The following is a 144179-nucleotide window of genomic DNA, read 5'->3' on the forward strand; positions in this document are numbered from 1 at the left end:
TTTTTGCATTTTATGAGGGTTATTAGAATTTAACATTTTAACCCGTTGTGTAGAAGGTACAAGGAGTAGTCCGATCTACCACGTCTCCATAAAATATATAGAGTTGGTAGAATTTTTGGAATATGCGAAATATGAAATTTGATAAACGGAGTCTTCTTTCATCTTCTTTCATATTATTATATTTTAATATCAATGTGCGCACCAGCATTTTTTTACATTTTTGCTGTATCCAATTATATACACCCTCTGTGGCCATATGGCTGATATCATGAACCTATGGAGAACAAACATTTGATATATACATCGAACGACTTCTTTTTGAAAAAATGAAGTGAAATGAAAGTATACAAATAATACCAAATTTTTACACATAATAATCTCATGTACTTTATTTATTCACAATTAACTTATCACAATTATTATTTAATACGAATGTGTACCAAGACATACGATAGAACACAATGTTTAGAGTAGAGATTCTTTCACACTTAAATATATTTATTTTGGAAACATATCATAAGTGCACCAAGCGCAGTTATCACAATGACAGTTTTTACATTAAAAATTTTATTTGATTTATTGCACAAATCTCCTCGGCAGTAGCAATGTGTTTTTAATGAGGCCGCCATGGTGTTTTCAGTTACTTCCTTACAACCTTCTTCATAGACTTCTTGTACTGAATACTCCTGGTTCCATCTACCATTATTAAATACCTAAAAAGAAACAACCGATTATCTATTTGGTAAAATCAATCGACTACTACTGATATAAATAAAAATATGTTTAAGATATGTATGTAAACAGATCTTCTTTTGATGTTGTTTTACCTCAAAATCTTTTCGATAAAGTAATTACGAATGAATTTTGGCCTGCTAGAGCTTTTGTAATAGAATTTGTAGAAAAAAAAAAACAGAAAATTTAGCTCATATACCTCACTTACTAAAAAAAAAAAACTAAATAATGATTTATCAATTTGCTATCAGAATTTAAGGGGGATAAAATTTCAATTATATCGCTTATACGCTGATAGTTTTGCCTTTGATTACAACAGTTTATCATTTTCCGAAACTTGGTTAAAGCCATTTATTTGATACCCGAAATTGTATGTCCAAAATGTCAGTTATATCGCAAAGATCGTATAAATATACAAGGTGGGGTGTTATTATTGTTGTAGATGCAACATATCCCTCCAATATATTTGAAATAAAAGATTTTAATGATATTGAATTTATCAGCACAATTGTCGATTTGGACAAACGTAATTTTTTTCTCACATGCTCTCATATACCTCCATCGTCAGACGCTGTCTTATATTATCGCCATATTTCAGCAATATCACCAATAGTTTAGAAAGTGGATGTTATTGATTATATTTTGGCCCTTGGAGATTTTAACATGCCATCCATTAAGTTGATCTCATTGCCAGATTCAGAATCAATGATTCCTTTAACCCCATCTGGGAAATGTAACCATTTTTTGCGATTTAGACCTTCATCAAACAAATAGTATAGAAAAAACTTTTGAAAAAATCTTGATTTAGCATTTGTTAATATCACCCGAAGATAATTATCATCTAACAGTGTGTATATTAATGTCACTGAGTAGTATAATTATAGTATCAGTAAGACCGTTTGGATAATGTTGGAAAACTTTTTAAAATACCATGAAGTGAGTGAGGCCGTTGTATCGGGGCCATACCAAAACGGGAACCTCCATAGACAATTTTATACTTCAAGGATTGTCATCTACCAAATCTTCTTAAATACAAAATTTGGAACAATTTTGGGGGTAAATGTGACTAGGATTATTAAAATACCGAGTATCTGTGAGTATAATTATATGTGCGCTATAGGAAAACGTGGACATAAATTTTCAATGTTTCGCCACAGGAGCCAGAACCTATTACGTACTACAAATACCAACTTTGGGACAAATCCATGGAATAATGTGTCAAAAATTATCAAAACACCGAAAATCGGAAATTATGGGGACAATACAAAAAATGGACCTTAATCCATTATGAACTACAAATACCAATTTTTAGACATATCTTTGGAATGTGGCAAACATCATAAAAATACCGAATATAGGGAGGTACAATTATAATATAATATATACGGCTATACAAAAAAGAGGTGCCATGCATACAATGTTTCACCGCCGGAGCTAGAATCCATTATGAACTACAAATACCAATTTTTAGACAAATTTGTGGAATTGGCAAAAATCATCAAAATACCGAATTTCGGGATGTGTGTTATATGGCGGCTATTCCAAAATCTCATTTAAACACAATACAAATTGTTCTGCCAAATTTTGAAGCTCTGCGTCAATAATGTGGGCGGTATCGTGATTTCAACAGACAAACGGACATCGTAAATGGCCAGCGCACCACTTCATCGTTAAATCGACTTAGAACTTTATGGGGTCTACAACGAACATTTAGGGATGTTACAAACGGGATGACAAAGTTAATATTCCCCCCTTTTCAATGTGGAGGGTAAACAAATTTAAATGTAATCCAAAGTCCATTTGTAAATTTAGAAAGAAACATATTCTAAATCTTGTTTATTAAAAGTCGATAATTATGAACATATTCCGATACTGAAATCGCTGAATATTTTGCTAAGTGTTTCGCGTCTGCCTATTATGACAACTTTCCGCAAAATTTTTTCTATCCATATAAATTACCAGGATTTCCTGAAGTAACTATACTTTATTGTCAATTTCAACAGGTCCACGTAATTTAAAGCAATACATTCTGGGTCCGGAAGATGTTTCCAGTATAATATTACAATTCTGTTAAAATACCTTGTAGGTCCCTTTAACATTGCAGTACCATTATTCACTTGAATTTGGTCATTTCCCTTGTGATTGGAAACAATTGTATTTGCTTCATCTACATTAATCCGGCAGCTTAGTAGATGTTTCCAATTATAGAGGAATTGCAAAATTGACAGCCATTCCATTTGAAAAATTAATTACTGACGTCATTTCCCATAAAATCATATCTTTCTAAGTCCATTTCAACATGGTTTCCGCAGTAGACTCTCAACCATTACTAATCTTATCCAATTTTTATGAGAGCTAATTATAGGGTTTGTTCACAACAAATAAACTGATATAAATTATACCGATTTCAGCAAAGCCTTTGATGAAGTCAATCATAGGTTATTTTTATTCAAACGTAAATTATTTAATAGTTACTTGGTTTTATGGATTTCATCCTATTTGTGCGATAGTTCACAGATAGTTTTGTTTGAAATTGCCATTCTAAATCTCTTGATGTTCCATCTGGTGTTCCACAAGGAAGTCATCCTGGGGCCAGCTCTATTTCTATGGTTTGCTAATGATCTACCAAATTCAATTGAGTATTCTAAAATTATTAAAGTACGCTGAAGATTTAAAATTATTCTTGACTCATAAATCTTCTTGACTCATTTTGACTTACTGTAAAGAGATTTAAATAGGCTTTTTAATTGGCGTCAACTCAATGGCATGGAGTTGAATTTAAAAAAGTGTAAGCATATGTGTTTTTTTTAAATCTAACCCTAAATTAAAATTAAATTATAGTATAAATGGGTATGTGTTATCAACAGTTGTTGTTGTAGCAGTGTTAACATGCTCCATTGTTTATATTCTGATTAATCCGGTTCTTCCTCAATGTCCAGGTTTAGGAATTCTGCTACCTTTATGGGCTGTAGCCAGATATCCTCTGGACCGAGTTGGACAATTAACCCTTTCAGTGTTTTTGTCAAATATATTTGACATTTAAAAGTACTCTCTTTCTTTGCCATTTCTTGTTTTTCTTACGAACCGTTATTTTTGATATTTTTTAATAACAGACACGTACGCTATTTAAAAATATTGCAGTTCTATTCTATTAGTTTCGTTTTCGAATTTCTGAGCACATTTTAGTAAATTAGTACGGAATTTCAGATTTTTATCTCGACAAAAATTTTCATTGACACTGAAAGGGTTAAACAGATGCGGCGTATTGTGCGGGCCAGTATCGCATGCTGGGCAGGCGTTCCGCACATCTTCGTCAATTCGTGTCCAACACGAATTGAGACGGCTGCACAATCTTGAAGGTAGTTGGGTCAAAACTACCCTGGTCTGCCTAGGCAGCCGACGTTTTTGACAAGTTAAGGACTTTGGTTAGATACTCAACTCCCGGTGTGAAGTTGCTTCAACATTGATATTCCGTCCGGGCCCAACGCGACTTAGCGTTTCGTATGACATTCGCAACATTACCCATCGTAAACTGTGGAGGTACATCCTCGGAGGGAAGAGCTCTTATACGACGTAGTACTCTTCGTCTCGCCCTGTCACTCTCAGGGTGCTCGACGAATTGGCGGTTAAAATGACCAGCGCACCTCTTCGGATCAGTCACCGTTACGTCGTTATGTGTAACTGCAGTCCTATCATCCTTTTTCCCAGGGTTCAAGAGTGACTTTACGTTACCCACAGTTTACTTAAATCGGTTTCAATGTTGCAAAACATCAAAACTGTGACACTCTCTTCTTATGCGGGTGGGGGCATCCTCGTTTACCGTGCAAAATGTGGAGCAGTCAATCTGCTCTGCCAACGCTGATCCCCTCTGGTCATTACCTAGGACGGAATGCCACAACTCATGGTGGGCATTGAAATCCCCTAGTACCAGGTGGTTATTGCCTTCCAAAAGTGGACTTATATTAGGCAAGAAACGCGGTTCACAGTTATTAACTGGCGGGATATACACATTAAACACCTCTACCTCCACACTTGACTGCTACCCCACCCACATTCCATGTATGGGCCACTAAGGACTAGCTCAGGCGAGATAGGTCTGTATTGAATAGAATGGTGTAACAGGAACGCTAATCCCCCACCTTATAAAATGTGAAATAAGAAATAATAGAATTATTGTCTTCAAATACCGTACATCATAATATGTCTACCAACACAAGATCTGATATGAAGAACGGATAGAAGGACCACTCTTTCAACATCAACACAAAATTTGATATAGGGGTCTACTCATTTTTGTACCTACCCCACAACGGATCAAAATTTTGAATAACCATGACACTCATAAAACACAGAATGAGCATCACTTTCTTTTCAAACATAGCATATCCTAAATATTCTACCAACACAAGGTCTAGTGTGGAGATGTGGCCCCATCTCCTGGTACCTTTCCCACAATGAATCAACAGGTGGAACAATTATAAACTTTGTATATTACAACATTTTTATCAACCAGAGATCTGATGTGAATATGGAAGTTATCGGCCCGCTCCTTTTACCACCTTCTCCACAAGGCTCAAAATTTTGAACAATCATAAATCTTATACATGAAAAGGAAGGCAGGGATTATCTTCAAACATCGTGTATTTCAACATTTCTTCATTTTTGTTAACAACTATTTGAATACATTTGGAAAAATATTTTGTTTTTTTTTTTTTATTTAAACTTTGTACATTCCAATAATTTCATCAGCATTATATGAAGTTTGAAAATGGAATAGGTTAAAGTGCGCCTAAGTTCGGCATGTCCCAGTAGTAGGCATTTTTCAAATTTTTATTCAAATAAATAAAAAAATGTATAAAAACTTCCAATATAATGCCAATATTTGTAAAATTTCTTGAAGAAAAGATGATTTATTCCCTTAAAATTGACATTTTCGTCTGTGAAGGTCCTTCAGCATAAACGAGACAATGCATATTCTTTAGAAAAAAAATTGGTAAAGACGCCAAATGTAAAAGATACGTAACTATATTAAAAATTAAAAAAAAATCAATAGGTCTTTTTAAAACATTGTCAAAAAAAAAAACTGTTTAGATAAGAATATTTTCGTAAAATATTTATAGTTATGAATTTTTTTAAGAGTGCGACTTTTGGAACACAAAAAAATAAGGACTTGCCCAAAGTCGGCATGTGGGTAGAAGGTAGTGACGAAGGGAGGCACTTATTTTTTCTGGTGCTTATTACAGCAATCCGAGGTTTGGTCCATGTAGCAGTATTTTATACTATTACACTGATTGCATGTATGATATCATTAATATTTTTTACGATCACCTGTGTTATCAAGTATTGTATGTTATTTTGTATTAAAAATTAAATTGTATATTATGTTGCAAAAATTATTATCTAGTGTTTTTTTATTTCATCTTTATTATTCTATTTGTTTTGCCTTCCCATCGCATGCTATTTCAAACAAAATGATGTCTGCCAACCTTACTTTAATCAACTAAAAAATAGGTCACTGGAACTGCAGAAGTCTTAAACTTCCTTAAAAAATATGAGCTTAAATCTATTTTGAAGGATAAGTTTTTGGATGTATTAGCCATTTTAGAGCATACTTGTCACTAGATATATTGGATATATCTGTAGCTATTCCAGGTTATAGGTTAATACCTAACAGGGGTGGAGGTTTCGTGATCTATATATCGAATGGGCTTCACGTTAAAACCGTATTTTCTGTTGTGAATCTCTTTTATTATCTTGAAAGTCAATGGTCTAAGAATTTTATTTGGTGTAGTATATTTGCTACTTCTTGTTTTTGTTCGTGTGCCATTTGGAGTAGAACTTTCGGTATTGGGAAGTATTTTGGAAACAATATACATGTGTTGAAAGGTAATAAAGCGTTCAATCATATTTAAAAAAATGGATCGGTGCAAACCTTTTTGAAAAAATCCATTTCCATTCAAGTAGCTTAACGCTCAAAAACTCATACATTTTTATACATTTTGCTGGAAAATAGTGGTAACCCACAAATGTAAATAAACTTGATCTCAGCAATATTGAATTAAATATTATCACAAATATGAACCATGAGCATGAAAAAGCTAAATAATAACATTTATGCACAATCTATGTAACCTTAGGCGGCTAAGAAACAAAGGGCCGAAAACCATTCTTTCCGCCATTTGGAGCGAATTTGCAAAATTTTAATTTAATTTAAAAATTCTGTTAACATTTTAAAAATACCGAATATAACCGTTATATATACGGTCTATACGACGTGGACCTACATAAGCATAGTCTGTCATAAGTTATTACCATATTCGAAACGCGAATAAACGGTGAATAATGTAGCTAAAATCGTCAAAATACCGAATATAGGGAGGTGCTAAAATATGTGGCCTATACGAAGACCTGGACCAGCATAGACAATTTTCTGTCACAGACTGTAGTTCCCATTACGAACTGTAAATACGTAATTTGAAACTACTCCGGCGAATAATCACGCTAAAATCATCAAAATACCGAATATTGGGAGGTTCCGTTATATGGGGGCTAGCGAAGACGTGGACCTCCACATACAATTTTCTGTCATAGGCTGTAGTATCCATTACGAACTTCAAATACCAAATTTGAAACAACTCCGGTGAACAATGTCGCTAAAATCATCAAAATACCGATTATAGGAAGGTACCGTTATATGGGGACTATACGAAGACGTGGACCTGCACAGACAATTTTCTGTCTTAGGCTATAGCATCCATTTGGAACTTCAAATACCAAATTGGAAACAATTTCGGTAAATAATGTCGCTAAAAACATGAAAATACCGAACATCGTGATGTACCGTTATATGGAGGGTATATGAAAACGTGGACCTACATGGCCCATTTACGAACTTAACCTGCCTACTGGCAAAGTAAACATGTGTGCAAAATTGTAGTCTTCTATCTCAATTCGTTCGAAATATAGCGTGATTACAAAAGACAGAGAGACAGATGGACAGACAGACAAACGGACATCGCTAAATCGACTTAGAATTTTACTCTGATCAAGAATATATATACTTTGTTTGGTCTGACATGAGTATTTCGAGGTATGACAAACGGAATGACAAAGTTAATATACCCTCCATAGTATGGTGGTGTGTGTTTTTGGTTCAAGACAGAGTCTTCATGTTAGTAGCTTCAATTTTAATGAGTAGTGAAAAGACAAAAGTCAAATTGGGCCGACAATATGATACCCTCTACATACTTTGTATAGCTTCTAGTAATAACTAATTACTTATGTTGTGTATTTTAAATCCAATATGAACTTAAATCGGATGAAATATATATAAGGAAGCTATATCTTAATCTGAATTGTTTTCCACTAAATTTAAGTTAGGTATTTTTATGCTGCAGTGACCTCTCGTACCAAATGTCATTGCTTTAGAGGGTATATTATGACTTTGAGAGGACTTAGATATAATATCGCATGAAACATATATATGAGAGCAATAGTTATAAAGGATTCACAAAAATATTTGAAGGGAATATATATGGGAACTATATCTGAACCGATTTCGACCAAATTTATCAAAAGTATTTCTAAGCTGTGTTTGATACCTCGTACCTAATATCACTGTTATAAAGTTCATGTTACGAGGGGCATAAATCTCAAATCGTATGGAAGTTATGTGTGGGAGCTATATCTATATTCTTGCGGATTCGAAAGCAATTTGGCAGATGTTCTTCTCATCGTAACTAACGCCTAATCACAAAATTTGGAAGCTCTACCTGGTCTCTGTGATTTGTTTCCTCAAACACACACCATTGGCCCCATAGTGCGTTATTTAATATTTTCATCTCATGTTTTTTATTATGAGCCCCACACGGACTTTATTGAATATCGTAATTATGCTGGGATCGAGTGATTACATTCTTAAATACGTATGATTTTGAATGTTATGATAATGCTACTGATGTTAATTCTAAATATATTCTTGTATCTAACCTCTTAAGTATGCTTTTCTCATTTGTTCCGATTGTTAAGAAACCTGTTAACACTCATGATCGTTCGTTTTTCAGTCACTTAGGGATCTTGCATACACCTAAGTCTGTTTTTACACGGTAGATTGGTTCCAGAAAAAGCCGTGTAAAAAAAGTAAAAATTGTTTGTACGCGCTAAAGGGGAATTCACTTAAATATTTAAGCTAGTGTTCGCAAACTATCGATACTATCAATGGTTTCAGACTTTTTTCTTTCATAAATACTTTTTTGTGATATGAACATACTTCTCAAAAATTAAATTTGACAAAAAAATTTAAGTACATAAAATTTCAAATCGTGCTAAATGGAATAAAATCGTGTAAAAAAAATTAAAAATATTAAATTTTCAAACCGTGTTATATCAAAACCGTGTACAAAAAGACCGTATAAAAACAGACTTAGGTGTACTTTGCATTCCTTACTGATAGATCTGACTTGAACTGGAAGACTTACTGCCGGTAACGTAACAAAGCCAAAAATGTAATGAGAAAGGCACGGAGGAGATATTTTTCTAGAATATTTAGTGGTATAAATTAGTGATTCTCAATTTCAGGAGATGATTATTGTTGGAGGTATCAACGGACTAGCACTAGTTTTTCTTTTGCTCGTGTCAATGAGATAAATGTAATATGTGCTTTAAATAATGTCAAATCAAAAGCAGTCGGTTTGGATTTTTTCCACTAACGTTTATAAAAGTAATTTGTGCATATATATCAACAGTTATTACTGATTTGCTAACTTTATTTTGATGACCTCAACATTTCCCCAAGATTGGTAAAGAGCGCGAGACTAACCAATACCGAAAATAAAGAATGTTTCTTCCAGTTGTATCAAAAATCATTCAACATATTCTTAAGGACCAAATCATTCACCACTGTTCTAATTATATTTGTGACTCTCAGTTTGCTTTTCTAGCAGGCTTATCTTTTCGTATCTGAGTAATAGGGTCCACCCAGTTTGTTATAATGACCTCCAATCGGATTTTCTGGCTCTTGTTTATTCTCTATGTAAATTATATACCTGAACATACGAATTTTCTGGATTGTCGTACCTTTATGTTTGCTGATGACATAATTTTGCTTATTAGTGGTCGATCAGCTTCTCCTGTAATATGTCAAAACAATATAAATTGCTGTCTTCGGAATGAAGTTGAGTGGACTATTAGAAACTCGTTGTCTATTAACTCATCAAAGTCTAAAGCAGTTCTTTTTCGGTCTACATTCAAAAGATCAGTGATCATTCAGAGATTCATACATATGTTCAAAATAATAGAATACAATTATTAGACAGGCATAAATAACTTGGTGTTATTGTTGACAGCGAACTTTTTTTTTGGATGCCATATTGATGCGCTTTATGGCAAAGTGTTTGCCTCTTAGCGTAAAATTTGTTCTACCTGTTCATCATGGGTCAAGCATGGTTAATGACACATATCAACTATAGTTTAGAGGTTAATTTAGGTTCTATGGGTATATATTTGAATAAAATTAAGAGACTTGTTAATACAATTGTAAAATTTGTATATAATGTTCCTAGAAGGAGACATATTTCAGACTTCGTAAAATTTTTTTGAGAATATTTTCAGCCGATCATTTCCTATTTGTGTTTTTTATAGAACATTCCTAACGCCACCCATTTCCCATCCGTGCCGACCGAGGGGGCGACCGTCCCCATACGTAGGGAAAAAATTTTTAACATCATTATACAATTAAACATAATTTGCTCCAATTTAAACCTGTTAAAGCAAAAAAGCAGAAATTGCTTCTGTACGGACTCGATTTTATGGGAATAGAGAGTATATTAAGGGTCCCACACAGAGGAACCATATTCTAGTATTGGTCTAAAAAGAAACGAATATAGTTAATTTATTTACCATATAAATAATAAGGTTATTAAAATAATAATGTCCATCAAAAGCCCCAGATCAGTAAAGGAATCTGCTGTTGATAACACATACCCATTTATGCTATAATGATTTGATATAGGATTAGATAAAAAAAAAAAACATATGCTTACATTTTGCGCGTTGTTGGAATAGATTGCCCAGGTGATATAGGTATTTTTTAGTTTTTTAATTTTATTGATTATATTTGTAATAATTTTAGTTTGCTCAGAATTTATAATAGTGTAATGTTTTAGGCCTTAAAGTATTTAATTACATGAGTGAATTGAAATAAATAAAAATAAAAAATATGAATTTCGGGCATTATAACTAACAACCAAAAATAAAAAATTAAATAAATACTTGAAAATGAGTATGGAAGACCTGCGGACTATCGGATAACAGCTGTCTCAAGTTCGGAAAAGGTTTAACATCTGTAAAACATACTATGAATTTATTTATTTAATTATATAAATTGTCTATGCTAAATGGAATGTATGTAAAGTAACAATGACGAATTTAAATACGAAATATAAAGTAAAAACTAACTATTATTATTAAAAAAAAAACAGTATGTGTACGATTGGAACATGCGTGCCGACAATTAGAAACTAATGTCGATACTGGCTAAAAAGCACCATATTAATAAAATTTCAAATTTAATAGCAAGTGATTCAAATTTTGATTTTTATATGGAAAAATTAACAAAATTTCGAATCTGAATAAATAAACGTTGTTATAATTAAAGAATTCCCTCACTCTACATCGGTCCACTCTTTCTGGTAAATCCCCCACAACAGCATTTCTAAAAAAATATATACTCGTGTCAACTACAAAGTGGAAAATGGAGGAACTTTTAATATCCTATACCATGAGGTAAAGAAGCCCCTTAAAAGCAAAAGAATCGGGAAATCGGTTGAAGAATGTAGAGGTATGTTATACGAGGGCTATAGGAAAGCGTTGACCTATAAAGACAATGATCTAACATAGAACTCATTACAAACCGTAACTACCGAATTTGAAATACTTCCGTTTGAAAATGTGGCTTAAATCGCCAAAATGCAGAATATCACAATTTGCTGTTCAGTCGGTCCAGCAAAACCATGCTTTGTAACTTCACAGCACCTTGCCAGATATAAGCTGTCCATACTTTAATTACCACAATACCATAATTTATTGACCGCAAAACATGTTGCATATTTGATCCACGTATCGGCAAAATAGATTCAGCTTTTTGTTGCAAATAACGTTCTGTTATTCTTTCTCGCTTAACTTCCTAGTAGGAAAGTCAAGTGTGAATGTATTAATGCTTCATATATTTACAAAATGGTCTCGGTGCTCACACGTCCTTTAATTTTTTTGAGAATACCTATGGCTGATGACACCTTTGACCTTAAGTGTCCGGTATGGAAGTTCAATGAAAAGTTATCTTCCATTGTTAATCCCAGATATTTTACAAACTTTGATTCCGTAATTGGAACTTCATTTATGTGTACACTCCTATTTTCTTCACGACGAGGTTTAAATCTTAAAAATTTACATTTAGTTGGATTTAACACTAGGTTGTTTAGTCTCGCGAACTCTGCTAGCAATGCTGAGTCATATTCAATAAGAGTTTAAAGGACATTTTTATCCAGGTATTTATAAAACAAGCTGACATCATCTGCAAACATACAAATTTTTCCAAAAACCCAGTACATTTGTTAAATCATTGATGTAAAATTTAAAAAAAATAGTGGGTCCAAAACACTTCCTTGTGGAATACCGTTTTACAGGCATCTCATCACTTTCTTTATTGCCAATCTTTATGTTATGTTCTTTTATTTTTATTTGATCAATCTGTTTTATTTATTACAAAATGTTAAGTTGTTACAGAGGCGGATGGTTGAAAAGAACTGAATAAAGATATGCTACTGCGGCAATGCAACACCGCTTGATGTTGCCAGATTGTTACATTTTTATGTTACTACTATGGTTACCCTAATATCTCCCCTGTTAAGTTTGAACCGGGCTTCTTGATATTACTTCAACTGGCTGTCTTCTCTGTGTGATCCTTCTTGGTTAATAGTTGATGATGGGCGAACTTGGTGGAGTACTGAAATCTTCATTTGATTGTTGTGATGCTGTAAAATCCATAGGAGGTAATTGAACGTTGAAGTCGTGAAGTAATATATTAAGAGCTAATATGTTGTCTGATGATGCAGGAACCTCACTTGCTAATCTTGTTCGAAGTTGATCTGCATGTGCCTTCATTAACTTTTTGCGATTTCGGACTCATATTGCTGTGTCGTAAGTGACTGTACCTCTTCTGTTGATTATTTCTCCAGGAACCCATTCTGATTTGTTGTGACGGAATTCTTCTGCATAAACTAAATCACCTGGCTTGAACGATTGAGGCTTAATTCCGTGTTTAGCATTATACTGATTTTACATTTTCTCGTTTCTTTCCAGAGCTGATGTTGAAGGCTTTCTAAGAGCGTCGAATATGGTTCTCATTTTGCGTCCTAGAAATGCTTCTGCTGGTGATGAACCCTTTGTTGAATTTACATTTGGAATAGATCATTATACTTATTGAAAAGTATTTCCGGTATCTTTCCTTCCCCTTGCATCTTTTTTATAGCTCTTTTGAAAGTGTCAACAAACCTTTCAGCTTGTCTGTTTAAGCTGGGATGAAAACGAACTGTGCATGAATGTTGAATGGCTCTTTCTTTGCAACATTGCTCAATATTGTTGGAACAGACACGAGCTGCTCCGGGTTCCCGAATTGTCAAACGTATTCGTTCATTAATTTTATTGTAGACGTAGCTGTGATTGACGATGTTTGATAAATGACTGGATACTTTGAGTATGCATCCACTATTAAGAAGTAGTAAAATCCTTTAATTGGACCAGCGTAGTCGATGTGAACTCGTTCTGGCGGTCTTGTTGTTAATGGCCAAGATGATAAGTCTGTTTTGACTGGATTTTTACATACTAATTGACAATTTTGACTTCTTTTGACGTAGTCTTCAATATCTTAGTCTATGTTGGGCCAGTATACATAACTTCTTGCTAGCGTTTTGTATTTTTCAATTGCAAATTGTCCACGATAAAGTTGTGTTAAAATTTTCTTCCTGAATTTTTGTGGAATAATTATTCTGGAATTTAAAAGTAGACATCCGTCAACCTGTGATAATTCATCTTTATGTTTGAAATAATTATATTTTCTGAAAAATTTTATCTTATTTTGTTGCTTCTACAATCATATCATTTGTTCTGGAAATTTTGATTCATTTAAATCTTTTTGTATGTCTTGCTCAAAAGTGATTGATGCTATTATGAAATCATCTGAAGGTTTCTCATGCGATTTTATAATCCTTGAAAAACATCGGCATGTCCGAAGTCTTGAGTGTTCGTATACTTGATGTCAAAATTACTATAATTGACTTTAATTTCTTTCTGCAGGAGTCAGTGACCTTGAAATATGATAAATTGCTTTCATACTTCCATTTGAAAATGTATGATATATGACCGCACCAATAACATGACTTGATGCGTCAGCTGCTATATGGACTGACAAGAATAGTTTTGAATTTTTTTCTGCTTGGCACTCGGTTGTCCATTTGAAATGTGTTTTTTTTCTTTAAAAGGTCATCCAGAGGCTTTCTCAGATTTCTCACATTAGGAACATATTTTCCATAATTATTAATTGAACCCAATAAAGACCTTACATCGGATATATTTTCTGTAACTTTGAGCCAAATGATAGACCCAAATGGGTAAAAACTTTGCAGTTATGACATACTGCGAAAATGTCTTCTGGTGTAGGCAAAGGATATTGATTAGGTTCTATAGGGTTGTTAAGACCTGTTGAATAGTCTCCATAAATTCTTATTTTTCCATTGTGTTTACTTACGACTATAGGTGCTGCCCACTTTGATGTATCCACTGGAGTTATTATACCTATGGAACTGGTTTTTTTGGTATAAAAACTTCTTTTGCATTTGGAAGTACCTTGATGTTTACATTTGTTTTGGTGCATAAACCCATTTAACTGTTGTCAAAAACTTCTTTGAATGATGATTTTATTTTTGATATTTCATCTTTGAACTTTATTTGATGACACCACGCTATAATTGGGATGTTCCATAAATTAAATTTTTCAATCCAATCTATGCCCATTACATTTAGTGAATCCACGTCTGAAATATAGCATTCCACTATTTCACATTCATCTCCTATTGAGACTTCTGTTGAACATTTAGCTAGAAATTTTATTTCCTCAGCATTTGCGGTCTCTGTTGTTGGGGTTGTTTTAGGTTTTCCTATGCGTTTCCAAATTGACTCAGAAATTATGCTTATGTCGGAGGCTGTATCCACTTTTAATTTCACTTGTTTTGAATTAATACTCACTGTGACGTATTTTCTTAATTTCTTGAAGTGTACTTGCTTTGTTGACTATATCGTTTTTGTGTTGAATTTTGAATTATTACTGTTGAAATTCTGATGAGTCACTCTGTTCTTCTTTGAATTTTGGTCATGATTGGTTTTGCTCTGTTGATGTTTGTTGTTGTTGTTTGGTCTGCTCTGCCTGTGCATGCTGTGACCATCTTTGTGACCAATCTGGTGACATTTAGTACACTTGTGCTTGGAGTAGGGACAATGCTTTGCAATATGCATATCTCCACAATACCAAGATGCTGTTTTATTTATTTAAATTCATGCATGTAATAAAAGCCTCTAAGGCCAAAAACATTACATTATAATAAGTTCTGAGAAAACTAAAATTATTACAAATATAATCAATAAATTCATAAAACTAGGGAAAAAATTACATACCACTCATTTATTATGAGCTTGAGTTAGAATTTGGCCCCCAAACACAACAACAAGAAAAAACAGGGTAGAAGTCCCACATAGCAGTAACACAAATTAATGACTCAGTAATATTATGAAATTCAGCTAGTATTGAAAAATTCAAGAAGTTTTAATTTGAACACATTATTAGAATGCGAAAATAATCGCAGTTCCAAGGGCAATGTGTTTCAACTACGCGCAACACAAATACGAAATGATCGGCCAAAAATATTTTTCCAAATTCTAGGAATGAATAATTGAGGATTCCTAGTGGAGTGGGAAAAGTCAAATGATCTATATGATTGAATAGGCTTACTGTATTTGATATCCTTGTAAAATAAAAAATATTTTTCGAAAATCAATATAATCATGAAAGGAACATCCTAAAAAATTCTTAACAAAGTCTGAAATAGGTCTCCTTCTAGGAACATTATATACAAATCTTACAATTGTATAACAAGTCTCTTAGGTTTATTTAAATATATACCCATAGTACCTGAAATAACCTTAAGACCATAGTTGACATGAGTCATTAATAACGTGACCATACGTCCCGCTTTGGGCGGGACAGTCCCGCTTTGAGGTTATCTGTCCCGCTGTCCCCAGCGAGAGCAAAAATGCCCCGCTTTCGAAAATACTGGATATTGATATTGATGAAAAATACATGAGTTATTTTTTTCCCCGTGAACATATAATTTATTTGCATAGTTTTTTTCAAGCAACATTAACATTAAAATTAACTCGAAAGATTTTGTAATGCTAATGCTGGAGTTAATGTCGACGTCGTCGACGGCGTCAAATGTCAAAGAAATTGAATCGTATGAAATTTTATGAGAGCAGTTAATCTTAACGCCGTAAGAAATTATACGCCGAAAAAGTTCAATCTGTTTCAACTTTTTCGGCGTCGTCGACGGCGTTGACATTAACTCCAGCATAACAAGGGAAATCACCAAATTAAAAATGCTTATAAAAACAGAAAAAGTTTCTGTCACTCTGTCAGTACCCTAAGCATAGACGCTCTAAATTGTTCTGGTATCTTTTCATCGCGAAGTCGGAGAAGGCGAGCAAAGTCAAACAATTTATTTTCAATGTTAGTGATTGTAACATTACAATAATGCCTAAACGCAAGTGTACTTTTAACATTTCTTTGCAAAATAAGTATCCATTTATAAAACAAAGAAGTGATGAATCAGACGTTACGTGTGAAAAATGTCGTACTGATTTTAGTGTTGGACATGGTGGTGCCAGTGATATTGAGAAGCATTTAAAATCGGAAAAACACAAGCTTTCTGATCAAAGACTTCCAAAGACTTGGATATAGCTGCAGCGGAGGGTGCGTGGGCGTACCACACAGTGAAAGAAAACCACAGTTTTCGTTCGAATGACTGTGCTTCAAATCTAATACAAACATGTTTTGAGCAAAAATTTAGATGTGCCCGTACAAAATCACAAGCTATAGTTGTAAATGTGCTGGCACCTATGGCGATGGACGAATTGAAAGAACACCTTCACGAAGCCCACTGCATATCTTTATTAACCGATGCTTCCAATCGTGGCTCAATAAAATTATTCCCTGTTTTAGTTCGCTATTTTGTACCATACGAAGGCGTGAGAGTCAGGATTTTAGAGTTTCAAAAGCAGCCAGGCGAATCATCTGATATAATTGTGGATTATTTGAAAGAAGTATTATCTTGCAATGATTTGAATAAGAAAATTGTGGCATTTTGTGCAGACAATACAAACTGCAATTTCGGAGGAAAGAATAGAAAAGGGATAAATAATGTTTACGCGAAATTGAACCTATCCGTCGGAAGGTAGCTCATTGGGATTGGGTGTGGAGCCCATATAATTCATAATGCTATCAAAACAGCCGCAGATTGTCTCCCTGTTGACTTCGAATGCATCATTGTGAAAATTTATTCATTCTTCTACATCTACAGCATTCGGGTAGAAGTTCTGAAAGAGTTCTGTGATTCCACCGACACAGAGTATCAGAAACTGTTGGGCTACAGTAAAACAAGGTGGCTTGCTTTAATGCCGGCGCTTGAGAGAATTTTAAAAATGTTTCAGCCTTTGAAAACCTATTTTCTGAGCATAGATAAATGCCCTACTATTTTAAAAACGTTTTTCGAAAATCCCAGCTCTGAATTGTGGTTATATTTTTTGCACGCACAGACAGCGATTTTTCATCAAGCCGTGTTGAAAATCGAGGGACAAAACGTGTCCGCAATAGAGTCTGCGAATGAAATTAATCGTCTCCAAGATAACTTAGAACTTAAAGAGAATTCGATTTTCCTTCCTCATTCCGTCCGCAATCTACTGGTAAAATTACAAAAAACTGACGTTGCTGTTGATGAGCAGAATGTGAAAACTGCGGCAGCGGATTTTTATAAGACAAGTAAAGAATACTTGGAACAGTGGTGCCAGTTCAATGCACAACTTGCAGTGTTTGAATGGTCAAATTTGAGAAAAGTCCCTACTTGGGAAGACGTACAGAATGTGACGGATTTGCTGATCACACAAAGATTTCTTAGCAGTAGCCAAGATACGGAGGTGTTCGATGAGTTTTCGCTTATTTCCAGTTACGTCACAGTTGAAAAAATCAAAAGCTGGAACGATGAGAATGTTGCTACTGAAGACCGTTGGGTGGAGCTGTTTAAACACTTCCGTGCTAATAATCTCAACTGCACAAACTTTCGCACAATTATTGAGTATGTTTTATGTATGCCTGGAAGTAACGCACCTGTCGAAAGAGTTTTTTCCCTAATGAATAAAATATGGACAAGTGAAAAAACGCAGTTAAGTGTGACAGTTTTAAAAGCTATTTTAGTTACTAAGACTAACATCAACAAACAATGCAATCAGCTCCATTCCTACTTGAAAACTAGACCCGATATTTTAAAACTAATTTGCGCTGCTGACAAATATAAAACAAATACTTAGACATAAGATTAATTTCATAAATTAGATTTATACGTATTCTCTCCGTTTTTGAATAAAATTTGTTTTTAAATGCATAATTTTTTTTTTTACAAAATTCCGCAGGCGTCCCGCTCTGACGAAAAATGTAAATGGTCACATTAGTCATTAACAATGCAGTCTTTGTTTAATTCAGACAGGTAGATATAAGTTGCAAGCATAAATTATACGCCAAGAGGCAAGAAATTTGCCACAAAGAGCATCAATATGGCATCCAAAAGTAAGTTCACTGTCAACAATCACACCAAGACTTTTATGCCTGTCTAAAAATATTCTTTCATTTTGAACATATATATGAAACTCTGGATGATCACGATAAGAAGACCGAAAAAGAACTGCTTTGGATTTTGATGGGCTAATTACGAAGCCAACTGTTTATATTGCTTTGACATATTTCAGGAAAAGCTGATCTGCCACTGAAAAGCAAAAATATGTCATCAGCAAACATAAAGGTACGGCAGTCTAGAAAAAAAACGGAACCCTGTGGAACACCAGAATGAAGAGGAAGAACGATTGAAGGTTATTATAACTAACTGACTGGGTCCTATTACTCAGATACGAAAAGATAAGCCTACATGCCAAATCAGAAAATCTATATTCATTCAGAAGTTTAAAAATCAATCGGTTGAAGTTTATGGAATTAAAAGCTTTTGACAGATCAAGCGAAATTAGGACACTAAGTTTGCCATTATTTATATCTTCCCGAATGCTATTAGTGAGAGAGAAGTAAATGTGTCGCACTATGTCCTGCTCGAAAAGCAAACTGAGAGTCGCAAATATAATTAGAACAATGGTGAATGATTTGGTCCTTAAGAATATGCTCAATTATTTTTGATATAGCTGGAAGAATAGAAATGACACGCAAATCATCAGGCTCACAAACATTTTTTGTTTTTGGTATAGATGAGGCTCGCGCTCTTTTCCAATCTTAGGGAAATGTTGAAGTCATTAAAACACAATTAACCAAATCAATAATAACTGTTGATATATATGGAAAAATTAATTTTATAAACGTTATTGCAATAAAATCCAACCCAACAGCTTTTGATTTGACCTTATTTAAAGCACACAATACATCTACTTCATTGACACGAGCAAAAGAAGAACGACCGTTGTAGTCCATGGAGGTATCAACTCTAATCATCTCCTCCAATTGAGAATCACCAGCAAAGAAAGCATTCAGAACATCGACGTCAATATCAAATCTAGCACCATTACCACCAACACACCCGACATTTCTTAAGAGTTTCCACATATCTGAAGGATCAATACCACTAAATATTCTAGAAAAATATCTCCTCCGTGACTTTTTCATTACTCTTTTGGCTTTTTACGATACCGGCACTAAGTCTTCCAATTCAAGTCAGATTTATTACTAAGGAATACAAAGAATGCAAGATCACTAAGTGAGTTTGCAAAACTTAAGGTGTCTCCATTATAATGCAATTAGTGTAAATCGACGTTTAAAGAAGATCGCGTTGCTTCATCCACTAATTTTCAGTATTTCATACACATTCTTACGACACCATTGGCACTAACTTCGTTTATCATTGCAAATGTATGAATATCAGTGATATCGATAAAGGTATCGATATATGATATTGTGTAAATCTAAATTTTGTCATCTTTAGCTAAAACTATGACAATCATATGTTTTGGATAAGGCAAACACGGAATTTTTCAAAAAGTGGAAACAATCATTTAAAGAGTCAATACATTTTTAGGTCTAATACCGTTCAAAAGAAACAGTTATGGGTGGGTAAGAGTTTAAAATAATATTTTTTGTCAACATGTCTAAAGATTCACTTACTTCTTAGGACTAAAAAGAAATATGCTGCAGGCTTTCGCGAAGAATGGAATGAAAAATTTCCATGGCTTAAGCAAATAAAATGCGGTAAGAAGTGTACGGTATGTGACATACCTATTGCTGGGGGTTTGAGCCACATTGAGTGCCATGCATCCCGTGAATATCATATAAAAAACTTTAAAGTTGCCCAAAGCACACCAAAACTGGATGCATTTGTGGAGAATACCACAAAACATTGCCCTTCAACAGAAGCAGCAAAAAAATTGGAGATCATGGTATGTTTATTTGTGGCCGAACATAACTTGCCATTCACCATCTTAGACCACTTAAACCAAATTATAAAAAATGGCATACCGGATTCAAAATTACCAAAAAATTTCTTATAAATAGACACAAGGGCCAACAAGTAATTAATAGTGTTACAGGACCAGAAAATACTAAAGCTATAAGCAAATTTTGCAATGCAAATTATTACTCAATTGTTATCGACGAGAGCACTGACTGTACTGTGTCCAAACATTTGGCGATTATTGTAAGAACTTTTGATGGAAAGTGTCAAGATAGATTCCTATCACTAGAACATATTGTGGAGGCAACCGGCAAAGGCATTACTGACAAAATAATTGAAGTTTTAAATGAATGCAACATACCACTGGAGAAAATGATCGGGTTTACGGCTGATAATTGCTCAGTGATGATGGGGAAATTTAAAGGTGTGCAAGCAATATTAAAATTGTCAGTTCCAAATCTTTTTGTAACTGGATGCGTTTGTCATATATTGAATTTGGCGTCATGTGCGGCTTTTTGTGCGCTACCTAACAAGGTAGACAGATTGATGAAAGAAATTAACTTTTATTTTTGCAACAGTCCTAGTCGCCGCGATGACTTTGCAACGTTTCAAGAACACTTTGGAACTGACATGCATGTTATTCTGGGATACGCTGCAACACGATGACTTTCGAGGAAAGAGGTAGTAGACCGCATTTTAGAACAATGGGAACCTCTCACATACTATTTTAACCTCAAAAACTCTGAAAATGAATATCAAACAGAAAAGTTGGAATTCATTAGCGATGAACTAACTAATCCCATAATGAAAATGTTCTACTTATTTTTGTCTTATGTTTTAAAATTAATTAATAATATTAATCTTGAAATGCAATCAGAAGAAGCAAGAATTCATATTTTACTTCCAAGAATAAAATTTTTATATATGCAAATTGCTAGAAATTTTATTCTGAAAGATGGACTTAGTGACGATATTTTAGAAATCGATATTAATGAAAATCATATTCCTTTGCATAATATTTTTTGTGGAACTGATGTTGAAATATTTATACAAAGTAAACATGTTGAAAACACAACAATAATGGAATTCAAGAAATATGTAAAACAGTTTTATATAAAATTTTGCAACACTTTGAAAAAGAAAATAGATTTCAATAACGATAGTTTGTATATGATGTTTAATAGTTTTTCACCTGAAAATATAATAGATGGAAAGACAAACAGTATAGTTCCACTTTTAATGAAATTGTTTCCCAATGAAGAACAAAATTTTGAAAACATTAATTCCCAATTTAGAGCTTTATCTTATTATCCTGAACTTAAAAAATTTAAAGATGGTAACATTAGCGATTTTTGGCTTAATGTTAGTGTTATTAAAAACGAATTGGGGGAATTGATGTTCCCAGATATATCAAGAATTGCCTTTGGTATATTATCAATTCCCCATTCTTCAGCGAATGTTGAACGAATATTTTCAATTCAAAATGCCACTAAGACTAAAGAAAGAAATCGTCTACAGCTACGGACGAAAGATCTTCCTAAATCGAATAATTCTTGCTGTTTTGATTACAAAATTCCAGACAATTTCCTTAAGAAATAAGGAATTAATCATAAAAATAACTTTACAAACTTCAGAATGTTATATAAGAAAAAATGATCTCATATTTTATATTCCTGGAAGCTATATACATATGTACCTAAATACATAGGTGAATGAATTTGTTATGTTTGTTTTGTTTACTGAATAAAACGTTTTTTTGTAACTCTAAAAAAAAATATAAAAAAAGTACCATTTTATTTAAAAAAGTACCATTTTAGTACCTTTTGAAATTTTTGATTTTCCATCCCTGGCTGCAAATATTAAGCAATCAATGAGCGATGTTGATCTATACCTCAAGTCAAAATGCGTTGGTTTTGAGTTATGCACAACTGATAAATCAAAGCGAGAAGAAAACGAACGAAGTAAATCACATTTGCTGGAGTTAAAAAAGTTTATATTAAAGTCACCAACAGCAATAATGTTTGAAAAGCGAGAAAAAAAATACCATGGTGAAGAAATTTAAAATCATCCAAGTTACCTGTCGGCACATAAACGACACCAAATAAAATGCTTAGACCATTAATATCCAAGATAATAAAAAAAGATTCACAGCTTTGCGCAGAAACAGAAAATACAGGTTTAAAATGAAGCCTTTCGATATATAGATCGCAACACCTCCACCCCTGTTAGGGATTAACCGGTGATTACGAAGTATCCTATAACCTTGAATAGCTACAGATACGTCCAATATGTTGGTGACAACCACGTTTCCGAAATGGCTAATACATCTAAAACATTATCTTTTAAAATAGATTTAAGTTCATTCATTTTTAAAGGAGGTTTTAGATTTCTGCAGTTCCAATGGCCTATTTTCATTTGACTAGAGCAGGGTTGCAAGACAGATTTAATATATGTGTTACAGCTAACTATAGGACCTAAATTACTATTAGAAGACATCATATTGTTTGAAAAAATATGCGGTGGGGAGCCAAAGCAAATAGAATAATAAAGATGAAATAAAGAGTACAATATAATAAATTTGCGATATAATATTCAATTTCATGTTTAATACAAAATAACTTAAAATACTAGATAACATAGCTGATCGTAAAAAAATATTAATGATATCATACATACAATCAGTGTAATAGTAAAAAATCCTGCTACATAGACGAAACCTCGGATTGTTGCAATAAGGAGCATCAAAAGTCAATGTCTCTTTTCGTCCTAACACCATTGCGATCAGTAATTTCCGCTAAAACTTTGTCTCTATTTAAAATCTTAAATTTTGAAATTAAGTTCATTCGGCGAAGCCGCAGCCTATAGTGATCGTTGAGATTTATACGACTAGAAACATCACTACCATCAAACATCAGGACCATCCTTTATAACATCACATACACGCAAATTTCGGGTTCTAAAGTATTGCTTCATAATGTCATCTCGAATACCACATTATTTAGTTTGACTAAAATCTGCTTCCTATTGTGGACTGACTTTAAAGAAATCGGCATTGATAAAACAGGCATAAGAAGATCATGAATTCCATCTGGTAAGCCACCAATAATGAAGTCAGCACGGTTTAAGCGACTATGAAGAATGTTATTATCAGCTTCCAAAAGATTCATCTTGCACGACACTGACTCTTCGACATGGTTAATGCGGTCATTACATTTGACAATATCAAACTTGATTTCGGACAGACCCGAACTCAGTTCAACCTTCATATTGTCAATCGCATCTTTAATGCCATTCAACTCGGTTTGATGAACACCAACAAAATTATCGATCTGCCTCCTGAGATCTCGAATGTCGTCAACCACAACACTATTTCCCCGTACATTATCAAGGTTTTGGTCACATGCCGCACAAATAAATGAACTCACACCAATTGACTTCAGTGTTGAAAGATCTTGAAGTGAGAGTTTGGCACATGCTGAATGAATCCATTTGCAGCAAATTATGATTCAATGCTTCAACAGGTTTTAGGAATGCCTTTAGAACACAGTCCGCACGTAACAATATTTTTTTTAGACTTATTTGGAGACATATCGGCAAGCAGCAACAGCATCAACACAAATGCAGCAACAACAAGAATCAATGGTATTACGGTAAGTTCAACAAATATCAGCAAAAGGAAATCTTCAACAATGGCTCCAAAGCAAGGCAATAATGTTTATTAAGATTTCACCGATATCAAAAAGTTCACAAACAATTAAATTAGTTTAAAGTCGAATGTAACTTTTTGACTTATTATAAGCAAAGAAGAAGCAAAAAAATAGCTGGAATGTTAATTATTTAGCTCACGATCAGCTGCGATTAAACCACGCGTTTACTCAGACATAGGGTTGCCAAGTTCAATTCATATTTTTCTCCACAAAAGTCCTACTTTGTCTGCATCGTTTAGTGCACTTCCCTTTCGAAAATATGTCTGAAACTATTATACCACAATTCAAATAATAAACCACTATCAGGCACATAGTGAAAATCCGTCATGGAATTAGCTAGAGATTCCATGAGGTGGGCTTTTGACAATGATGACTCTCCACCTGGAACTGATGATGAAACTGTGTTTGCACCTTGTTGTCCAGCAATGGTTTGTGTGAGTCTATTTGGCAATTCCTGTTGCTGCGCAGATTGTTCCTGCTGTTTTGCTAGTAATTGCACAATATTTGCTTGTTCCGACATGTCTAGATTTTTCTAGTGTCTGTGTTTTAGCCGTTACAAATTTGTTAGAGACGCTGCCGCTGTATGTATGTGCAAAAATGATGAAATTTCCAACGTTGCTATAGTGTGTGTGTGTTGAGGGTAGACATTTGTTGTATATGTGAGACTCAAACTTTTGTTTGTTGTTGTTTTTTTTTTTTTTTTTTTTTTTTGAAAATTCTTCCTGCCACAACTTTTATTGTGGGCGATGTCTTGATAGCAAACTTGTTAAAAGTTCTGATGAAATTGTGAAATTCCTTTTGTTTACACTTTGTTACAGTGCACCGGTTTCAATTCACAATCCTCGTCGCCAAATTGTTATGATCTTTTGTTTTTATTTGACCAAACCATTTTATTTATTACAAAATGTTAAGTTGTTACAGAGGTGGATGGTTGAACAGAACTGAATAAAGATATGCTACTGAAGCAATGTAACACCGCTTGATGTTGCTAGATTGTTACATTTTTATGTTACTATTAGGATTACCCTAATACTTTACAAATCGAACATGAATTTGAAAATAATTCTTAAAATCAACTGTGTCTCATTTTTAAACCTGATGTATTCCAAATTCTTTAGCAAAGTATTATTATCCACGAACTTAACTGCCTTGAAAAAAAAAAACTCCGGCTACTCCTCTATATCCCGACTCAATTCCACTGTAAACATGATCTACAATATTACATACAGCTTCATCTTAAAGCCAAAATGGTTTACAAAAATGATATGTGTGTTTGTCCTCAACATACGCCGTAATTTGTTCAAAAATTATCTTTTCAATTACTTCCGTCCGACTTCAATTTTATTGTATGCCATATGTGTACTATTTGTCCAAATGGAATATATTTCGGAACACCCGATCGAAATCAGCACAGAAGCCATAACTTCAAATACCAATTCAAAATATCTACTTCACATAAATTTCCAACAAAAACGATTAGATTAACATGTAATTTTAATTTTCTAATTTTCGCAACAGCATTACTCGTTTAATATAGCCATAAACACATGTTTTATTCAAATTCGGGCATTCATGTTCTCTTAAAATTCGGCACTTGTCACCAAACTGGACAAAGACACAGAAATCATCATTAGGGTTTTCTGCATTCCATTAACTAATTCCCCAACAGAAAGAACAAAAAAATTATTAAATGCATTGGCTCTGTTCTTAATATATTGACATCCAGATCTACACTTTATTCTACAGGTTCTTAATCTCTACCGAGTCCCTGACTAAAGAACCGCCAAACCTTTCTTACGTCTAACTCACATGACTGAATACTGCCTCTGTAGAGGCAGTTCTTTTTAATCTATATACCACATTTTCATCATTTCGACTTTTGCGTGTCAGGTAAAACCTTTTCTTTGTACAGGGTGAGATGAAAAAGCTGCAACCAATTCCAGACTGCTGTCATTTCAAAGCCACTCGCCCGATATCTGTTAAAATTATTCTAGTGACAGTTCATTATATTGTTTACAAGCGTAAAAAAGCATTTTAGTGAGAATTTTCCAAAAAAAAAAAAAAAGTTATTCGTGATGGAATTCAAGCGTGATACTGTGATTTCTTTATATTTGGCTGGAAAACCACAAGTGGCTATCGTTGGAACACTCCAGCAGTTAAATGTGAATAGATCTTTTGTGTCTCGTACCATCGCTCGTTACCGTGGTACTGGTAGCGTAGCCCGACGTCAGGAAGAAAACAGCAACATCAGCAGAAATGGTTCGAAAAGTAAAGGTGCGACTTGATCGAAAACCGCGTCGCAGTGGCCGAAAAATGGCTCGTGAGCTGAACATATCGCAATATTTCATTCGGCAAATATTGAAAAATTAGCTCCGGGTAAAGCCTTACCGAACTACAGAAAGAAATGAGACTCAAAAGAGCTAAAGAGTTGCGTCGCTTGGCCGAAAGTGGTGAACTGCCGAATTTGGGTTTCTCCGATGAGAAAACATTCGTTGTCCAGCAGTTTGTAAACAAACAAAATGATCGTGCCGGCCAGCTGATGGTGTAGGCCGCCACCCAAGAATGGTTACAAAATGAGGTCCCTCGCTTCATTTCCAGCGCACTATTATGTCTGGAGTATTTTGGAAAGCAAGGTTGGCACTAAAAAATAACAAAGTGTCGATCACCTCAAGCAAGCGCCTCGCCGGGAATGGGCCAAAATACCCCAGAGCAACATTCAGGCAGCGTGTGACGGTTTGGCCGTTTGAAGGCCATAATTCGTACCAAAGGTGATGAATTCGAACAAATCTAAACTTATTCTATAATTTGATGCTATTTCCGATATTTTTTGCTTTTATTATTTATTTTATTTATTTATTAATCGATTTGTAATAAAAATGCCTAATAGACCGTATATTATTATTACATAGCTTCCTTAAACCAGAGTTAAAACAATTCTAAAATAAAAGTAAATGAATTCACAATTTTATGATATATACATGCGTACATACGTAATACTACTATATAAAGTATTTATTATTATTGGCTCCCAAGCCATAAACATTTTAATGCAAGGTGATTAATATCCAATAACAATAACGGGATATATAACAAATTAGGATGCAAGATATTGAAGCAGTTTTAATCGAAAAACATTGCTAGAATGTGAAATAAACTCTTAATTCATAGGACAATGTGTTCCAACATCGTGCGACCCGTACCAAAAACGATCGTGCATAATCATTTCTAAAGATCCTAGAAATAAAAATTTGAGGATTTCTTGTTGAGTGAGAAAAAGTTTATTATATTATAAAGGATGCGAGATTACTACAGGTAATTAAGTCATTAAATGAACATCCGATAAATCGTTTCACATATTCGGATATATGTTCTCTTCCACGGACATTATATACAAACCGAACTATAGAATTTACGATTCTTCGTAAGTGGAGAAGGTGAATACCAGTAGCACCGGATCTCAATGCCGTATAATACTGTAGAAATTAACAGAGCATGCGAAAACTCTTCCTTTATATAGCAAGGTAAAAATAGGTTGCATGCATTAAAATGTCACAAATAAGCCCACACCTTCCTGATATGATGTCAATATGATTCTTAAAAGACAACTGATTATCAATTACCACTCCTAAACATTTATGATTCAATTCAACAAAATGTAAAAATTATCTCGTTTGACTTTGTTGCAGTTTTTATCTCACCCTGTATAATTTATAAGAGAATTATTTACCCTAGGTCTTGATTAACACCCGATTGTAGCAAATCAACAAAAGTGTTGCAGACGAATCACTCATAAGATTCACAGATTCCTCGGCGGCCGGTTCTATGTACCGGATTGATTCGAAGGAACAAACCTTCGACAGGGGCTGTCAACCCAGCAAATACATGCTCCATAACCGTCTGGTGCTAGAGGATTACAATACCCATCATGAATTATGGCATTCCGTCTTAGGTAACGACCCGAGGGGCATGGCGCTGGCTGAGCAGATTGATAGTTCGATGTTTTGCACAGAGGATGAGGACGCACCCACCAGAATAAGTAGAGACTGGCAAAGCTCACTGGACATATTCATCGTGTCCCCAGGTCTGACGATTTTCATTTCTTTAGGCTCAGGCCACCTCCCCATTATTATCGCCATCAACAGACCACCCGACTTCATAGGCAGGTAGCAGATAGGTATTTTCGGTACATCATCAAAGCTGTCACATCAGTACCGTATTGAGTAAATTGTGGGTAACGGTTAAGTCGCTGGATGAACCAGGAGTTGAGCATCTCACCAAGCTTATCAACCTGTCGTAACCCATCCTAATAGTTCCCGATGCTTGGAAAATGGGTAGGGTGGTTCCGCTACTAAAGCCAGGCAAGGATTCCAGCAAAATTTATATCACATTTATCACCAACTGCATGTGTGGATGCTAGTCGTACGTGGAATTTAGAAACAAGAAGTCGAATATCCGTAGAGTTAAACAGGAACTTCTCCAAAGTGGGGTGATATTTCCGGAACTGTTTAGTTTAACCTCTACCTTTTTGACATTCTAGGCCCTCCAGATGGAATAGAAATATTAACGTACGTAGATGACTCTACACTCGTGGCTCCCGGACCCACCATTGATGACTTTTGCGATCGGTTAAACGCTTTCTTAGTTGATCTAACCGCCTCTTTCACTGCGGCAAATATGAAGATATCCGCCACCAAAATGACACACTTTTCATCATATGGACTGCGGAGATGAGGCTATCTTTGGTGTTGTTATTCCGACCACCAATTACCCAAGGTTTTAGAGGTCACATTCAATAGCCTTTTTAAGTCGTCCGTGAATACCATAGGTATCTGCGGCAATATCAAGCACTTGGAGAGCTGATAAACCTTGCTGACCTCTTACAACGCGATAGGCCGCCAAAGTTTTTCCTACGCGGTGGAAAAATATTCAGTCCTGTAACCGCAACAGGGTGCCTCCTCATGGCGTCTGCCCACATGAAGAGGCGAATGATTTACCGGTGCGACAGCATAATTAAATGCTGTCAATGCAATACCTGCTTGGGTGTTACAGACAGAGCCACCCGAGTTACAATCTGGTGGATAGGCAACCTCCGCCTAGGCACGTGTGAAAAGACCTTCATGATCTAGAGAGTGAGAGAGAGAGATTTCTATCAATCAGTACTGAATAGTATTAACTTTTACGCGGTCTCAGAAGTCATGGAAGGATATAGAGTGAATACACATAGTCAGCACTCTGGAGGAGAGGAGGTGAGTCTGATTGATAGAATTGTATGTACCCCAAAATCTTATGGGCGATAAAATCCTTCAAGCCTTTCAAATCACCGGGACGGGACGGCATTATTCCCGCCATGTTACAACACGTATCGACGGTAATAATACCATTTCTGGAAGTGATCTTTAAAGATAGTCTGAGTCTTTCTAACATTCCATCACTGTGAAGGGAAGTTACAGTCAGTTATATCCCCAAAGCGGGAAAACTAAGTCATGTACACCCAAAATACTACAGGCCTATCAGTCTTTCGTTTTTTTTTTTCAATACCCTTTACTTCAAACACCACTACTCAACATGCCTATATGAAAGGTAAATCTGTTGAAACAGTGCAGCATGATGTAGTGGGTTTTGTGGAGAAGAACCTGAAGGAATAGTGCTTCACCTTGGCAGCCTTTCTCGATATAGAAGGAGCATTCAACAATGTTACACTTGAGGCTATTCATGGTTCCCTTACAAAACTTAGTTTACCTAATTAAATGGATTGATGTAATGCTCAGTAGCAGAATCATCAACTCATGCAATGGGGAATGCTCTGTCAGGAAATCGATTACTAGGGGTACCCCACAGGGAGGGGTTCTGTCACCATTACTCTGGCTTCTGGTGGTAAATGATATTTTAAAGGACCTGGAACATGACGGAACAAAAGTAGTGGCTTACGCTGACGATGTGGTTTTGATGTGCTGATTGCGGGTAAATTCTTGCAAACTGTTCCAGATCTCATGCAGGGAGCTTTTGTGAAACTATCTAGATGGACACGATGCAAATGACTCGGCGTGAACCCATATAAAAAGAAAAGGAACATCCAGGAGCGAACGAAGAGGGGTTTAATAGAACTCTATTCTTGTAGAAACTCTATTGGGAAAAGTTGGGGACTTAAACCACATAAAATCAAATGGTTATATGAATCTATCTTATGGAGGTCTAGTATGATGGCATGCTTTGAATATCAGAAATCTTTGCTATCAGGAAAAGTATGGAGCTGTTGGAAAATAGAATCAATGAACTGAACAGACCGGTGGCTATATATGTCGATAGTCAGGCGGCCTTGAGGGCTCTTAACTATTTTACAATCAAATCTATGGCTGTTCTCTAATGCAGAAATGCTTTGGAAAAGTTAAAGACGTCTGTCAAACTTTGTTGGGTCCCTGATCATTCTAACATATCTGGCAATGAATCAACAGACGAATTGGCCAGAGGCGGATCTGAGTCAGTAGATCTAGCGATCGATAACTCAGTGAAGCCACCATTGTGTCACTTCTTCCAAGTATTACACAAGCACTACTTGGGAGATTCAATCAGATCTAGCTGATTGGAAGGGGATGTATAATCTCCAAAAATGAAACGTCACTCATCTTCTTGGCGAAATCTGGCCTAAGGCTTATGATGGGTCTAATTACAGGGCACTGTAACATAAGGGTCATGTCTTCAAAGTGTGGGGGGATACGACACTGAATACTGCAGGCTCTGTCAGGACGAGGAGGAAGCCGAGACGGTGGAGCACTCATTATGCCACTGTCCAATTCTTTATGGAGTCAGACATATGCTACTGGGTAAGCAAATTCTACACAACTTGTCCTCTTTTTCTGAAACCTAACCTATAGAGTGAATACCGTACTAAGAGACCATCCTCCTCCTATCGCAGCTGAACAGCGAGATCTGCCCCGACAAACCCGATTAGTATTGGGGCCGGATTGACAGCGATGTGCAGAACATCTGCCCGGCTTGTGGCACAGGCCCACATGACACGCAGCACCTTTTTCGCTGCCCATTCAAACCTACTAAACTCGCTTCTGTATCGTTGTGGGCCCAACCCGTACAGGATGTGTCCTTTTTGAGGCTGGACTTAGAAGCAGAACCCGATTGGGATGAACCAGAACGAATACAGCGGTATGAGCTGCTACAACAAAAACAGAGCTAAGGTTGCTATCCAAAACTTTAGAAAACTCTACGTAGTTTATCCGCTTTATATACTCTATCGAGTTTTAATGTTATACTTCTTTATCCAAAAAAAAAAAAACAACTCAACATATTACAGTCAGACAATTTATTCTCAATGCTATACTGCATACAATGTAGTCTAAGCATTTACTTCACATTGGGCGAGTGTAAATAATTACAAATAGACACAGCATCTGATATTTTAATCATATCACGATCAACATGGGAATCTATAGGTAAACCACACCTACACAAAACAAATGATACTGCAACAGACGTAAATTCCAACAGCATCAGCCTAATCGGAAAGTGTCAATGTAACGCACCGGTATCAGACAAAACGCAAACTCTACAATGCTGTGTCACGGAAATCGATAACTTAAATATTATGGGTATCGACTGGATACAAAGTTTTAACCTTTGGGACAAACCAATTTCAGCTTGGTGTCGCCAAAAATCAAACGTTGAATACATATCTAACCTGAGCAGCAAGTACAAACCTGTTTTCGATAACAGCAGTCTGGGCCTTTGTACAAAAATCAAAGTGCATATTAAACTTCTTCCAGACGCAAAAGAAACATTCATAGCAAAACGTCCAGTACCATACGCCGTGAGAACAGACATAGAAACAGAGCTAGATAGACTTAAAAAGAATAAATCATCACACCAGTCAATTCTTCAAAATTTGCAGCGTCAATAGTCGTGAGTAGAAGGAACGGTAAAATTAGAATTTGTGCAGACTATTCTACAGGCCTCAACAATTCAATTGAACCAAATCAGTATCCTTTGCCTACTCCTGAAGAAATTCTATCAGACTGTTAAGATTGCACGATATTTAGTCATTTGGATATCTTCAAGTAGACGTCGACGACCAAAGCAAAGACTTGCTAACTATTAATACTCACAAAGGGTTATACAGATTTAATCGCCTCACTCCAGGTATCAAATCAGCACCAGGATCCTTCCAGCGAATCATGGATGAGCTATGCACAGGCATCCAAGGAGCTCTAGCATACATAGACGACATAGTCTTGGCAAGCAGATCCAGACAAAATTCTTGCAATACAGAATCTCAAGGTCCCTGAAAACATTTCAGAAGTACGATCCTTTATGGAACCATTATGGAAAGTATGTCTACAACATGAGAAATATCCGAAAACCACTAGATGATCTCTTAAAAAAAACGATCACAAATTCCTTTGGACCAAAGAATGTCAACAATCTCTCGACAAATTCAAACGCATTCTTACATCGGATTTACTACTAACTCATTACAACCCATCACTGTAAATTCACATTACAGCGGACGCATCATCACATGGCATCGGAACGGTAATATACCATATTTGCCCAGACAACAGTGCCAAAGCCATTCATCACGTCTCAAGATCACTTACTCCAACGAAACGAAATTACAGTCAAATCGAAAAAGAAGGACTAGCACTAGTTTTCGCCGTACAACGTTTCCACAAAATGATTTTCGGAAGAAAATTCACCCTACATACCGACCATAAACCAATGCTTACAATATTTGGTTCCAAAAAAGGTATTCCGGTCTATACTGCGAACAGGTTACAACGTTGGGCTCTTATCCTTCTCATCTACGATTTCGATATAAAGTATACCAATACTAAGGATTTTGGACACGCAGACGTTCTGTCAAGATTGATAAACGCACATGAAAAACCATCAGATGAGTACATCATAGCTTCCATCACAGACGCCGTATCAACACTCCCAGTTAGTTTCAAAATGATACAAATTTCTACCAAAAACGATCCAACCTTACAAACTGTTTCAAACTACGTATATAACGGCTGACCAGAAAACAAAAATAACATAGATTCATCATATCAATAACAGATGATTGTCTTATGTTCAATACGCGCATTATAGTACCCGAATGCTACAGAAAACAAATTCTCAAACAACTGCATCGCGGACACATAGGAGCAGAAAGAAGCAAATTTATCGCAAGCAACTACGAACATCGACAAGGACATAGAGACTTACGTCAAGAAATGCAACAGTTGCCAATTGGCAGCAACAAGTCCAATCAAAACCAACCTTTGTCCTTGGTCCACAACAACACGCGTTCTCGAACGTGTTCACATAGATTACGCAGGTCCTGTAAGAAGCATTTACTACCTCGTAATAGTGGATTCATATTCCAAATATCCTGTCATATATGAAACTTCATCAACCACGACCGCAGCAACATTAAGGTTACTAACAACTTATTCGGCCCAATTACGGTTGTAGTTTCTATAATCGTCGTCGACTTTATGTGCAAGTCGCTCTCACCGTCGCTTCGATTCAAAAATGGTATTACGGTAAGACATTGAAGCGACATCGACAGTTTAAAGTAAAAGCTGGCAATAATTAAAATAGCGTTGGCAACACTCCCTTGTAATTGACAAAATAAGATAAAAATTTGTTTGTATTTTGAATTCTAATTTCGTCTCTTTCGGAAAAATAAAAAAATATAGTGAAAAAATGAATATTATAAATGCGTTACATATCTTAAGTTCAAGTGAGGATGAAGTGGAGAATGTATTAGTAGTGCAGCGGCGAGTGCAGCAAACAACCATATTTGCATTGCCTGACTCTTGATTGTGTTGTTCCAAAAGTTTATACTGCTCTTTCAAGAATTCAATAGTTTTTTTCTTTCCTTGATGACTTTTTATCATTGCTTCTTTCTGGGCGATCGAGAAGCTTGGATAGTTGTTACATCAGACTCGTCATCAGCATTGTCCACTGGCTCACTTTCCAGATCTATACCGTCTGTTAAAATTGTGTTTTCCGTATTTTTTACTCCAAGTGCACGACCTGGTGGATTCAGTTACTTTTGAAACTGCATTACATTCGCGAAGGACTCATCCCAAAGCGACAAAGTCATTTGCTTAAAATGCTCACTTCACCCTTATTGAGCATAATTGTTTTTTAGTTTTAAATTTTAAATCTTTCCAAACCTAGAAGAACTTTAGAAAACTAACTAATAAAAACATACAAAAATAATTTTAATTTTAACATACTTTTTGCCGGTCTCTAATCGGTGACCTGTTTACATTTAATTTTGTAGCAATGGATTCCAATCTGATTTAAAATTAGCTGGAAAATTACCTTTGGTAAACCCTTTTGCCAAAAATATTTTTTTTTTCCAATTCGGAAACCAACATTTCGAATTGTTTTGCTGTTGTTATTTTCATAATCAAATATCAAATACAAAAAAGTTACAATATCAACGTCGACTAAAAAATACAATGTCGTCACAATTTTTTACGGCGACAGATTTTCTTAAAAATCGACTTCACGTCGACTGTTGTATCGACAATTATAATAGCAATCATTTGTCGCTATCGACAAAAAACGACAACCCTAATATCATTATTGTCGTCTCGACTTCATTTTGCGACGCCGACGACAACCATAATAAGGCCGATTGTTCACAATTCGAAAATCCAGAACAAATCGTATCCGACAATGGAACACAATTTTCTTCAACAGATTTCGAAAATTGGTGTTCGCAACGAGAAATAAAACACACACGAACAGTTCGATATCACCCAAGTTACAATGGTCAAGTAGAAAGATTCGTCTATACTCGCAAACAATCTTTAAAAAAAATCAGAGGTAAAGGAGACGACATCAAATGCACTACAAACATTTCTAGAAGTGTATCGTTCAACACCGAACAAAAATTCGCCTAATGAATTTTCTCTAGCGGAATCATTCCTAGGCCGAAAAATGAGAACAGTATTCGACTTAATAACAATAACAAATGGAGGAACAGTACAACCGTAAACACGGCACCAAACAACGAAATTTCACTACTGGAGATCTTGTCTACGCTAAACACCTCAAAGGTAATAAAAGCTACTGGGTTCCAGGTGAAATTATCAACAAAGTGGGAAATGTTAAGGTAATAATCGACATATTCTCGTGAGATCTCACGCAGATAAACTCAGACTAAGAGCAGCCGATCACGGTGTTGTACCTACAAAGCAAAATGATAATCTTCCTCTTCAAATACTACTAGAAAACTTCAACATTAGTCCACAGACGGAAGAAGATTTCACAACTCCACCATCATCACCGGTTATGCTTCCACAACGCATCACTTCTCGAAGACATCCAGTACAGCCAATATCCAGGACCCCCGAGAAGTCTCAAAAAGGGATATGTTAGGGTTCTACTGTAAACCTTCAAAAACTAGGCATCATTGTTATTATGAAGGCACACATACACACACACTACCCTCAGCTACACTCTTTCTCACTCACTCAGACTATTTCAGTCATTCAGACAACTCAGTCACTACACTACACAATTGTCTTACACTCCAAGTAGTAACGCGCTACATCATATTTGTAACGTATTTTAGTTGCAGAAATAACCAGAATAAATCTTGCTCAAGTTTGTTAATTTATCAACAAGTCTTTTATTAAAAACGTAAAAGCACAACTAAATCTTTTACACAAACGTAAGAGTACAACAAAGTCCTGTAATAAGATGATGAAATTCCATGTATCGGCTTATCTTCTATATGAAATTGCTTCCCGGTTTCACTTATTTCAAATATCCACGAATTTTATGTACACTTTTTATATACACTTTTTCCCTCATGCTCTATAAAAACAATTGCATTGTTAAAGTTTGAAATCACGCAAGAATTTTTATGTGTAAATGAAAAGCGAAATCAAGTTACAAAATTTTTTTTTCATAGCTTATAATCTTCTGAAATTATATTATTCGTATAATTCCACTTACTCAATAAATACATAACATCTATAATAATTTACGTAAGAAAACGTGGGCCTATGTAGACAACTGTTTGCTACAGTGACTAATATATATTGCAAACATCAACAAATTTGAAACTTCCGTTGAAAAATGTGACATAAATCATCAAAATACTGAATAACTTGAGGTACCAAATGTGGTGAATCTATTATATACTCTTAATATCGAATATTATACAATTCTATTAGAAAATATTGTTTTAATATCGAGAGGAACCGTCATATGAAGACTATACGAAAACGTGGACATACCTTTGCCGTATTTGGTCCTCGACATTGTTAGTGAACAGTAAGTACTTGTTAACTTGTTCCAACTCCTTCTATTTTTGGCCACCGCTAGTATGAACTTGCGACCCAGTGCATTGCTAAATCAACTTTGAATTTTACGCTTATCAACAACATACATGCTTTTTAGACTCTAATATGAATATTTAGAGGAGATAAAAATGGAATTATAAAGTTGTATTCATGGTACAATCAGGAGGTAGAACAACATCGTAAAACTACTGAAATACACCCCTGAGACCATGTCCGGTTTCTGTCAGAATTATTCAAAATTATATGTAACAAGCTGTTTTCGTTTATTTAATATTTTTAATGTGGCTAAAATAATAAAAATACCGAATATCGGGGGTACCATTATATGGTCTCTATACGATATCGTGAACATATATAGACAATTCTCCTCCAGGGGGTAAAGTACTCACAGAGAACTCCTTATGTAGAATTTCAGACAATTCCATAGAAAAATGTGGCTAAAATCATCAAAATGCCGAATATCGGAAAGAACCATTATATGGGGGATACACAATATCGTGGACACATATAGACAATTCGTTCAGGGGTTAAAGTAGTCACGAAGAACTCTTAGTGTAGAATTTTAGAGAATTCCATTAAAAAATGTGGTTAAATTGATTAAAATACCGAATATCACGGGTACCGTTATATGGGGGCTATACGATATCATATATATATAGCCGTCTTCGAACGATATAGCCCGTCTTCGAACTTGACCTAATTGCTTTTGACTCTAGCGTGATTACAGCAGACGAAGAGACGGTCGGAAGGACAGGACTTAATTTTACGCCGATCAGGAATATACGTTGTTGGGTCTAAAATTAAGATTTCGATGAATTACAAACGGACTGACGAACTTATTATACCCTCCATACTATGTATGGATGAAGGTATAAAAACTAGTAAGTGCCCGCTACTTCATCAGCGAAAAGTCCACCTGAAAATTAGATTCATTTCAACAGTTCGTGATCCACATCTAATTTTTTTGTTTAAATCTATTTCAACGTCCCCTTTTCGAACATATATGGCACACATTTCTAAAACCATCTCCATATCTTAACCACAGACACCAAGAGTGGCGAAAATTTCCAACAATGTGGTGAGATGAAAACACTGTAACCAACTTCAGACTGTTGTCATTTCTAAGCCACTCGTCCGACAGCAGTTAAAATTATTCCAGTGACTGCTCATTATATTGTTTTCAAGCGTACAAAAGCATTTTGGTGAGAATTTTTCAGATGAAATTCAATTCAAAAGTAAAGAAGCGACTTGGCTGAAAAAATGGCTCGTGAGCTTAACATATCGCAATATTCCATTCGGCAAATATTAAAACATTAGCTCGGGGTAAAGCCATTGAAACTCCAAAAAGTGCAAAAACTTACACGGCAACAGAAAGAAAATAGACTCAAAAGAGCTAAAGAGTTGCTTCCCTTGGCCGAAGTGGTGAACTGCCGAATTTGATTTTCTCCGATGAGAAAACATTCGTTGTTCAGCAGTTTGTAAACAAACAAAATGATCGTGTTTACTTGCAAAGAGGTCAGCTAAAATGTGCACCTTCGATCGGCCACCAGAACTGAAGCGCCGGCCATGGTTATGGTTTAGCCCGCCATAACAGCCGATATTCGCTCTCTGCTCGTATTAATTAGAATAAATGCCGAATATTATTCTGGAAATATTCTGGAGGGTGTATTAAAGCCTTGGTAATGCAAAAATTTTGGCCGCAGATCTTGGATATTCCAACAGGACTTAACACCATCGCACTCAACACGCGCCACCCAAGAATTGTTACAAAATGAGGTTCCTCGTTTCATTTCCAGCGCACAATGGCCACCAAAATCTCCGGATACCAATCTGTTGGGCTATTGTGTCTGGATTATTTTGGAAAGCAAGGTTGGCACTAAAAAATACCAAAGTGTCGATCATCTCAAGCAAGCGTTTCATCGGGAAAGGGCCTAAATACCGCAGAGCAACATTCGGACATCGTGTGACAGTTTCATTTTCCGTTTGAAGGCCATAATTCGTGCCAATGGTAACCAATTCGAACAAATCTAAACTTATTCTAAAATTTGATGCTATTTTGTTGCTTTCATTCAATAAAATTAAAAAAAAAAAAACGTAAAAACTATATTTACTTGATGCAGTTTTTTATCTCACCCTGTATTTAGGTTATTTTGCGATGTACACTTTCAGAACACCGATACACGTGTTTTCTTCTTTATCACTAATTTCATAATCTGATAGATTTCCCTTGCTTTTATTGAAAAAATTGAATTTTGTCGACAGGGTATGTAAAATTGGTAACACTCCGACATTTCAGAATAGTGTATGCGGGGAAGTCATTGACATCACTCTCTCCAATATGGACAACTCTGTTATTAGCAGTTAGAAGGTATCTGAAAAGTAATTTTTCTCAGAGCACAAGATGATATTCTTCCATGCGGCGTCAAACATCTAATGTTATTGTAATCAAAGAAAAAACTACTGGGGAAATTTAAAATATTTTACGTCAGAGTAGAATCATTATCATCGATGTCTGCAATCAACCATGTTATAACAAATATTCTTCGTTCAAGCTATGAGAAATCCTGTCCAATCACCTACCCGATTAAATAGACCATGCTATTCTTCAAAAAACATCAAAAAGGTCATACTACAGGGCCAGCAAAACTAAATTTCAATATATACAAAAGTGACTAAAAGAAAGCTGAACGTAGATTTTGCATAAGCTTTTGTGAGTCTATAGAGGGAGTGCTTAATGCTTTCGTTAAATACTGTCTAAGAACTCCAAGTCCATAGACAGTATAAAACAAGATGAACCAACTCTGGTCACGTGCCCCTTGACCTCCTAGCATACGTGAATTCGTTAAGCTTTGTTGTTTTCTAGGACATAGCAACATAATCGATGATGAGACTGTTATTGAGTTATTGTTGTTGTTATCAACAACTACAGTATAAATGTCTTCCTTGGAATCCTCCCTCATCCATTGCACATGAAGAACGTTGGCTGCCTTTGGCGCAATGTCATTCAGGATGGCGCAGTCGTCTCAATCGTGTTAGATGCCAATTGATGAAAATGTACGAAAGTCTGTCTGACTTGTATCTCTTTAATTACCCTGCCAACCCTACCTTGGACATTTTTCGCTACGGCCGAATTTTTTTAACTTGGATCTAGAACAAGATAAATAAATATAAATCGAACCGTGTTTTTGTTGCTGTAACAACAACAAAATCTATTGTGATGCTGAAGATTTTTTGATTGAATTAATTATATAATTTACATTTTTTAATACATTGTAAAATAGGAATTTATCTATACCTGTTTTGTATCTTTTTGAGGAGCACAGCCGCGTGTCACAGTCTCCAAATTTTGTCCGTTTTGTAAACGTAGTGTTGAAATAGTTTTTAGGCACATTGTTGAGTATTTACAGTCAACTTTATATTCCTCAGACTTATCAAACTTTGAACACATAGGGGTAATTACAGTTATATTTTTCGTATAAGAATATGTCTTCTCCACAGTGACAGCACATTTAAAACATTTGATAGATTTCACATGATCTAAAAATAAAATAAAATAAAAAAAAAGTAAAAATGGCTATTTAACTGTAAAGATCAAGGCAAGAACCAACTAGTTTTGCAGTTTTTTCGATATCCCTAAAGGAAAAATTGCTGGTCGCCGTGACACCTCCTACATTGTTGTAGTTCTGGAACAGAGCAAGTGTTGATCTGTTAGCTGAATATAATAAAATTACGGCAATTATTTCAAAATTATTATTTCAAAATTAAAACAAAAATTAAAATCTTTCTGACATTTATTGTTTTATATTTAGTTTTTGATGTAAAAATTGGTGAAGACACTTTTCACTGCTCTGGTCCGATTTTCTTCCATATGATATCGAAAAAAAATTGCAAAACTAGTAGATACTTACAGTTTCTAGAACTAAACATACCAAAAATGAATTGAACGACAATACAAAGCACAAGATTAAACAGTGCCACAATTAATAATTTATTAATTGTTAAGTTGAATAACAATATAATGGAAATATCCCATAGGAAAGTAAGAAACCATAAATGTAATGTCTATTCTACATGTTTTTCATTTACTTTTATATTATTTAATTTATTTTCTACTTGAAGTGAAAATATATTTATTAATAAATTGTCCATAGACATGTGATGTATCTACACAGGTTCTAACACATTTTTTATTACCTGGTGCATTTTATAGGACTTAAGTGATGGAAAGAAAGGGTTATCATTATGTCCCTACGAACAAGCAATAAAAAAAATTAATTTTGTAAACAGGATCATAAAACGTTCTACCTGTTCAAAAAATCTAAACACACAGCAAACGAATGTGCAAGTTAACGCCAGACACTTTTTAGGTGTTAAAGGTGTTGCAAAACAACTTCCGTTCCCATAAAACTGCGAAAGTTAACAACTGATTTCTGGAATTAGATGAGGTGATCGTTGGCAAGTGCATAGTTAAAAGCATTTATAAAATTATAATAATTTTAATTTTTAGTTCTACTTTTGGGTGTGATAAATAAAGCCGGAATTCGCCCCAATTAAAAAAGAATTATATTCTTTTTTTAATTATCAATTCATGAAAAGTTAAGTGGCACCCGAGCCGGGGCCCGTTTAGATTAAACGCGAAAAAAGAATTAAAAGAATTCATGGTGTTAAATCAGTGTCCCAATCGACCGCGCGGTTGGAACTTCCGCGAAAAAAGTAGTGAAGAACGAGGCTCGCAAGTACCTATCGAGAATAGGAAAAGGACGGTGTTACAAATCAGCCGATTCACTGGACAAAAAAAAATTATTAAGTGAACGTAATAACAAAAACTAGAGTCAAAAAAAGACACTACAACAAGAATAATTAAAAGGAGAAAATAATTCATATTAAGATAAAAAAAACAATAACGATGCATCGTGAAAAACAGCAGTCCACAATCAACAGAGCTGCAAGGAGCTGATAATAATGTTCCAGAAAATTATTGTATTGGAAGAATAATATATTTTTATTTATCGTATTTCTATTATTTTAAACGTTTAACGACCGAATTAGTACATGTAAAATCTATAATTTCTACTAAATCATATTCGTGTTAAAAAATCTAATATAATACATACAATTTAAAAAAGAGTAAAAATGTCAAAACCTAATAACTTAATGCACCCTCCTATCCTTAATCCCCCAAATTCCAATGCAACTCCAAATAGCGCTGCACCAGCACAATCCTTTCAAACCGTACAGAATATTACACTTGACTTATTTGCTCGCATGGTGCAAAGCATAATAGAAACATAATTTCAGGGCCTACTACAGGCAAATTGTCAACAAAATTCGCACTTTGCAAATTTTTCGGATCAAACATTGGCAATGCAGATATTGCCATCGAATCATATAATACTCCATTGAATTGAGGTTCTCCCAAATATTATGGAATTTAAAATATTAAAAGAAACAAAATCGTTGGCAATTCAGATATTGCTCTCGAATCATATAATACTCAATTGAATTGGAAAGCCATATCGAAATGTCTGACGTTGCACTACGCCGACAAGAGGGATATTCGCACCCTGGAATATCAAATAATATCCTTAGTGCAAGGCAACCTAACTGTACAAGAATTGTATGGACAGGTATATAATCAATTATCTCTCATCCTTAAAAAAATTGGTTGCATGGACTTACCGGATGAGTCATTGAAGCTTTTCACACAATCATACCGAGACAAGGCACTCTATACGTTTGTACGAGGTCTTAATGGCGACTTGTCGCGTCTACTAGGTATGAAGGAACCAGCCGATTTGTCACAGGCTTGCATCTATGCCTCAAGTTAGAAAATCAAAATTTGCGATCTGATTATGCTAATAGAAGCAAAAATATTTGTAACGGAATCCTTGAACATCAAAATAAAGGACAAAACCTAGGTTCAATTCAACCAAAATCCGCAACAATTTTACCCTCAATTAGTCCACATTCCACATCCTAAGATAAATTCCAATAACTACAACTACCAAGCACCATCAATCCCACGGCGGCCGGTTCTATGTACCGGATTGACTCGGAGGCACATTTGTCCGACCAGGGGCCGCCAACCCATGTTCGTGTTCGTCCATTTTTCTGATGTGGGAGCAACATTACCCGGAATGTTTGCTCCGTATTCTCTTGGTCCGAGCCGGGATCGAGAGCAACCCCGAACCATGGTTCTGCTCCGTTTGTCGTAATCGGCCTGAACCGGATACAGGAGTATAGAGATAGGGACTACATTGCTTGTGATGGTCTCAGAGGTAAGATCAACGAAATTGTAAGCTTTATGAGTCGGAAGAACATCAAGGTCGCAGCAATCCAGGAAACGAAGCTGAAGTTGTGATGGATACAACGTACTGAGGAAGGATCGCTCCAGAGGTGGAGGTGGAGGATTAGCGTTCCTATTGCACCACTCTGTCCAGTACAGACCTATCTCGCCTGAGCTTGACTCTAGTGACCCGTACATGGAATGTATGGGGGTAGCGGTCAAGTGTGGAACCGCCGTGGTAGAGGTGCTCAACGTGTATATTCCGCCGTTAAATAGCTGTGCCCCACGTTATATGCCTAATATCAGTTCACTACTGGTAGGCAATAACCGTCTGTTGTTAGGGGATTTCAATGCCCATCATGAATTATGGCATTCCGTCCTTGGTAATGACCAGAGAGGCATGGCGCTGGTTAAGCAAATTGATAGCTCCACGTTTTGCACAGTGAATGAGGACGCGCCCACCAGAATAAGGGGAGACTGCCACAGTTCTCCGGACATATCCATCGTGTCCCCAGGTCTGATGAATGACGTAACTTGGCAATCAGTTATTTCTCTAGGCTCAGACCACCCGACTTCATTGACACTGAACGCCGCACTTTCCTTAACCACGGGAAAGCTAATTGGAAAGAATCCAGAGAGTATACCAATCGCCGCTTCAGAGAACTGCTCAACCCATCTGATGTTCAGGTAGCAGATAGGTGTTTCCGGGACATCATCAAAGCTGCAGCTGGTCGAATACCTGAAATAAGACCAAATTTCCCAGCAGAGGCAGCGGGATTAGCAAACGAGCGAGATGAGCTTCGCCGTACTAACCCTAATAACCCCACAGTCAGGGAACTTACTCTGGAGGTAAACAGGTTAGTAGGTGAGCATAAGCGGAAAAAGTGGTTAAAACATCTGAAGCATTGCAACATCGGTACCGGAACGAGTAAATTGTGGGCAACATTTAAGTCGCTCTCGAACCCTGGGAAAAAGGACGTTAGGACATCTGTCTCATTCGACGGCGTAGAAGTGACAGATCCGAAGAGGTGCGAGTGTTATTTTAACCGAGAGTGACAGGGCGAAGAGAACCCCGAGAGTGACAGGGCGAAGAGAAGGATCCTACGCCGTGTACGATCCCTTCCAGCCGAGGAGGTACCACCACAATTTACGTTGGCAGATGTTGCACAGGTCATCAAAAAGAGCAAAGTCATCCAAATCGCTTGGTCCTGACGGAATCTCAATGGTGATGTTGAAGCAACAGGATGAACCAGGAGTTGAGTATCTCACAAAGCTTCTCAATCTGTCGTTAGCCACCCTAGTAGTTCCCGATGCCTGGAAAATGGGCAGGGTGGTCCCGCTACTGAAGCCAAGCAAGGATGCCAGCAAAAGTGATTCATACAGGCCGATATCACTTTTGTCACCAGTAGCAAAGACGCTTGAGGCTTTACTCCTCCTCAGCATAAGAGAGTGTTTCCCAGTAGCCGATCATCAACACGGATTCTGAAAATTGCATAGCACAACAACAGCTTTACACGCGATTTCCACACATGTCAGTAGAGGTCTCAACCAGAACAGGCCGTGCGATAGAACAGTTATGGTGGCACTTGATTTATCAAAAGCCTTTGATAAAGTCAATCATGCCACACTGTTCGAGGACATTGAGCGCACCACCCTCCGGCCAAGTTTGAAACGTTGTAAAGTAAACTACATGTGTGGACGCCAGTCGTACGTGGAATTCAGAAACAAGAAGTCGAGCATCCGTAGAGTTAAACAGGGAGTTCCCCAAGGTGGGGTGATATCTCCGGAACTGTTTAACCTCTACCTTTCTGACATTCCACGCCCTCCAGACGGCATAGAAATTATAACGTACGCAGATGATTGTACGCTCGTGGCGTGATGACATTTGCGATCGGTTAAACGCTTACCTTGTTGATCTTACCGCCTTTTTCACTGCGAGGAATATGAAGATATCCGCTACTAAGTCGACGGCCACACTTTTCACCACATGGACTGCGGAGATTGGGCTATCCTTGAATGTGCAGGTCGATGGTGCTATTATTCCGACCACCAACTACCCCAAGGTATTAGGGGTCACATTCGATAGCCTCTTTAAGTCGTCCGCGCATATCACAGCTACCTGCGACAAGATTAGAAGTAGGAACAAGGTCCTCAAGTCTCTGGCCGGCAGTACTTGGGGAGCTGATAAGGAAACCTTGTTGACCTCTTACAACGCGATAGGCCGGTCTGTGGTAAACTATGCGGCTCCGGTGTGGTCCGTCAACGTCAGTGCTACGCAGTGGAAAAATATTCAGTCCTGCCAGAATGCCGCCCTTAGAACCGCAACAGGGTGCCTTCTCATGACACCTGTCGATCACCTACATGAGGAGGCGAAGGTCTTACCGGTGCGACAGCATAACCAAATGCTGTCAATGCAATACCTGCTTGGGTGTTATAGACAAAGCCATCCAAATCACCATCTTGTGGATAGGCAACCTCCGCCCAGGCACGTTAGGAAAGACCTTCATGATCGAGAGAGAGGTACAGAGGTATAAGAGAGAGCCTCTAGATCAACAGGCCTATCAAGCGGGACTGAATAGTATTCACTCTAATGCGATCTCAGAAGCCATTGAAGGATATAGAGTGAATACTGTGGTAGGAGACCATCCCCCTCCCGTCGCAGCTGAAGAACGAGAGCTGCCCCGACAAACCCGAGTAGTTTTGCAGCCGCCTAAATTCCTACTGGGCCCGGATTAAATGCGACATGCAGAACATCTGTCCAGCATGTGGCACAGGCCCACATGACACGCTGCACCTATTTCGATGCCCAGCCAAGCCTTCTCACCTAACTCCAGTCTCGTTATGGACACAACCCATACAGGTTGCATCCTTTTTGAGACTGGACTTAGAGGCAGAACCTGATTGAACTGAGTCAGAAAATGGAAACCGAACGAACACAGATGTATGAGCTGCTACAACAACAACAACAACCAAGCACCATTGCAAAATCAAAATGTCCAGTACAATGGGAATAACTACCAGCAGAAATATTATCCACAACGATCAACAGCACCTAAACCACAGCCCAGAACAGAACCTATGGACGTTGACCAAATCATTCGATCAAAGGGCATAAACTACATGAATCGACCGAAGCATAATAATTTCTTTGGTAAGAGGCCACCACCGGCATCTTTCAATTACGATTTACATTTTTTAGGCTAACGGATTCATCGCTACCTTATGTACGATGTAAAATAGAAAATGGAAGCATTTAAAATATGCTAATAGACACAAAAATCCTTTCATGGGATTTTAGGTAATGATAGTTTGAAAGAATTAGGAGCTGTTATTCATACAAGAGACGGTTACATTTTGCTCGAAAACGGGTCTAAAATAAAAATTCACCAGATGAATACAGAAGATTAAAATAAATGATTATCATATGACAAGTATGCAGTGCAAAATAATCAGAGAATTAACAGGAAAAATGCCTAACCTATTCGCGGAGCCAGATATGAATCAAACCTATACAACTAGGGCAGTTGGTAAAATTCAAATAAACGATGATACACCGGTATATACTCGATACTATCCTTACCCATTGACTCTGAAATCAGAGGTGGAAAAGCAAATTTAAGCGATGCTTAACGAAAAAGCCAGATTCAGCTGGAAATAAACAGTACAACAACAGTTGTAACAGATTACAGAAAACTCAATGCGATGACCATAGCGGATAAATATCTAATACCGAACATTAGTGAAGTACTTGCGCAGCTAGAAAATAATCAGTTTTTCTCAGTACTTGATCTGCAGAGCGGATTTCATCAGATTCCGTTGAAAAAATCTGATATAGAAAAAACAGTTTTTTCCATTAACAATGGAAAATACGAATATGCAAGACTACCGTTTGGCTTAAAAAATGCCCCCTCTATTTTTCAGAGAGCACTTTGTGATATATCACGCTAATGTATTCGAGTATGTTGTTTTGTTTATATCGACAATATAATTGTTTTTAGTCACGTCCACCATTTAGTTAAAGTTGTCGAAACTCTTGAGAGGGCCAATATGAAAGTCCAATTGGACAAATGCCATTTCTTTAAAAAATCTGTTGAGTTTCTACGTTTCGTTATCTCTTCTGAAGAAATAAAAACAAATCCAAAAAGGACAGAAGATATCCCCAAAATTTTAAAAGATTTAAGATAATTTTTATACCCTCCACCATACTATGGAGGCTATATTAACTTTGTCATTCCGTTTGTAACTCCTCGAAATACTCATATCAGACCCAACAAAGTATATATATTCTTGATCAGCAGTTTAAGTTCGTAAATGTTGATGATTTTAGCGACATTATTCACCGGAATTGTTTCAAATTTGATATTTGAAGTTCGAAATGGCCTAAGACAGAAAATTATTTGTGCAAGTCCACGTCTTCGTATAGCCCCCATATACGGTACCTCCCTATATTTGGTATTTTTATGATTTTAGCGACATTATTCACCAGAATTGTTTCAAGTTTGGTATTTGAAGTTTGTAATGGATTCTACAGCCTATGACAGAAAATTGTCCTCGCAAGTCCACGTCTTCGTATAGCCCACATATAACGGTACCTCCCAATATTCGGAATTTAGATGATTTAAGCGTCATTATTCACCGGAATTGTTTCAAATTACGTATTTAGAGTTCGTAATGGGAACTACAGTCTGTGACAGAAAATTGTCTATGCAGGTCCAGGTCTTCGTATAGGCCCCATATATCAGTACCTCCCTATATTCGGTATTTTGACGAGTTTAGGTACAATACCCACCGAAATTGTTTGAGATGTCGTATTTGAATGGATGCTACAGCCTGTGACAGAAAATTGTCTATGCTGCTCAGGCCTTCGCACAGCTCTGTTTAACGGTACCTCCCTATATACGATATTTTGATGATTTTAGCTATATTATTCACCGTTTATTTCAAGTTTCGAATTCGAATATGGTAATGGCTTATGACAAACAATGCCTATGTAGGTCCACGTGGTATAGACCCCAAATATAACGGCTATATTCGATATTTTTAAAATTTTAACAGAATTGTTAAAGGATTTTATTTTTTGAAAATTTCCAAATTCGTTTCAAATGGCGGAGGGTATTCAAAGTTCGACCCGGCCGAACTTACTGCTCTTTAACTTGTTAGGTATGACTGGGTATTATCGTTGTTTCATTCGAGACTACGCGAATTTAAAATAGTTTTTCCAACGTACCATAGACATATAGTAACAGAAATATCTTTTATCAACTGCATTAAAACAGATGAACACACTATGGGACAAAACCAAGAGATATATCCTTTCCACTTTTTAAGTTATAAAGTAATTCAGATAATCGAGAAATACTATTTATTATTATTAATTCTATGAATAATAAAGTAGCTAAGGTAGTAAAGAACTGTGTGGTCTGCAAGGAAAATAAATATGATGGTCATCCTGCTAAGCCAGAAATTCAACCAACTCTCATGCCACAATTTCCTGGACAAATTGTCCACTTTGATATTTTTATCACGGATAAACATTTTGTTCTGACAAGAATATATAAGATTTCTAAATTTGCTATAGCAAAGGTAATAAAATCAAGAACTGCCGAAGACACTAAACAACCTTTGAGAAATATTCTCTTCTTTCTTATTTCCGAAAAAATAATTTTTGATAATGAAAGATCGTTTAATTCAGTTTCCATTAATCATATGATAGAGAACGAGTGCGGCATTCAAGTGTATCGTACGTCACCTTTTACAAGTTGTTCTAACGGATAAGTGGAACGTTTCCACTCGATACAAGAGATTATCAGATGTCTCAAGACTGAGAAAGCCCACCGTACCTTTGAGGAGTTACTAGAGAAGCCAGTCAAGGAATATAATTATCGTATATAGGGAGGTACCGTTATATCGGAGCTATATAGCTATATATATATATATATATATATATATATATATATATATATATATATATATATATATATATATATATATATATACTTTGTTAGGTCTGACATGAGTATTTCGAACGTATATATAACGGTGCAAACGGAATGACAAAGTTAATATACCCTCCATAATATGGTAGAGGGCACAAAAATAGTTAATACACCGATAATTGAGAATATTCTTCCCGGAATAATCCTGTTAAATGACTACAATAATACCATATCCATCGATGGAGTCACGCACCATTTTTCCGGCACCTTTTTGATAATATTTTCTAACTCCACAGTAGTGGCTCAATTTTAAAATTTTTAAAATTTACCACAACTTGGAAGTCCCACAAATTTGAACCATTACAGCTGTATTGCAACCTACGCCATCAGAAAAGAACTCAGAAAAAATCCTGACTATCGAAAGCCTAAGAGTATTACACCTTAATAACACCCACACAATTAGAACATTAAGAGTGAGAACTATTATAAATAGAGTGTCAACCATTATGTATTTAATAATCCTTGCTATTATTGGTTCCACCTTTATAGAATCTCACAAGGAACAAGTATAGCGCGTCTGAACGGGCAAAATTCATACATTCATCGGATCCAGGAACAATATTAACATTTATCCAACCAACAAATAACATATCATCAGCAGTTCGAATAAATAATAACCCATATTTCTGAGTAAAAACAATTGGAGACAATTGTATTTAAGAGGGAAGGAGTCAACGCCAGACACCTTTTTAGTTGTTAAAGGTAAATTAAATAATATTTACGCTGACGATATGTCTACCGATTAAGATCGTGGAACTTCCGTTCCCATAAAACTGCAAAAGTTAACAACAACAGATTCCTGGAATTAGATGAGGTGATCGTTGGCAAGTGCATAGTTTTAAACATTTATAAAATTGTAATAGTTTTAGTTCTACTTTTGAAATTATAAATAAAGACGGAGTTCGCTCCAATTAAAATGAAAATTATATTATTTTTTTAATTATTGTTTTATGATAAGTTAAGTTGCATGCGTGTGTTTTTTAATCGATCGCGGACCATTAAAAGTACTATCTCGAATGAGCACATTTTGCGACAAAACGAACGTTCGCGAGAGATCGAATGGACGATGCTTGCGGCGAAGTTTTATCGTTTTCGTTTATTGCTTATGCTTGTTAGCGATTGTAAATAAATGTATCAAATTAAAAAAAAAAAAATAGTAAAATGCTAGAACAACTACAGGACCTGCACTAAAATGCGCAAGCCATTTTATATATCTGTATCAAGAAAATATGGAATATTAACTTGATCAAAATAAAATAGGTCATATTGATAGTGATCAGTAGCTGAGAATCTTTATTTGGATAAACCGTCTACGAGATTCTAGAGTGTACTTAGACCTTGAAATAGATAAATTAGCGGAGTCAAAGTCAGATCCCGTTGGGAGCTGATACTGGAGAGATTCTAAATAAATCGAAATATTGCGCGGTGTTAACATATGTGTGTATTTAGTATTTCATTATAAGTATTAGTCATATTATTAATTTGATAAAGACTGAGATCGGAAAAAGAACTAACAACTTCAAATATATGTTGATTAGATTCGCATTGGATGATAGTGGAGTTAAGGTTTCGGAGTCTGGAAGTTTAAGCCTAGAAACCGAAGGTCACCAAGTACTAAGATACGGTCAATGTCATTCATTTTTTGTTGCTGCTAAATGACGGTCATATATAATCTCAAAATATGTAATAGGGAAAATGAGGCTACATTCCAGAACAAAGATAGGGAGGAGGTCATTGTTCTCACCCTAACTAATATGGATGAATTACTCATACTGAACTGGAAAGTATCCTCCGAATGTTCGTTCTCGCAGCACCGGAAGATCATATTTCAAATCTCAAAAAACTTTATAGAAATCCAATGAAGGCCCATTGGAACGAAATTGCAGAGATCTGAGATCGACAGGTAATATGCCGGTTGACTCAGCCTCGAGCGTATACGTCTCTGTAAATTTCATAACAAAATCTTTCGAAGGATCCTAAATCCATTGGAAGCATTAAGCGGATCGACGGTATGTCGACTGATTTTGGCTTAGAGACGCGGCAATTCGTTTGTTCTCTTCACGAGTATTAACCATCCTGCTGGATGGAGTCACGTTGAGTCTTTCTTCTGAAACCAACTATCTCGGCTTCATCATCATCATCAGCGTCTAAACTCTCTAGAGAAGGCTTTCTTCAACAAAAACATTGAGAAAGTCATAAGAGTGGCATATCAGTCTGCTTTGGACAACCTACTCAACTTGAAACCCTTAAGTCTATTTGTAAAGGAACAGGCAGCAAGATGTGCCCTGAGGCTCAATGAACTTGATCAATGGCGTAGTTAATCTTTTGGACATTCGGTCGTGTTGGAGTATATGGAGAACATAGGAGGACGAGTTGTGAACAGTGACTTTATACCACCTCTGAACTCAAACTCAATAAAGACTGCAGCATATTCCAGACAGACGATACTGTAGCCTTATCAAGACGAGAAGATAGAAACTGTCATTGTTCAACTCTTTTTGGAGTTAGACAGAGTCTTTTTAATAGCACTATATCTTTACTTCTCTACTTCATTTTCTCTTCTCTCTAAACCAGGAGGATTTGACCGCTATAAGAAAACTCCCACATTTTCTAAAAGAACAATCTTTCCTGTACATCTATCGCAAAATGTCACTATTGAGAATTGGTCACTTAAGCAACGTTTCTGAGAATGCAATAATGTGATTTTCGAAACCAAAACTGTCAATAAACCTTGAGAGAAAAACCATTTTCATAGCCATCGACAAAGGTTATTGCCTGATTCCGATGTATGTACTGAAGTGGTAGCAGGTAAGTGTGCTATTGCGGAAGTTGGTCTAGTGTCTTTTCTTCTAAGAGAGGCAGTCGATGAACTCGCTTCATTCGTAGGATTAGCAGAAACTACTAGGGTATTAGCACTCCTTATGGCTGGAGTAGATATACTCGCTACACTGAAAGGATTAGTAAAATATTCCATATCACAATCAGTAGAAGCCGGCGGAGGCACGCAGACTGAAGGGTTTGGATCATTTGAAACCTCTGGTTTAGCTGATGACATCTTAGAATGAAGTTTACACTTCGGTTCAGACACAAGTGGAGAAGACAATAACTAATCCAATACAGGATATTTCACAAAATGTAATTTATAACGAGACATCCTCAAAAAAGAATGACAGAAACTGTCAATGGATCCCCATTTTGTACATATCGGTTTTGTAGAACGGGATAAAAGCCAGATTTTGCATCCGAACTTGGGGGCCGAATATCCTGTTAACCGGTATTTCCCCAATGAAAAAATTACTTAATTATTATTAAATCGGCAATGACAGAGTTTTCTCCACAGACTTTAAAATCAATAGGTGTGGTTACTTTTCCAGCAGGAATTGTCCAGCAACTTCTTTCTGAGAGAAAGGATAGTTTTATTCTCTTTTGCAAGGAAAATGCGAAAAGTAAACAGACGGTATTCCTGCAGAAGCTTGCAACTAATCAGCTGATTTGTCAAAACAAACCAATTTGTCCCCCATAAGGAGAATTAAAACAAGGGAAGCAATGCTAATTTTACAAGTTTTTTAAATAAAAATGTTGGAAATAGTCTTTTATTTTCTTATTACATATTAACATTTACGTTTTTCACATTTTGTAAAGTTTTTCTCCAAAAACTATTAGTCTTGCTAATTCCAAAAAAAATATTTCAAATTGAAAGTACAAAAATAAATAAACAAACAATAGAAAACATCTGATTGAATGTCGATGAATGAGAAGAAGAAGGGTGGCAACAAGGTCCCTTGGGTGGCAAGTGATTGCAAGAAGAAATTTTTGCAGCAAAAATTTGCAAAGAACTGTCAAAATGTCTCTCTCCAACCGCTTTTGCAGAACTTTTGGGTTAACAGACGACTTCCGGTAACAATTTGTAACAATTGTTACAAATTTTAGGGTAACCAGACACACCTAATACCGAGTAATTTTCTTAAAAATGACGATGGCAACTCTGTTTTGAAAAATAGCAACAAAAAATGCTTAAAATCAATGACTAGATCGAGGTCTACACAAGGTCGGCCAAGAAGACTACGTTTTACAACAATTTGACAATTAACTCAGTACTTTTTGCACTATTGTGATTTTACTCTCTTTGGATTTCAAATCACAATATGTATTTTGACGGAAAACTTGGTTGAAACGCGGAGCTCGCATTAAGGATATTAACCAGATTTGCTATGGAATTGAAATATTTAATAGCTTGGATCATACTTATGAAAAATGCAGGCATTTCATTCATATTTCGCCTTATTAACTCAATTTAAAAATGAGGATTATATTAAATAAATGTGAACTACTTGTTGTATATAATTTTGAAAAATGTTAACAAAAAGCATAGCTCCAGGGCATGGTAGAATAATACAGGTAACATCAAGTGTTGTTGTACAAAAATCGTAACAACAACCACATACAAATTTGTTTTTGTACGTAATACAAGTTTCAGAGTACATGCCCGAAAATGTAAACAAAATAATTAATTTTCAATAAATTATTTTAATTTCAAAAATATACATTTCCCTGAACGTATAGTTGTTAGGTGCATGTCCTAATCTCTCAACACTTCTAGCAATCGCTAGAAAATCGTGAAAAAAGCAACATCCCTTTTAAATTGAAAGCAAAGTGCATGCACACATAAAGTATTCTACATTTTGCAATTTTAGGAAACATGAAACCTACAACTATGGTTCTTAATGGGGTGTCACTCCTTTATAACCGCGAAAAACGTACCATCGCAGTTAATATTTTGTTTAGTACAACGATACAACGGCGATTTTTTTATTATTATAAGCCAAAAAATGTTCACATGACCCTGCAGTGAAATTTTATTACAATAGAGTCCAATCAGCTGGGACTTTCTGCTACCTGTAATAATTATACAATTCTGCAGTGTTACAAAGCTGTTTCACCTTCTTGTTGTACAAGGGCCAGATATACATAATGACAAACTTTAAATATAAACAAATTAAACGCATATTCCTTTAAAAAAAAATTGTGATGAAGTTCAAGGACAAACCAAATATGAGGTGTTGCATGGTTTGGAAAAGAAATGATAATGTGAGACATGTAGCATTATTTAATGTGCTCAAGGATGATAAGAAGTGGTTGAAATGGAATGCGATTTAAGGATCAATTTGAATCCTAATTTTGCTCCCATAATTTTACAAATTTTAAAGGCGACGAACTTGAGATATATATAGACATATTTGAGATAGAAACATATTCCGATTTGAGGTCTCTAAAAATTTCCATTTTTGAAGGCCAAAGCATTTGAAAAACATCCACAATATGAGTGACAAAAAATTAATATAAATATGCCAATTGTTCCTGCCATATTTGTAATATGTCCCCACTGATTTGTTTGCCTTTCTCAAGTTTACTTGAATTGGAGACCGAAAAAAATGCTTAACGTAATAAGTGACAGCCAGTAAAATCTGTTTCTTTTTTCTTCATTTTTGTTGAAGCTTTCTATGTTGGCGCCTGTGAAAAGTGTGTTAATGAAAAATTAATTAATGTGAAAGAGCAAATTAAGTTATAAAAGAATAATAAACAAGTAAAAAAGCAGCCGGGCCGGGACGAACTTTTACCCTCCACCATTTGGAAGGAAAATTTCGTTAAAATGAAAATCGTTATATGGGGGTTATACGAAAACGAGCACCTGTATACGGAATTTTTATTGTCATAAGCTGCAGTACCCAATAGAATTCCGTTGCATAATGTCGCTAATATCATCAAAATACCGAAAAGAGGGAGGTATCGTTATATGTGAGGCATACGAAAACATATACCATTCTCTGTCACAGGTTGAAGTACACATTAGAACTTTAATTACGAAATTTGGAACAATTCCAATCTCTAATATTTCTAATACCAATTTAAGTACTAATAATCTTTGTGTTTCAATTCTTTGATATTTCTTTTCACCACACACGCGAATCACCCTCACCATCATAATAACTGTGGGAAGTTATTGTTGTTGTTGTAGCATCAGTACAAGTAAGAGTTTGCATTCTGCAAATCTGGTTCAAGCTCAAGGTTTAACAATTCGGTTACTTTGATGGGCTGTAGCCAGATACCTTCTGGAGTGAGTTGGGTAGGTTTGGCTGTGCAATTAAAGAGGTGCAGCATATTTTGCTTCAGCTGCAATGGTTGGGGATGGACTCCGAGGACGGCATTCATTCTGTAACTGCAAATAGCATCCGAGACTGCGTCGGCATGAATGCCACTCAGACCTGCCTGATAGGCTTCTTGATCTAGAGATTCTCTCTTATAGCGTTGGACCTCCCTCTCCAGATCGTGAATGTCCTTCCTAACACGCCTGGGTAGGGGAGTTGTATCCACCATATGACGGTTGGGATGACTCTCACGGTAACACCTAAGCAGGTACTGCAACGAAAGCATATAATTATGCTGACATAAGGGAAGGACTTTCGCCTCCTCATGTAGATGGTCCACTTGTATCATGAGAAGGCAACCGGTCGCAGTTCTCAGGGCAGCATTCTGGAAGGTCTGGATGTGCTTCCACTCCGTAGCACTAGTATTCGCAGACCACACTGGAGCCACATAGCTGATCACAGACCGACCTAGCGCTTTATAAGAGGTCAACAAGGTTTCATTGTCCGCACCCCAAGTGCGGCCGGCTAACGCCTTGAGGACCTTGTTCCTACTTTGCATCTTGTCGCAGAATTTGACCGCTAGAATCTTGAGGCAGTTCGTGTTCGGTATTAAATTCCCCTCGACCTGCACATTCAGCTGTGTTCTCATCCCCGTAGACCATGTGGTAAATAATGTGTGGCCGTAGATTTCGTGGCGGATATTTTCATATTCCTCACGTGGATGTATGCGGCAAGCTCCGCGATATAGGGGTTCAGCCTTTCACATATGTCATCGACCACTAGGCTCGACGCCATGATCGTACAATCATCCGCATACGCTACGATCTCGATGCCGTCTGGAGGGCAAGGAATTCCGGAAAGGTAGAGATTAATCAGATCCGGAGATATTACCCCACCTTGGGGAACTCCTTGTTTCACTCTACGGGCTTTGGACTTCTTGCTCCAGAATTCCACGTGCAACTGGCGTCCACACATATAGTTGATTAGCCAACGTTTCAAACTTGGCCGGAGGGTGGTTCTCTGCACGTCCTCAAACAGTATGGCATGATTGACCGTATCAAATGCCTTTGATAGGGCAAGGACTACCAACACTGTTCTATCACACGGCTTGTTCTGCTTCAATCCTCTACTAATATGTGTGGAAATGGCGTGTAATACTGTGTGGTAATATGTTGTGGACGGAATCCGTGCTGATGATTGGCAATTGGATAGCTTCCTTTAATGCTGGCGAGGAATAAAGACTCAAGAGTCTTAGCTACTGGCGACAAAAGCGAAATCGGCCTGTACGAGGCTTCGGGCACTATGTGGGTGGCTAGCGACAGGTTGAGAACTTTTATATTGGAACATTACCTTATCGAAAATGTTTTAAGAAATTGCTAGCAGTACTTTATGAGGACGGTTTAAAGATTCCGCAATAATAGGTAAACAAAGTACAGTGAAACCTCCCAATAGTGGACACTCTCTCAGGCGGACACCTCCCTATAATGGCCAATTATCAAAAAACAGCTTCAAATACAATTTTTCATGTATATTAACCTCCCATTAGTGGACACTCTCTTATATGAACATGGGCATTTTACACACTATATTAGTTTCGAAAACTTCTATTATATGGACAAAATATCACGATTTTAAAACAAGAATTAAATTTCTTTATTTGGAATCTATATTTGTTGAACAATTGTTACCATAAGTTGTGTGCGATTTGGTCGCCCAGGCTCTGATTTTCAAAATCGTCTTTTAGGGATCCACACTATTATTTACAGAATTTACATTTAGCTGTAGGGGATTATACATCTTCATGTCAACACTTTTGTTATAAATTATGAGATATTATCAACACTTCGTCTAAAAGTTTTATGTTTCTCCGAATAAGAATAAGCATAAACAATGACATCTTATAAACTCTATTTCTTCTTTTTTTTTTCTATTCTATTAATTGTTGCGAAGTGTGCAATTTCAACGGACGCGAATAGTGTTTAGTTAAAAGAATTTTATTCATTTGGATTGTGTGGGTGTGTCTGAAGCTGAGACTAGAGTTAATAAGGCTGTTAGATACACTTGTAGTGTCGGTGTGCGTTCTGCGTGTCTGGTGTGTGGGGTTTTTGATCGTGGCAATCTTATTAATTCGGTGCCGAATTTGTCCCCTTCTGCTTGTGCCTCTGTGGTTGATGATGTTGTTGTTGGCAGTTCTGATACTGTGCGCCGTGGCAAGATGACTTGCTTTTGACCATGAAGAAACAGATGGATATCTACATAGACCAATGTGTGCGTGAATTTAATTAATGTACTCAGCAGATCAGTGGATGAATTGAAGTCAGCTGTTAGTGAGGTGAAGATCATTGCTGCAAGTATGGGGAGAGATTGTTGAGTAGAATTCGCGAGTTGGAATTGTTTAATTCTATGCTCCAGCGCAGACTGTACCATTCAGATGTAATTATCAGAGGCCTGCCTAATAATGTTAAAGACCTTAGAGCGCATGTTGTTAATATTGCTAAGGTTTGTGTATTACATCTGGGCCTCGTAACTTGCATCATTGGTTTACATCTCTCTTGTTAAGTTTAACTCCATTCAGGACAGAAATACTTTGATGCGGAATTTTACCAAAAAGGGGCGTATACTTTTGAGAGAAGAAATGAAGGATTGTCTTCTTGAACCCCGGGTGTACATAAATAACCACCTGATTAAGTCAACTTCGAAGCCTGTGTATACTTTTCGTGGTTTGCTGAGGAAGAAGCAATGGTGACCAGCCTTCAGTTAAAGTGATTCTTCCTAATGGAGTGAAAACTATGTTTGAGCAGCGTGAGCTGTTTGAATTGGCCAATCGATCTCGGTGTGCTCCTGGTTTGCTGCATGGTGATGGTAATGCTGTATAATAGCTGTTTATTTAGATGTTAAAGTTATGCTAGTTTTGTTGATCTCACAAATATTTTTTTTTTATTTTTCTTGGGGCAAAATACTTATGATATAAAAAGTTTTGCCAGTTTTTGTATTTTCTTATTATATTGTTTTCCATGATTTTCCTAACTTCTATAACTATGCTCCCAAGCTTTTTTTTTTTTTTTTTTTGATTTTTATGTCCCTTGATGGAAATATCAGACCTGTGATCATGGATTCTCAATTTCTAAGGCATGTCTCTTCTTGTTTCCATGCTAAACTTTAGTATAGTCACTTGAATTGTCAAAGTTTGAGACCGTCTGGATATAATTATAAGGTTGATGAGTTGTAATGTCTGCTTGTTGGTAGTGGTATTGAAGTTTTAGCAGTGACTAAATCTTGGCTTAACCCTGCGGTGTCTTCGACGGTTCCGGAGTGCAATGTTCTGCGTAATGACAGTGTTGGCCGCATTGGTGGGGGTGTAATGCTATATGTACGTGATAATTTGTCATATAAGGTGGTTTATCGTTCGGAGAATTGTGGTGTGTGTGAGTCTTCGTTTGCTGAGCTTTTCTTGGGCGGCACTACTGTGCTCTTTACTGTCGTTTACTTAACTCGTGGGGATGTAGACTCATTTCGTCTTATTCATGAGGGTATTTTTGACTCATATGCGAACATTGTTGTCTGTGGTCATTTTAACTATAATTTGTTTAAACCGTTGAATTATTTATCAATGCGAAGCACTACCTCATTGATTGACTTTTGCCTGGTCTCTGAATCCTTGGTTGTGAATTACATTGATTTTTGGAGGAGTTGAACTCCCGGTTCTTGCCGAAGAAAAGGTTATTTATTTCCTGGATTTTCGTAGGACTGACTGGCGGGGTGTGGAAGATTATGTTTGCAATTTTGATTTTAGTCCTCTGTATCTTACGAGTGATGTTGACCAACAGTAGGCGTTGTTTGATTTATTGTTTCAAATTTTGTTGTCTATTGAACCTACTGCTACCAGATGTTTTCGCCCAAAAAATTATGCTCGGTTGGGGTTGGATATGGTAAAGTCGGCCTGTTACGTTAGGGGTCAGGCTTATATGGAGTGGCGTAGGCGTCCTACGGTTCGCAACAGGCAGATATTTTGTGTATACAGAAACCGCTGTCGTTAAAGTCGTTTGGTTGCCTTGATGATGGTTGTGATGTGCCATTTATTGATGTCAATGCTGATAATAATTTCTTTTGCAGTGTTAGTAATTTAAGTTTGTCTCGGGATTTTGTGGTTTGTGGGGCCCATTGTTTTAATTCTTTTAGATTTGACTGTGTGTCATGGATGATTTGTTGCGTACTTTGCGGAATGTCAAGTCAAATGCTGTAGTTGTTGATGGCATACCTATTCAGTTCTTTTTGTAAATTGTATTTTTATGACACCTACCTTTCCGCTTTCGTGGGGAGTTCTTATCAGCAGACGAAACTTCGACCAATAAGCATTCTGCCGGCTATGTCGAACATAGTTGAGCATGTTATTAAGTATGCTATTGTTGAATTTTTGAATGACCATAAGTATTTGAGTAGTTCTCAGTTTGGGTTTCAGCGTGGTTCTAGCACCACGGTTCATGATGTGATGTATTCAATGGTTCTGATATTGGTTTTCTTGTTGTCCTCAACTTGTCTAAAACCTTTGATTCCGTGGATCATAGGCTTTTGTTCTGTAAGCTGGGAGAAAATTTTGGTTTCTCTCTTTCTTCATGTAGATTGATATCGTCGTATTTGAGTGGAAGATCTCAGTTTGTTGTGCACAGGGATGTTCAATCTGATGTTTGTGCTGTTGGGTATGGTGTCTCACAAGGGTCTGTGCTTGGCCCTCTGCTTTTTATTATGTTCATCAATGACATTGTGGGTACTGTGTCAAATTCTAGGTGTGAGGTCTTTATGTATGCTGATGACATTCATGTGGAGCCATTTTTATAGCTGTTTATTTTCCATAGAGTAATTCAATAGTAATTCTTTCTCTTTTATAGTGACTTTTTTCTATGCTTGTAGTTGCTACATTCATTACATTGATTGTTAGCGCCTGAATGTACTGTGCCTTGCGTCGTTTGTTTCCTGACTAATCCGGTTCTTCCTCAATGTCCAGATTTAGTAATCTGCTACCTTTATGGGCTGTAGCCATAGATATTCTGGACGGAGTTGGGTAGGTTTGGCTGGACAATTAAACAGGTGTAGCGTATTGTGCGGGCCTGTATCGCACACTGGGCAGGCGTTCCGCACATCTTCGTCAATTCGTGCCCAATACGAATTGGGTCGGCTGCACCATCCTGAACGTAGTTGGGCCAAAACTACCCTGGTTTGCCTAGGGAGCCAACGTTCTTCAGCTGCAATGGATGGGGGGTGGACTCCGAGTATGGCATTCATACTGTAATTATAAACTACCTCTGCGACTGCTTGATAGGCTTCATGATCTAGGGGCTCTCTGTTATATCGCTGGACCTCTCTCTCTAGATCATGCTGGTCCTTCCTGACACGCCTGGGTAGGGGAGTTCTATCCACCATATGGTGAATGCTATTCAGACCCGCTTGATAGGCTTCATGATCTAGGGGCTCTCTGTTATATCGCTGGACCTCTCTCTCTAGATCATGCTGGTCCTTCCTGACACGCCTGGGTAGGGGAGTTCTATCCACCATATGGTGGTTAGGGTGACTCCCACCATAACACCCAAGCAGGTACTGCATCGAAAGCATATGATTATGCTGATGTAAGGGAAGAACCTTCGGTCTGAATACTTTTTCCACTGCGTTGCACTCGTGTTCGCCGACCACACTGGAGCCGCATAGCCTATCGCTTTATAAGGGGTCAACAAGGTTTCCTTATCCGCATCCCAAGTGCTGCCGGCTAGCGCCTTGAGAACCTTGTTCCGCAAATAGCTGTGGCTTGCGCGGAAGACTTGAACATGCTATCGAATGTGACCCCAAGGATTTTGGGGTAGTTGGTGGTCGGAATTATGTGTCCCTCGACCTGCACATTCAGCTGTGTTCTCATCTCCGCAGTCCATGTGCTAAATAGTGTGGCCGTCGATTTAGTGCGGATATTTTCATATTCCTCGCATGGAAGAAGAAGGCAAGCTCCGCGAGATAGTTATTCACCCTGACACATACAGTGGTGGCCATATCATATGCAACTGAAATCTAACCTTTACCAAAAACCGTGAAAAATTTTTCTGAAAACAAAATTATGCAATTATTTTTTTAAATATTATTTTTTATTGCTTGTAGTTTAAGAAAAAAACATATACTCCATAGATATTCAATTCATTTATAAAAAAAAATTAGAAAAAGATATTCAGTCTTATTATGAAGTGGCCAAAACATATGCAACTAATTAAATCGAGCTCAGTAAAGTGCAAATAAAGTTAATATTTTGTTGCAAATCCGTTGTTGTCGATTACAGCCTGACATCTTCGAGGCATTGACGCTATAAGATTGTCAATGACGCTTTTTGGGATTGATTTCCAGGCATCTTCCAGCCGGCAAAATAAAACATCTAAACTTGTACAATTTTCTCGATCAATTTTTTTGTTTACGATTTCCCACAGGTTCTCTATTGGGTTTAAATCTGGGGATTGGGGTGGCCATTCCATTACCGTAACTCTATTATCGGCAAACCACGATTTGACCACCTTCGAAGCGTGTTTGGGGTCGTTGTCCTGTTGAAAGACCCACCGCAATGGCATATTATATTCTGCGAATGGGAGCATTACCCTTTGCAATATGTCTTTATACATAAATCTATCCATAATACCAACAATTCTATGTAGGGGGCCAACTCCAGCACCAGAAAAACAACCCCACACCATTATATTGCCCCCTCCATGCTTGACCGTTTTTTTACAGTAACGTGCTTCGAGTCGTTTTCCTTCTGGTCGCCTTACATAGCACATGCCATCGCTACCAATGATGTTAAATTTGGACTCATCACTAAATAATATAGTTCTCCATTTACTCTCTGTCCAATTTATATGAGCTTTAGCAAATTCCAAACGCTTTTTCTGGTTTCGCTTCGATATCAGTGGTTTTTTTGCAGGACGTCTTGCGCAGAGGGAGGCTTGTAAAAGTCTTCTACGGATGGTGCGAGCAGAAACTGGCAACTGAAATCTTTCCACTATCTTAGAGGAAGATATAAATGGGTCTTTTTTCACGTGTCTGATTATTAATTTGTCCGTCCGATCGCTTGTTTTTCGACTTCGACCACCACGGTGTATAACAGAGACTTGTGAATTTTTTTTGTAATTATTAATGATGCGCGATATGGAGCTTTTATGAACGGTATATTTCTCGGCAATACATTTCTGTGATAATCCAGAAGAATACGCAGTCACAATTCGTTGTCTGAGCTCAAATCCAAATTTATCGCGTGCCATTTTTGACCAAACTCTATTGTAGCTTTGTGAAAAAACAACGCAATAAAAATGTGAAGGTAGCTTTAAATCTCTTTACGCAGTGTCTCTAGCTAATAATAAGAAGAACAATAGAACAAAGGAAATTGTAAAAATGCCGTTATTTAAACCAAATATATAAAGTTGCATATGTTTTGACCACACCAAATTTCATATTTGTCAACAAAACACCTGTGAACATAGAGATATAAACAAAAGCTGCACATTTTGATAATAATTTGAAATCGTAAGAACGTATTGACTATAATTAACCCATCTTTATATACTTCGTTGTGAAATTTACAAATTTATATAGCCTTTTAACGTAGATGAATCTTAGTTGCATATGATATGGCCACCACTGTATGTCATCAACTACAGGACCCGACGCCATGATCGTACAATCATCCGCATAAGTTACGATCTCGATGCCGTCTGGGGGGCGCGGAATTCCGGAAAGGTAGAGGTTAAACAGTTCCGGAGATATCACCCCACCTTGGGGAACTCCCTGTTTCACTCTACGAGGCTTGGACTTCTTATTCCGGAATTTCACGTACGACTGGCGTCCACACATATAGTTGACTATCCAACGTTTCAAACTTGGCCGGAGGGTAGTGTTCTCAACGTCCTCGAACAGCGTGGCATGGTTGACCGTATCAAAGGCCTTTGATAGGTCGAGAGCCACCACTACTGTTCTGTGGCACGGCCTGTTCTGGTTGAGTCCTCGACTGATATGTGTGGATATGGCGTGCAATGCTGTTGTAGTCCTATGTAGTGGACGGAAACCGTGTTGATGGTTAGCAACTGAATAGCTTCCTCTAATACTGGGGAGGAGTAAGGCCTCGAGAGTCTTTGCTACTGGCGACAAAAGCGAAATTTGCCTGTATGATTCGCCTTTGCTGGCATCCTTGCCAGGCTTCAGTAGCGGGACCACCCTTCCCATTTTCCAGGCTTCGGGAACTATGTGGGTGGCTAACGACAAGTTAAGGACTTTGGATAAATACTCAACTCCCGGCGTATCCAGTTGCTTCAACATTACCATTGATATTCCGTCCGGGCCCACCGCTTTAGATGACTTAGCGTTTCGGATGACATTCGCAACATCGGGCGATCTGCTGATGGAGACGATTATCGGGAGATGGTCTGAGCCAAGAGAAATGACGGGTTGCCAAGTCACGTCATTTATCAGACCGGGTGACACGATGGTTAAATCTGGCGAACTGTGACACTCTCCTCTTATTCGGGTGGGGGCATCCTCGTTTACCGTGCAAAAAGTGGAGCAGTCAATCTGCTCTGCCAACGCTGATCCCCTCTGGTCATTACCTAGGACGGAATGCCACAACTCATGGTGGGCATTGAAGTCCCCTAGTACCAGGCGGTTATTGCCTGGTTTATATTAGGCAAGTAACGCGGTTCACAGCTATTAACCGGCGGAATATACACATTAAGCACCTCTACCTCGGCAGTACCACACTTGACTGCTACCCCCATACACTCCATGTACGGGTCACTAGAGACTAGCTCAAGCGAGATAGGTCTGTATTGAACAGAATGGTGTATCAGGAACGCTAATCCCCCACCTCCACTTCTGGTGCGATCTTTCCTCAATACGTTATAACCATTGCAACGTTGTAAGCTACAATTTTCATTGAGCTTGGTTTCCTGCACCGCTGCGATCTTAATATTCCTCCGATTCATAAAATCCACTATCTCATCAATTTTACCTCGGAGTCCGTTGCGATTGAACTGCAAGAACGATGCATTGTCGGGAATTGGAACAGCAACATGTGGCGTTAAGTGCTGCGGTAAAGGTTGCTGTTCTGGAGACTGCGGGGGAGTTCCATACTCCGACGACGACTCGGAAGTTGACGACGAGGTCGTGGACTCACTGGGGACTACGTTGGTGCAGCACGAAGCAACATAGTCCCTATCGCTATAGTCTCGCAACCGGGTTAAACCGGAACAATTTCTAAAATGCACCCATCCTCTGCATCCATTACATCGCACCGAGACTGATCTATGGTGGATGGTGTTTTGCAAACCGTACAGAACCATGGTCCGTGGATGTGCTGCTCCCAATACAGAAAAATAAACAAACACGAACATGTATACATTGGATTGGCAGCCGCTGGCCGAAACTGGAGTGTTGTTGTTTCGGGTCAATCCGGTGTCGTAGAACCCGCTGTCGTGGGATTGCTTAACTGTTGTTCAGTTTGGTGGAGGAGTTTGTCTGAGGGTCTAATTATTGCTATTTAAATTATTTTATTATTTATATAAATATATAGTATAATTTCTTTTAGATTAATCTAGTTTAGGCTGTTTTTATATTGTTGTATGTTAATAAAAGATTTTGGTTATGTTGGCTTATTTATATTGAATTGCATGAAATAAATGAAATGTAAACAAAATTATAAAGCACTTGTAAAACAACAACCGGTTTTATACGAAAAAATGATTCGGGAGGCAGCAGAAGCAACTGTGGTAGAAGTCTTGATTCTTATTTTGTGGAATACATACATATACATACATGGGCAGTCTTTTAAAGGGTTTTCGACACCAACATTTTCCTCTTCGGAAAAAATTAAAAAACTATTTATGAAAACAGTATAATTTCACGAATCTTTGGAGAACATGATGTTTTTCATAATTTTTAAATAAATTTTTTATATCCAGATTTGCATCAACTTTTAGTGTCCTACTTGTCAAATGAATTAATGAAGATAACCCCATAATGACGAATCCGAAAAAGCATATACAAACATCTAACCTTTTTAACTTTTATAAAATACGTATGAAGTGACCTCAAAATACAATGCAACTAGTTATGCAATTTACTAAATAGTTCATCGAATGTATAATACAAACATTTAACCGTTTTAATTTTTATAAAATACGTTAAGATTTTCTTTGTTAATCATACAATTGTATCAAATTTACATGACTTTTTTTTAAGTGACTTCAAAATACAATTCAACTAGTTATGCAATTTACTAAATAGTTTCTCGAATGTGGATTAAATAGTAACAAATAAACTCTTACTGACTCAATAGTTCCAATGCCTCATGGACTACAGACTCACTGGTTTCAATGTCTCTGTTCATAAAATTGCTATAATTTTGCCCACCCCGGTGGGTTGGTATTTACCGGCGGCCGCATAAATGGCATCATAACAAAATGATGTAAATAATGTAAACACATACACACATACATTTATGCAGCCACCGGTAAATTCCAATGCTGAATTCTAATAACTAAGCATCGTCAACAGCCAAAATAGGTTTGATGTGACGATGCAAATTGGACAATAATTAGTTCTCATGTAATTACCGTCGCGAAGACAAGTTCCCCCCCGAGTGATAAGTGAAAAGTGTCAGTGAAAAACAAATAGAAAAATTAAATTAACATTCAAACATTAAACAGAAACGGTCAACATAGTAAACGGTGTACATACAACAATATTATTAAATATACTGAATAAGACTACAAAACATCAAGTGGAAATTATTAGTTGCTGTGCACAAAGATTACAACAAATTTATACAACAACAACAAATAGAATTGTACAAAACATATATATTTAGAGCACAGAATATAAAACACTTAAACTCTAATGAAATAAAACTTAGAACCTAGTGAATTAAAATTAAGAAAAATTATCTAAACTAAGTAATACTAATGAATTATTGAATAAAACCCTAAAAATAAATAACCAAACTTAAACTTAATGTTATTGCACTTCCCCCAAGAAAAAATATATTTATTTATTTATTTATTGAGACTTCATTCATTTCATTAAAGACAAGGTATTAACAATAAATATCAGGGACACTTAAAACTATCATGTATTATTCTAATATCATTACATAAAATGGGTATGCTACATGCTTAAACATTCTTTAGATATGTAATTGTATTTAACAAATAATCAATAAATAAGATAAATAGTGTTTGCTCCCGACACTTGCTGTAGCGAATAGAGTTTTATCTATATTTTGATGTGTACTTATAACTAGGACTTACAACTACAAAAAAAAAAAACAAAGGAAGAAATATAAAGAAAAAAATAAAATATAAAGAAAACTAAATAAAACAATGAAATAAAAAAAAAAACAATTTTTTATAATTTCAAAAGGCAAAAAAAAGGTAAGCCTAAAAACATTTGATCCTTCAGTGCCGGATAAAAAAGTGGTGTTTTTTAAATTATTAAAAACAAAAAAGAACAATTTGTGAGTGGACGGACAGACACAAGAACAGTGAAATAGAAAAAATACAGTGGGGTTCAAAAATAAGTGCAAAGTTAAAAAAGTTTTGAAAAAAAAAATAATAAACTTTGAAAAAAAATCACAAAAAATAGACAGTACACAGTGCAACAAAAAGTGAAGTTACACAGTGCTACAAAAAATAATTTTTTTAAAATTTTAGAAAAATTAAATTTTTTCTTCAATTTTAAAAAATATAAAATCTAAAAAATTAATAAAAAGTGACAAAAAGTTTTTTTATACAAAAAAAGATAATACACAAGAGACAATATACCTTGACAACATGAGCAACATCCCGAAAAATTGTGGAAACAGCAGTAAAGGAGAAGCGGACGGACACACGCAGCACAACAACAACAACCAAGGTACAACAAAGGAGACCCAAAACCCAACATCAAAGTGAGTACTCGTTGAAATTTCTTTTTTGACACAAAAGGGCATTTCGGGAGCAGGCAAATCTTCAAGATTTGCATTGACCCGCATATTCCCATAATTTGCAATAACACTTTGACCCATATTCAAAGCTGCTAGTTGCCCACTCAGACACTGTGAAGGAAAATTTTCCATTTGGAGTCATTTTTGTGGACGGACATTTGGCTTTTGACTCGGGAAAAAAACAGACAGACATTTTTTTTCTGAAATAGCGGGAATTTTCAAATATATATACATACAAAAATCTTGGAATTTTCTGAACGTGGAGTTCAGGTGAATACATAAGCGCCATATTGACACAATTACATAAGCTTTTAATTTTGGAAAATTGGCGTCACCAAGAAAGCATATAAACGCCATATTGCAAAAATTTTATATACAATTTTTGGAAACAATGCGTCAATATATTATCGCCATATTTTTTGGAAAAATTTTGCGTCACCCGAATACATAATCGAGTAAATAAAACCCGTTTAAAAAATAACGTATGGTGGACAGACGAAAAATAACCTAATTTTTTTTTGAAATTTTTTGATAAAAAATTTGGAAATCAAGCAAGCGTCTGGTGGACAGACATAAATGTGATACAAAACATACAATTTTTTTTTTTAAATTTTTGAAAAAAAAAAAAATTGGCAGACAATTGGAAAGACATACATTTGAAACGTAAAATACAAATTTATTTGAAATCTTGGAGAACAAATTTTATATCGGAGTCTGGTGGACAGACATAAAATCGATCCCATATATTTAAAATTTTTATTTTTATTCTAATTTTAACCTTTTTTCCCATTTAGCACAATATCTATTGCTCTAAAGAGCTTAAAAATTTTTCTGTGACCCAAAATTAATTTCTTGCATTTTTCGCATTTTCGTTGTCATGACACATAACATGACAACTTTTTGGGAAAAAAACTTCTTCATTGACATTTTTTACACTTTCTTGAATTCTTTGCTGAAAATATTTGAATTTTGACCCAAATTATTTTTCTTTTGAAATATTATGCTGGGACATAAAATATTCTGCTGAAATATTTGGACCTTGACCCAAATCAAATTTTTTGGAAATTTTTGCTCAAATTTTAGGATTTTTGACCCAAATTATTTGTTTGAAATATTTCTGCTGAAATATTTGGAATTATACATACATAATTTTCTCTAATTCTCGTTGCGAATTTTATCGAAAAATTTGGCGAATTTAGAAAATTTGTTGAATCAGACAAGTTTTTACAGCAATATCAAAGTTATTGGCTTTTATAAAATAAAATCCTCCTGTCATAGGATATTAAGCGATTTTAAGTAAAAAATTTGAAACTTTTGTTCGACAACCCAACACACATTTTTTCTTTCGTTGAAATTTTTTTGGATTTTATGAAACTTTTTGGAACATAAAACTTCTCTTTGACTATCAAAAAAGACTCTCGTTTTTTTTTTTTTTTTTGGAAAAAATAGTTTATTGCAGCAAAACATCTCTGGTAATTTCATCCTTTGCAATTCTCGTATACACACTTTTGTTTTAAAAACTTTTGATTTGTCGATTTGCAAAAATAAAATCCTCCTGTAAGTGGACTTTAAGAGATTTTATTTTCCTTTTTGCTCATTTTGGCTAAAAGTTGACACCTTCTGGCAACCCAACAAACATTTTTAATCAAATCAGTCCGGCGTCAAATACAAAGAAAATTTTAGAAAATTTTCAAAAATTTTGAAATTCTTGAAAGGGAACGAAATATAATTTGACTCAAACCAATAAGGTAAGATCGTTTTCGTCGACAAAAATTGGAGAGAGAAACTTATCCTCATTTTAAAAATAAAAATTTGGATAAAAGTTTAAATTCTAAACCAAGTTAGTCCTTTTCGTTGGGCAACTTTTCTTTTTTGAAACAAAACAAAAATTTCGTTAAGGTTAACGCTCAGCTTTCAAAATGGATAAAACTTTAAGCGATAAATTTACAAATTGCGTCAACGATCTTCTGGATTATATTTCAATTTTTTCAATAACCAAATCTGATGACACGGTACATACATTGGAAACAACACGAAAGGAGTTGGACTCTGCATGGGACCAGGTCAAGAGAGCCTACATCGACTGTCGGGATTATGTTCCAGAAGAGGAAGGAAAACCGATCGATAAAAATAAACTGAGGAAGCACTATATGGATACCATGGGATCGTACAAAAAAGTGCTGAGTTCAATAAATGGACAAATTCAAAATCTTTTGGATGAAAAGACACAGGAAAAAATGAAAAGAGAGTCAGAGATGTCACAACAAGGAAGGGAAGTGGATTTTACTAATGTATCGCGGATACCTCCATGCGATACCGACACATTTAAACGTGGTTATAGAGAATGGCCAACTTTCAGAGATCTATTTTCGGCAATTTACATAAACAACTCAAAATTAAGCAATGTCGAAAAATTATTCCATTTAACGCAAAAGACAGCAGGAGAAGCTAGAGAAATTATTTCACATGTCCCACTAACTAATGATGGATTTACATTAGCATGGAAAAATCTCACAGATCGTAACGAGAATAAACGAATGCAAATTAATGAAGAAATCAAGACACTTTTTAATCTACCTGGAGTTTCTACTGAATCAAGTCACACTATACAAAAACTACAACGCACTGTTAATAGCAGCATTCAGACACTGGGGATGCTTAATGTCGATGTTAAAGGATGGGATCCGATTTTAATATACATTTGTTCAACAAAATTACCTAGAGACTTTTTAGAAGAATTCGAGAACTCATTAAGCGATTGTAAACAAATTCCAAAATGGGAGCAGTTTGACGCTTTCTTAACAAACAAATTCAAAACTTTGGAATCAGTTGGAAATATAAAGCCCTCTACATCGAAATTTGCTCAACAAAAACCAACTAACAATCACACGCCTAGATTTTTGAAAACATTTCAAACAAATGTCTCAAAAAATACAAACAACTTTGGAGGAAGACCTACTAATGTAATATTACCTCAACAAAATAAACAGAAAAATACTCAAACTTGTCAAGTCTGCAAATCAAATCATTTCATAAGAGATTGCAGCGAATTTTTGAAAAAGAGTGTGAATGACAGAATTCACATCGTGAAAACTTCACACTTATGCTACAATTGCTTGTCATCAAATCACGGAGTAAAGGATTGCAAAAGTCGCTTTGGCTGCCGTATTTGTACTATGAAACACAATACTTTGTTACACAAGGGAACGGAAACCCAAACAACCAACTCATACCTAGCTCGAGTGGAAGCACGACCTAGTACTAGTGCTGCTGCTCTTACAAATCAAATACAGTCCACTACAAACCTAGAACCAACTACTATTACTACTTTGACCCTCCAAGATAAGCAAATTTGTGAGCGACAATCTGGAGGAACACTACTCTTCACAGCAATAGTACAAATTGAAACCAAAGGACAACTTTACGATGCCCGAGCCCTAATAGACTCAGGATCACAATCCACCTTTATTTCGGAAAAGATGAAAAGCTTTCTGAGACTTCAACGAAATCTTGCTTGTTCACTATGAGATCCAAATACGATCCTAGCTTTAAACTGGAAGTCTGGGCTCCAGTTTTAAAGAACTTACCTTCAAATCTACCACCACAAAACTTAGATGAATCACAACTTCGCGATGTAACAGCATTAGAACTGGCTGACCCGAAAATTTACGTTAGTCAACCAATCGATTTACTTATTGGAATGGACATAGGACCATTAATATTCACAATTGAAACTCCAATGAAAACATTTGGATCAATTTTAACACAAAAAACCAAATTTGGATGGATAGTTGGAGGACCCATACCAGGAAGCATCCTTCAATGAAAACAAATATCACTTCTAAATACAACTTCAATAGAGAAAGTACTTACACGTTTTTGGGAGGTGGAAGAGACCCCTAAAAAAGTTTTACGGTCAGAAGAAGACCAATTTTGTGAACAAAACTACACTGAAACAACAATACGAAACAAGGATGGAAGATATGTGGTGACTCTCCCATTCAAAAAATGCGAAGAATTGGGGAATTCCCGAAACATCGCCCTAGCTCAATTCTACAGAATGGAGAAAAAACTTATGAAAACACCAGAGATCAAAGAACAATATGATGCCTCAATACTTGAATATTTAGAACTTGGTCATATGAGGAGAATCAATCCGAATGAAATAGATAAAATGCCAAATTATTATCTACCACATCACGCTGTGATAAAACCAGATCGACTCACAACGAAGTTAAGAGTCGTATTTAACACTTCTTGTCCTTCATCAAACAAAACAAGTCTCAATGACATACTATATCCTGGACCCATTCTTCAACAGGATTTAGTATTGCAAATCTTAAAATGGAGATTCTTCAAATATGCCTTCAATGCAGATATAACAAAGATGTATCGCCAAATACTTTTGGATTCAAAGCAAACAAAATATCAAAGAATTCTCTTTAGAAAGTCTCCGGAAAACCCAGTGGAGGATTATGAGCTGCTAACAGTTACATTTGGAGTTAACTGCGCACCGTATTTAGCGTTGAGAACTCTTCTTAAACTAGCAGAAGATGTAAAAGAATCATATCCTAGAGCCGCAAATATAATTTTGAATAATTTGTATGTTGATGATGTATTAACTGGCGGTCACACTGAAGATTGATTCAAAGCTCGAAAGGATTTAACTGCCGCTTTAGACTCTGCCGGTTTTACACTCATGAAACAATCAAATGATCACAAAATAATACAAGATATTCCACATGAACATTTGCTACCACTCAATTGGCTAGACATTTCCGAAGATGCTTCAACTATGACCCTTGGAATTCGATGGAATATCTCAGGCGATTATTTTTCTTTCACACCACCCTCAATGGAAAATAAAAATGTATCTTTAAAACGAGAGATTTTATCAACGATAGCCAAATTGTTTGACCCATGTGGATGGCTGGCACCGGTGGTCGTCGTAGCTAAGTTAATAATGCAACAAATCTGGCTAGACAAAATTGACTGGGATGATCAATTAAAGCCAATAACACAAACGAACTGGTACAATTTTGTCAAAAATAGCAAAGATATTGAATATCTCAGAGTTCCTCGATGGATTCAATACACGCTAGATGGTTCTGTAGAGATTCATGGATTTTGTGACGCATCAGAAAGCGCATATGGAGCCACTCATTATATTCGGGTGGAAAATACTGACCATACCACACATACATTCTTGTTGGCAGCAATGACTCGTGTCACTCCAATTAAAAAATTATCAATACCCAGACTCGAGTTATGCGGGGCAATATTACTATCAAAATTAGCAAAATCCATTGTAAATAACCTACAAATATCGAAATATTCGACACAATTTTGGACCGATTCTACCATCGTCTTAGCATGGTTAAAAAAGCCTCCTTGTCATTGGAGCACATTTTTTGGAAATAGAGTCTCGGAAATTGCTGATAATGTTGGACAAGAAAATTGGAGACATGTTGATTCGGAAAATAATCCAGCTGATATTGCGAGCCGTGGATGTTCGCCTGCAGAGCAGACTAGTGATCTCTGGTGGCAGGGACCTCAATGGCTCAGAATGCCAAAAGACCGTTGGCCATCATATGAAATCCCAAATGACACAAATTTGGAAGCCAAAACGGCAAAAGTTATGACTCTTTTCGCTGAAAGAGATGACCCTTTAAAAAATTTCTCCTCTTTTTCTAAAGTTTATCGATCATACGCATATGCCCTAAGGCTCTGGAAAAATACTGGAGCAAATAGGCAACACCTTCGCACCTCATCAAAAGACCTTACTTCAGAGGAAATCGAAGATGGAAAACGATCTTGCATAATTCGTACCCAGAAATTCGTATATGCAGACGAATACAACTCACTTACGAAAAAGGCTCAAATTTCTCCGTCAAGTCCTTTGTTGACATTCAACCCGTTTATAGACTCAAAGGGCCGATTGGTACAATCGCCAGCCCTTACCTATAGCGAACGTCACCCAATAATATTACCACATGGCGCAAAACTTAGCAAATTATTAGTCGAATTCACTCATAAGGTTACTTTACACGTGGGTAATCAACTAATGACCCGAGTATTCAGGTCCGAATTCTGGATATTTGGACTCAAGTCGCTTATCAAACAAACCATACGAAAATGTCGAATCTGCTTAATTCACAAAAAACAAACCCAAACTCAAATAATGGCTTCGCTACCACCCGAACGCACTTTTCTTTCTCGACCCTTTACAAACACAGGGGTAGATTTTGCAGGACACTTTAACATTAAAAGTTATTCAGGAACAGCCTGCTTTATTACAAAAGGCCTGTTTGTTTGTTTCGACACTAAGGCTATACATTTAGAACCCACAAGCGATTTGTCGACATATGTCTTTCTTGCCGCTTTTTCTAGGTTTATTAGTCGACGAGGTTGTCCGTCTTGTATATTTTCGGACAACGGAACTAACTTTGTGGGAGCGGTTGATCTACTAAAGCGAGATAGATTAGCTTTCATGAAAAGTATTCAAAGTAGCACAATTCAAAATAATTTCACTCAAAATCTTACTTGGAAATTTATTCCTCCTGGTGCTCCGCACATGGGCGGCTTGTGGGAAGCTGGCGTCAAATCATTTAAAATTCATTTGAGAAAAAGTATCCCAAAAATGAATTTTACCTTTGAAGAATTTACAACAATTTTATCAAGAATTGAAGGCTGTCTCAACTCACGACCCTTAAGTCCTGCTAGCGACGACCCAAACGACCTTTCCCTTTTGACACCTGGTCATTTCTTAATAGGAACACCTATTCTTACCCCAGCTGAATCAGACATTTCAGATACAGATTTAAGCTTAGTCAATCGTTGGAAAAGACTCAAAGTTATTTCGCAATATTTTTGTAACAGATGGAAGTTAGAATATCTTCACGAACTTCACAAAAGAACTAAATGGAAATATGAAAAAGAGAATATCAAAGAAGGAGATTTAGTTGTCGTAAAAGATGATAGATTGGCTCCGCATGAATGGAAGTTAGGTCGTATCGAAAAAACCTATCCAGGTAGTGACCAAAATACAAGGGTTGTAGACATACGGACATCAAGTGGCAACATTAGCAGACCCATTACAAAAATCGTCAAATTGTTTTCCGACTGACTAGTCGGATTCTCACTCAAAAAAGAATTTAGTACTCGCCTTAATTTCTTTTCAGATATGGCCGCTTACTTGCCCAACCAGGACTGCCGTCTGGACGTTCGCAACCGTAGCCCAGACTCACCTGCCCGTCCCACAGCAAGAAGCGCCAATCGACCCATACGGCCAATCCATCGTCCCAGTTCCACATCCCCTGAAAGGCGACAGAGAAGCAGATCTGATGTAAGACCCCGGCCACGTCATAAGAGACCAAGTTATTGGCAATATTCGTGTGGGCTCTGCCAAGATGACCATGCCCTCAGTGCCTGTGAACGGTTCCGAAGACAGACGCCCTTCCAGCGGTATGAGACAGTGGAGCGTCGGGGGTATTGCCGAAATTGCCTGGCGAGAAGTCATTTGGCCCCCGACTGCCCGTCTTTAATTGGTTGCCGGAGATGCAACGACCGGCACCATACACTTTTGCACGGGGCGTCTCAAACAGTACTCTGAAGGTAAATGCAGTAATTATCGAAAATCTCCCAAGACGCATTTACTCGGACCCAATACTAGAAGACCCCACGAGATGCTTTACAAATTAAGCCCTTGCTGACCCTGATCCCCGAGGAAATAGTCCGATCGATGTGGAACTGGGAGCGGACACGTACTCCGCCATAAGGAAAGATGGGTGTACAGCAGCTGGAATTGGAGATGTCCTGGCCTACAACACACAACTGGGCTACGTGTTTGCTGGGCCAATCAAGAACATGCCGAGGAACTGAAAACCGAGCATCCTTATGGTATATTACACTTGTCATTCGGGGCCCAGAAAATGTTCATAAAATTGCTATAATTTTGCCGGCGGCCGCATAAATGGCATCATAATAAACTGATGTAAATAATGTAAACACATACACACATACATTTATGCAGCCACCGGTAAATTCCAATGCTGAATTCTAATAACTAAGCATCGTCAACAGCCAAAACAGGTTTGATGTGACGATGCAAATTGGACAATAATTAGTTCTCATGTTCTCATGTAATTACCGACGCGAAGACAAGTTCCCCCCGAGTGATAAGTGAAAAGTGTCAGTGAAAAAACAAATAGAAAAATTAAATTAACATTCAAACATTAAACAGAAACAGTCAACATAGAAAACGGTGTACACACAACAATATTATTAAATATACTGAATAAGACTACAAAACATCAAGTGGAAATTATTAATTGCTGTGCACAAAGATTACAACAAATTTATACAACAACAACAAATAGAATTGTACAAAACATATATATTTAGAGCACAGAATATAAAACACTTAAACTCTAATGAAATAAAACTTAGAACCTAGTGAATTAAAATTAAGAAAAATTATATAAACTAAGTAATACTAATGAATTATTGAATAAAACCCTAAAAATAAATAACAAAACTTAAACTTAATGTTATTGCACTTCCCCCAAGAAAAAATATAAAGAAAACTAAATAAAACAATGAAATAAAAAACAACACAATTTTTTATAATTTCAAAAGGCAAAAAAAAGGTAAGCCTAAAAACAGTCTCCATATGGCCCGCAATAACTAATGACTGACAATTAACAATGTCACTAGTGACTTTCGAATGACAAGCTCATACAAAACATTAATTGTCTTCACTTGGTCAGTAGTACTGGTGACAAAGTCAATAGTAAGTCAGTAGTTATTCACTATTCGTTTCAACAGTGGAGTAACTAGTTGTTCAAGTTTATGGTTCACTTCAATTTAAATCAAAACAAGTTAATAAGCAGTAAGTTTGGGGTCTATACGACGTGGACCTACATAGGCATTGCTTGTCATAAGTCATTACCATATTCAAATTCGAAACTTGAAATAAACGGTGAGTAGTGTAGCTAAAATCATCAAAATATCGTATATAGGGAGGTACCGTAATATCGGAGCTATAGGAAATCCTGGACCAGCATAGACAATTTCCTGTCATAGGCATCCACTACGAACTTCAAATACGACAACAATTTCGGTGGGTATTGTACCTAAACTCATACACTTTTGCACGGGCACCATACACTTTTGCACGGGGCGTCTCAAACAGTACTCTGAAGGTAAATGCAGTAATTATCGAAAATCTCCCAAGACGCATTTACTCGGACCCAATACTAGAAGACCCCACGTGATGCTTTACAAATTAAGCCCTTGCTGACCCTGATCCCCGAGGAAATAGTCCGATCGATGTGGAACTGGGAGCGGACACGTACTCCGCCATAAGGAAAGATGGGTGTACAGCAGCTGGAATTGGAGATGTCCTGGCCTACAACACACAACTGGGCTACGTGTTTGCTGGGCCAATCAAGAACATGCCGAGGAACTGAAAACCGAGCATCCTTATGGTATATTACACTTGTCATTCGGGGCCCAGAAAATGTTCATAAAATTGCTATAATTTTGCCGGCGGCCGCATAAATGGCATCATAATAAACTGATGTAAATAATGTAAACACATACACACATACATTTATGCAGCCACCGGTAAATTCCAATGCTGAATTCTAATAACTAAGCATCGTCAACAGCCAAAACAGGTTTGATGTGACGATGCAAATTGGACAATAATTAGTTCTCATGTTCTCATGTAATTACCGACGCGAAGACAAGTTCCCCCCGAGTGATAAGTGAAAAGTGTCAGTGAAAAAACAAATAGAAAAATTAAATTAACATTCAAACATTAAACAGAAACAGTCAACATAGAAAACGGAGTACACACAACAATATTATTAAATATACTGAATAAGACTACAAAACATCAAGTGGAAATTATTAATTGCTGTGCACAAAGATTACAACAAATTTATACAACAACAACAAATAGAATTGTACAAAACATATATATTTAGAGCACAGAATATAAAACACTTAAACTCTAGTGAAATAAAACTTAGAACCTAGTGAATTAAAATTAAGAAAAATTATATAAACTAAGTAATACTAATGAATTATTGAATAAAACCCTAAAAATAAATAACAAAACTTAAACTTAATGTTATTGCACTTCCCCCAAGAAAAAATATAAAGAAAACTAAATAAAACAATGAAATAAAAAACAACACAATTTTTTATAATTTCAAAAGGCAAAAAAAAGGTAAGCCTAAAAACAGTCTCCATATGGCCCGCAATAACTAATGACTGACAATTAACAATGTCACTAGTGACTTTCGAATGACAAGCTCATACAAAACATTAATTGTCTTCACTTGGTCAGTAGTACTGGTGACAAAGTCAATAGTAAGTCAGTAGTTATTCACTATTCGTTTCAACAGTGGAGTAACTAGTTGTTCAAGTTTATGGTTCACTTCAATTTAAATCAAAACAAGTTAATAAGCAGTAAGTTTGGGGTCTATACGACGTGGACCTACATAGGCATTGCTTGTCATAAGTCATTACCATATTCAAATTCGAAACTTGAAATAAACGGTGAGTAGTGTAGCTAAAATCATCAAAATATCGTATATAGGGAGGTACCGTAATATCGGAGCTATAGGAAATCCTGGACCAGCATAGACAATTTCCTGTCATAGGCATCCACTACGAACTTCAAATACGACAACAATTTCGGTGGGTATTGTACCTAAACTCGTCAAAATTACTGGTATATGGGGCCTATACGAAGACCTGGACCTGCATAGACAATTTTCCGTCACAGACTGTAGTTTCTATTACGAACTCTAAATACTTAATTTGAAACAATTCCGATGAATAATGACGCTAAAATAATCAAAATTTCGAAATTCCGAATTTCGGGAGGTACCGTTATATGGGGCTATACGAAAACGTGGACCTGCACAGGCAATTTTCTGTCATAGGCTGTAGTATCCATTAGGAACTTCAAATACCAAATTTTAAACAATTCCGGTAAACAATGTCGCTAAAATCACCAAAATACCGAATATAGGGAGGTACCGTTATATGGGGGCTATACGAAAACGTGGACCAGCACAGATAATTTTCTGTCTTAGGCTGTAGTATCCATTTCGAACTTCAAATACCTATTTTGAAACACTTTCGGTGACTAATGTCGCTAAAATCATCAAAATAATGAATATCGGGAGGTACCGTTATATGGGGGCTATATGAAAACGTAGACCTACATGGCCCATTTACGAACTTAACCTGCCTACTGCAAAATGATAAAGTTAATATACCCTCCTTTGACATTAAAGTAAAATTTTGAATTTATTGAATCATAAAACAAAGATAAACTTTCGGTTCGAGAATTGGCAAAAAGGTTGGCTATTTCTTTAACAAATGAGTATTTACTTAGATATGTCGTTTTATACGCTCCACCATAGTATGGAGGGTATATTAAGATTGTCATTTCGTTTGTAACACCTCGAAATATGCATTTTAGACCCCACAAAGTATATATATTCTTGATCGAACAGTGTTGGCTTGTTTGTTCGGGATACCTTTAATGTTGTTTTTATAAAAACAACGTTTGTTTATTAGTGGAGAACGATGGTAATGTTTTCCAGGGGGTAAGACAGGGAATACCTAGGTTCTGGAAAGAGCCACCAATCCTCATCAGTTCCCTTTTTTGTCTGGAAGTTATTTTAAAAATAACTTCAAAAAAACATTTTTTACCCAATTGACGAGATTGTAAGCTCAACAAAAGAGAAACCAAACCAGCATAAAATTTAATGTCGATTTAACGATAGCCGTCCGTCTGTCAGTCTGTGGAAATCACTTTAGTTTCCTCAATCCCACGGCAGCGGGTTCTACGACACCGGATTGACCCGAAACAACAACACTCCAGTTTCGGCCAGCGGCTGCCAACCCAGTGTATACATGTTCGTGTTTGTTTATTTTTCTGTTTTGGGAGCAGCACATCCCGGAATGCTTGCTCCGGATTCTTTTGGTCCGTGCCGGGCTTGAGGAAAACCCCGGACCATGGTTCTGTACGGTTTGCCAAAACACCATCCACCATAGATCAGTCTCGGTGCGATGTAATGGATGCAGAGGATGGGTGCATTTTAGAAATTGTTCCGGTTTAACCCGGTTGCGAGACTATAGCGATATGGACTATGTTGCTTCGTGCTGCACCAACGTAGTCCCCAGTGAGTCCACGACCTCGTCGTCAACTTCCGAGTCGTCGTCGGAGTATGGAACTCCCCCGCAGTCTCCAGAACAGCAACCTTTACCGCAGCACTTAACGCCACATGTTGCTGTTCCAATTCCGGACAATGCATCGTTCTTGCAGTTCAATTGCAACGGACTCCGAGGTAAAATTGATGAGATAGTGGATTTTATGAATCGGAGGAATATTAAGATCGCAGCGGTGCAGGAAACCAAGCTCATTGAAAATTGTAGCTTACAACGTTGCAATGGTTACAACGTATTGAGGAAAGATCGCACCAGAAGTGGAGGTGGGGGATTAGCGTTCCTGATACACCATTCTGTTCAATACAGACCTATCTCGCTTGAGCTAGTCTCTAGTGACCCGTACATGGAGTGTATGGAGGTAGCAGTCAAGTGTGGTACTGCCGAGGTAGAGGTGCTTAATGTGTATATCCCGCCGGTTAATAGCTGTGAACCGCGTTACTTGCCTAATATAAACCAGGCAATAACCGCCTGGTACTAGGGGACTTCAATGCCCACCATGAGTTGTGGCATTCCGTCCTAGGTAATGACCAGAGGGGATCAGCGTTGGCAGAGCAGATTGACTGCTCCACTTTTTGCACGGTAAACGAGGATGCCCCCACCCGAATAAGAGGAGAGTGTCACAGTTCGCCAGATTTAACCATCGTGTCACCCGGTCTGATAAATGACGTGACTTGGCAACCCGTCATTTCTCTTGGCTCAGACCATCTCCCGATAATCGTCTCCATCAGCAGATCGCCCGATGTTGCGAATGTCATCCGAAACGCTAAGTCATCTAAAGCGGTGGGCCCGGACGGAATATCAATGGTAATGTTGAAGCAACTGGATACGCCGGGAGTTGAGTATTTAACCAAAGTCCTTAACTTGTCGTTAGCCACCCACATAGTTCCCGAAGCCTGGAAAATGGGCAGGGTGGTCCCGCTACTGAAGCCTGGCAAGGATGCCAGCAAAGGCGAATCATACAGACAAATTTCGCTTTTGTCGCCAGTAGCAAAGACTCTCGAGGCCTTACTCCTCCCCAGTATTAGAGGAAGCTATTCAGTTGCTAACCATCAACACGGTTTCCGTCCACTACATAGCACTACAACAGCATTGCACGCCATATCCACACATATCAGTCGAGGACTCAACCAGAACAGGCCGTGCCACAGAACAGTAGTGGTGGCTCTCGACCTATCAAAGGCCTTTGATACGGTCAACCATGCCACGCTGTCCGAGGACGTTGAGAACACTACCCTCCGGCCAAGTTTGAAACGTTGGATAGTCAACTATATGTGTGGACGCCAGTCGTACGTGAAATTCCGGAATAAGAAGTCCAAGCCTCGTAGAGTGAAACAGGGAGTTCCCCAAGGTGGGGTGTTATCTCCGGAACTGTTTAACCTCTACCTTTCCGGAATTCCGCGCCCCCCAGACGGCATCGAGATCGTAACATATGCGGATGATTGTACGATCATGGCGTCGGGTCCTGTAGTTGATGACATATGTGTCAGGGTGAATAACTATCTCGCGGAGCTTGCCGCCTTCTTCCACGCGAGGAATATGAAAATATCCGCAACTAAATCGACGGCCACACTATTTACCACATGGACTGCGGAGATGAGAACACAGCTGAATGTGCAGGTCGAGGGGCATATAATTCCGACCACCAACTACCCCAAAATCCTTGGGGTCACATTCGATAGCATGTTCAAGTCTTCCGCGCAAGCCACAGCTATTTGCGATAAAATGAAAAGTAGGAACAAGGTCCTCAAGGCGCTAGCCGGCAGCACTTGGGGTGCGGATAAGGAAACCTTGTTGACCTCTTATAAAGCGATAGGTCGGTCTGTGGTTAGCTATGCGGCTCCAGTGTGGTCGGCGAATACAAGTGCAACGCAGTGGAATTGTATTCAGACCTGCCACAATGCCGGCCTGAGAACTGCAACAGGGTGCCTCCTCATGACGCCTGTGGACCACTTACATGAGGAGACGAAGGTTCTTCCCTTACGTCAGCATAATCATATGCTTTCGTTGCAGTACCTGCTTGGGTGTTATCGCGGGAGTCACCCTAACCACCATATGGTGGATAGAACTCCTCCACCCAGGCGTGTCAGGAAGGACCTGCACGATCTAGAGAGAGAGGTCCAGCGATATAAGAGAGAGCCTCTAGATCATCAAGCGGGTATGAATAGCATTCATACTGATGCAGTCACAGAGGTAGTTAATAATTACAGTATGAATGCCATACGGCTGCCTAGGCAAACCAGGGTAGTTTTGGCCCAACTACGTTCAGGATGGTGCAGCCGTCTCAATTCGTATTGGGCACGAATTGATGAGGATGTGCGGAACGCCTGCCCAGCGTGCGATACAGGCCCGCACAACACGCTGCACTTGTTTAATTGTCCTGCCAAACCTACCCAACTCCGTCCAGAGGATCTATGGCTACAGCCCATAAAGGTAGCAGAATTCCTAAACCTGGACATTGAGGAAGAACCAGATTAGTCGGAAAAAACAACAGAACGTGTAAAACTGCTACAACAACAACAACAACTTTAGTATCCTAAAAAATTAAGTAGGCTGATAAAAATGTTCTCAAATGTGTGTTTGGTCTGCAGGACTTTTGAAATTGAAAATGGGGTACATAGGTCTACGTTTAGGTAAAGCCATATAACTGTACCCCCCTTTATATTCGGTGTTTTGCTGATTTCAGTGACATTATTAACCGGAATTGTTTCAAATTTCTTATTTGAAGTTCCTAATGGGTACTACAGCCTATGACAGAGAATTGTCAATGCAGGTCCAGGTCTTCCTATAGCCCGTAAACATTGGTGCCTCCCTATATTCTGTATTTTGCTGATTTCAACGACATTATTCACCGGAATCGTTTCAAATTGCGTATTTGAAGTTCCTAATGGGTACTACAGCCTATCACAGAGAATTGTCTACGCAGGTCCAGGTCTTCATATAGCCCCTAAATATCGGTACTTCCCTATATGCGGTATTTTGATGATTTTAGCTACATTATTCCACGGAATTGTTTCATATTTCGTATTTGAACTATGTGACAGAAAATTGTCTTTGCACGTCCACGACTTCGTATAGACCCCACAATAATGGTAAATCTTTACATTCGATATTTTTATTTTCAGTTATTTTTAGTTTTTATTTTATTTTAGAATTTTTGACGGACAATACGTTTTATTTGTTTATTAGTAGCTGGCCCGGTCCGCGTTTCCGGCCCATACTTTTTGTCTTTAATGCATATTTTTTAAAGCAATCCAAATCACAGATCTTACTTAAGTAAGCGGCACAATTTTTATTATAAATAAAGACTCCATAATAATTTCTAAATAGAAATAAATATTCATGGCAAAAATTATATTAGATGTTCACCCACCGTCGGTTTTAGATACAGGGTGAGATGAAAAAACTGCAACCAACTTCAAGGCAAAAATTATAATAGATGTTCATCTACCGTCGGTTTTAGGTACAGGGTGCAACAACCAACTTCAGACTGATGTCATTTCTAAGCCACTCATCCGACACCTTTTAAAACTATTCCAGTGACAGCTATAGTTTACAAGCGTTCAAAAGCATTTTGGTGAAAATTTTCCAGAAAAAAGTTATTCGTGATGGAATTCAAGCGTGATAGTGTGATTTCTTTATATTTGGCTGGAAAACCACAAGAGGCTATCGTTAGAGCTCTCCAGCATTTAAATTAAATTAAATTAAAAATAGCTCGTGAGCTGAACATATCGCAATATTCCATTCGGAAAATATTAAAAAATGAGTTCGGGGTAAAGCCTTACCGAACTTACACCGCAACAGAAAGAAAATAGACTCAAAATAGCTAAAGAGTTGCTTCGCTTGGCCGAAAGTGGTGAACTGCTGAATTTGGTTTTCTCCGGTGGGAAACCATCGCATTCAGCACGTGCCACCCAAGAATAGTTACAAAATGAGGTTCCTCATTCCATTTGCAGCGCACAATGGCCACCAAAATCTCCGGATACCAATCCGTTGGACTGTTGTGTCTGGATTAATTTGGAAAGCAAGGTTGGCACTAAAAAATACTGCAGAGCAACATTCGGACAGCCTGTGACAGTTTCATTTTCCGTTTGAAGGCTACAATTCGTGCCAAACGTGATTGATTGATTGCAGTCCAAATGAATTTTGGATTTTGAGTTCTCATTGGACGGATTAATGCAATATGAAAGAAGTAGGTCCACGTTTTAAAATGAGCCCCGTAACGTTTGCGGTCATTTTTGTTTGTTTAAATCTTTTCGCATATTCACGCCAACAAATTTTTATCATTCACACTTTTATTGGCATATTTTCACTCGATTTTTTGCCAAGATACCATTCCAAAATTGTATGAATGGTCAAAAACCGTCAAACCGTTCTTGAATTATAATCGTAGTAATTAACATGACTATATTTTATATAAAAAAGGGAATAAATTCAATATGGTAAGCCAAATTGAAAAAAAAATCGTACCTTATATAAAATTGACAAAAAAAAGAAAAACAAATTGAAGAAAATCTTCAACTTGTTCGCTGGTTTTTTTACAGCAAATGTTTAAAGGTCCTTACAAAGTTTGTCAATAGAATGTACTATTATTATTTGTTTTTCGAACGTTCCTACGCCTCACATTTCCACTCCTGCCGATTGAGGGGGCGACCTCCCTTTACGTAGGGATCGCGTACACATCATGATCCGCATCATAATGGGAATTTAGTAGGAAATTGAAAACCAGCTGCAGAATCTAATTCATCAGCTAGTTTGTCAAATAATAAAATATGTATTTTAATTAAAAAAAAAAAAATATTCTAGATTTATAACTTCTAAACTCATACCAAAATCTACATTACAGCACACAGAATTAAAGTCAACACACATTTTACTAAGAGGTTCGCCCATTGAATAATTCGTGCGGAGAAAATCAATAAATAATAATTGGTAGTATCTACTATATCTAAACAGAACATTAATTCATATAGATGAGATTAGGAAATCAGAAGGTATATTACCATTTAATATTTTTAGTACAAACATGGAGTTCAACATAATACGTCTGATCTTAAGTGTAGGGAATCTAATTAGTTTTAGCCTGCATAAGCATAAGAAGGCAGAACAAAATCACTATTCCAATGCAAACCTCGAAAGGCAAACAGCAGAAATTGTTTTTACACGTATTCTAATTTATCTGAGGATCCCACACAACAGAACCGTATTCTAATATAGGTATAACAAGAGGACTTCCTTGCGGAACACCCGATGGAACTTTAATCGTTTTGATAGATTCCCTTCAAACACAACTAGTTGTGATCTATCTTGTAAGTAAGACGATATCCATTTGACTAAGTTTGTGTTAAAAAGCTTTACTAAAATCAGTATAAATTGTATCAGATTGTTTACGCTGAACAAATCCTTTTATTACGGTTGACGTAAATTGTATAAGATTTGTTGTAGTTGAAAGACCACTAAGAAAACCATGCTGATATGGACTCCATATAGATTGAATTTTCAGTGAAATTACTGTAGTAATTAATTTTTCGAACAATTTTGGAATGACACCTCTATAATTTGACACATTAGTAAGACTACCAGACTTATGTAAAGGTATAAGATTTTTTTTCCAGAGAGTAGGAATATGACCAAATTTAAGTGAATAATTAAACAATATAGTAAAAGGAAGTGCTAATTTTTCTGTACAATATTTAAGAATAATATTAGGTATGCCATCCGGGCCTAGACGTTTAATCGATTTTAAACTACGCAGACTATTGGACACCTCTTGACGTTGTAGAAAAGACATACAAATTTGATCAGCCTGTGATAACTTATAAGGATACGAATCTTTAATTTGGCAAGATTTACTGGAATTGGTTGTGGCAAAAAAATCTGCGAAACATTCAGCAATATCTGTGCCTGTGACAAATTCTTTATTGTTATATTTCAATACTGAAGGCTTTGAGGAAACCTTTCGTTCTAGCTTAACAAAATCATAAAAAGATTTAGGATTGGATTTAAAATTATTTTTAATCTTGTCGAGGTAAAGATTGTACAATCTACGCGGCTCTAAAGTACATTTAGATCTAGCAACAGAGTAATTAGTACAGTCTATTGTTAAGCCTGATTTGTTATATTTACGAAAAAGCCTATTTGTAGAATTTTTTAAACTTGATAACTCAGGGGTTATTCATGGATAATTATTTGAATTTTTAGCTCTAGCAGTTGGAACACATTCCAGTTTAAATCTATTTAATATATCAATCTATTTATAACTTCAAATGTATATTGGGTATTGTTCATTTGGGATGGCAAAGGAATCAAAGCTTCAGAATCTGGCATCGGAAGCCACATAATTGAAGGCATATTAAAATCACCAATTTAAATTTGCCCAATTCAATGGAAACACCAACAAATTCTATATCAAGAAAAACATTTGGATCAATTAAATTAGTGGTATATTTGGTATCAACTGCAATAAGGACGCCACCAAATTTTTTACAAACACGATATTTTCTAAATATCTGATATTTTGAATATAAAATTCCACTATTTAAAATAGATGTTTTTAACCAAGTTTCGGAGAAAACTAATACATTATAATAAAAACCAATGCTATCAGTATAAGAACTGGTTAATTTTGTATTAAGCCCCCTTACATTCTGATAGTAAATAGAAAATGAGTCATTTAGTTTTTTTGGCACCGAATCTGGTCTTAGAGGCAAATGAGCTAAATTATTGGATCTCTCCAGAAATTCTTTAATAAATGCCCTAGCAGGCCAAAATTCTTTTAAAATCAACTGTACAAAAATGTTTTCAGGCACAAATATTTTGAAAAAAGATCTGCTTTCCAAAAATGCAGATCGGAGCTTATAACATTTAAAAAGTAATCTCCCTCAATTTTTTATTTCATATAATAGCTTATGTCATCGGCCGTTGTTTCTGGTGCAAACCTTATAGCAAATATCATTTTCATGGCGGGAGCCATAAATAATGATCTTTGGACAGGTTGAGTTTTGACAGTAACGGGACGATCACTAGTGCTAAGTGAAGGAAGTGATAATTCCTGAATGTCATGAGTAGATTGTGAAGTTTTCTTAGAAACCTCACTATCAATACTCAAAACATCAGGATTATTTACCTCTTTACTTATACCGCTGTTAACTACCGGAACTGGGTGTGTAACAACACTGACATACGACTGTTCACGCCCAGTCTCAGTTGTATCAGTGATATTAACTGAAACCGGCTTTGCGACTAGGGATTCCCTTAGTTGGTGCCTTTTTGAAGCCCTTTTGCGTTTCTCAACAGAAACTGACGACACAAACTCATCTAATTCTTGGTATTTCTCAAACAATGTAGAGAAATTCTCAAATCGGAGTGATAGTGAGGAAAAATCTTTTTTCATTGATGTCAATTTCGACTGCAAATCCTTTTCAAAATCGTAAAAGTCTGCAGAGAGTTTCCTAAATTGCACATAACACCAACGAACACCAACATTATTTCTAATTATGTCTACGACTTTTGCATTAATCCTTGCACATTTTGCATGCCATTGATTAAGACAAAACCAACAGGTAACACACGATTCATCTTCTGCAACAATATTACACAATTGAAAAGGGCACGACATTTTATTTATTTTAATTATAATTATTAGAAAGTATTTTTTGTGATTCGTTAACAATTTTAAAAAGTTATTATCCTTTAACTTTGGTTTGACCGCGATGAGTTATTTCGACATCATCTATTCAGTTTCGCCACCACATAATACGGAATCACACTTAAATGTAACCCACCTGCATTTTCAGTTCTCACGCAATCGAGTCGATTAAATTAAGAGAAAAACCCGTTCGTACATGGTAAAATATTGACATTTTTTGGTTATTGGCTGATCATTTTCTGAAATTATATTACCACTTACCCCATAAATACATTAAATCTATAAATAACGTAAAATCTATAAATGTCCGTTGTCGCTTTATACTCCCAAAAAGACTACACATCATATTAGAATTATAAGAAATAGTAAATCAAATGAAAAAAAAAAATCATGCAATATAAAACTTACTATTGTACATTTCAAAAGTTAAAATGAAAATGTTAAAATTTCAGATTTTTACGCGAATTTGTCTGAATCATTAAAATCAGCCCAGCGGCTCTTGAGTTATAAGCGTAGTAACTAACACAACTTTCTTTTATAAATATAGATTTTTTTTTTTTTGAGAATTTACATATTCGTTCCAAATGGCGGAGGGTATTCAAAGTTCGGCCCGGCCGAACTAATTGCTTTCTAACTTGTTGAAAGTTTGATATTGGAAAATCGCATGTATTCAACATATTGAAAATTAAGAAAAATTTACCTTTACAATGAAAATCAGATACAAATCCGCAACAAAAAGTTTCTAGATTACAGTCAAATAACCTAATACTGACAGACTGTGTCCCGAATCGTTTTTCAAAAGTTCGCTCCCAAAACATTTTCATGCTAATTGTTTAAGAAAAAGCTAAAGAATTTGTAGAACGGGGAACGACATAATGCTCATGAAACAAGTCTATTCTTTAGAGACCTTCCCAATAAAACATAAATGATGAAAAGTGTTAGTCTGTGTTAGTATGACATGCCAGAAGGAAGTGTCTTTGGTTATATAAAAATCAGATAGACCTCGAGCTTTCAAGCAATCGTATCCTCGCGAAGTTGAGTTAGAGTACGTAAAGATAATACAGTTATCTCCATATACAACTTCAGTACACCAGCCTCTAGATCAAGGAAGTATCCGATATTTTATGTTTCACTATCGAAGTTTCATAGTTATGATATTCCGGCAAAACAAATACAACATCCTACAATCCATATTTTTATTGAAGCCATGTGGAAAAAGGTCAGCATTGCCACAATTCAAAACTGATTTTGTAAAGGTGGGTTGGACAAAGACTTATATTTTTTAAGCAGAATGTTCTTCTTTTGTCACATTTTGTTAAATTAATAAATAAATACAAACTTTTTAATTTTTTCTATTTAACCTACGCAGGCGGAAACATCCTTACTATGGACACATTTCGGTCACTGTATGGACATATTTTTTGATTTTTAAATATATCTTCTTTTTATATTAATATGTAACATCAACTTTCAATAAAGCAGTGGAAACCTTGAGAACAGCTTTTCAAGGTCGAAAGAAACAATCCAAGCAGACAAGTAGGTCCTAAAGCAGATATGAAAAAGAAACAATAGTGACAGTTTCGAAAAGCATAATACATACACTTATGTACATTCACTTTTTAATTTTTATAAAATAAGTTAAGATTTTCTTTGTTAAATATACAAATTAATCAAATTTACAAGTTTCTTTTAAAGCAACTTCAAAGCAGCTAGTTATAAAATGTATTGACCGCTGGCTTACTAGTTCCAATGTCTCCACATAAGTCCTCATAGACTCACTAGTTCCAGTGTCTCCATATGCTCTGTAAGAACTACTGACCTACTATTGACTATGGGAATGTGTAGCCATGTCTCTGCTTTTGTCTACTATCTATGAGTTATTGGCAACACTTCCTCTATAAGCTAATTTATTTTAATAATACGCATACACAATGACAACTTATACACTCTACTTCTTCTTTCTTCATTTTGTTAATTGTAGCAAAAAAATCGATACTATTGTAAAACGTTCGGGTCGAATAACCCGTTATTTCCCCCACGAAATAATTACTTTGCCGTAATCAGATTAAACATACCTACATGTGATTAAAATTTCAGGTTAATTCGAGCATAGCTCCTAAACTCAATGTAAGCCGAAAATAGTTTTAATGGATCAAAAGATTGTTAAATATACATTAGAAAAAATTACAAGTCTTTTCATGAAGTAACTTCACTGAACAATTCAGCTAGCAAATAAATGCAATAGAACCGTATTCTAATATACGTCTAACAAGAGATGTAAATAACTGTTTTGCAATATATGGATCAGAAATTTCTTTGGCCCACCGTTTAACAAAACATAGAACCATTGTTAAAGGGAGTGCTAATGTACCTGTATAATATTTAAGAATTATATTAGGTAAACTACGCAAACTATTGGGTACCCATGGTACAATGATATCAAGATAGGGCTATGATACCATATGATTTAAATTTTTTTATTTTCTTGACTTAATATGTCATCTTTATTTGTTTATGTATGTGTTTTCTTTTCAATAACAAAAAAATTGTTCAGAAAACATTCAAATTCGGGTGTTTTCAAAATGTTTATTTCAACGTATGCATCGACAAAATCTAGAGTTTTTGTAGCGAAATAATCCTTTAGAGATATATAGTACATGATTTTGAAAAGAAGTGTTGACCTTTCATTCAGTTATCGCGGTTTTCAATTATTTATTCAAAATAAATGCAACAAGTTGTTTGATTTTTTATTGTTTTGATACTAATTCTGACATTATAAGCCAAACAGGTAGACCTCTATACTTGCAATTTTTTCAAAGTTGGCCTACTTTCTCTTCATTGTACCATGTGGGTACCTCTTGACGTTGTAGAAAAGGCATACAAATTTGATCAACCTGTAACAACTCATAAGAATACGAATTTTTAATTTGGCAGGATGTACTGGAATAGGTTGTGGCAAAAAATCTGCTAAACATTCAGGAAAAAGCACAAGTCAACAGGTAGACATTATTTATTCACTATTAAAATTTCTTACAAGGCATTGAAAATGCCCTTCACAAAATGAATGCAATTTTGAATTGTAATGAGAACAAGTAAAAAACATTAAGTTCGGCCGGGCCAAACTTTTAATACCCTCCACCTTAGGTTAAAGGAAACATTAGAACCCATTGTGACCCACAAATACAAATTTTTAGACATATTCGTGGGAAAATTTGACTAAAATCATCAAAATATCGAAAATCGGGAGGTACCGCTATATGGGGCTATACAAAAACGTGGACCTATACATACAGTGTTTCGCACACGAACTAGAATCCATTATGACCAACAACAAATGTTTCGCCACACAAACTAGAACCCATTATGACCAACAAATACTAATTTTTAGACAAATCCGTGAAAAAATGTGGGAAAAATCATCAAAATACTAAAAATCGGGAGGTACCGTTATATGGGGGCTATACCAAAGCGTGGACCTATACATACAATATTTCGCGACCCGATCTAGGACCCATTATGACCTACAAATACTAATTTTCAGACAAATCCGTGGCAAAAATCATCAAAATACCGAATATCGTGAGGTACCGTTTTATGGGGACCCAGATTTTTTATAAAACCCCAAAAAAGGTCCCATTATGGGGGTCAACAAAATTCATGGCAATTTATAGCTGATACTCTCACCTTTCCAAAATGCTACAATTTGTGTTAATACCTTTTTCGATTCCAGAGATATGGGTTTTTCCATCCGCATAACCCGATTCTATCCAGTTTATTAAAATTATGTTTTCAGTAAAAAAAGGTTTATTTCGCGTAGCCGTTGTTGGAATTACAAAAGTTTTCTAAATTTGACACTTTTTGTAAATAGCCGGCATACGGCCGGGGCTTGAAATTTTCTCCTATGGGTATATCCTACACAGGCTAACACGAACCAAAGTTTTTTAAATTCGACACCTTTTGTAAATAGCTGGCCTTCGGCCGGGGCTTGACATTTTCTCCTCTAGGTATGTCCCACACCAGCTAACGCGAACAAAAGTTTTCTAAATTTGATACAATTTGTAAGTAGCCGGCTGAACCCCATAATGGGCCCTTTTTTGACTTTTTGGGGTTTTATAAAAAATCCGGGTCCAAAAAATCGATAATTTGACTATAACTTCCGAACCGTGACCATCATGTGACTTGTTGGGTAGGTATTTCCAACGATGCTTTATTGTCTATACAAAGTAATTGGATCCGGGTCTAGTCTTGGGGTCAAAAATCTGGGGGGCCGGGTACGTCCCCCAAGAAAAAAATAGTTTCCCGGGATCAGGGTAAAAATACTTACCACTGGAAAATTTTTCGAAAAAAATTAAGGAACAACTCTATTTTAGTAAAAACTCTTAAATTTTTTCGAAATTTTTTCCAGAGGTAGGTATTTTTACCCTGATCCCGGGAAACTATTTTTTTCTTGGGGGACGGACCCGGGACCCCAGATTTTTGACCCAAAAGTCCGGGATCAAGACCCCGCCTGGACCCGGATCCACTTACCCGATATAGACAATATGGGTATCGATTGAAAGCTTATGGAAATACCTATCCAACAAGTGGTCACATGAAGGGGTAAGTTGTCATGGTTCGGAAGTTATAGTCAAATTATCGATTTTTTGGACCCGGATTTTTTATGAAACCCCCAAAAAGTCAAAAAAGGGCCCATTATGGGGGTCAACAAAATTGTTTCCAAATTATAGCTGACACTCTTACCTTTCCAAAATGCTACAATTTGTGCTAATACCTTTTTCGGTTCCAGAGATATGGGTCTTTCCATCCGCATAACCCGATTCTAACCAGTTCATTAAAATTATGTTTTTAATAAAAAAAGTGTTTATTTCGCGTAGCAGTCGTCGGAATAACAAAAGTTTTCTAAATTTGGCACTTTTTGTAAATAGCCGGCCTTCGGCTGGGCTTGAGGTTTTCACCTATGGGTATGTCCGACCCCGGCTAACGCGAACAAAAGGTTCATAATTTCGGCACTCTTTGTAAATAGCCGGCCTTCGGCCGGGGCTTGAGATTTTCTCCTCTGGGTATGTCCTACACCGGCTAACGCGAACCAAAGTTTTCTAAATTGGATACCTTTTGTAAGTAGCCGGCCTTCGGCCGGGGCTTGAGATTTTCTCCTCTGGGTATGTCCTACACCGGCTAACGCGAACCAAAGTTTTCTAAATTGGATACCTTTTGTAAGTAGCCGGCCTTCGGCCGGAGCTTGAGATTTTCTCCTCTGGGTATGTCCCACACCGGCTAACGCGAACCAATGTTTTCTAAATTTGACACTTTTTGGAAATAGCCGGCCTTCGGCCGGGGCTTGAGATTTTCTCCTCTGGGTATGTCCCACACCGGCTAACGCGAACCAAAGTTTTCTAAATTGGATACCTTTTGTAAGTAGCCGGCCTTCGGCCGGGGCTTGAGATTTTCTCCTCTGGGTATGTCCTACACCGGCTAACGCGAATCAAAGATTTCTGAATTTCATTCTTACGCAAAATATACCTTTTTTATTGAAAACATAGTTTTAATGAACTGGTTAGAATCGGGTTATGCGGATGGAAAGACCCATATCTCTGGACTCAGTAAAGGTATTAGCACAAATTGAACCTTTTTGGAAAGGTAGAAGTGTCAGCTATAATTTGGCATCAATTTTGTTGTCCCCCATAATGGACCATTTTTTAACTTTTTGGGGGTTTTATAAAAAATCCGGGTCCAAAAAATCGATAATTTGACTATAACTTCCGAACCGTAAGATCTTACCCCATCATGTGACCACTTGTTGGATAGGTATTTTCATAAGCTTTCCAACGATACCCATATTGTCTATATCGGGTAAGTGGATCCGGGTCTAGTAGGGGTCTCGAACCCGGACTTTCGGGTCAAAAATCTGGGGGACGGACCCGGCCCCCAAGAAAAAAATAGTTTCCCGGGATCATGGTTAAAATACCTACCACTGAAAAAATTTTCGAAAAAATTGAAGAGTTTTTACTAAACTAGAGTTAAGCCAAAATTAAGTTTTTACTAAACTAGAGTTAAGCCGATGTTACAAACGGAATACCCTACTTTCCAAGGTGGAGGGTATAAAAAAGACAAAGGTACAACTAAAAATGTCGGTCTACAACAATATAATAACATATAACATTCTTACCCACAAATTGCAGAAAAATTATGAAGGCAATAATGAGTTGTATATATCTTATTTGTTGATGTGGCTTCAATACGCTTAGCACCATTTTGTTCAGTGAATGCGATATATCGCCATTAATATTGTACCACGGGCATGAACTGCTTTGTCACTCTAACAGGAACATCCAAAATACAGGCAGAAATAGACATTTACACCATAAAATTTTGTACTTCCTGGCATATGAAACCAAATTTATTTCAATTTATAAATATGTTTTGGACTGAAATCAGACAACGAAGCGGATCGATTTTTTCGACGGCGGTGCGCTGCGCTTCCTGTGTACTCTGTACTACTTTTATACCAGAGTCATCTAGAATTTGACGTATCGTACACAAATATTTAGCTTTCCCACTATGGTAAAATATTTTGTATGTCCGTATTACCATGGTAGAAGATTTCTTATTCTTCTGCCATACGTATTACCCAAGCACGTCATGGCCATATCACGGCCTATATTATGCTAGGAACACAATTGGAACGAACGACGAATTTTTCGCGGCGTATGTTCGTCGTCAAAAATAAAAAAACATATGTGTAAATGGAAATGCACACAATCACTCAAACTCAATTAGCTTTGTTTCTATTTCATACGCCGGCGAACAAAACAGTACAAGGTGACCATACTTGTACGAATTTTATGTGTTTTAGTAAATAAAGTTACTTTTTACTTTAAAATTTGTTATGGTCACTCTACTATCTGTTACTCGTTCTCTGGAATCCTTCGGTGTTTCTTTTAATGTTCACTGGCCGTACCCACCATCTTCTCCGTAAACGTTTTCACATAAGCTGATAAGCTTTTACTATAATATACATTATGTTAATTATTTTAACAATTTTAATAAACTTTACAATTCTCTGATTCATTGTAGTCAACAAATGAGCAAAAAGTAAACAACTTCGTCAGCTGTTTTATAATTTCGTCGGCTCATTTTGTCGCCGCGTAGGGCGAAATTCATCGTTCGCTCCAATTGTGTTCCTAGCATTAGATCGGCCAGTAACACCATCTGACGACCAAGCTTTCTGTCAAAATATATTATGAATTCGCCCTATGAATACAAAAACAAAATTGTGGCGATCTTGTCAAAAAATTTAAATAATTTAAATTATTAAAGGAATTTGAAGACAAATCTATATAAGTCATAAATAAACAAGAAAATTTTTTGAATTTGAGAATGAGAATTTGCCAAATATGCAGAAAGAAGGAGGTTCCAGGAGGGGTACATTTTTTCGGTCCCAAAGGATGGAGTGTCGAGTCCGACTTTGGGGTCAAAAATCTGGAGTCCCGGGTCCGTCCCCCAAGAAAAAAATAGTTTCCCGGGATCACGGTAAAAACACCTACTACTGGAGACAATTTTTTCGCCTAGAAAAAAAAAAACAAAAAATTGACTGTATTTTTTACCAATTCGCTTCCTGGCGGACCTTATCATATCTTAGAATATACCACAGCAAAACGTTTAACGTTTTAACATTGACAATTAAAACGATTTTTTTTGTGTGTTGAAAATATAAATGAATAATACAAAAAATTAGATAATAGCGCTTTTATACTATTGAAGATTAATCCAATTGGTTTATTAGATCTATTGCGTTAGTCGTGTGTGTTTAAATACGCCCTTCTATACTTAAACAAAGGAAAATAATGCATCTTCCAATGTATTATTATGAGCAAATTAAATTTTAATTTTTTGTTATTGTTTGAATGTGAAATATGAACAACATCAGTGTAACGCAGTACCGATATTGAATATGCCGTCCTACCCATAGTACAATAAAAAGGTAAGGTAGAGCTATCAGTTGATTACAATTTTTTCTGAGAGTGTTTCACTTCTGACAATTTTGTGTATGCATTTATTGTTTTAAGAAATCTATACAGAACTGATTTCATCCAGCATACGACTAACATGGTCGATGCCACGCCCATTAAACAGCGATTTTATCCTGTTTCACTGGCTGTAGAGAAGTTGATGTTCGAATGTTACAATAGGTTAGGTTAAAGGATGTGTGGCTGTGTAAAATAACCACTCCACTCGGAGACCTATTGGCCCATTGTGATCATCCTAATTTAGAAAAATGAAAGTGAAATAAGTTAGGGGATTAGAGTAGAATATAGATAGGGAATAGAATAGTTAGTGGGTTTGCATCCACGGTGTAGTCAGCGTGTCGTCCTTAGCCATTTTAGTCTTCTGGCTAACTGAAGAATAACTGCTGGCTCGGTTTCGGAGAGGCATGACAAGTCGGGCAGAATTTGCTTACCCAGAAGCCTATGTCTTACTCCGATAAGGGTATGACAGTGACAGAGTAAGAGTTCCACCGTTTCTGTTTCTTCCTCATCTTTGCAAAGCCTGCTGTATTCAGTGTCGTCACCGCCCCATTTTGAATTAATGGCCTTTATGTTGCAATGACCTGTGATTAGACCCACCACAAGCTTCAAGTCCAACTTCGTCATGGATGTGAGTGACCGTGATATCCCTGTTTGGTATGCGGATGTCGAGTAATTCAAAGCTGTGCCTAGGGAGTATATAGTCACTAGCTATAGCCTGATTACTTACGTTCTCCACATACTTAAGAATGACAGAGTGTCCGAAGGATTTACTCCGCCATTGTTCTAGTTCATTAAGTCGCAGGGCACACCTAGCAGCTAGTTCCTCTACAAATAAGCCTAACGGCTTTAAATTGAGTAGGGTATCTAGAGCGGATTGTGGCGTGCTCCTGACCGCACCTGTAATTAGTAGCGATGCAACTCTTTGGACTTTATTAATATTCTTGCTGAAGGTGGTTTTTCTTAAGGAATGCCACCAAACGAGTCCCCCATAGGTTAGGATTGGTCGGACGACTGACTCATATATCCATCGGATAATATGGGGATTAAGCCCCCAACTCTTTCTGTTAACACATACGTATCTACATACATATTTATATTTAAGTTGTAGTTTAGTTGTGACGTATTTACAACTTTATTCTAGTTTGTTAATTCAGCATTTTCATGTAAGCCATTTATTAACATTTATTTAGGTTCAATATTTACAATTTCATTTATTCACTTTGTATTAATAATATTTGACCTAGTTTTACTTTATGCAAGTAATCAATTATGCTAAGAAATTATTTGTATAAAAGAATGAAAATAATAAAGAGTTAGTCAGTTGTCTTTTATGAAGCGGCCATAACCAATTTGGATTTATTTAATAATCATTGTCTTTCCTTCAAGTGTATGTGCTTGTAAGGAGAATTTTAAGGACTGTAAGTGTCAGTTCAAATTTATGTGTTTGAACTGAATCCCACTAGGTCCGATTTATATTAACATTTTTTGGTGACCCTGACGTGATCGTTTACACACATCCTTTTGCCCCACAAGTGGTAAAGGATTTGAATCGTAATACGCGTTCGTTAACACTCCTCCTTTTACCCCACAAGTGGTAAAGGATTTGAATCGTAATATGCGTTCGTTTACACACATTCTTTTACCCCACAAGTGGTAAAAGAGGTTGATCGTGATACGTGTCGTTAAACACAGCCTTCTGCCCCACAAGTGGAAAAGGACTTGGCAACATATATCCGGTTTTGTCAGACGTGATACACACGCATCTTGTACACAAATTTCTTTGGAAAAAATTTAAATATCAACAATGGCATCGCTTCAAGACCTTATAGTCCAACAAGAAGTAAGGGGCAGTAATTTCGAAAAATTCATAGCGACAATTAGGAAGGCACCGCTTGAAAGAAGAAATGAGGAATTCTACATTGGCAAGCGTAAGGAGCTAGAGCAGCTTTGGCAGACGTTTGAAGCGGCAGAAAACCAGATCCGCAAAGATCTATCATTGGCAGAGGATGATCCGTATATAGCGGAGAATCTGCACCAGGCCATAGAAGAAAAGTTCAATGCAACAGTGGACTATATAAAGGCGGAGTTGGAGAAGTCTGCCAAGGTCAATCCAGATAAACCCGCAAAGACAAGATCGCCAGAAAATGATTCAGAACCCCAAGCATCAGCCCAGGTTAAGGAACCTGCGTCGGCTCAAGTTGAGGGACTGGCCCGAAGGGTAAAGGCGAGAATGGCAGCCCTCGGTCGCCTTCTGCAGAGTTTGGAAAATATAGAGTCGGGACAGTCAAACCAAGTCTATGTGATATAAGAAGAGTCGATTAAAGGGCTGTGGAGTCAAATTACAGGCCTGTACGATGAAATTTGGCAACAGGTCGAGGATCCTTCAAGAATCGGGCTGAATCAAGACAACTACGATAGCCTAGAAGATGCGGTTCAAAGCAACTTGATAAGGCTGGCAATACTGAAAGAGAAATGCGGTGGCAATATAACAAGCACACCTCAATTGGTAACTGACTTGGTAGCACACAGCTCACTTCCACTACCAAAGGTAACAATCCCTTAATTCAATAGGGATTGTCTGAAGTTGCGTCAGTTCTATGAACTCTTTCTGGGGATGGTGGACAAGCAGCATCTTCCTAATGTCCAAAAGATGTGGTACTTAAAAACAAATTTGTCGGGCGAAGCTGGAAAACTCATAAGCCACTTAGCCTCAATTGCAACAACAGAGACCTCTTTGTCTATTGACGGAGTTGGAAAAATCCAGAAGAAGGCTTATCATCGTGTGAACATGCAAATGTTGTCTAACAATTCTGGATTTTCATCTTATTTGGAAGCATTTGTTTTACCAACGATTATGCCTGCACAACCGAATCACGATTTGCACATATCTAACTGGTAGATTCCAACAAACATTAAATTGGAGGATCCAAATTTCAATATTCAAGGAAAAATTGACATCCTACTCGGGACGGAGTTTTACTTCAGCCTAATGCAACCGGGTACAATAATCAACCAATTCTGCAGAATACTGCGCTTGGCTGGATTGTAGGCGGCTTAATAAAACAATCATCAACGAACGTCAAATCAGCAGCGCTAACATGTGCAATTTTCGATAGCGAAACTTCACTAGCACAAGCAATTGAGAAGTTATGGAAACTCAAGGAAGTAGCATCAACAGAAAGGGTAAAGTCTCCGCTGGAAACCCGCTGCGAATCTCATTATAATCAGCATGTCCAGACGGATCAGAACGGTCGATTCATTGTTAGTCTTCCTTTCCAAAAATCTCCAACAACATTGGGAAAATCTCATGCGATGGCGTATAATCGGTTCATGAGTCTTGAACGTCGGCTTCTTCAGAAGGATGATATCCGCATGCAATACATCAAGTTCATGCAGGAATATGAAATGCTAGGACACATGCAGAAAATTGACGTGAATATAGTGTCGAACCCCAAATATTTCATTTCGCATCACTGTGTGCTTAAACCAGATAGTACCACAACAAAATTAAGTGTGGTATTTTATGCATCCGCGAAAACTTCATCGGGTCATTCGATAAATGACTTAATGTACACAGGACCAACTGTGCAAAGCGAACTGTTCTCTATCCTGCTACGGTTCCGATTACCAAAGTTTGTCTTCACAACTGACATTGAAAAAATGTATAGACAAATCTTAATTCACCCCGATGATCAGAAATACCAACTGATCATTTGGAGGGAAGACCCATCGCACCCAGTTAGCTATCACAAACTCAATACTATTACTGTACCTTGCCACAAAGTGTCTACAGAAAATCGCAGAGGACAACTTGGATCACTATCCCCTTTGGTTCAGGAATGCTAAAAGAGAACTTTAATATGGTCGATGGTCTCGGTGGTTCTGATAGCTTAAACATAGCGATGGAGACGCAAAAGGAATTGATAAAAATTTAAAAAAGCACGGCTTCAACTTAAGGAAATGGTCGTCAAACAGTCCAAGATTGCTAAAGGATATAACTTATAGTGATCGGGAAGTCAATCTAGATTTTGATGAAAGCAAAACGATAAAGACTTTGGGACTATTTTGGATGCCTCAGGCCGACCATTTTTGCGTGAAGGCAAATATTGATCATACTCAAGTAATAACGAAACGATCAGTTACGTCTGAGCTAGCGAAACTCTTTGATCCACTTGGTTTGCTGGCACCAAATGTTGTAAAAGCAAAGATGTTTATCCAGCAGCTGTGGCAACTAGCATTAGGATGGGATGAACCATTACCCGAAAAACTTTGTTCTACTTGGAAAACATTTCGAAGCGAGTTGGAAGGTCTCAACAATTTCCAAATACCACGACATGTATTCGGTGGGCAGATTCCGACAAAGGTGCAATTACATGTGTTTGCCGATGCGTCGGAGGAAGCGTTTGGCGCTGCTGTATACATTCGCTTTGTTACAAAGGATGGTCTCGAAGCTGTACGCCTGATCTGCGCTAAATCCAGAATTACTCCATTGAAACAGCAAACACTTCCTCGACTAGAGTTATGTGCCGCAGTGGTAGCAGCTGAACTGGGTAATAGAGTAAGGATTGACTTAAAGCTTCAAAGTCATCTCATGTTTCTATGGACCGACTCGGAAATTGTCCTTGCCTGGATAAAATCCCAGTCAACCTTATATAAGACATTTGTGGCAAATAGGGTGTCAGTCATTCAAACATTGTCATTACCAGAGCAATGGAAGCACGTTCCGTCAAAGGAGAATCCTGCCGACATGCTTTCTCGGGGCCTGCAACCAGTAGACCTATATAAGAGCCGATTATGGTTTCATGGTCCAGTTTTTCTTCACGGAAAGTAGAGTTTGGCCTGCTAAATGTCCTCCTCAAAATGCTCTTACAAATAACATGGAGCTAAAGGATGTCACTACGACTGCTATAGTAACCTCTGACATCTACTTTATAGATGGAATCGATCACAAAAATTCCTTCAGGAGACTACAAAGGATTGTGTCATACGTCCTCAGATGCATAAGAAATGCGCGGATGCAAAGGTCTCAGCGGCCCAGAAGTAAGGTCCTTAACCCTGAGGAGTTAGATGACACCCTCCGGTTAATTACTCATGCTATACAATCGGCAGAATTCGCCACTGAAATAAAAGAGCTGAAAGCTGAGAAGCAAATTAGCAAACACAGCTCTCTATGCAGCCTGTCGCCGTACTTGGATGAAGAAGGTGTCCTTCGCGTAGGTGGAAGATTGGAACATTCTATGCTTCAACCGGAGGCAAAACATCTAATAATATTCCAGATAACGGTCCATTGGTAAAATTGTTTTTTACGACGATTCATGAAGAAAACAAACATTGTGGACCTCAAGCGCTGTTAAACACAATAAGACAACGATTTTGGCCAATCAGAGGGATAATAACTGCCAGATCAACGATTCAAAAATGTATCAGGTGCACCAGAGCACGACCCCAGCTGTATCAACAAATAATGGGACAGCTGCCAGCAACAAGAGTAACTCCCGCACGGCCATTTATAAACTCTGGAGTTGACTATTGTGGGCCATTTTGGATACATTCCAAAGTGAGGGGTAAGCGACCAGCCAAGGCTAATGTAGCTGTCTTCTGCTGCTTTGCGACAAAGGCAGTTCACCTAGAACTTGTGTCTGATTTATCCGAAGTGGTCTCGAAGCTGTACGCCTGATCTGCGCTAAATCCAGAATTACTCCATTGAAACAGCAAACACTTCCTCGACTAGAGCTATGTGCCGCAGTGGTAGCAGCTGAACTGGGTAATAGAGTAAGGATTGACTTAAAGCTTCAAAGTCATCTCATGTTTCTATGGACCGACTCGGAAATTGTCCTTGCCTGGATAAAATCCCAGTCAACCTTATATAAGACATTTGTGGCAAATAGGGTGTCAGTCATTCAAACATTGTCATTACCAGAGCAATGGAAGCACGTTCCGTCAAAGGAGAATCCTGCCGACATGCTTTCTCGGGGCCTGCAACCAGTAGACCTATATAAGAGCCGATTATGGTTTCATGGTCCAGTTTTTCTTCACGGAAAGGAGGAGTTTGGCCTGCTAAATGTCCTCCTCAAAATGCTCTTACAAATAACATGGAGCTAAAGGATGTCACTACGACTGCTATAGTAACCTCTGACATCTACTTTATAGATGGAATCGATCACAAAAATTCCTTCAGGAGACTACAAAGGATTGTGTCATACGTCCTCAGATGCATAAGAAATGCGCGGATGCAAAGGTCTCAGCGGCCCAGAAGTAAGGTCCTTAACCCTGAGGAGTTAGATGACACCCTCCGGTTAATTACTCATGCTATACAATCGGCAGAATTCGCCACTGAAATAAAAGAGCTGAAAGCTGAGAAGCAAATTAGCAAACACAGCTCTCTATGCAGCCTGTCGCCGTACTTGGATGAAGAAGGTGTCCTTCGCGTAGGTGGAAGATTGGAACATTCTATGCTTCAACCGGAGGCAAAACATCCAATAATATTCCAGATAACGGTCCATTGGTAAAATTGTTTTTTACGACGATTCATGAAGAAAACAAACATTGTGGACCTCAAGCGCTGTTAAACACAATAAGACAACGATTTTGGCCAATCAGAGGGATAATAACTGCCAGATCAACGATTCAAAAATGTATCAGGTGCACCAGAGCACGACCCCAGCTGTATCAACAAATAATGGGACAGCTGCCAGCAACAAGAGTAACTCCCGCACGGCCATTTATAAACTCTGGAGTTGACTATTGTGGGCCATTTTGGATACATTCCAAAGTGAGGGGTAAGCGACCAGCCAAGGCTAATGTAGCTGTCTTCTGCTGCTTTGCGACAAAGGCAGTTCACCTAGAACTTGTGTCTGATTTATCCACAGAAGCTTTTATTGGCGCACTTAAACGTTTCATTGCGCCAAAACATATATTGCGACAATGCTACGAACTTCGTTGGAGCCAAGAATAATTTAGCGCAGCTATCTGAAAATATATATTCGGATAAAGCGCAAGAATCAATTATTTCAATCTCAAGTGCTAAAGGCATTCACTTTCATTTCATCCCACCAAGAGCACCGCATTTCGGAGGTTTATGGGAAGCAGCCGTGAAGTCCGCGAAACGCCTTTTGGTACGTAGCGTGTCAACGGAAAACCTAACACATGAGGAATTGGAAACGATCATAATCGAGATAGAAGCAATCCTAAATTCCCGGCCGCTCACGCCTTTGTAAAACGATCCTGATTGTCTTGAAGCATTGACATCAGGACACTTTTTAATCGGGGAGGCTTTAACTACACAAGTAGAAAGCAGAGCAGAATTTGTTAAGACCTCCAGCACATCTCATTGGAAGCTGCTCTCACATATCAAGCAGCAGTTCTGGAGAAGATGGTCGGATGAATACCTCCACGAACTGCAACAACGGAACAAATGGAGGAAAAAGATGAACAATCTTCGGAAAGGTGATATGGTCATCATCAAGGAAGATAATTTACCACCGATGAAGTGGCCATTGGGAAGAATTCTCAATGTTTTCGCTGGTGACGATGGAGCTGTACGAGTTGCTGATGTGAAAACATCAACAGGAGTATACAAACGGGCCATTCAGAGGCTGGCTCCACTGTTTCCAGAGGAGCATAGTGAATTATCCACAGACCAGACAACGCAGGGAGACATCGGCTCTTCTAGGCATGAGGAAGATGGGAAAGATACCATCCCGAGGAAAAGAATGAAGATCGCAAATAGCCCCATAATGCTATCAGTAATATTAGCCTTGCTTCTAATGCCTGTGGTCCTATGCGACATGCTGAAAATAACGCAATTTCACAATGATCCGGGATTATATTTTGAAGGCTTGGAAACAGTGAAACTTAACACGGCAGAATGGAAAATGTTGGTGTATTACGATTTAACGCCTTTTGCATCAGAAATAAAGTCGCTTTCAACCGGTTTACAATCGCTGCAGCAGATGTGTCCTGTAATTCAGCAACACGAGATGTGTGACATGTTCGTGAGCAATCTCAAACACATAAAAAATTAACTACTACAGGAAAAGGAGTTATTTACCAACAGACGGTTTAAAAGATCTCCATTCAATATAGTCGGCAATATTGCGCGTTCACTTTTTGGTGTCCTTGATGCTGGTTATGCTGAAGAATGTCTAAAACCATTAGCAAGGCAAGAATCGAGCACGAGCACATGACAAGTCTGTTGAAAGCCCAAACTTCAATAGGTGACTCTATCATTAATGTCATAAAACAGGATGAGATCGGCAATCAACAAAAGATACAAGAGATGTCAGAAATGGTTGAGAAAATAAATAATGATGTGGCTAAAGAGTCTTCCCAGTTAAAAAACTCATAGCTTGTCGGACTCTTGTCAACGTACCTGGTATTCTCCGCAATGAACCTGCAGTGAGTAAAGTCGGATTACCGATACACATAATGGCAAAATAAGTCCACTTTTACTGTCTCCTCATCAATTGAGAGAAGAAATTAACGTAATCAAGGCTAATCTTCCAATTTCGCATGCTTTACCAACGGACGATGAGAACTTGATTGAGCTCTATAAACTTATGAGCGTCAAGGGTGCAGTGACAAAGCATGAAGTCATCTTCGAGGTCAAGATACCCAAAGAATGCAAGAATGCTGAACTAATGGAAATGGGTTCCAACTGTGTCATGAAGAACCATTTTGTTACCATACATGGACATTTTGAACCCTCAAATAGCAAACACACTTCATATGTGAGATTAAAAGACATCCATTCTATAAGTCCACCACAGGAAATAGAAAAGATTTTAACGCTCACGAACACTACTTTTTACAAGGTTCATCTGGAAGTATTGGATAATATACAACGGCAGTTGAATGAATCAACTCTTAAGCATTTGCCACAACTTATCCACTCCACCAGTCTTCACCATCATGCAGTTAGCTACACCTCGTTATGTTGCTGCATTATTATTCTGCTTGGTCTGCTGAGTTGGAGAATGCATTTCAAGTTCAACAAACCAGCTCAATTTACACCTACTCCAGCTGAAAGAACTCACCAATCAGCGACATATGGCTCCGTTTCTGCTTGAACACTGTCAACGCGGCGGAGAATGTTAACACATACGTATCTACATACATATTTATATTTAAGTTGTAGTTTAGTTGTGACGTATTTACAGCTTTATTCTAGTTTGTTAATTCAGCATTTTCATGTTAGACATTTAATAACATTTATTTAGGTTCAATATTTAACAATTTCATTTATTCACTTTGTATTAATAATATTTGACCTAGTTTTAAGTTATTCAAGTAAACAATTAGGCTAAGAAATGATTTGTATAAAAGAATGAAAATAATAAAGAGTTAGTCAGTTGTCCTTTATGAAGCGATCATAACCAATTAGGATTTATTTAATAATCATCGTCTTTCCTTCAAGTGTATGTGCTTGTAAGGAGAATTTTAAGGACTGTAAGTGTCAGTTCAAATTTATGTGTTTGAACTGAATCCCACTAGGTCCGATTTATATTAATACTTTTCTATGGAGTTTTTGCATTTAAGCCCTTCTTCGCTTGCTCCTCGATATTCCTCTTCCAGCTTAGTTTTAGGTCTAGGATAGTGCCAAGATATTTTGCTTCCGAAGAAAGGCTTTGAATTACACCGTCCAGCATTGGCAGAGAGAAGACAGGTATTTTCCGCCTCCTTGTAAAGAGTACGAGTTCAGTTTTAGATGGGTTCACGCCTAATCCATTGCAGCGCACCCATCTGGATAGTTTAACTAGAGCTCCCTGCATAAGATCCGAAACAGTTTGTTGAAATTTCCCAGCAATCAGCAGGACCACATCGTCGGCGTACGCCACGACCTTTGTTCCGCCGTGTTCCAGATCGAGTAAAATGCTGTTTATCACCAGAAGCCAAAGCAGTGGTGACAAAACGCCTCCTTGTGGAGTACCCCTAGTGACCGTTCTCCTAACAGAACACTCCCCGATGCTTGAGTTGATGATTCTGCTGCTAAGCATAATATCAATCCAATCAATGAGAAGTGGTGCCGTACTAATTCTTTCGAGAGAACTATGAATTGCCTCAATTGTAACATTATTCCTCGATATCGAGGAAGGCCGCCAACGTGAAACATGAGCTGTTCAGGTTCTTCTCTATATAACCCACAACGCCGTGCTGCGCTGATTCAACGGATTTGCCTTTCATATAGGCATGCTAAGCAGTGCTTAACGATGTCAAGGGTATTAGAGATCTGATCTCTATGTCTATTAGTCTCTCTAGCGTTTTCAATAGAAAGAACGAGAGACTAATACGCCTGTAGTCTTTTGGAAGTACATGGCTTGGCTTCCCAGCTTTGGGAATGTAAGTGACTGTTACTTCCCTCCACAGTAATGGAATGTGAGAAAGACGCAAACAAGCCTCAAAAAACACTTCCAGGAATGGTATTATCACCGTAGACGCATGCTGCAGCATAGCGGGGATAATTCCATCTAAACCCGGTGGTTTAAAAGGTTTGAATGAGTTAATGGCCCACAAGATCTTGGGGGCGTTTACAATTCTATCAGTCAGACTTATGTCCTCCGTCCCACGATGCTGGCTAGGCCGATTTACCAATCGGTCATATACCGCATCAGAGCAGTTCGGCAAGTGAGTACTGGCTAATAGTTTGAGAGTCTCTAGACCTGAGTCAGTCTAGCTACCGTCAGCCCGCTTTATGCTTCCAATGGATTTTGGATCCTTTGAAAGTACTCTACGGAATCTGGAGGTCGCGTTGACATCATTTATGGACTCGGTAAAACACATCCAAGACCGTCTTTTGGCCTTCTTGATCTCACTGTTGTACTTTTTGAAGGCTGATTTATAAGCTTCCCAGTCCGTACTCAGTTTGGTCTTGTTGGCCCTATTGTAAAAGCGTCTGCTTGTCTTCCTGAGTTGGGCTAGGTCTTTCGACCACCAGACAGGCTGGTGCCTTTTCCCGGGAAGATTAGCGGACTAGCTCTTTCATAGCTACCAATCAAGATCTTTGTTAACAACTTGACAGAGTCGTCCACATCCGATGCAGAGGCCACTGGAAGATCTCCAGTGGACTTTAGCATCCATGCAGTGTGCTCCGCAAATTGGTTCCATCGAGCCTCGCTGACTATTCTCTGAAAAAAGTTGATACATTCGTTGGAGTTGTATTGGATTGTAAACTTAATTTTAAATCTCATATTTCTGTTTCTATAAACAAAGCAAAATCAGTTCTTGGTTTTGTGAAACGTTGGAGTAAAGAGTTTAAGGATCCTTATGTTTCAAAAAATTTATACATGTCAATTGTTCGCCCAATTTTGGAATACTCTTCGGTCATATGGGATCCAATTTATAAAACACACAGCGACCGCATCGAGTCGGTTCAAAAACAATTCCTACTTTTCTGTCTACGAAGTTTGAACTTTTCATATGATAATCTTCCACCATACACTGATAGACTCTCACTGATCAAGCTGCCAACTCTGGAAAGCCGTAGAAAAATGCTAAATGTCTCATTTCTTTATAATGTGATTATGGGTGATATTTCTGCTGGTTTTCTTGTTAACAACATAAATTTCAATGTTCCTCAAAGTACTACCCGCCACTATGCACCACTAGCAATTCAATTCTCCAGGATGAGCTATGCAAATGCTGATCCTTTAACAAGAATTTCAAATGATTTTAACGCGTTTTATAATTTGGATAATGGATATTAATACTATAAAAAGTAAAATAATAATGTTTTTAAATTCTTAATTTTAATTATGCAATTATTAGTTATGTACATATATAGTCTGTAAGGAATTATCCATAGACTAATAGATTAAATAAATAAAATTGTGATCATTTAAAAAAAATTGTGATCATCACATCCAACGATGAGACCGCCTTTTCCACCCAATTCTGCGACCAGCTTCTCTACCACTTGGCCTGGCGGGTCGGGGTATTCGAAGGGTAGGTACAGGGAGACGAGGAAGATAATTTTGCCCGTCCGAGTCTCCAGTCTGACCGCCGTGGCGTCTCCTCCACTGACATTATTGAGGAAGATTAAATTTAAGTTTTTCCTAGCAACGATACACGTTCTAACCTTTTCCCCGTTGGAGGTGGCATATGCGGCGGCGTTAGACGGAACCGAATCCATCCTGTGCCGAAGTGCAGTTTCCCTCCACGCGCCTGAAGATATTCCTGGCCAGCAGTATCAACAGACACCTTTATGACCAGGCCTTCTTCCTCCGTACTTGAGCCAACTAAGCGCCAGCTGTCCGTACAGAGATTGGGATTTTGCTTCCCCAATATTGTCAGCACGCGTGTCGGATCCACAGAGGGCGGCGCCACCCATGCTGTCAATATCTTCCTGCAGGGGATTTCCTTCAGGGATACATCGGCAAGTGCACTTCCATCCCAAAGTCCCTGAAGGCCAGCTACTGCGGTCACAAGAAACTTCTTCGACTCCTCATTTTCGCAGCAGATGACCTTCACTTCCTTGTAGACGGTAGCACTGCCAAATTGTAGCCTAGAAGGATCATCTCCTAGGAAAACCAGCTCCCTCAGACGGTCCTCAATGAGAAGCCACCGACTTTCGCTGATTTTGCCTTCCGGCTCAGCTCGGTTGATGACCGCTACATGGAGATTGTCCGGGTATAAGGTTTGGGAATATTTCCTCTTCCTTGAATTCTGACTCGAAGGTTGTGGGTTGGTGGTAGCAGACTTGGCCTTAGCAGACCTAGGGTCCAGAGAGGTTGCCTGTACCGGCCTTGCTACTGTCTTCTTGGCAGCTACTGGCGTTGAAGAAGCAGTTGGCGGAGGAGGAAGTTTGCCCGTTAACGGTTTCTTTGCCTCGGGGTGTGGTTCCTCCGTTGACCTCTCTTCATCGTTACACAAGAAGAGGGTTTGGTCTCCTTTGGATCCACCGGGGCAGCATTTCCGTTAGGGGCGTCCTTCCTTTTGTTCCTCCGTTTCCCTGCGTTAGATATGGGGAGAGTTACACTTGATTTCGTTGATGGTGCAACAGCCGAAGCTGTCTTTTCATCGTCGGGAGTGGTGTTGCCCTCCACCCCAGCCTCGTTAGTTGGCTTGTCCTCAGATGGACTTACCTTCTTGGCGAGGCCTTTAAATAGAGAGGCAAGGTCCTTTTCGAGTGAACATTTTGGCAGTTCCGGATGGTTCTTTTCGAACTTCCGCACTGCCTTTAGGTTCATCCTAATCAGGGCCTTTTCCCTCTGCGTAATCTGTAGGGGGTTGCGACCGACGAAGCTTTTACAATACCTCACCAATCGTTTGTATTTCCTGCTTATTTTTCCCTCCTTCGATCCGGAGTCATCGTGGTTAATAGGAACATCAGTGTCCCCTTCCACGATGCCTTCCTCCACCCGGAGGCTGGTCGCACCGGTAGGTACCGATGGAACCCCTTCCACAGGAGTTGACCTCGCCTTGGCACTAGATTGAGTGTCCCCTTTAGTTTTTTGGACTGACTCACCCCTCAAAGATGAGGGTATGACGGTGACGTCGAGCTCCTCATCAGAGAGAGGTAAGTCATTCCCAAAACCAGAGGGCACACTCTCCTGGCTGAGCCTCAGAGTGGTCTTCTCTAGAAGGGCGGACAGCTGTTCGCCCTGTCGCTGTATGCTCTCGCATACCACGTCTCTGTAAGTTTGCAGAGTCACGTCCCCGCCCGAAGTTAGAATCTTGTCCGTGGCCATGTCCTGGGTCGACACCTCCGAAGGGGTGGTTGAATTTTTGTCGGTTTTTGTTGTTTTAATTATTCTCCATAAGATATCTGAACAGTGGAGGTGACGAGGTCCGCCATGACATAACCTCCATATCATGGTAAGGACTTGGCATCTAAACCTGTTACTCGTCGAGGCGCCCAGGTATCGACGAAGCAACCGTTCTAATACAGTCGGTACCCTGACTGCAAACCTTGGAACACTGATGGGCACGGTTTACGAAACACCCCAGCATTAGGGAGTCCGTTGGGGTGGACCAGGCCGCCGACTGGATAGCTTAGGGGCGCCAGTGTCGCCTCGTCGAGTCCAGGGATCACAGGCACTCGGGTATTTAGTCCGAGACTCTCCCCCTAGAAACCGCTGAGCTGTCCGCGACTGCTTATTTAATTCGCAGCTGCCCGATATATCTACCGGGCGTCCTACTATCCGCAACCCGTGTACGCGTCCGGTAGCACTCAGCTATGCTTCCGCGAACGGCGGAATGACACAATAAGGTGTCATTGAGCTATCTAAAGGTACATAAAAAGCTTGAAGTCATGGCTAGGGATATTAATGTCAAATTATATTGTAATCCCTTTATGAAATGTTACAAAATATGCCTAGCCATGACTTTAAGCTTTTTATGTTCTTACACTTTAACTTCTCATGGACTTCACCTAGGCTTCAGGCTAGTCGTGAAACCTAACAAGGTCCGAATATGCCACATGTCCTCTTCCTAACATTGAAGGGATTTCATGCCTCATGACTTCCCGAGGCAAATGTTGTATTAAAATTGAATTTAAAAGGTGCGTTTACGAAAATTATTCTCGACCATAAGTCCAAACACCTTATTTCATTTACAGACGGACGGTCACTTTACCAGTTTGTGGTAATGGCGTGCGGGGTGGCAATGCGCCACAAACAATGTGTAGTCTTATGGACGAGCTAATCCCTCCTGAACTTCACCATTCCGTCTTTGGATACTTAGACGACATAATTATTATCTCCGAGGACTTAAAAACTAAGCTAGATGTCCTCATTAGGATTTCCTCCAATTTAAGAAGGCAAATTAGACCCTCAATGTGTCTAAAAACAAATTTAGCATTACCAAGGTTAACTACCTTGTTTATGTAATTGGGAACGGAAGTATTACAACCATGGTAGAAAAATACAGGTAACAGCAGGTGTTGTTTTACAACAATCGTATCAACAAACCCATACAAAGTTCTTTTTGTACGTAATACAAGTTTCAGAGTTATGTGTCTAAAAATGTAAACAAAATAGTTAATTTTCAATAAATTATTTTAATTTCAAAAATATACATTTTTGGAATTTGAATTATTAAATTGAAAATGCAGAATAATACTTCTTAAAGTATTTAACTTTAATGCTTTCACATCATTCCCCTGAATATTTAGTAGTTAGCTGTTGGTTCTAACCTCTCAAAATTTCAAACTATCGCTAGAAAACCGTGCAAAAGGCAACATCCTTTTCAAACCAAACAGCATACATACATAAAGTATTCTACATTTTTCAATTTTGGGAAACATGAAATATATGAATATATTATCTAACATGGTGTCGAAGTTCCTTACCCGCAAAAAAAATTCCGAACCATCGCCTGTGGCGTTTTGTTAAGTACAACGACGACTTTTTCTGTTATTAGGCAAAAACTATGTTCACATTGCCCTGCAGTGAAATTTTATATAAAACAAGTTAAAAAGCAGTAAGTTCGGCCGGGCGAACTTTGAATTCTGTTAAAATTTTAAAAATATCGAATATAGCCGTTATATTGCGGTCTATACGACGTAGACCTACATAGGCCTTGTTTGTCATAAGCCATTACCATATTCAAATTCGAAACTTGAAATAAGCGGTGAATAATGTAGCTAAAATCATCAAAATATCGTATATAGGGAGGTACCGTTATATCGGAGCTGTGCGAAGACCTGGACCAGCATAGACAGTTTTCTGTCACAGGCTATAACATCCATTACGAACGTCTAATACGAAATACGATATGTGGGCTATACGAAGACGTGGACCTGCACAGACAAATTTCTGTCTTAGGCTGCAGTATCCATTTCGAACTTCAAATACCAAAGTTGAAACAATTCCGGTGAATAATGTCGCTAAAATCATCAAAATACCGAATGGCTCATTTACGAACTTAACCTGCCTACTGGAAAAATAAACACGTGTGCAAAATTTTAGCCTTCTATCTCAATGTGTTCGAAAGATAGCGTGATTACAACAGACTGACGGACATGGCTAAATCGGCTTAGAATTTTACGCTGATTAAGAATATATATACTTTGTTGGGTCTGACATGAGTATTTCGAGGAGTTACAAACAGAATGACAAAGTTAATATACCCTCCACATTATGGTGGAGGGTATAAAAAGGGTGTACCTATTGTATATTAAGGAATGGAATTAAATCACAAAACGTCATATCGAGTTTGACACTGGTATTACTATAGAGTCCAATCAGCTGGGACTTGCTGTTACCTGTAATAATTATACCATGTATTGCAACAGACCCAGAAAAGGTAATAATTGGTAGTGTTAACTAGATCTAAGCGGAACATTAATCTGAAGGTATATTACCATTATATATTTTTTGTGTCGTCATTGAGTTCAACATAATACGTCTGCTTTCTAGTGTAGGCGATCTAATTAATATTAACCTGCTAATATAAGAAGGCAAAACAAAATCACTACTCCAGCGTAGATCTCTCAAAGAAAAAATCAGAAATTGTTTTTGCACTGATTCTATTTGATCAGAGTATACTGTATATTGAAGATCCCATACAAGGGAATCATCTTCTTATATAGATCTTACAAGAAACGTAACTAAATGCTTTGTTATATATGGATCAGAAAATTATTTGGCCGATCGTTTTACAAAACCTAAAACAGCATTTGTTTTATTTACCTTTGTTATTGCATGACAATTAAAATATAATTTTGGATTCATCAAAATACCAAGATCGACAAATGATTCTATAGTTGATAATATATAAGCGTCAATATTACATTGCACATATGTTTGCATTTGCTTAAATTTCAATCCATACAATTTAACCTGCATCATTAAAAATAGACTATCTAAATCGTTATGATGTAAATTAGCTTCTTTACCATAATTATGAGAAATTAATAACATAACATCATCTGCGTTCATTACATTAACAATTTCGGATAATTTATAAAAATAAGGTAAATCGTTGACAAATAAAAGAAAGAGAACCGGTCCTAGGCGATTTCTTTGCGGAACACCGGATGGAACGTTAGTCGATTAGGATTGATAAGATGATATCCATTTGACTAAGTTTGTGCTGAAACCCATATTTAATGTATATCTTAGGAGCATGGTAGAATCAAGGATATAAAGTCATGCAATCACATGTTTTCATTTTTTTTTTTCAAAAATTATTCATTTGACAACATCTGACTGTCAAAATTTGTATTTATTTTGTGTATTATGCTAGGAACACAATTGGAGCGAACGACGAATTTCGCCCTACGCGGCGACAAAATGAGCCGCGAAAATTCGTCGTATGGAACACAATACCGACGAAATTATAAAACAGCTGATGAAGTTGTTTACTCTTTGCTCATTTGTTGACTACAATGAATTATACAAGAACACATAATTCTTTACGTTCTCTATTATAATTTCACTTATGTCCATCTTCTCTATTATAAATTCACTGATATCCATCTTCACTCAGGCGCAAGTACACAAATAAATAAACAAATTAATTATGTTTTTTTTTTATACGAGTAACAGATAGTAGAGTGACCATAACAAATTTTAAAGTAAAAAGTAACTTTATTTACTAAAACACATAAAATTCGTACAAGTATGGCCACCTTGTACTGTTTTGTTCGCCGGTCGCCGGCGTATGAAATAGAAATAAAGCTAATTGAGTTCGCGGCGACCGACGAAATTTTCGCCGGTGCCGTGATTGTGTGCACTTCCATATACACATATGTGTTTTATTTTTGACGACGAACATACGCCGCGAAAAAATTCGTCGTTCGCTCCAATTGTGTTCCTAGCATTATACATACACAAATCAGAGATGGGAAGCTATTTTTATGTGGTGAAATGTGACAAGGTAAATTACAGAAAATGCAGAGATAGGTATGCTTATTTGAAATGACTTTACCTTCTTAATTTTACATTGTCTAGGAGTTCATGGTTAACCCTATCAAAAGCTTTACTAAAATCAAACAAATACTTTTATTACTGTTGTCGTGGTTGAAAGATTACTACAAAACCATACTGATATGGACTCAATATAGATTGAATTTTCAGTGGAGTTAATGCAGTAGTTAATTTTTCCAACAAATTTGGAATGACACTTAATTTTGCAATTCCTCTATAATTTGACCCATTTGTAAGACTACCAGACTTATGTAATGGTATAATATAAGATTTCTTTCCAAAAGGTAGGAAATTGAGAAAATTTATGTGAATAACTAAACAATATAGTTAAAGGGAGTGCTAATGTTTCTCAACAATATTTAAGAATTATACTAGGTATGCCATTCGGGCCTGGACATTTAATCGACTTTAAACTACGCAAACTGTTGGATACCTCTTGACTTTGTAGGAATGGCATTAATTTGCTAGGCTGTACTGGAATTGGATACGGCAAAAAAATCTGCGAAACATACAGCAATAACTGTGCTGAGACAAATTTCTTATTGGTACAATTCAATACTGAGGGCTTTGAGAAAACCGTTCGTTTTAGGTTAACAAAATCATAGAAAGATGTAGATAGATAAAGATTATGGAGTATACGAGACTATATATGTAGTTATATTTAGATCTAGCAAGAGAGTAATGAGTGTAGTCTATTGCTAAGTCTGATTTTTTTACATTTACGAAAAATCTTATTTTTAGAAATTTTTTAAACTCGATAACTTAGGTCTTATCAATGGATATTGGAATTTTTAACTATAACAGTTGGAATACAATACAGTTCAAATCTAATAAAAATTTCGTAAAATCTATCAATAACAAATTCTAAATATTTGAAACTATTTCACGGGGCACAGAGGCTCAATTTGTAGAGAAAATGAGGGTATTAAGTTTTCGAAAATTATTCTTTTTTATAATTAAGGACAGTTTTAAATAAATCTGGCTGACATTCATCAATTACATAACTGTGAGACACAGAGATATATAAAGTTGGATGGTATATATCACATAGGAATACATATCGGAGGAATTCTGAATATTTCAAAATGCTGTGTTACATTTACAAACGTCAAATCAAAACTTTTGCCTTGGGAGTTTTCCACACTTTTTATTAAATGAAGATTCATGTACAAAAACGATAAATAACTTCGAATGTATACTGGGTACTGTTCGTTTCGGATGGCAAAGGATTCAAAGCTGCAGAAACTGGCATTGGGAACCACTTAAGGGAAGGCGTATCACCAAGAATAAAAAAACAATCAGAATCTTTAACTTTTTCAGTCATTAACTCAAGTGAAGATGAAGGTGGAATATAAGAACAAGATACAAGCAACTTAAATTTGCCCCTATATCAGAAAACTCATTTAAATCGAATAAAGTTATGGTATATTTTGCATCAACTGCATTAAGGACACCAAAAACTTTTTTACTAACACAGTCTTTTCTAAATATTTGATATTGTGAACATAAAAATTCACTATTTAATATGAATGTTTTTGACTAAGTTTCGGAGAAAACCAATGTATTATAATAACAAGTTAAAAAGCAGTAAGTTCGGTCGGGCCGAACTTTAAATACCCTCCACCATTTGGAAATTTTCAAAATATACAATCCTTAAAAAATTCTGTTAAAATTTTAAAAATATCGAATATAGCCGTTATGTTGGGGTCTATACGACGTGGACCTACATAGGTATTGTTTGTCATAAGCCATTACCTTATTCAAATTCGAAACTTGAAATAAACGGTGAATAAGGTAGTTAAAATCATCTAAATATCGTATATAGGGAGGTATCGTTATATCGGAGTTGTGCGAAGACCTATACAAGCATAGACAATTTTTTGTCACAGACTGTAGTTCCCATCACGAACTTTAAATGCGTAATTTGAAACAATTGCGGTGAATAATGACGCTAAAATCATCAAAATACCGAATATTGGGAGGTACCGTTATATGGGGTTATACGAAGACGTGGGCCTGCACAGGCAATTTTCTGTCATAGGCTAAAGTATACATTTCGAACATCAAATACGAAATTTGAAACAATTCCGGTGAATAATGTCGCTAAAATCATCAAAATACCGAATGTTTGGAGGTACCGTTATGTGGGGGCTATATGAAAACGTGGACCTACATGACCCATTTACGAACCTGCCTACTGGAAAAATAAACATATGTGCAAAATTTTAGCCTTGTATCTCAATTCGTTCGAAAGATAGCGTGATTACAACAGACAGACGGACATCGCTAAATCGACTTAGAATTTAACGCTGATCAAGAATATATATGCTCTGTTGGGTCTGGCATGAGTATTTGGGGGAGTTACAAACAGAATGACAAAGTTAATATACCCTCCATAGGATGGTGGAGGGTATAAAAACCAATGCTGTCAGTATATAAACTGGTTAATTTTGTGTTAAGTTCGCTTACATTTTGATAGCAAATAGAAAATTGATTATTTGGCCTCGCGGCGCCCTTTTAATTCAATATGCACTACTCTGGCGATAAGTCCCAGGAATAACTATGATGGAAACTGTGGATTCCCCAAAATTTATGCACTCAACATGTCTCCAAGGCCCATGTTTCCTCTGACGCTTTAAATGGTGGCATGGCGCCAGGGTCTTCACCATGCGAAGGCTGTGTTTGTTGTGAAAATTCTCGGCTTCACCTATCCAAAATCATTCCTGCATAAACAGATTTTTCATAGTAATTGATATGATACAGGGTTAACCACATTTACACTTATTGCATTCTTCCCAATCCAACGCTTTGGAACGTGTCATGCTGGAAGAAGAACCACAAACATTGGGATGACATATTATGGCATATTAATTGTGTACTAAGCAAATCTTCGTATAGGGTCCTTCAAAAATTTAAAGTATTAAACGAACCAAATTTACTTTGTCAAAATATAATGGTCTCCAGCTCATTCATCGTGATCTACGAGACTACATATAAAAAATCTATGACAAAAGCCATATTTCATACAATCTTAGGACAAGATCACAACATTTTACAAATGACCAACATATTTATCGAAGCAATTTTTTTGAACGCAAGAAAAAGATTTCAATGCCAAACTTGCCCCTGTCTTCGTAAAGGCCAAAGTTAAGGAAAAATTAGCACAACACTATTCTATACTAGAATACATAGAGGGCAAAGTAATTGGCACATACCATGGAAAAGATATAAGTTCATAAGTCATTTTAATTCGAACCCTTGTCGAATTAAATGGTAAAGAGATGCGGCAGGGAGTTAATATGAGGCCCATTATAACTATCAATTTTATATGCATTGAATTGAACACACACATTCCTGCTTAATAGCTCAAACAAATTGAAAAGAACCCAAAGAACTTTGCCATTGAAATTAATTTTGTTTTTACACAGGCTCTTTGGAAAATAATCACGGTAATAAACATGTCTAACAATTAACTTTTCATCATAATATTTATTTACTGCCTTCACTACAAGTACATCAACTATCTGTAGACCAAATATTATTTCTTTACAAAACCATGTAATCAGGTTCCACTGTCCGTTACTTCAGCATGTATTTCAACTATTCGAACTCATTTAAATAAATTCCATTGGACTACAATAAAAACCATAACAATCTCATTTATAGAGACGTTATGTCTTTTTATTTTAGCTTTACTCACTTTTTTATTAAAAAATCTCTCCGCAAAATATGTTTACGACTTTAATATGAATGAATGAAAATGTGTCAATAATCATATTATTGTTTTTGGTGTTCTCGCTTACAGCGATCAAGAATAAATTAATTACAATTATTTAATTAATTTGACCAAAGGTAAATATATAAATGCGATTATTTCATTCTCCGTCATTTACTTGGTAGAGTCGAAACATTTGAAGAAAATAGTATTTATAATATAGCTAAATTACACTGAATTGTGGTTGGCAACTTTAAGATTATAGGTCGATATAAAGTGATATTGACATTTAAAGTTTTTTGAAGCGCAGTTATCATTTGAGTCACTATATTTGGTTATGTTTATGTTATATGTTAAAATAGAAATTATGTGTAACTCAAGTGAATTTTAGGAAAAATTGCAAAGAATATCCCCAGAATTTATAAATACTCAAAAAACTCGTCGTGGTTTTGGACAATTGCCAAATTACCTTAACCCCAATTTTTTGGAGATTTAAAGTCAAAAAACCTTATTTCCAAAGAAAACAATTCATTGGTCTGAGAAATTTGGTGCAGTATTCATCGATTGCGCAAACTATCTCCATATTCAACATTTTCCCTATGCTCGTTTTTTGGTTGAATTGAGTAAACCAAAACCAGTACATATTCTACTTCAATATTCCAGTTTTAAAATATTTGAAAATCCGAATATCTGCATTGTATATCATGCTCATTACAATCTAGTTATCGTTCAAATAATATTTGATGCATGTTGTTAGCTCAGAGGGGCTCCGTCGATAAGAGTGATACGCCAAATGCATCGAGCAGTGGACCGTAGGGGGGTGATATATAAAAAGAAATAAAACACAAGCGTTTTCTTAATACAAATCAACTATTTATCCTTAGTTTGGTAAGTGGTAACGAGTATGTACAACGATATGTGCTTGCAAACGATACTGCAGTAGTAGTCTGTCCGAATGACAGTGAAATACTACTTGATGTCTAAAGGAGGCGGCAAAACAAGTAATTACTCGCTAAAATGTCAGATGCGCTAGCACAAGGTTGCAATAAACCGTCAAGCTACATGTTTCCCGAAACGATATTCGAAGAGGTTTCTAATTGAGACCCTGTGCCAATGTTAGTGTATACACTGGCAGCTGTCGCGAGACCGATTTTAGGCGAAGGTCGTCCTACAAGGTTGTTTAAAAGTTTTAATTTCGTTGACTGACTACCGTCCGATAAATTCATTTTGTTAAACTTAATAATGTTCTTCTTAAACATGTTTTACAGCAATTTCGAACGAACAAAATTAGATTTTGGGTTTTCGACTCCTACTGATGTGGAGAATATACATTTCGAGGGACGAAACACTAGGGCTAAAGCTGACAACAGCGATTTAAATGCGCTTGACGAAGCGTTTGGAGTCAGAACCGTAAACGAACTACCCGCGATGTAATAACGTACGATGACGTTGACCACATTTCAAACAACTATTTTGACTAGTGCAATTTACTAGTTTATGTCCTTTTACCAAACAATTTATGCAATGGTCGTGGCGGTTGAGGAATTCAAACCTATTTGCGGGGGATAATTCTTTAAATTTTGAACAAAAATTAAAGCGATGGATTTTCTCATGACAAAGACGACACGTTTTCCAATAGAAGGGGTAGACGAACATTTAGATTTGGAATTGCTAGCGGTATTAAGCGAATTTTAATTATGTAAGGGAATGGATTTCTCTCTATTACATTCCAAACACAGATAAAAGAAAGATGTCTAAATCTTTCCCCGATGTAAGAGCCGCTTTGTATTTAATGCCTTGTTCCCACATCATTTGCGTTTCTTTCGGTAAACGTCGAAAGCAAAGAAATAGTAGTATAGGATCCCATTGTTCGGTGGGACGTTATAGGTCGACATTGAGGATATACGACGATTAATTCCAAATCTAATCTCTTGCAAACCGGAAATTGTTTCCTAGTCGAGAATCGGAAGACAAAATAACGATGACAACTGTTGATGTACCAAAATTCGCATATTGTCGTACTCATCATTTAATGCTTTCTATGCGAAAGCGAAACCAGGATTAGTTAAAAGAAATTGCATCGCCAGAAGTCTATTGAGGCAAGTAATACAGGCGCTGCACATCACTCAAATCAGAGTTACTAATAAAAGTAGCACTAAACAAATCCCGAAAGGGAGGCCAAGAAGAAAAATCTCCTCCAAAAATATCAATATCAATTGGGGGCAATACCATATTGTGAACGATAACAGCCAGAAGACATATTTGCGGTAATATTTTCCTGCGATTCAGGAGCCAAAAGTATTTGAGCAGAGTTTGAGTTTGATCCGCAATTTTATTCGAATTTCTTGTTGAGCAACGATATTCTATAATTTTTCTGTTAAGTGTTGCAATTGTATTAGAGTAATTGTTAAAAGAAACGTTATATTTATTTTCTGCCAAACGCAGATGTTCATTTTCTACATTTTTTTCCGACGACTTACATACCGATTGCCATATTTTTTCTAACTTGCACTTCCTTTCCTTTCCATAACTATAACTAGAAACGCCGAATAATTTTTGGAAAAAATACAAAAATACATGAAATAACAATTTTATTTATTTAACTAGCCAAAATTGCCACCTACGGGGTGCATAAACATATAAAAGTTCGCATTTATATTATTCTAACTTTATATTATTTAATTTTACACCCAATATCAACTAATATAACGAACAGAGGTGACCGACAAACGTAGCTTAGCTACTCAACCTAAACTGGCACGAAAGAAAGAGGAATAAACAAAAATTTTCTGATCAGAGAACAACGACAAAGCAAACAGTGATGTTGGTGGAGGATCAAATAGTGTTGCTGTTTGCGATAAATAAAACAGAAAATGAATTTGACTGTTGTTACAACGAAAAAAAAGAATAAATTAACAACAACAATTTGAAATATTAAAGCGATTTTGAAATATTAAAACACACCAAACTATGAACCAAAACAAAAGGAAATTAGCAAACGATTTTTGCAACAAATTTATTTTCGAGTTTTGTTTTGATTATGATGCTGCCGAATGCAAGCATCCAAATTAGAGCCAACGATTGGCGGTAAACAATTGGCGGTAAACATAATTAAGGACCAAAAAAGGGTCAAGAAGATTCAATCTTTATTGCGATTCTAAATTCAACACACGTTAAAAGCCCAATCCTATAGATTTTTCAAATTACAACATAATAAAGAATACAATACTCTTAATTATTAAATTAAAAAGAGAAATGCAGCTTACATAATTAAAGAAGTCCTTCATTAATACCGGACAGCTTCGTAAATTGTAAGCATGGTATAATAAGGAGGTAGAACAGCTTTGTAAAACTACAGAAATACAGCCCTGATGCTATGCCCGCTTTCTGTCAAACTCATTCAGAATTTTATATTTTTATACCCTCCACCTTGGTAAGGAGGGTATATTAACTTTGTCATTCCTTTTGTAACATCCTTAAATATTCGTCGTAGACCCCATAAAGTATATATATTCATAATCAGCATAAAATTCTAAGTCGATTTAACGATGTCCGTCTGTCTGTCTGTTGAAATCACGATACAGCCCACAGTATTTGCAGAGCAATTCGCATTGTGTCTAGGATGGTTGGTATTGAAAATGAGATATATCGGTCCACGTTCTGGTATAGCCCCCATATAAAGGTACCTCCCGATATTCGGTAATTTGATGATTAATGCCACAATTTTTTAACGGATTTGTCTGAAAATTGGTATTTGTTGGTCATAATGGGTTCCAGCTCCGGTGGCGAAACATTGCATGCATGGATCCATGATTTGATATAGCCCCCATATAGCGGTACCTCCCGATATTCGGTATTTTGATGGTTTTTGCCACATCTTTTCACTGATTTGTCTAAAAATTTGTATTTGTGGATTATAATGGGTCCTATTTCGTGTGGCGAAACATTGTAATTATAGGTCCACGTTTTGGTGTAGCCCCCATATAACGGTACCTCCCGATATTCGGCATTTAAATGGTTTTTGCCACATTTCTTCTAATGTTTCTTTTACCCTTAGGTGGAGGGTATTAAAAGTTTGTACCGGCCGAACTTAATGTTTTTTTACTTGTTTCATACTTTCCCTCATATTTTAATGAGTCAAATAGCGCGAACAATGAATGAAATGACCGGATTTTCTCTCAAAATCATGATCCAAACTGTTCAATCTTTCAATTTCATGGCTAAGCTGGTTAATAACTTTAATATGCGAACCTCAATGTACATATCTTCCAATCATTGGTTTTGAAAATATTATTTTTCATTTTCAAAACAATAAATACATACACAAAATTGGCAGAAGTCGGGCACACTTAGAAAAAAATTGTAAACAGCTGATAACTCTACCTTACCTTTTTATTGTACCATGATTGTAAGTAAGCTCTTGTTAGTTCTATTTTATTGATTATAATGAGACATAATGAAGATTGAGAAAAAGTAATATGATCTCTCTTAATTTGAATTTTTGGAAGGCGAGAGTTCACGACAGTATTCAGAACTTTTTTCATTAAACAGTTATTAGAATTATTCTTTCTCGCTCTTTATAAATATGTGCTCTTTTCATAAATATATGACATGCTCACCAGTTTATTCTACTTGATGGCGAGATTTATATCTGTTTAGATTGATTTCTTATTGATTTATTAACACATTGAGAGAATTTTATAATTTGTTTTTCATTTTCTTTATTTCCATTTCGATTATTAACTATGTTACCTACCAATATTTTGATAAACATATTATTGTATGTATCACTTCTGAAGTCTTTAAAATATTATAATTTTAATCAAATTGTAGTAAATTCAAAATTAATTGGTGCTTTCTTAATAGGTCGTTTTCTTGCTAATAGGGATGTCAAAATAGAAATGTGTTTTGGGGCCCATATCAAAATACGCCGTTATGGAGAAAGGATGGCGAGGGTATAAAGGCAATTTTTCCTTGAACATCTGGTAAATATAATAGTAAATTTGAAATGAAACAAGCTCGTATACTGTTTTGAGATATTATTTTTTCAATTGTTTCCATAATAAATGGTACACATGCATAGTATATTTTGTTTATATTTATTATACGAGTGTCAAAATTAATATCAAGCAACAAGCATTTAATGGCTCCCAAATTCCTCCATTCAACCAAAGGTCAGAAAACATCTATGATGTAAAATAATTTTAAAACCGTGCATTACATACAGTGGCTCACATTGAAAGTCGGGCAAACTATGCAAAAAAATTGTCCACCTCACAAAAAAGTTTTTTTTACCGTTTTCGGAAATAATTTTTAAAATTAAATAAAGCATTTATTGAGGAATATAATAATGTAAAAAAGATCTACTCCAGTGCAGCTATAACAAACTTAAAAACAAAATATTTCGAAAAAACTTAAAACTAGGCCCAAATCGAAAGTCGGGCAAACTCATAATTTTTATTTTGTATGCATTATTTAGTATTTTGTTGCATATCCTTTTTGAGTTTCGACATCTTTTAGTCTCTTTGGCATAGGTTCAACCAATTTTTACAGACATCAGGACTTATTTGGTCCCATTCTACAGGTAGATTGGTTTTTATTAGTGCAAAGTTTATTTTGCATTCAGCGCCCAAGTTCATCCCACAAATGTTCGATAACATTAAGGTCAGGACTTTGAGCAGCGATTTTAATTACCTTAGGAGAATTAAACAATAGCCAGGTTTTTGCTATCAGCGATGCGTTTTTTTGGGTCATTGTTCTGATAAAATTTAAAATTATCGGTGATACCATGGTACAATGAAGAGAAGGTAGGTCAACTTTGAAAAAATTGCAAGTATAGAGGTCTACCTGTTTGGCTTGTAATGTCAGAATTACTATCAAAACAATAAAAAAGCAAACAACTTGTTGCATTGATTTTGAATAAATAATTTAAAACCGCGAAAACTGAATGAATAGTCAAAATTTCTTTTCAATATCAAGTTCTACATGTCTCTTATGGTTTATTTCGCGACAAAAACTGTAGATTTTGTCGATGCATTCGTTGCAATAAGCATTTTGAAAACACCCGAATTTGAATATTTTCTGAACAATTTTTTATTATTGAAAAGAAGACACAAAGATAAGCAAATGAAGTTGACATATTAAGCCATAAAAATAAAAAAAATTTAAATCATATGGTAGTTCTGCCCTACCTTGAATTCATTGTACCATGGGTGATACCCATTTTGCGTGCGCTTTCCTTAATATTTGCTTTCAAAATGTCGAGATAAATGTTTTTATCCATTAAACCGTCTATAAAATGCATGCAGCCCCCCACCATCACTGATAAGCCTCCGTGCTTCACTGTCTTCTTAGTGTTCTTACGACAAAATCCAAACAAGTTAAATTTGCTCTCATCAGTAAAGAGGACCCGTAAAATATGAAAATACTTATGGAAATATTCGGCTAGCATGTTATACAAATTCTACCGTGCTCCAAAATGAAAAATCTTCCGAAATGTGCTCACATGCGAATTCTAACCGTTCTTTCCTATTTTACTCACTGATGCATGGCTTTTTACGGCCTACTCTGCCGATATTGAGGAGCCTCTAAGCAATTTTCGACATATTGTTACGAATATAACTTTAGATTTAAGTTAATTTAGATGAATTCCGTTAATTTAAGAATTTGAATTGTAACGTAAATTTCTACTACGCAGTTTATTTGAATAACTTCACAACAACAACTACTGTATAGATTTTTCTACATCCTTCCATTTCCTCTTTCATTTTCTATTTTGTTGCTGACGTACAATTCTTGTTAAACGTCATCATTGATGATCGCTTAATTCCTCTTTCTTTGTTACCCCCTCGCCGGTGTATGTGTTGTTGTTATTGTTCACTCAATGTAAGTTTGTATGTGTTCGTTGCATTGGTAGATTGTTCGTAATCTAGGCGTTACCAGATCGTCTAGAATCTTCTGTAGCGACAGGCGAGGCTCATATAAATAGGGGAAATGGAAAGGCAGTTAGTCAGTTGTGAATCAGATCGCGAATTGAAACCGTCGAGTAAAGTAAAGTGCAAAGTAAAGTTGTGTGAATAAAATCATTGTAATAATCGTAATCCGAAAGAACCCGCGTTTTATTTGGTACGAGCTGTACTGGGAAATAAAACAACGTCTACACGGGATTAAGTAAAATCCAAGAACGTAACAATTGGTGTCGGAAGTGAGATTACGATAATACTACGATGAAGTTTAAGGATCTACGAGTGGAAGACTTGAAGAAGGAACTTAATAAATTGGAATTGTCCTCTACTGGCAACAAGGCTGAACTACAAAAACGTCTGTTGGATGAGTTCGAGCGCCGTGGTATGAACATCGATACATATGAGTTTGACAGTAAGGATGAAGTGGATTTATCGGAAATGGGCGAATCCAACGGTGGGGAAGTCTCGTCAGTAGCTGCCAGGGGTGACGATTTCAGAGAAATGCTAGCCAAAATGTTTGAGGAAAATTTCAGAAGAGTCGAAGAAAATTCGAGAATAACGAACGAGAAACTCGAGTACATTACAGAAGTTATTGGAAGGAGAATGGAAACCGTGGAGGTCCAAATTAAAGAGTTGGATAAGAAAGTGCAGTCGGTTGACGAGAAATTTCTGTCCCACGACCATAGGGTTACAAATCTGGAGAAGAAAATTTCGGAACTGGAAATCAAAGGTGGTCCGGTGCGAGTTCCTGATAACACACTAAAAATCAAACCTCCTGTATTCGACGGCTCTACGTCATTCAATGTTTTCAAGTTACAGTTCGAGACAGTGGCTTCTAGAAATTCGTGGAACGACAGCGACAAAGCGGTTGCACTACTTCTGGCATTGAAGGGCAGTGCTACTGATGTTATACAGAGTATTCCTGTCGCTTCTAGAAACAACTATGAAGATGTTATTGCTGCACTGGAACGTAAGTACGGTGGCGAACATAAACGAAACATCTACCTTATGGAATTAAGGGGAAGAGTACAGAGGGCAAACGAGACGTTACAAGACTTTGCAGCTGAGGTGGAACGTTTGGTGCTAATGACGTATCCAGGAGAGGATCACCCATTGCTGGACCGTATGAAAATCGAAACCTTTGTGAATGGCATACGTGACCCTGAGATTAAGTATGCAACATATGCGTCACCAAAAGCATCATTTTCCGAAACTGTGTCGTTTGCCCTTGCCCAAGAGACGGCAAGAATAGTTGTTAAGCCCCAGACCCACAAGATTCGCCAACTGGAGACCGAAGGTTGCGAACCCAAATCTCTCGTTAACTCGATCGAAGACGCCATGAGGCGGGTAATAGAAGAGACAAAGTTAGTTGGGATGACTAAGCCCAGGGTTAGATGCTACAACTGCGATAAAGCAGGTCATATTACGCGCGAATGCAGAGCTAAGCGCAAACGATCCAGGTCATCGTCACCACCTCCAACGAAAGATGGTAGAAGAATGGCCCAACAGTCCACCAATGAGTCACAGTTAAACTAAATCGAGCCAGTCCAGCGGGGCATGAACTGGCTTCCATCGACGATGGCCCCACAATCTCCATATCAATAGTACAACAGGAAAGTCACAACCTAACAACAACTGGGTACATCAATGGTGATAAGCGAGTTCTGACGTTAGATACTGGCGCATCGAAGTCCATCGTAAGATCAGATCTGGTAAAGGGAAAAATAACGCAACTTAATGGAGTCAGACTGCGCACAGCAACGGGGGAGCCCGCGGCAGTACACGGCAAGATTACCCTGAGACTAACTATTGCCAATAAATCGGAGAATTACGAGTTTATAGTTGCCGATATCGTAGACGAAGTGATAATAGGCGCAGATTTTATGATTGCCTTTGGTATCAATCTGGATATGAAAGAACGTGTGATGACCTGGTCTAACGTCGAAATTCCGTTAAACGTGGGCTACGATGAAAGTACACCCATTAGACGTCTGACCACGGACCATCCAGAGATAATACCGCCCTGTGCCGAAGCAATAATATGGGTACCAATGAATGGAGATTGTGGAGCCGAGAAGTTGTGGGTGGTGGAACCAGCAGAAAACAGAAACAGTAACATCCTAATAGCGAATGCCCTGGTGAAAAGCAACAAGGACGGATTAATTCCTGTTAGAGTTTTGAACCTGTCAAACAAGCAAGAGCAAATTTGCCAATTTTCCGATGTTGGACAATGCACACCAGCTGAAGCTGTAGTTAATTTGGAAACTAGCACCGAAAAGCCAGCTGCCATGGAGAAGAAGCACCTCGACGGCTACATAAAAGAGTGGACACACCAATTATCACCTTCCGAGAGGAACAAGGCTAAGCAGCTATTATGGAAATATGCCTCTACCTTTGCGTTGACAAAAGAGCACCAAGGAAATCAATACAGCAGACGCGAGACCCATTAAACAGCCTCCAAGAAGTGTTCCCCTGGCAAAAAGAGACGAGGTTCAGAAGCTGATAAGTGAAATGGAAAAGAGTGGTGTAATAGAACCATCGTCAAGTCCATGGTGCTCCCCAGTGGTCTTGGTCAAGAAGAAAGACGGAAGCACCCGATTTTGTGTGGACTACAGAAAGTTGAATGATGTCACCAAGAAGGACAGCTATCCGCTCCCAAGAATCGACGACACATTGGACACATTAGCCGTGACGTCATGGTTCTCCACCCTCGACCTGCAGAGTGGGTACTGGCAAGTAGAGATCGCCGAGAAAGATAAGGAGAAAACAACGTTTGGCGTAAATGGGGGTCTCTGGCAGTTCAATGTCATGCCATTCGGACTCTGCAACGCCCCGGCTACATTTGAAAGGCTGATGGAGCGTGTGTTAAAAGGGCTGCAGTGGAAGTCGTGCCTCATATACCTGGATGACATCATAGTCATGGGACGCAACTTCGACGAACACATCAAGAACTTAAAGGATGTTCTACAGCAGCTTTCGTCTTCAGGCCTCAAGCTGAACCCAAAGAAGTGCAGTCTCTTCCAACGAGAGGTGAAGTTCCTGGGGCACCACGTGACGCCGGAGGGCATATCGACGGATAAGGAGAAAATTCAAGCCGTCAGAGATTGGCCGCAGCCCCGAAATCTCCATGAGCTGCGAAGCTTTCTGGGTCTCTGCACATACTACCGTCGATTTGTCCAAAATTTTGCCAACATCGCCGCCTGTCTACACCGTTTGACGCAAAAAGGCCAGAGGTTTCAGTGGGGCAACGACCAGGAGGAGGTATTCAGAAAGCTCAAAGACATGCTATGCAGAGCCCCCATTTTGGCATACCCTATACCTGGCGGCAAGTTTGTCCTGGACACAGACGCAAGTGCGTGCGGCATCGGTGGCGTCCTTTCCCAGGAAATCGACGGACAGGAAAAAGTCATCGGGTACTACAGCCGGACATTGTCGAAACCTGAGAGGAATTACTGTGTGACGAGGAGAGAGCTGCTTGCTGTCCTTGAGTGTGTTAAACACTTCCACAAATACCTATATGGCCAGCATTTCCTGCTGAGGACCGACCACGCTGCTCTCCAATGGTTGCTGCAGTTTAAGAATCCGGAAGGTCAACTAGCCCGTTGGATCGAGAGGCTCCAGAGTTATGACTTCAGAATCGAGCACAGAAAAGGCGGAAAACACGGTAATGCTGATGCCCTGTCTCGTCGGCCATGCAAAGTAGAATGCAAGCACTGCTCAAAGGCTGAGAATAAAGAGAATATCGTTGATGTCCGACTATTGCAATTTGAGTCGGGTGAAGATTGGTCGACGGAACAACGAAGAGATCCCATTCTGGGCAAAGTAATTTCGGCCATAGAAACGGGCAAACGACCTAGTCGCAAAGAAATTACCTCCGAAAGCCCTCTTTTAAAATCCTATTGGACCCAGTGGGACAGTCTACTTATAATAGATGGTTGCCTATATCGCAAATGGGAAAGTGAGGACGGTAAATCTCACCGGAACTTGATCGTCGTCCCAGACTCCAAAATAAGAGATGTCTTGTCGGAGTTTCACGATGGGCCAAGTGGAGGACATCTTGGCATAGCAAAAACCGCTGAAAAGGTAAAGCAGAGATTCTACTGGGTCGGCTGTCAAAAATCCATTGCCGACTGGATCGCCAATTGTGAAAGGTGCATAAGAGCTAAAGGTCCAACACGGAAGAGTCGAGGCTACATGCAGCAGTATAATTCAGGAGTCCCTTTTGAAAGAATCGCAATGGATGTAGCTGGACCGTTCCCAACAAGCGACTCTGGGAACCGGTATGTCTTAGTGGTCATGGATTACTTCAGTAAATGGCCAGAGGTTTATGCTATCCCAAATCAAGAAGCCAGGACAATTGTGGATGTGTTCAGCAGAAATTGGATTTGTCGCTATGGTGTTCCATCTGAGGTTCATTCCGATCAAGGGAGGAATTTTGAATCAGCGATCTTCAAGGAAATGTGTGACTCCTACGGAATCAAGAAAACCAGAACGACGCCCCTACATCCACAATCAGATGGCATGGTGGAAAGATTCAATCGCACCCTGGAAGAACATCTACGGAAAGTGGTGGACAGTGGCCAACGAGACTGGGATGAGCATATTCCCAAGTTTTTACTGGCTTATAGATCGGCCATTCATGATTCCACATCCCGGACCCCAGCCAAAGTTCTGTTCGGAAATGAATTAAAGCTACCTGGCGATTTGATATTCGGTGCTACCCCAAACGACGATGTGAACCAAGATGAAGACAGTCAAAACTCTTTTAGTAAAGTCCACGATGCAGTCCGACATCGAATAAAAATGGTTAGCAACCGCATGAAGGCAAGGTACGATCGAGCGGCAAATACCGATGGGTTTCAAGAAGGGCAACTGGTACTATTGTTCAACCCACAACGAAAGAAAGGACTATGCCCCAAATTACAAACGCACTGGGAAGGACCCTACAAGATTGTCACGAAAATAAATGACGTCGTTTATCGCATCCAGAGGAGCGACAGTCCCAGGTCGAAGATGAAAGTTGTACATTTGGAGCGGCTGACCCCCTACGGAACGGGAACTGTGCCTATTCGGGACGAACAGGCTTAAGCGGGGGGCAATGTTACGAATATAACTTTAGATTTAAGTTAATTTAGATGAATTCCGTTAATTTAAGAATTTGAATTGTAACGTAAATTTCTACTACGCAGTTTATTTGAATAACTTCACAACAACAACTACTGTATAGATTTTTCTACATCCTTCCATTTCCTCTTTCATTTTCTATTTTGTTGCTGACGTACAATTCTTGTTAAACGTCATCATTGATGATCGCTAAATTCCTCTTTCTTTGTTACCCCCTCGCCTGTGTATGTGTTGTTGTTATTGTTCACTCAATGTAAGTTTGTATGTGTTCGTTGCATTGGTAGATTGTTCGTAATCTAGGCGTTACCAGATCGTCTAAAAACTTCTGTAGCGACAGGCGAGGCTCATATAAATAGGGGAAATGGAAAGGCAGTTAGTCAGTTGTGAATCAGATCGCGAATTGAAACCGTCGAGTAAAGTAAAGTGCAAAGTAAAGTTGTGTGAATAAAATCATTGTAATAATCGTAATCCGAAAGAACCCGCGTTTTATTTGGTACGAGCTGTACTGGGAAATAAAACAACGTATACACGGGATTAAGTAAAATCCAAGAACGTAACAATATTTATATTTAAAATATATTTAATTATATGATTTTATTTTAAATTAAAATGTGGTCCGGTTCACAATTCGGTTCATTTAGAGAAAATGAGATTGGATTCAGTTCAAACCTGATTCGTTTCTGAACCGGGTTGCAGCCCTGGTTAATTGAAATAACCTCATATCTGTAAAATTTGCTTATTCCTTTATCAAATAGTATTAATGAATCTGCTTGTCGCCGAAATTAATAAAAACAAGTTAAGAAGCAGTAAATTCGTCCGGGCCGAACTTTGAATACCCTCCACAATTTGGAACGAATTTGGAAATTTTCAAAAAAAAAAAAAAAACCCTTAAAAAAGTCTGTTAAAATTTTAAAAATACAGAATATAGCCGTTATATTGCGATCTGTACAACGTGGACCTACATATGCATTGCTTGTCCATATTCAAATTCGAAACTTGAAATAAACAGTGAATAATGTAGCTTAAATCATCAAAATATCGTATATAGGGATGTACCGTTATATCGGAGCTGTGCGAAGACCTGGACCAGCGTAGACAATTTTCTGTCACAGGCTGCAGCATCCATTACGAACTTCAAATACCAAATTTTAAACAATTCCGGTAAATAATGTCGCTAAAATCATCAAAAGACCGAATATAGGGAGGTACTGATATATGGGGCTTATACGAAGACCTGGATCTGCATAGACAATTTTCTGTCACATACTGTAGTTTCCATTACGAACCCTAAATACGTAATTTGAAACTACTCCGGTGAATAATGACGCTAAAATCATCAAAAATAACGAATATTGGGGGGTAACGTTGTATGGGGGCTATACGAAGACGTGGACCTGCACAGACAATTTTCTGTCATAGGCTGTAGTATCCATTACGAACTTAAAATACCAAATTTGAAAAAAAAATTCCGATTAATACTGTCGCTAAAACCATCAAAATACCGAATATCGGGAGGTACCGTTATATGGCGGCATAAATGGGCCTACATGGCCCATTTATGAACTTACCCTGGCTACTGAAAAAAAAATTCGTTCGAAAGATAGATTGATTGCAACAGACAGACAGACGGATAGACAGACGGTCACCGCTAAATGGACTTAGAATTTTACGCTGATCAAGAATATATATACTTTGTTGGGTCTGACGTGAGTATTTCGAGGAGTTATAAACGGAATGCCAAAGTTAATATACCCTCCATAGTATGGTGGAGGGTATAAAAAGAGTATAATCAGCTAGGTAAAACCGTTCGCGGAAGCATATCAAAATGACACCGGACGCGTCCACGGGTTGCGGATAGTGGAACGGGTAGCTGCGAATTAAATGAGCAGTCGCGGACAGCTCAGCGGTTACCGGGGGAAAGTCTGGGTCTAAATATCCAAGTGTCCGTGATCCCTGGACTCGCCGAATGAATTTTTCGCCACGCACCGATGCGGCCAATCGCCGGATGCAGGAAGCCATCATAGAAGGTGATATGGAGGGTACTTCATCCACCAACAACCCAAGCAACCGCGATGACTCCAGCTCGAAGGAGGGTAAAGCAAGAAGATACTGTAAGAGGTTCCTCCACCGCGACCCATAACGGAGACCCCTAATCAGGGGGGTCTGCCTTAAGGCAGTGCGGAAGTTCGAAAAGCATCATCCGTTACTGCCAAAATGCTCCCTTGAGAGGGAGTTTGCCTTTCTTCTAACAGATCCGTAGGAATCGTTATCTCGTGGAACCGAAGAAGACCAAACCTTAATTTCGTCCTCATGACGAAACAGAGGAACCACAATCCGAGACAAAGAACCCTTCAACAGGAAAACTCTCTGTACCACAAGCTGCGCTGTCTACTCCCGTCGTTAACAAGAAGGTAGTGGTTGGTACGGTTCAATCAGCTAAATCCACCAAAACCCAACCTTCGAGCCAGAGTTGAAGAAAAGGAAATTTTTCCAAACTGTCTACCCGGAAAGCCTCCGTGTGGCAGTCTTCGACCGTGCTGATCCGGAAGGAAAAATCCGCGGAAGTCGGTGAATGCTCATTGAGGACCGTTTGAGGGAGCTAGTTTTTCTAGGAGAAGATCCTAAGAGACTCCTTCTCGAGGCAGTGCCACACTTTATAAAGGAGTGAAAGTCATCTGTCATCCCTGTAACTGTAGTAGCTGGCGTTCGCGGACTTTGGGAGGGAAGTTCAACTGCGGCTGCATCCCTGAAGGAATTACCCTGCAGGAGGATATTATCAGCATGGGTCCCGCCATCTTCGGTAGACCCGGAACGTGTGCTGGTAATACTGGGGAAACTGTATCCCAATCTCTGTACGGACAACTGGCGATTAGTCGGTTCAAGTACGGAGGGTGGAAGACTGGTTATCAAAGTATCTATTGATACTGCTGGCCAGGAATAACTTTAGGCGCGTGGTGGGAAACTGCACTTCTGCACAAGATAGATTTGATTCCGTCTAACGCCTCAGCAGTAGGAGGAAGGAAGCAGCTTTTGCTCAGCATAATGCAGATTAAGCTGCACCACTGCAAAGCAGCCGTAGCTCAACTTCTCCTATCCCTCACTAAGGCTGAACTTGGCATAGCCCCGATTCAGGAGCCCTATATATTTAAAAGTAAGGTAACTGGGCTGGGCAGTGAACGGAGAAAAGGTTTGAACCATCGGAGAAAAGGTTTGAACGTGTATCGCAACGGCGGTTAGACAGGAGATGGAATCTGGAAGAACCTTCATTTTTGTCACCTTCTACCTACTCTTTGAGCACCCCACCATCCCAGGTAGTAGAAATGAGGAGTTGGAAAGCAAGGGCAGTCTTGTCGATGGATGCGATGCCACACCCACCACTTTTAATGGGGCAGTAAGGATACCAATGCCAGAGGTGTGTAACAGGGGAAATGAGGCAACTTTTCAAAATAAGAATAGGGAGGAAGTCATTGATCTCATCCTTAAAACATGGATGAATCGCTCATACTGAATTGGAATGTTTCTACCGAATGCTCCTTCTCGGATCGCCGGAGGATAATATGCCAAATTTCAGTGGAGGGACTTCAACAGAAACCTGATAGGAATCCAAGAAAGGCTCGATAGGACAAATTCGCGGAGTGTACTGAATTGAAGCTGAGATCTACAGCTGGCCTAACGGTAGCATCTGCCTCAAGCATAGATGACTCCTACCAAGAGATTCCAACCTGTCAGGTAGTCTAAGGACCTAGGTAATTTTAGAAAAGTAATTAAAGGCTTACATAATAGGACCAACAAGACCAAACTGAGTACGGACTGGAAGACTTATAAACCTGCTTTTAACAGGTACAACAGTAAGATCAAGAAGGTCTAAAGGTTATTATGGGTGTGTCTATAGAAGATGACAGTGAAGCTTCCAGATTTGGTTAAGTTCTTTCAAAGCACCATAAATCCATTGGATGCACAAAACGAAGAGTTGGAAGTTGGACTGACTCTGGTCTAGAGACTCTCAATCTGTTAGCCAGCACTCACTTTTCGAACTGCACAGACGCGAGAAATGATCGACTGGCAGAACGACATAGTCAGCACTGTGAGGCAGAGGAGATGAGTTTGAATGAAAGTATTGTAAAATCCCAGATTTTTCGCTACTTTATTCTTGTAGAAACCTAGAACACTCCCGGGGATCAACGTCACTCATCTTCTTGACGAAATCTGACCTAAAGGTGGATCTAATTACAGGTCACTGTAACATAATACTGCAGGCTTTGTCAGGAGGCTACTATGTAAGCAAATTCTGCACAACTTGTCCTCTTTATCTGAAACCGAGCCAGCAGTTATGCTTCAAATAGTCAGAAAATTAAGTTGATAAAAGACAACACGCTGATCACAACGTGGTTACACTCTCAATTCCTTCCTTTCTATCTTCTAATTCTCCCCGTTTCATCCATTTTCTTATTTCCCCTTTATTCTACCTTAAATTTTTATACCCTCCACCTTGGAAAGGAGGGTATATTAACTTTGTCATTCCGTTTGTAACATCCTTAAATATTCGTCGTAGACCCCATAAAGTATATATATTCATAATCAGCGTAAAATTCTAAGTCGATTTATGTCCGATGTCCGTCTGTCTGTCTGTCCGTCTGTCTGTTGAAATCACGATACAGCCCACATTATTTGACGTAGAGCAATTTGTATTGTGTCTAGGATGGTTGGTATTGAAAATGAGATATATCGGTCCGCGTTCTGGTATAGCCCCCATATAACGGTACCTTCCGATATTCGGTATTTTGATGATTTATGATAATAATCATAATGGATCTGAAAATTGGTAGTTGTAGACCATAATGGGTCCCAGTTTGTGTGGCGAGTCATTGAAATTATAGGTCCACGTTTTGGTATAGCCCCCATATAAAGGTACCTCCCGATATTCGGTATTTTAATTTTTTTTGCCACATTTTTTCACGGATTTGTCTGAAAATTGGTATTAGTAGGTCATAATGGGTTCTAGCTCCTTTGGCGAAACATTGCATGTGTAGGTCCACGATTTGGTATAGCCCCCATATAATGGTATATTCGGCATTTTAATGGTTTTTGCCACATTTCTTCTAATGTTTCCTTTACCCTGGAGGGTATTAAAAGTTTGGCCCGGCCGAACTTAATGTTTTTACTAATTCTTCAAATAGAATGAACACAATAGACCAGCAGGTCGCTGATTGGTGGGGTTGTTTAAACAACCACGTATTTTTTAACATAACCTAACCTAGATTAAAAAAGGCTGAATATAAGTGTAGTCTTAGAGGAAATGGCTAAAATAGATGTAAGTAGTTCCATTCTGGAATTTAACAATAGAGTTGGAGATATCATCATCAGATATACTATTTGGTTGGACCCAAGGATTAAATATATACAGAATATTTGATGGAATGATTAAGTGCAGAAATTTTTTAGAATAAGGCAGGCGACAAGTTGCATATATTCCAAACTAGCTGACCCGGTCCGCGTTGCCGGCCCGTACTTATAGTATTAAATGCTTTTTTTTAAAGCATAATACACAGACCTGACTTATGTAAGTCTCACAATTTTTATTATAAGTAATTACTGAATCCAAATAAATATTCATTGCAAATATTACAATAAATGTTCACCTGCCGTCGGCTTTAGATTTATTGAATAGTCTGATCTTATTTTTCAGCCATAGGCTTTAATTTGAGTGTTAAAAACCCATAGGATATAGAACATCTATGAAAGCCCCATGTGGAAACTCAGTTAAAATTTGATATTGTAATGAGCTTAGGAACATTTCCCATTCAAATTAGCTGTGATTTAGAATTAGTATTTCCAACGTTTAGAATACCGTGAAGCGTGGTACTAAGTTTTGTCCACCTCATAATTTAGGGCAGAATGATTTCTGAATAGTCAAAGATAATTACTCTTTTACACCCATTGCCGTAAGATGGGAATTAATTTTTTGTCATTTAAATTGTGCGTTAGAAACTCCATAAAGTCCATGTTTTTCATCATAGTACAGTTCGAGAGATCATCATCAGAAGTACTATTTGGTTAGACCCATGGATATATTAAGAAAATATATTGATGTCATGCAAAAAAAGTAATGGCAATAAGTTTCTATATTCCGTTTTAGTTGATGAAGTGGTCATTCCATCACAAATTTTCAATAAGCAGATGTGAATCTCTTTTTGTTGTAAAGCCGCAGTGCGGAAGGCGAGGTTTGAGACAATTCTTTTTATCGCTTTAATATCAGCTGGGGCGGGATTTGTTCTATGGAACCACAGACGTTTAGTGACCTGGAGCTGTTCAAGCCTCGATGTTTATATTCGTTCACCCATCGTAGTTACGATAGCACGCTTATAATATAAGCTTTCACTATTTCTTTGGGTGCACTCAAACGAAACAGTAGATGTTATGTGAATTTTCTGAAGCAATTGTTAATTAAGCATTTACTCGTATTGTAGTTAAGTGAGACTTTGCTCCTTGGACATAACGCATGCCTTAAAAAAATTGCAAAGATTTGCGTGGGTCAACGCAACCATCTAAAATATTGAGGAAGAGGTCTTTTGCAAAATAGTTTGGTGCAAAACAATATTTCCGAAAGCGTAATTACGATAGCATGCTTATATTTATCTATTTCTTTAGGTGCACTCAAACGAAACTTGTAATTGAGGTGTATCTCTCCAGAAAGATGGTATGGGTATTTTCTTAAGCAATTGTTAATTAAACATTTAATGCTCTTAAGTGAAACTTAGCTTCTTGGACATAACGCATGCCTTAAAAATTTGCAGAGACCCTGCACACACCTAAAATATTGAAGACGGCTCCTTAACAGAATAGTTTGGTGCAAAACAATATTTCAGATGTTTAATTTTTTTATACCCTCCACCATACTATGGAGGGTATATTAATTTTGTCATTCCGTTTGTAACTCCTCGAAATATTCATGTCAGACCCAACAAAGTATATATATTCTTGATCAGCGTAAAATTCTAAGACGATTTAGCCATGTCCGTCTGTCTGTCTGTGTGTCTGTCTGTTGTAATCACGCTATCTTTCGAACAAATTGAGATAGAAGGCTAAAATTTTGCACACATGTATATTTTCCCAGTAGACAGGTTAAGTTCGTAAATGGGCCATGTAGGTCCAAGTTATCATATAGCCCCCATATAACGGTACCTCCCGATATTCGGTATTTTGATGATTTTAGCGACATTATTCGACGGAATTATTTCAATTTTGGTATTTGAAGTTCGTAATGGATACTACAGCTTAAGACAGAAAATTATCTGTGCAGGTCCACGTCTTCATATAGCCCCCACATAACGGTACCCCCCGATATTCGGTATTTTGATGATTTTAGCGACATTGTTTATCGGAATCGTTTCAAATTTGGTATTTGAAGTTCGTAATGGATACTTCATCTAAAGTCAAAAAATGAGCCATGTAGGTCCACGTCTTCATATAGCCCCCATATAACGGTACCCCCCGATATTCGGTATTTTAATGATTTTAGCGACATTATTTACAGGGATTGTTTCAAATTTCGCATGTGAAGTTCGTAATGGATACTTCAGCCCATGCCAGAAAATTGTCTGTGCAGGTCCACGTCTTCGTATAGCCCCCATATAACGGTACCCCCCATATTCGGTATTTTGACGATTTTAGCTACATTATAAACAGATTTTTCTTCAAGTTTCGCATTTAAATATTGTAATAATTTATGACAAAAGTTGCCTATGCAGGCCCACGTCGTCGTATAAGCATTCGGTATTTTTAAGATTTTAACTGAATTTTTAACGGTTTTTTTTTTGGAAATTGCCAAATTTGTACCAACTGGTGGAGGGTATTAAAAGTTCGGCCCGGCCGAACTTACAGTTTTTTTACTTGTTTTTTTTTTTAACTAGTTCAATCTACGTCCGATCCTATCTAAAGCTGAGCTGATCAAATCTTCTATTAAAGCTAATAACTGACATTTTGCTTACATTGAAGCGAATAATGTAAAGTAATGAAATGAATTTCAGCGAGAGCAAAAATAAATCATCCGCGTATTGGAATATTAAACAAAAGGATTGTGTATACATTGAGGAGAAGTGGACTCAAAGCGCTTCCTTGAGTCAGACCACCATTGACGGTTACTTCGAACTATGCTGCGATTTCATATAAAAAGTTGCGAAAAATAGGAGTTAGCAGAAGTGAATGAATTTTGATACAAGTACTAATTATTGGATAATTATGTCGAGGACCAAATATTAATAAGGTAGCATAGCCGCCGCATAATAGAGTTATTTCATATTTAGTATTTACAAATGGAAATAGATTCTACATTCTGTTGCAGAACATGGTCTGTATAGATCCATGTTTTCCTATTGTCCCCATATGACTGCACTTTATGTAACTTTTTTCAACGGCAGTGTTTCAAATGTGATTGTTGATTTTTGCAATAGATACCAACCACTGTAGCAATTAAATGACTACAAGGCAACTACCAATTTTCAGTATTCTTATGATTTAAACCACATTTTCTAACAGATTTGTTTAAAATAATATTTATATTCTGTAATGGGATTCACATGTGGTGACGGAACATTGTCTATATAGGTCCACGCTTTTCTTTATCCCCAGTATAACGGTACTTCCCGATATCAAGAAATTAAATTTTTGCCACATTTTCAATATAAGTGCTTCATATTTGGTACGTGAAACTCACAATATATAACAAGCCCTGTAGCAGTTATTAGTCTATACGGGTTGATGTCGCAAGCTTTTTTTTTATTGAGGTGGTCACTGAAAATGATAAATAACATGTTCGTCAGCAAACCTCAGCTGCAGGGACCTTTATACGTTTAAAGTACCAATTTTTTTAAATCAAACAACAAATAAAATTTATACACGATATGATCAGTATTTCCACGCAAATAAAAATGGAGCCAGGCTTATCGCATCTTAAGGAATCTTACTAATTACATATGTGGCGACTGCTACTTTAAATTTTTGTATAGCTGATGATAGTATATTATGATCAGCTATTTTAAACAAAACTAGTAAAAACATTAAGTTTGGATAAAGGAATCATTTTTATATAAAAGTAACTGAATTGAAGCGTGTTTCACATTAAACTTTTTATACCAGTAAACCATTTGCATAATGCAGTTAAACTTATCAAAAAACCATAAAGTGAGTGAGGCCGCTATATGGGGCCATACCAAAGCGGGAACCTCTACAGACAATTTTATACTTCAAGGACTTTCATCTATCAAATCTTCGAAAATACCAAAATGTGACTAGGATTATTAAAATACCGAATATCTTTGGGTAACCTTATATGTGCGTGAAACAAAATATTCAATGTTTCGTCACTATCATGACCAACAAATTCCAATTTGTAGACAAATCCGTGAAAAAATGTGGGAAAAATCATCAAAATACTGAATATCGAGAGGTACCGTTAAATGGGGGCTGTACCAAAGCGTGGACCTAAACATACAATGTTTCGCCCTACAAGCCAGAACCCATTGAGAGGTACCGTTAAATGAGGGCTATACCAAAACGTGGACCTAAACATACAATGTTTTGCCACACGAGCTTGAACCCATTATGACCTACAAATACAAATTTTTAGAGAAATCCGTGAAAAAATGTGGCAAAAATCATCAAAAATACCGAATATCGAAAGGTACCGTTATATGGGGACTATACCAAAACGTGGGCCGATATATCTCATTTTATTACCAAGCATCCTAGACCCAATACAAATTATTCTGCTAAATTTTGACGCTCTACGATGAATAATGTAGGCCTCCTTTCCAAGGTAGACGGTATAAAAAGCACAACAACAGAGTGATTTCTACTTTTTTCGTTTCCCTCGCATGCGTTGCATATTCATGACCTGGTACCCATATAATGCGTACTGAGCCGTACTGTGAATAGTTGTTGATGGAATTTTAATTTTTTTATAGCTACCTTAGTGTCCGTTAGGACTTTTACGGTAACCGGTCTCATGTTGGCATTAAGCCAGCTCATACACTCCGCAATCGTCCGGACCTCCGTCTGAAGGAGTGTACTATGATCCGGCAGTAGGAATTGATGTTTCATATAAGTCGGCTACAATTGTTACAGGTATCTGGTACCATACAAAATTTTCCGTTGATTCTCCCGTTGTTACCTGTAAGATTTTTTGATGGTATGTCACTTGGCCTTTATTTAACCGCTCGTCCGTCGCAATGCTCCCTATGACCGCGACGGCCGCTTCATACCGTATCTGAGTATCACTAGGGTGTAGATATAAAATTGCCTCTAAAGCCCTAGTTGGTGTTGTCTTCATTGCAATATTTTGGTATTACATTTTTCACAAATAGCTGTCCACCAGACAACTGATGAATATGTTAGAAAATACCTAATTACGCTTTTGGTAAGTCAGTTTGTTATCTTTGGATTGAAACTCCATTCTGAATATATAGCCCTTTTACACGATGCTCAGTATCTATGTGTCTCTCCAATTAAGTTGCCTATCTAAAATCACACCCACATATTTAACCTTGTTGGAAATGTTGATAGTCTTGTTCATGAAGACTGGTTCATCGAAATGACCCAGATTTGTTTTAATAGTGAAAATACATATTTCAAAGTATTTCGATTCCTTAGTATGGTTTATCCTGATCTTAATTATGGTATCGATTGTGCGTTTAGGTACGCATATACCATACCATACCTGGTTTCGCTGCCTTAAACGGCTTGAAACTTTTGATGGCATACTTTACCATCGATTTGTATCATCACAGTATTCCGTTCCTTGGGAGACCTGATCTTCTTCCCTGCTTCCAAGGAAGTGGAAGCATTTTTACCTGTTGCTTCCTGAGCTTTCGTCAACCTTTTCGTTTTTTTTGTGAGCTTCGTCAAACTGTTGGTTACTTCTTCTATCGTTTTGTGTGCCTTCTCCTTTATTGGGATTGGGATTCAACCCACCGGTGGGACGCACCTTTTAGGAGAAGTGACAAGCACCACACGTGCCAAGTATGTTAAGTGTTAAAAGAATGTAGTAGTATTTAATTTGTATATGTCTCTTCTTATATTTTCTTGAATTCACGGTTCTTTTAAAAATATTGGCTTACAATGGCTTGTTGGATTTCTTAAAAAAATGCTTATATATTGTTTTTCTTGTTATTTATTATTTATTTATTTATCACTTTCTATGGGCCATGGACATTATTCGTTTTTTTTTTATCTTTTTTAACTAAAACTATATATCCTATCTAAATACCAACCCTATTTATGTTACCTAATGAATTTAAATTTCTTTTAAGCTTAGTTAGTTTCATAACATTTTTAGCATTTTATTTTTTAATCTTAATTTCAACTCTTTTGCGTAATAGCCAGCATTATATACTCGGTCATAGTTCATTATTTTTCACAACAAGAAGATACGTAGTTCTTTATCATTCTATGCATATTTCTCCATATATATTTTTGTTTTAGTGTCAACAATGTTTATCTTACTCCAAAATGACCTCCGCATGTTGTTGACCTAACGTTATTAGTTTTTTTAAATCATTGTTAAATATTTTTCGAGGATTTTCATATACTAGAATTCTGACGTCATAATAATTCTAATATTTATTTTTTTGAATGGGGTCATTGTTTCAAAAATAACGTCACTTTTATCAAATCCGAATACCTTGATGTTCAATCTGCTTAATTCAGATGACAGCTTTTACAAGATATTACATAGAAAAAATAACGTAACTTTTATTAAGTCCGAATACCTTTATGTTCAATCTGCTTAATTCAGATAACAGCTTCTCCAAGATATTACATAGATTATTTTGTATTACATCTGATAGCCAATTCGTTCACAGACCAATCATTAATAATAATGAATTCTTTTGTCAACTTGTCAATTATAAATTTTAAGTGTTTATTTAGCTTTTCGTTTTTAATGAATTTACATTCCCATACTTTGAGTTGATCAGGATCATTATCACTATTTATTTGTGTATTGTGCAATTTATTTTTCATGACTCGTGTTATTACTAACAATTTTCTTACTTTCTTGCCAATATTTTGAGGAATCATTGTTTTTAGTACATCGGGGTCTATTTTTACACGTGGTTATTTATTCAAAACATACAGCTCTAGTCCAATCTTTGTTAACTTGGAAACAGAATTTGGTGAGACTATACATATATATATATATATATATATATATATATATATATTTTTTTTTTTTTTAACCTACAGTTTATAGAACACACCGAGAGTGACAGGTCTAAGAGAAGAATTAATAATCACACGAATTCCGAAAATTGTATAATAGCATGGAAGTCATTCCACGCACTTAGTTGATAACGTACACACGGAGTCTTGTACGCGTAGCACCCATTATTGATGACATCTGTGACCGATTGATCTTAACTATCTTTTTTGTTGCAGTGAATATAAAAATATCCGATACAAAATAAAGGCCACACTTTTCACCACAGCGGATATGAGACTATCATACTACGTCGATTTTGTACTAATTCCGACTACTAATTAACCCAAGGTCTTAGAGGCCATATTATTGAGTTTGTCAATGACAAACTCAATAATCTATATATAAGTTGTGTTAGTTACTACGCTTATAACTTAAGAACCGCTGGACTGATTTTAATGATTCACATAACTTCGGAGTTGTCTCCTCTCCGAAAAGGATAATATCCAAAAAAATCGCGTAAAAATGTGATATATTAACATTTTCATTTTGACTTTTGAAATGTACAATAGTAATGTTTGATTTTTTTCCATTTTGACTTACTTTTTCTAATGTACATTTGTAGTATTTTTTATATTTTATTTTTGAATTCGAATATTAAAACCAATTTATTTAATTGACTTGATTTCATGAGAACTGAAATTGATGGCGGGTTACATGGAAGTGTAGTACCGAATTATATGGTGGCGAAACGGAATAGATGATATCGAAATAATTTAACGCGATCACATCAAAAGAAAGATAATTATTAATCAAAAGATAATTACTTTTTTAAAATCGCTAAAAAATCACGAAAAAGAGATCTCATTGCAAATCAAATCGGGAATAAATCGAAAAAAATTTTCAGTGGAATCGAATTTTAAAATAATAGTAAGGGTCTTTAAATATTTGCTGTATTAAATCAGCGAACAAGTTGAAGATTTTTTCAAATTGTTATTCTTCTTATGTCAATTTTTTTCAATTTGTATTATCACATTGAATTCAGTGGATTTTTTGTGAACAAAATAAAGAATAATTTTTCACTATATACAATTTTTCACAAAAAAAATGAAATAAGTTCGAAATACGATGCTAACTGACATCTACCTTTCAACTACAGGGCCGACATCGTGGTTCAGATGGAAGATGCGAACACATTTAAGCAACCAAAAATGACAGAAGAAGCGTAATGGAGCTCATTTCTTTCATGTGACAATCCGTGCAATGAGAGCTCAAAATGCAAAATTCTTTGGGAGTACAATCAGTAAAATACCAAATATAAAGGGTGCAAAATAGTAGAGCGAATGGGACTCTTAGTAAGAAAAGGTTATCTATCCTTCCAGAAATTCTTCACAAACATTCAAGATACATCAAATCACTTTTGCAGGTCATGATATCGGCCATAACTCACGATAAGGGTACATCCCGATTTCATATTTTTATAACCATCATATGATTTAAACTATTTTTGGGGTCTTGGCCATTTTTTTCATTGTTTGACACTTATTTGGCATCTTTGTTTCTAAGGGGTTAGGGAACCATCATACAAATAATTGCCACATAGGAATTTATTTAAGTAAAGTCCCTACATTGGAGTATACCCAAGTCCACTTTCACATATAATGTGTGGTCAGAAAAAAAATTTTTATTTTATTGAATTTGTAACTCCCAAGAGAATATTGGTTGGAAACGTAGATTTGGGATATACATCTATATGAAATAAATTGTGGAAACATGAACAAATTACAAATGTATGAAAATAGCACGGGACCGAATGTATGTTGAATCGTCATTGAATTATACTATGATGAAAAATATGGTGGATAAAACTATTTTTACTCATTTAAATCACACGATTTTTTTTCAGTTTGACATGCTATGTTGTTCTGCTATATTTTTGATTTGGTCTCTATTTTCATATTGGATTATAAGGGGTAGAAGAATGCTTTCAATGTAGGTCGATGTCTCGGAGTAGGGACTTATAAGAACTCTAATGGACAATCTGAGGTGCTAATGGCTTTAAAAAAGTAATTAACTTTGGCTATTCTTAATTCATTCAGCCCTCAATTATGAGGTGTACAAAATACAGCAAATTCCAAATTACTGCTCATTTGACTGGAAAATGTTGCTACGATTTTTACAATACTAAAAACTAATTTGATCCCTTACATGGGGATAAGATTGATATATACTTTTTAATAGATTTGTATAGCACATCCTCACCTTTGAAGCCCACGGTTTAAATATTAGAGCCCACAGCTTAAATATGGGTACAGGTTTTTTAAAACACTTTTAATCGACCAGTACGCGAACACTTATATCAGTCGTATCTGTGAATAATTATGCTTTGACAAATATGCATAATAGACAAAAACTACGGGCCGGCAACGCGGACCGGGCCAGCTAGTATACATATATGTATATCTATATATATAAATGTAAGTTGTGTTAGTTACTACGCTTATAACTTAGGAACAGCTGGACTGATTTTAACGATTCACACAAATTCGGAGTTGTCTTCTCTCCAAAAAGGATAATATCCAGAAAAATCGCGTAAAAATGTGATATATTAACATTTTCATTTTGACTTTTCAAATGTACAATAGTAATGTTTTATTTTGTATGATTTTTTTCCATTTTGACTTACTTTTTTCTAATGTACATTTGTAGTGTTTTTTATATTTTATTTGATGGCGGGTTACATGGAAGCGTAGTACCGAATTATATGGTGGCGAAACGGAATAGATGATATCGAAATAATTTAACGCGGTCACACCAAAAGAAAGATAATTATTAATTAAAAAATAATTACTTTGTCAAAATCGCTAAAAAAAATCACGGAAAAGAGATCTCATTGCAAAAATTCTCAAATCGGGAAAAAATCGAAAAAATTTTCAGTGGAATCGAATTTTAAAATGATAGCAAGGGTCTTTAAACATTTGCTGTAATAAATCAGCGAACAGGTTGAAGATTTTTTCAATTTGTTATTCTTCTTTTGTCATTTTTTTCAATTTGTATTATCATATTGAATTCAATGGATTTTTTGTGGACAAAATAAAGAATAATTTTTCACTATATACAATTTTTCACCAAAAAAAAATGAAATAAGTGCGAAATACGATGTTAACTGGCATCTAATTTTCGATTACAGGGCCGACATCGTGGTTCAGATGGAAGATGCGAACACATTTAAACAACCAAAAATGACAGAAAAAGCCAAATGGAGCTCATTTCAAAGCGTGGACCTACTTCTTTCATGTGACAATAATCCGTCCAATGCAAAATTCTTTGGGAGTACAATCAGTAAAATACCAAATATAAAGGGTGGAAAATAGTAGAGCGAA

At 37.2% G+C, this 144179-nt stretch overlaps 1 protein-coding gene and 1 long non-coding RNA gene across 2 annotated transcripts; one reads left to right on the plus strand and one right to left on the minus strand.

Moving 5' to 3' along the window:
• Positions 1-361: 361 nt before the first annotated feature.
• LOC131802488 (uncharacterized) lies at positions 362-93641 on the minus strand. Its single transcript, XM_059122840.1, has 3 exons — positions 93072-93641; positions 39881-40122; positions 362-713 (listed from the first exon to the last, which is right to left on the minus strand). The coding sequence occupies exons 1-3, from the start codon at positions 93154-93156 to the stop codon at positions 489-491; spliced, it is 552 nt and encodes a 183-aa protein (XP_058978823.1). The 5' UTR covers positions 93157-93641; the 3' UTR covers positions 362-488.
• Positions 16364-20408, plus strand: LOC131800457 (uncharacterized). The gene is made up of 3 exons (XR_009342230.1): positions 16364-16564; positions 18520-20208; positions 20271-20408. It is a non-coding gene; the product is annotated as an uncharacterized LOC131800457 (long non-coding RNA).
• Positions 93642-144179: the final 50538 nt, after the last annotated feature.

Source organism: Musca domestica, unplaced genomic scaffold (genome assembly GCF_030504385.1).
Source record: "Musca domestica strain aabys unplaced genomic scaffold, Musca_domestica.polishedcontigs.V.1.1 21, whole genome shotgun sequence".
NCBI classification, from domain to species: Eukaryota; Metazoa; Arthropoda; class Insecta; order Diptera; family Muscidae; genus Musca; species Musca domestica.

Bases quoted from the DNA above. Each gene is read 5' to 3' on its own strand.
- LOC131802488 (XM_059122840.1), bottom strand. From the start codon at position 93,156: ATGGTGCTAAGCGTATTGAAGCCACATCAACAAATAAGATATATACAA. The intron at 40,123-93,071 runs GTAAGAATGTTA...TTTTATTTTTAG, and splicing joins AATTTTTCTGCAATTTGTGG to ATCATGTGAAATCTATCAAA. The intron at 714-39,880 runs GTATAGATAAAT...GTTTCTTTTTAG, and splicing joins CTCAAAAAGATACAAAACAG to GTATTTAATAATGGTAGATG.